Source organism: Brassica napus, chromosome A3 (genome assembly GCF_020379485.1).
Source record: "Brassica napus cultivar Da-Ae chromosome A3, Da-Ae, whole genome shotgun sequence".
NCBI classification, from domain to species: Eukaryota; Viridiplantae; Streptophyta; class Magnoliopsida; order Brassicales; family Brassicaceae; genus Brassica; species Brassica napus.
Genome location: NC_063436.1, coordinates 27307086 through 27409392, shown reverse-complemented (window position 1 = coordinate 27409392; position 102307 = coordinate 27307086). Strand labels below are relative to the sequence as shown.

The following is a 102307-nucleotide window of genomic DNA, read 5'->3' as shown; positions in this document are numbered from 1 at the left end:
TATTCAAGTCAAATGTAAAAGTGTACCCCACTTTCAGTCAAATGCAAAACCAACCTAAAGGAGTAGTAAAAGTACTATTTCACCCTTATGACCAAACAAAAAACATAAATGTATTTTACGTTTCTATCCTTTGGAAGTCTACACGTAATAAAAGAAGTCTACATATATATAGACTTCCTACGAAGTCTACTTTATAGACTTGTTTTGTAGTCTACACTCTAATTTGGTCTACTAATTTAATTTTGAAAATGTATAAAAATAATTATTGTGATATTTTTAATTAATCATCAATATAATGGAAAATATGAAGTAAATAAATTAAAATTTCATATAATCGAACAATTTTGAAGAATATATACTAATTTGGTTATCATGTGCTAGACTATGTTCATAGTTTAGAAACAAAAGGTTCTAACATGTTATGTCTTTTAGTAGTTGATTTCATAGGGTTAGATTTTAGATTTTGTTTTTTTTTTTGTTTTATTAACTTAAATCTGCATATTAATGTTTAGTAGTTTATATTTTGTATAAATGAGACTTTTTGATTATCAAGCAAAACATTTAGGGTTTGATATTTGTGGTTTAGGGTTTCGTAGACCTACAATAAAGTCTATTTATCTGAAGACGTCTTTTTCAGTCTATATTTTTCAATTTGTTTTACAAAAAATCATTATATTTAAACTAAGTTAAGTTCCTTAAGAATAAAAAAGTGAAATCATATACTATAACTATTAAAAAATAAAGAAATAAATTTAATAAATCATATATTAAAATTATTAAAATAATAAAGAATAAACAACAATAATTAAATTATTATAGTAGACTTCCAAAAAGGTCTACTATGTTATAGTAAGATCTACTCCAAAATTTTAATTTTAGTAGACTTCAAACGAAGTCTACAGTATCGTAAATTTTAACCTAGTTACATTTTTGTCTCCCTATATAAACAAAATTTATTCAATCTCTCTCTAAAGTGGCTGCACAAGTTCTTAAAACTCTCTCCCTTCTCTCTAAAACTTTCTCTCTTCTCTCTAAAATTCTCTCAATTGTTTCTAAATCTCTCTCATTATCTTCTTTCTCTCTAAAATTTTCTCAAGTCTTTCTCACAATATTATCTTGTCATTTTAGATATTATGATTCATGGTTTTCATCTTCTCCTTTAAAAAATGTAAGTTTTAGATCTATAGATTTTAAATGTGTATTTTATGTTTATTTCTCACAATATTATCTTTTTTTGGTAGGTATTATCACTCATGGATTTCATCATCTCCTCTAAAAATGTAAGTTTTAGATTAATAGATTTTAAATATGTATTTACATGTTTATATTCAAATAAATTTATAGATCAAGCTCTCTACATTAATTTGCTACTAGTTTACCTTATAAATTATATTATGTAAAGTATTTTCAGATTTAAAATTATTTTCACATTTCAAAATATATAGATTTTTTCAGATCTGAAAATTATCAGACAGTGTAGACTTCTAAAGAAGTTTACTAAAGCTTGCAGACTTCATATGAAGTTTACTAAACCATAAAGTTTAAGCAGACTTCATTGGAAGTCTACAAAAATATGACTTTAATTTTTTCTATGTTTTTTAATAATTTTATCTTATTTTGCAGGTATTTTCTTCCATAGTTATTCTCTTCTCCTCCTAGAAATGTAAGGTTTACATCTATAGATTTAAAATATGTGTTCTAGTATTTATATTCAAATAAAGTTACATATTAAAATTCATATTAATATGTCTTTAATTTATAACTATTTTGTCAATTAAATCATATTTTTAAAAGTTTTTTAGATTTAAACTTATTTCATATTTTTAATGTATTATTTTTCAGATCTATTTTTTTTATAGAGTAGACTTCATTTGAAATCTACTTAAAACTTACGGCTGGTAGACTTCAAATGAAGTCTACTAGCCTTGAATTTTAAGCAAATTTCATTAGAAGTTTACTCAAATATGATTTTAATTTTTATCTTATTTTTTAAAATTTTATTTTATTTTGCAGGTATTCTCTTCCAATATTTTCAAATCATCTTCCCAAAAATGTAAGCTTTCCATATATTCATTATAAGATATTTTGTGTTTATAATGAACTAAATTTATAGATTCATACATTATCTTTTTGCTTTGTTACAAGGATGACAAAAAACCATTTTTGAAATATTTTCCAGAACAAAGTATTTTCAAATTTTCTAAATGCACACTTTTAAATATGAAAATTTTCCATTAGTGTAGACTTCAACTAAAGTCTACTAAACAATAACTTTACGTAGACTTAATAAAAAGTCTACTAAAATATGATTTTATTTTTTATCTTATGTTTTTCTCATAACTCTATCTTATTTGGCAGGTACTTTTTCCAAGACTTTATTTGAAGCATCAAGATTATGAAAAATCAAACATACTCAAGAATACTTTTTAATATATTGCTCTGTAATAACTTTCATAATAAAATATTAATTTTTAAATAATTTTTTAATGCATAATCTATAAACATTGTATTCATTTTTAGTTGTTTTCACTTGTATGATATTATTAATTTTTTGTTAGATATCAATTTTTTCACAAGATCTAACCAACCAAACAAGTAAAACCACCATAAGCTAAAATAATAACTAACACACATGTGAGAAGAAGAAAATCTATACAAAATTTTCCCAAAAATTTTCAAGAATAATACTAATCAAAACAATTTGCAATAAGTATCAAGTGTATAATTATAACACATTAAATTGTGAAATTCATCCAAGACCATTAAAATTTTACTAACATACACTGTAAAATAATTAAATCATGAAAAAATATGATGAATAATACACAAATACACTTTTAATAGAATTTACGACGTAGACTTCAACTGCAGTCTACATTTGTAGATTTACAAAAACGTCTACACTTATTATTTAACATATAGTCAATCCAAATTTTTTTAGTGTATTGGCGCAGGCTTGATACACAAAGGCGTACAAAGTGTGTCTTAGATAACTCGATCAAGTTCCGTACTTGTCGATTATTCGTGACAGGCATAAGAGGAGTATATTCCTATTCGGAGTCATTTGTTTTAAATGATGTTTGGTAAGGAATAGGTTAGCACCATCTTCTCAATTTTGTTGTCCAGATCATAATCTTCTTGTGTCATTTCAAGAAGTTTACCATGTGTACAGCCATCATGCACAAGGAACATTCTTCAACCTTTCCGATTCTTCATCTTTTTCGAATATTTTGTCACCCAAAATGTCTTTGGCCCATACTTCACACTCGCTCTAAGTTTCCAACCACATCCTTGAACACGACACTTAGCCACATACAGAGTTTTTGTTGTCTTATATGCTGAAAATGTAAAATTATATTCCACAGTCACCGACTTCAGCTTTGAAACAAGCTCAGCCTTACTAGCAAAACTATAAACGAAGACTTAGAAATACGTCTACAATTATTAGCTAACAACATTGTCAAATCAAATGAATTATACCTTCATAATTATAAAAAAAAAATTATTTTCAAAATCACTCAAACCCATTAGGATTAACTAACACACACTGTCAAACAAAAAAACTAGAAAAAATTTAATGAATAATACACAAATTCACATTTTTATAGATTTTTCTATGAAGACTTAATATTTAGTCTCTGAAGATGTTGACGTTCTTTTCAGTTTACAGACGTAGACTGTCAAATAGGTCTACTCTTTGGGTTGGTTTTTGCAATTGACCATTTTACGGGTTGCTTTCTATAGTTGAATAAAAGTTGTAATTTTGTACATGTAGACTTTCATTTCAGTCTACAATTTAAAAAGGTTACTTTTTGCAATTGACCAGAATTCATCCAAGATTTGACTTTCAGAACTAGACTTCATATGCAGTCTACATGTTTGAATTTTTTTGAAAGAGGTTAGTTTTGCAATTGACCAAGTTTGACTTCAAATCAGTAGATTAAAATGAACGTCTACGGGTGTGTAGACTTCTTGTGAAGTCTACTCTCAAATCCGACGGGTTGGTTTTGCATTTGACCAAAATAAAAAAGTAGACTTTATACGCAGTCTACATTTTTTTTTTAAGATAAGAAGACTGCATATGAAGTCTACAATTTAATAAATTTTTGATTGCTTTTTAAACTTTTTGGTCAAACACAAAACTAACCTATTCCACGAAGTCAAAGTTTTGGTCAAATGCAAAACTGACCTTTTATAGACTTTGTTGGCAGTCTACATTTTGTAGACTTCCGTTGAAGTCTATTTTGAAAAGTCAAAAGTTCGGTCAAATGAAAAACTAACCTCTTTTAGGTAGACGTCTTAGTAAGTCTACCGAAAGTTTTATTTTTGTTGTCAAAGGTAAAGACGGAGACTACTGGGGAAGTCTGCGTTAGAAAAAAAATTTGTCTGCTCAATTGCAAAACTAACCCGTGCGTTGACAAATAGACTGCATCGTAAGTCTCCACGGAGGCGTAGACATACAAAACAGTCTACCGTCGCGACACAGATCTGAAAAAGAACGAAAACCATGTAAATAGTTACATTTTTCATGTGTAAAGCTTGTTTCCAACCTTTTCAACCGTCCAAACTCCAAATATGAGCAAAAAGAAGCATCTTTAACGATTCACTAATGAAGAAACTCGAAAATATGAAGTTTGTGATTATGAAAATGATAGTTATGAGAGTTTTTTAGATGGAAATGTAGAGGAGATGAGAGAAAATGAAGTTTTTTGGGTTATAATGAGAAAAAAAGTGGTTGAAAATTGAATTCTAGAGCTTTAGAGCTCAAAAATGGTGGTTCATGGTGGTTGGAAAAATTGATGATGATGGCATTTTTGTAAATAAGAAGAAATGGTTAGGGTGTATTTGATTTTTTGTTAATTTCGAAATTAATAAAAAAATAAATAAAAATGGCAATTTTGTGAATAATTCAAAAACATAAGGATAGTATGAAAATTTTATTGATGAATAGTATGGACAAAAAAAAAAGGGTTGGTTTTGGATTTGACTTGAAAATATGGGTTGGTTTTGAAAAACACCCTTTAAACAATTATAAAGGACATGTCAACCTTCACGCGTTCACAAGCACAACTTGGCTGCTGTAATATAGTCACATAAAAACTAATGTTTAATATTGAATCATATAAGTTAGGCAATTTTTAATTCGGTATGAGTTGTTGTCGACGGTAAGTTGTATCTGTATTAAATCATTGTTAATTACCAGAGCTTCGACCTAGTCCTTGATGAAACGCACATATTTTGTTGTATCTGTCGCACACTCATCTTTTCTCGCCATGCATTATCTCCATTCAAAGTTGCATCAGTTAAGAATAACAAGTTGTAATAAAAAACATCACAGAAAGACATGGCCGAGGATCTAAAACGAATTTATGTATTTCCTTTTTTTTGTGCAACTAATACTACTAAATTACTAATTGATGTCATACCAAATAAATATGGGGAAGTCTATAAGCTGTTTATTGCCAGTGAAGTGGACCACGTTATGTATTTTAAGTACATTAAATGCTGCATATCGAAATGTATCGCAATGCCGTCCATCATCAGCAATGACCATTCTTCAAATTGTCGGTAGATAAGTTAGGGATTGATAGTATAATTTTCATTGTTGAATTTTTATTTCGAATGTATCTATCTACTGACTTTTGTGTTACTCTTTTGGCTTTATTCTATTTTCCCCCCCCCCTACACATTGGTCACTAACTTCAAAACAAACATCATACACAATACCAATATCTGAAATTATTATTTATCAACTAGAAAAACTGGGGCCATTCTGGTTCAGCACCTATTTTCACCAATTAAAATGTTATCAGTCCACTGTTTAAACTTGTTTATGAAAACTTGATCAATATATTACTCTAAAAAAGTCGTTTTTCAGATTTTTTATATTCTTAAAATTTTCATTATAAGTGATATTTTTCTGTTGTCCAAAAAAAAAAAGTGATATTTTTCTAACGGGATAACCTTACAAGCAATCTAAAAATAATTTTCTTTATCTAGAAATATAGTACTTTTTTTTGTTTCTATTGAATAATATTCATTACTCAATACGTATTTAAATTGACGACCTTTTACCCCGACAGTTTTAATTGGATTTAAGAAACACTTGTTGTGTACTATTAAAGATTTTTTTACCTCTACAGACACATTTTGAGTTTCTATTTACACCCAAAGACACTTTCCACATGTGACACACATATAACATGTGATTTGTCTCTTATACCCTTAGACTAAGTTAACTATACATTTTCTTATTTTCAACTAAAAGAAAATATGTAAATTATTTATCTTTTTTTCGAGATTCATCTTTCTCTCTCATATCTAGATCTAAACAACTTTTCCAAATACATAAACTTTAATTTTTCTGATTTCATCGATCACACTTTATTCTTTCACTATTTAAAGCTGTGTTTTTTCTTCTTCTTCAAATAATCCATTGAGAAACTCTAAGAATCAACTGGAAAGTTTATCTTTTTCTTCTTCTTCCATCAATCCATTGAAAAAATATTTTTAACTCTGCTCTGGTTTGTTTCGATTTCAAGACAAGTGACATTAATTTCTTCACAATTCATACCATATTTGTCTCGATTATGAATTTTTTAACTTGTTTATCCAAGTTTAGATTCCAGAAGATTCTTTTTTGTTTTGTTGATTTTTAATGTCGTTGTGGATTTCAAAATCCAGATCTTTAAAATTTCAATTTTAATTTTGATGGATGGAGTGTGGAGACTCGGGAAGAGTACACGGGTGGTGTGTGGATGGGGTTTGTGTAGATGGGTGGTGTGTGGTTAGTTGGCGCGTGGATGGGTTGTGTGTGGACGATTGATGTGGGGTTGAGTGATATGTGGATGGGGCGTCGTGGTATTGCTCCGTGTAGACAGGATCTTCGAGAATTAGTGAGGTGACTTCTAGTGATATCTTGTTTGGTGAAGTAGGTGCAGCTGAGCCGTCCACAAATGAACATACTGATGACTATGTCCACATTTTTCATGCCATCCACAAGTTTCATTCAAACGGTAATCTTTATCAAACTTGTAGTTTTTATCCACAAAGAAAATTTCTGATCCACACAACAAACGTCCATACATCATTTGTCTGTCCACATTTGAGTATCCACCATTGTAATTTTTAATTTTTTATTAAGGGTAAAATGGTCCATAATTTATTTCTGGCCCACAACAAAGTGTGTCACTTGTAAGAAGTGTCTCTAGATGTAAAGGAAAGTCAAAAATTGTCCCTTAGTGTAATCAACTCACTATTAAAATAGGCCTGTCTTAATCTACTAGTAATAAAATTGGACTTTAGCATTAGGGCTGTTTTGACCTTTCAGAAGCAGCTACAAACGAGAGAGACTTTGTCGAAATCGAATGTGGATTGAGTCTCCGAACCTCTAACATAGACCCTCGCCGGAGCCGTTGCAACAGGTTTGTAACTTCACGTCTCTCTTTACTTCACCTCACCGTGCTGCTGCGTTGATTTCACCAATTCGCTTATCGCCCTTTCGATTTATCCTTCAAAAGCGAGATTACGATGAAGATTGTCCGCAGAGATTTCGTTCGTAATGGACCAGGAAGCGTTAAGGTTTGATTGATTGATTCCTTCTTCTAATGGGATGTTTGAAGCCCTAAGCTGCTTTAACTGCAATTGAATTGCTTTCTTTGCTGAATATAGATGGTGGCTGAGGACTCTGATGATCTCTGGTATGCTTATAACCTCATTGCCGTCGGAGATAGTGTAATGGCTGTCACTTTTAGGTACACTCTCAAGGGATTTATGTTTGTTTGATTGAGACTAGTGACCATTTCGTTAAAAGTATTTTTTTTCGTGTTATCAGAAAGGTTCAGAGAGAGGTGCCTGGTGGGGGAAGAGACTCTGAACGTGTTAGACTGAAGCTCGAAGTACAAGTTGAGGTATGTTTTTTTATGGGATTGGTTTGCTGCACCTTTGTTCATACAATGACAATAATTGTACTATATTGCTTTTGCATTCATATGGGTTTGTCTTTAGCCCCTTTGGGTCTTGGAAGGTGTCTTTGTCTAATATTTTTCTTTATTCATTGAATTAGGAGGTGGACTATGACAAAGACGCGGCTGTTCTGCGTATACGTGGGAAGAATATCCTGGAGAATGATCACGTCAAGGTAGATTGAGACGCTGACTTTTACCATATAGTTTTTTGTGTGTGTGTGTGTGTGTGTGTGTGTGCTGCTGAAGCTTGTGTTGTTTCGCAGATTGGTGCATTCCATACTTTGGAGATTGAGCTGAAACGACCTTTTGTATTGAGAAAGGTAGATGCCCCTCTTTTTTTTACTAATCTTATCCTTCAGAAGTTCTGTTCTTTTTTCTACCCTGTAACTGTGGCATAATGCGTCCTTAACTCTAGATCGTGTAGTCCACTTGCAAGATAATCATCGTTAGAAGCAGAGGCACCGCACTACATATTGTTTTAGATATTGAATTTATTTTCCACAATCTTTTAGTATTTATTTTTAGGATGCCTAGAAGTGTCAGTTTGCCTTTAACTATGGTTATTAAAGTACACGATCCCATTTAAAGCAGTTTTGGAAGTAGAAGCTACCTTGCTGTAGTTAGGTCTTGATGTTGTTTCTATAGCAGCCTGCTTACTATGTTGGTGGTTGATTTGTAATCGGTAGTGTGTACATGGGTGTGTTTTCCAGGGAATATGGGACTCATTGGCTCTTGATACACTCAAGCAGGCCTCAGGTATGCTGCTCGTTTGATTTTGTATATGCTCATAGGCCTGCAAATCAATATCTATTTCGGTCCCAAGTTTACTTAACTTTTTTTTTCCTTGCATAGATCCCGCTGCTAGTGCTGATCTAGCTGTAGTTCTAATGCAAGAGGGACTTGGACAAATCTTCCTTGTCGGCAGAAGGTACTACTTACTCTAGTTTTTGTGTTTGACGGCATGTATTTCTACTTTCGTTCATTTCTGATCTTGTTTACTTTATGATTGGCAGTGTGACAAGTAGCCGTGCACGAATAGAAACATCAATTCCTAGGAAGCATGGGCCTGCGATTGCTGGTTACGAATCTGTATGTTCCTGCACTGTTTCATTATATAGATGTCCAAAACTATGGTCTGATGAAATTTCTCTGATATTCAAATTTTTTTTTTTTTGGTGTAGACTTTGAAGAAATTCTTTGAGAATGTTCTGCAGGTTTGTTTTAGTTCCCAGATCATATATGTTTTAATATTGTTGTTTTAGTTCCACATATATTCTAAAAGTCTGTTTGGAATATCACAGGCCTTTGTGAAACATGTTGACTTCAGTGTCGTTCGTTGTGCAGTGATCGCCAGTCCCGGCTTTACAAAGGTAATTTTTGTCTCTCGAGGCTGTGTCTAAAACTTACAGAGGGTTACTAAATCATTGTTCAAAATGCAGCTGGGCAAGCTTTATAGTAGTATAAAACACTTCCAAGGTTTACAGGTTTCCCTTACATATATGATAAGCTTTTTTGATTGTTTCTTATCTTCAGGATCAGTTTCATCGTCATTTGTTATTGGAAGCTGAAAGAAGACAGTTGAGACCTATAATCGAGAACAAATCACGTATAATTCTGGTGCACACAAACTCTGGTTATAGGTATTGTGTTTCTGTAACCTGTCAAAATAATTATCTCCCAAGTTACAAAAATCAATAGCTTTTTGTATTGTTTTGCTTATTCACTTCTATAAAACCTTTAATTTTTTTTCTGATTTCTAACATTATGTTTTTGGCTCACAGACATAGCCTGGGAGAGGTTCTTAATGCACCCAACGTGATGAATATGATCAAAGATACTAAAGCAGCAAAAGAGGTGATTTTGATACATTATCATCGTTTTCTTTTCAATATATTTTGAATTGCTCACGCAAAATTAATTTAGCGTATAATAAGAATGTTGTATTGTCGTTTTTGGATTATTTTTCTTTCTGGTTACTTATTTACCACTTGCTTGATGTGAATTTACTTCTTGCAGGTCAAAGCTCTCAACGATTTCTTCACCATGCTTTCAAATGTGAGCTTCTTTTGCAATGAAGAGAAAGAGATTCTCATCCGTTTTAAGATTATTTTCAATGCGTCTTGAGATTCGTTTGCTTTATTTAATCCAGGACCCAGCTCGAGCATGCTATGGACCAAAACATGTAGAAGTTGCACATGAGCGAATGGCAGTCCAAACACTTCTCATCACTGATGAGCTTTTCAGGTTTAGTGATGGAAAGGAGCACTAATCCTAATTCGAAATTCCTAATTTCAAAAGGCAAATGTGATTGACGTTATAAACTTTTTGTGCAGGAACTCTGACGTGAAAACAAGGAAGAAGTATGTGGATTTGGTGGAGTCGGTGAAAGATTCAGGAGGAGAGGCTTTTATATTCTCGTCGATGCATGTATCAGGGGAACGTGAGTGTTTCCTTCTTTATCTCTTCTTCTTTACTGTGCCAGACTCTTATACAGTGTTGATGAACTTGCAGAGTTGGCACAACTCACTGGGATTGCAGCTCTTCTCAGGTTCCCTTTACCAGACCTCGAAGACATTGAGATGTAATATTTCTTCTTCGGCTATAGAAACAATACAAAACCATATAGCTCTCATTATAATCCTCTATAGCTTAAGCTGAGATTTGTATTGTGGGCTAAGAAGGCAACTCTTACATTGAAGTACAGTTAGTTGTTGCTGTTTTCAGCGCTTTGGTTTCAGTCAAATAGGAAACGCTATACCTTGTTGAATCTTGAGCTTTCTGATCTGTAAAACATATTTTGGGAGCAGTTAACATTAACACATGATTTCTTATGCGTATGTATGTCCATTTTGAAATTTACAAATGTTCATATAAACGCTAGTTATGTTTTTACATTTGATACAAGACCATTAGACCAAGATCTTCTATCTACCAGTCACGTTACTTGCTGTTAGTATGAATGCCATGAAAGTTCATATAATTACTCACGAGCACTCGCACATACAAATGAACTAAGTTTCAACAAACTAATAGTAAATTTTAAAATAATTTAAACCGCAGAATTCGACCAGTTTCATTTATAAAATATAACAGATCAATTTCATATCGACAAAGTTGCAAAGTAAACATATATTTTTATATAAGATAAATATTGTTTTTTTGGTGTAAATACAAATATTAAGTTGTTTTTTCATCAACTTAAATATTAAGTTGTTTATCTAAATTTTTACATCCAATTAATTTGTTAAATATTTATTTTCATATAACATTTTAAGAAACTATAGCCAAATCTTATTATATAAAGTTTGATTTTCAAAATTACTAATTAATATGATTGTGACACATGACAAATATATATTTAAGATTGTGACATGTGTCAAACTCTTTCGTAATTAAATGTAATTATAAATACTATTTAATAGTAAATTTCCATTTTAAAAATATATACTAACATAATAAACACAAACTTTAAAAATATATATTTAATAGTAAAAAGGTGATTTTAAAATTATTTAATAGTATTATTCTAAAAAAACCTTTTAAAACTCATACACAAAAACTTATTATTAAAAGTAATTATAAATACTATTTAATAGTAAATTTCCATTTTAGAAAATTATACTAAGATGATAAAAAACGAACTTTAAAATAGTTATTTAATAGTAAAAAGGTAATTTTAAATTATTTAATAGTATTATTCTAGAAAATTTCCTTTTAAAACTCCTATACAAAAACTTATATTAAAATAATATATTTAATACTAATTTTCCATTTTTTTAAATCATAAAGAAAACATAATTATAAATTATTATTTGATAGTAATTTCCTTTGAAAATTTTGACATTTTTAAAAATATCTCATGATTAATAAAAAATATAAGATAAGATAATAAAATCATTTTTTTTTAAAGAAGTAATTTTAAAAATTATTTAAAGTAATTTTTTCTAGACATTATTCTTTTTCAAAATTCTAAATATTTTTAAAACAATTTATCAAATACTTATTTTCCTTTTGTAAAATCATAAATAAAAGATAAATGTAAAACATTATTTGATAGTAATTGTTCTTTTATAAAATCTTAAACATAGGAAAATTGTAAAAGAGTGTTAAAAGTTGTTTTCCTTTCTTCAAATCCAAAAAAAAAAAAATCTAGAATAATTATTCAAATAATCAATTTTCCTATCTAAATAGTTAATTTTCTGTTTAAAACCCATAAACCAAAGGAACTACAATTATTCACATCTATATATAGGATTTAACTCTCTCATATTCGGTTTATTCTCATATTAGGTGAGTTTTTTCTGCATGTTTTTCTTAGGTGTCACATTTTTGAAGAAATAACTAGATTTCTTGATCTTCGTAAGTTCTTTTTTTCTTAAATTGGTGTTGATTTTTTTTGTCATGATTGTCATGGTGTCGTATGTTAGTTATTGCCACAGTTATAATTCCCTTTTTTGAAAAAACCGTAGTTATATTTAGGCGTTTGTACATATAGATGTTATGTTGTTGTAAGTAAGTTAATGGAAAAGTTAATGTGACTATTATGCCTATGTGTAAGTTATAGTGTGCCTATGATGTTCATGATGTGTTTGTTCTTATCGACAATATAACATTGATTAAGCTGTTGTAGTTAATGTCAATGTCAATTTATTACCTTTATTTACGATTATTCTTATCTCATCGAAAGAGTAATACTTACTCCAATGAATGATACAGTGGAAGAAGAAGATGTTAACTTTCTTAAGCGGTGATCAAAAGGAATACTTGAGTTTTGATTGTCGCTGACGACAAAGAAGAAGCAAATCAGCATATTTTATATCACACAAATTTTTTAAATACGTTAAAATTTGTATGGATTCTAAATCACAAATTTGATTTTTAAATAGTGTTCCAGTCATACTAATAAGGAATTCAAATCAATGAGAAGAACTTTTGCAGTGGATTAAGGTTACTAATAACTTAATTAGGCAAAAGTATTAATGAAACAGAAATCATAACCAGTACTTATATGAGAAAAAGCTTTTTTATTCATAGAATAAGTTTCATACCAACATATACAAGATAGCCTTTCTAACTAAAAACGTCAATTTCCTATATGAGTTTGCTACGCAATGACTATATAAAAAAATTTAAGTTCAAAGCTTCAACAGAGTTGATCTATATTTGCCAAATGCAGTAAGGTCAAAGCTTCAACAAAGTAGATCTATATTTTCCAAATCCAGTCTTTACTCACGGACAATTGTACGTCACACTATCAAAACTCACTACAACTACAAGGATTCAAATTCTTAAAATAGGAACAAAACATAACAACAATAGTGTTCTACAAAATATTGTATATCAAGAAGTTTTCAATAGCATATAATCTATTGAAAAAAGAGGTTCAAGTCACAGCATTAATGCTAACGTACACAAATTAGACATTTATCTAGCAATCCCTTATATATTAATTGAGGAACATTTGAAAAGATGTAACCTCAATTTTGTATTAATTAAAAGAGACCCCAATGCATAGGTGGCACTCAATTAGGTAGTCAATTACATTCAATTGAAAAATAAGTAGGTCCACATTCGATTTTTATATGTTGTTAGATACATAAGTTGGTCAAACTATATGATATAATAATATGATATGATATTTTCTTTCCTTAAATAAAACCTACGGAATTACCATAAATGACTAATATATATATGACAATAAATGATTTTAATAATAAAGATTTGATAACAATTTATATCTCCTCCATCATTTTTTGTTTAATTTTATATTTTTAAAATAAATTAAACAATCAAATTAGCTATAAAAGTAAAATTTAGATTTTTTCGTATATGTTATATTTTGAATTTTTAAAAACGACAATAAATGACTAAAACTATTAAAATTATTATGTTAAAAATTAATGATCAATGGTTTAACATTTTTATTATAAGAAGATACACATGATTTTAAAACCATATGAGTAAAAAATATCATTTAATAAAAAAATAAATATATATATAGATTAAACACTATATACCATAAGATAACATAAATATTTTAATATTAAAACTTTCAATGAATTTTCAAGAACATTTATAAATTATAAACTTATTAAAGATTTCATATTGAAAATTTTGTTATCGATGATTTAAATATTTTTTTATAAAACGATATGAATGATCATAGAACCGTATGATTATAAATTCTTATTTAATAAATAACTATATAAAATATACTATTCTTAGAAAAATAGGTTGATCTATCTTAACTTATATTACACTTTTTATTAAACTAACTATCGAATTGATAAATAATGTACCAAAAAATGTTTTGCACTTTCCTTAAATAAAAGCTACGAAATTACCTAACATGATTAACATATATGTGAAAATTAATTATTATGAATAATAAATATTTGATAACAATTTTGTGTATCTTAGTTATTTTTTTAAATTTTATATTATTAAAAGATATTAAAAAATCACATTAAATATATAATAAAAACATTTATATTTTTTTCTTATATGTTATATTTTGAATTTTTCAAAACGTCTATAAATTATTAGAAATTTGAAGATCCTCACTCAGAAAATTTTGTGATCAATAGATTATTTTTTGTCATAATAAGTTATAAATGATCATAAAATTGTATTAATATGAACTTTTATTTAATATTATAAGAAGATACACATGATTTTAAAACCATATGAGTAAAAAATATCATTTAATAATAAAACATATATATATATATAGATTAAACTATATACCATAAGATTACATAAATATTTTAATATTAAAACTTTCAATGAATTTTCAAAAACATTTATAAATTATAAACTTATTAAAGATTTCACATTGAAAATTTTGTTATCGATGATTTAAATATTCAGTTATAAAACGATATGAATGATCATAGAACTGTATGATTATAAATTCTTATTTAATAAAGGACTATATAAAATATACTATTCTTAGAAAAATAGGTTGGTTCATCTTAACTTACATTATATTTTTTATTAAACTAACTATCGAATTGATAAATAATCTACCAAATTTTTTTTTTGCACTTTCCTTAATTAGAAGTTACGAAATTACCTAATATGATTAACGTATATATGAAAATTAATTATTATGAATAATAAATATTTGATAACAATTTTGGTATCTTAGTTCTTTTTTTAATTTTATATTATTGAAAGATATTAAAAATTACATTAAATAAATAATAAAAACATTTATATTTTTTCTTATATGTTATATTTTGAATTTTTCAAAACGTCTATATATTATTAGAAATTTGAAGATTCCCACTCTGAAAATTTTGTGATCAATAGATTATTTTTTTTGTTATAATAAGTTACAAATGATCATAAAATATAGCACATATGAATTTTTATTTAATAAATATTCAAACTAAATAATATATATATATATATATATATATATAAATACTAATGATTTAAAGCAACAAGATTGGCTGATCAATTTAGTCGTCCAGCTGAAATCTTTCAAAAGTATGTGAAAGACTAAAGTCAAAACAAATATGGATTTAGAATAGTAATTATATTTTACTAACCGAAATACCGAAAAAAACCGAACCGAACCGAAACTAATCCGATATCCGGATTGAACACCCCTAATCCAAATGAAGCCAAACTATTGTTTCATTCTCCAAAATATAATAAAAATAATAACTTAATCCCGCGCAAGGCGCGGGTCTTATCCTAGTAAATTAGATATTTAGCTGACTATCAATAAAAACATATTGATTGGTGTCATGTAACATTAACTAGATTTTGACCCGCGCTTAGAAAGCGCGAGTTTGTTTGTTTTTCATTTATTAATCGAAAACTGATTTGCAAATTACCATTATTTTTGTTTCGAACCATAACAATTGAGTTTTTAGGGTTTTATCATTTTTTTTTCTCTTCAAAATATGGTATTTTTTTGAAATATGGTAGTTGTTCTATGATAATGTTTGAGTTTTAAGATTTGTTTTCATATCTGACCTAGATTCATGGTTGGACCTATAGACCCGATACATTGTATATAATCCGGTTCGGATTTAATGAAAAATTCGTTAATTAAAAATCTGATATAACCAGGTAAAAATCCAAAAACTCACTATTAACCTGCAATCTGATACCATTGATCTGATTACAAAATATCTAATAGTAATTTTTTTTTAAAATTGATTAAATTACTCATATATTTATTAATATTACATAAATTAGTGATTCCTTAGAATTTGATAAAATTTTATTATGTTATCCAAATAAAAAATGATAATACAAAAAACTTATTGATATGACAATATTAGTTTATTTCGTCTTTAATAACCTATTATAAGTTGGTGTTTTTATTTTAGATTTAAAAATTAATTTTAATATAGTTTTTAAAATTTTCTTGAACACTCGTAATTGCCATATCAATATTATGTATAAAATGACATTATAAATGGAAAAATGATATTCAAATATGTATATGATATATGGTGTAGGATATAGGATTTTGGTTTGTATTGAAAAAATGTATAATATTCAAATGATCTGTTTTGAATATTGATATGTATATTTAAGAAAATGATATTTTCATGTTTGCTAATTTATTTATAGTTCGTAATATATTTATACATATATTATATTTAAAGTTAGTATATCTTTTAAATATATATAGGCCCATTATTTATAGATCTATTTAGATGTACATGTAGGCCCAAAACCAAAAGACTTAAATGCCATTAATGAATTTTATTTATCCTTTGTAAGAATAAGGGTATTTTTGAGAAACTGTAATTTTCATTAAGTGAATGATCCTCTTTTAATAGTATTGATATTTTGAGTTGCGCGGTTTTTAATTTGTCTGCAACAATATAATCAATATATAAAATTTAAAATTCTATATGTTTCAATCAAATACGACTAATATTCTTTTTGAAGAATAGTTAAAAGTGAATTAGTTTATGAGAAAATTAATATACTATTTTAAAATAGCATGATTATTGAAATAGAAATACTAATCAAAAGAAAATAGATTATTGTAATTAAATTAAGTCTTACACCAATATATACTGAAAATCCAAGAACTAATGTGAATTTTTTTTCACTCTTTTTACGTTTTTGAAAAATTAAAACATCAAATATAATCCGTGCAACGAACGGGTCCTTGTCTAGTAAATAATACATCTTAGTAATAGTAGTTCTAACATATTTTAGCTCATTAAAGATATTTCAATTTAATTTATTTAAATTATTTTAAATCATTTGAGAAAATAGTTTGATAAAAAGGAAATATTTCAATTACTTCTAATATATATATATATATATTAAGTTATATAAGATTATATTTAACAGGAAAATTATTTTTAATATTAAAATTATTTGTTTTTGAACTTTCCTTTTTAATAAAATCATTAATGTATAATATATATTTTCGTTTTTGAAATGTATGACTGTTTACTTTAATAATTATTTCTTTTATTATATATTTTTATCTAGAAAGATTGTAAAGAAAAATATAAGCAATTTTTTAAAAAAATAATGGAAAATTGAGGAAATATATGTAAAATATTAAGTTAAAATTCAGAGATATTTTAATGTAATTTTATATAACAAATTGTAAATAAATTTAAAATTTAATAAATTATGACAAAAATAAATATTGCATCTTAATAATAAAAACTTATTTTTAAAAGTAGTTCGGGTACACCTAAGTATCATAATCAATTCTATGGTTAGACATTGGCATACATAAATTTCTGATATATTCTAAGTAACATGAAATTGTATAATTCGATAACTTACCTGCCAACCTGTCTCAAGCGTGTTGTCCTTGTTTTCGTAAGTTCCGGACGTGACCCAGATTTGTGCCAAACTGAAGTCGTCCCCTAGCTCCACGACTGGATTCCAGACGTTTAGCATGGCTTTCGTTCCATAGATGGGTAGATCTTCCACATACCCTATAGCATATTATTTTTCACCATAGTACACTCCGTTATTCATGTTGGGAATTATAAATTGTTTAAACATTAACATACATAGTGCATAGATAGACCAAACCTAATATATGTTAAACTAATCACTATTCTAAAGAAATGAAAGAAACTTGCATGATGTCCTCTGGTAGCTCTGTCTGCGGTGTCAGAAATCAGGGGACTGTATTTTCCCTGTGAAAGTTCAGCTTCAGCTTCAACGCGTCGTACAGGAATGGCCCCATGAGGGCACGCTGTTCCATTGCCGTGCCAGACTTGCCAGCCAAACCCTCATTCTCCTACTTTCATCATGTCGCTAGGGTAATCCTGTAAAGACAACAAAAAAAGGAAGTTAGACATGAAAAGATGTTGATCGTATATGAAACAATATAGAGATTGATGAAAGAACGATAAACAAGACATTTTTTCTTAGCCAGTGGTGGACCCAGAGACAAATTTACGAAGAGTCAAAAAAGTATAAAAGGGTTATAGAGAGGAACCGAACCCAAGATTGTGGGTTCATCAATAACCTTCCCAACCAAATGTGCCACTGTAAACTGTTAATTTATGCTTACAAAATCTGATTTATATTATTTTTGTGGTGTCAAGTGGCACCACTGTACTTAACGTGGGTCCGCTCCTGTTCTTAGCCCAAACCAGTTTGGGGTTATTGAGATGATATATGTTTTAGTTCTAAGAGACAAAAATTATCTGTATCCGAATCGTGTTACCAACTTCAAACACTCATCAGATCATTAAACAGTGTGATTTTGGTGAATTCATTAGTTAAACTAAGGTTTGAAAGTATCAAGAGGGATTTTGGAGTATTCAGCCGTATGATTGAGATACAAAAACTGATAAAAGCCCTTTCATGTGTTGCGGGTAATGGTTTCACAAATGTCAACTCATGAATGTTTAAAACTTGTTTTACATTCAGCATGACAATCAGGCTCATCTCAATATAACTAGGAGCTTAAAGAAGTTCCATGAAAGTTGTTAAGCATGCTGCATTTGAAGGAAACACCATGGGAAGGAGTCTAGTGTAGTTAATTAGACAAATTATGTTTTAGAATTATTATTAGTAAACAAATTTTTGATTTATTTAAATATAAGTAGACAAATTATATAGGTGTGGACTTAAGTAGACAAATTTTGTTTTACACAGTTTCATCTGCTTGGGATCAATTCAACTCTTATGTAAAGAGACCACAATTATAATTAATAAAAATACACATTAGTTGTTTTAAAAAACAAATATGCGTTAAATTTATAAAATAAACAAACAATACATATACACATAGAAAAACTATGTTCAACCAAATATACAACATTATGCGCGAAGCGCGGACATACCACTAGTATAAAATAAAGTTTGCTACGAATAAATAAATAATACGATACCGACCAATAAATGTGAAAATTCATCTGTGGTAAAAAAAACCGTTAGTTATAAAAAAGACGAAGAAATGCAAAAACCCTTAAATAAATAAAAAAGGGAAGAAAAAGGAAAAAGAAAAACCCTATTCGCTCACTCTTACTCTCCGACAACAACTACTCCAGCAGCAGCCTCTGTCTGCTTCGGGGAGATCAATCAATTCAAACCATGGCGCAATCTCTCGAGCTTCTCTTGATCCAATTCCTCATGCCCGACAACGACGCTCGTCGTCAAGCCGAGGATCAGATCAAACGCCTCGCCAAGGATCCTCAAGTCGTCCCCGCCTTAGTTCAACACCTCCGCACCGCTAAAACCCCCAACGTCCGCCAGCTCGCCGCCGTCCTCCTCCGTAAAAGAATCACCGGACATTGGGCCAAGCTTTCTCCGCAGATGAAACAGGAAGTTAAACAGTCTTTAATCGAAAGCATTACCGTAGAGAATAGGTTTTCCTTCTCCTCTCTATGTTTTAAATTGGGATTTTAAATTTTATTTATTTTTAATTGGAAATTTAATTTAACAGTCCACCTGTGAGGCGTGCGAGTGCCAATGTTGTGAGTGTGGTAGCGAAGTACGCTGTTCCAGCTGGAGAGTGGCCTGACTTGTTAACATTTCTCTTCCAGTGTAGTCAGAGTGCTCAAGAAGACCATCGTGAAGTGAGTCTCTTACTTCCCTGTGAGCTGTGAAACTATTTGATAGGATGTTTTCTTCACTTACACCATCTCTAATGGTTTACTAACTCTATAATAGAATTGGGTTATACTCCGAGAGTGATGAACAAAAAATAAATGAATTATTCTATTATAGAGTTGGAATGGTTTAATAGAGTTGGAATGGTTTACTAACTCTATAATAGAATTGGTCATACTTCGAGTGATGAACAAAAAAATAAATGAATTATTCTATTATAGAGTAGAAATTAGGGTTGGAATTGAGTTCTTTTACTATAAAATAGTGAAAAAATAGTGAGATTGGAGATACTCTTAGCTTAATCTGTTTTTTGTTGTTGTTTGTAGGTAGCATTGATCCTTTTCAGCTCTTTGACTGAAACTATTGGGAACACGTTTAGGCCATACTTTGCTGATTTGCAAGCTCTTCTTCTCAAGTGTATGCAAGATGAAAGCAGCAGCCGTGTCAGAATTGCTGCTCTCAAGTAATCTTAATTCTCATCTTTTTCTTCTCGATTACAGTATCTCTATCTTTTACGCACTTCTGTAATTTATTAGGGCAGTGGGCTCTTTTCTTGAGTTCACAAGCGACGGGGATGATGTGGTATATCTAGCGACTTTTATCCTCGTTTTATTTGGTTAATGTTTGTAGCAATGTGCTTATGTCAATTTCTATCAGGTCAAGTTCCGAGATTTCATTCCAAGCATATTGAACGTGGCGAGGAAATGTATTGCATCTGGCGAGGAGGATGTTGCAATACTTGCTTTTGAGATTTTTGATGAGCTGATCGAGTCTCCTGCTCCTCTTCTTGGAGATTCTGTCAAATCGATCGTGCAGTTCTCTCTTGAAGTCTCATGTAATCAAACCCTTGAAAATAGCACCCGTCACCAGGTTAAAACTTAGGAGAATCATTCTCTTTTTACTTTAAATAGGTTTATATGATTCCTTATGCTTTATTCCATTTATTGTCACCAGGCGATCCAAATAGTTTCATGGTTGGCAAAGTACAAATACACTTCCCTTAAAAAACACAAGCTAGTCATACCAATTTTGCAAGTTATGTGCCCTTTACTCGCCGAGTCATCTGATCAAGAAGACGATGATGATGATCTCGCTACTGATCGTGCAGCTGCTGAAGTTATTGACACACTAGCTATGAACCTGCCAAAGCATGTGTTCCCCACTGTTTTCGAGTTCTCTTCCATGTATAGTCAGAGCACGGATCTGAAGTTTCGGGAAGCTTCTGTAACTGCTCTAGGTGTTATATCAGAGGGTTGCTATGATCTTATCAAAGAGAAGCTGGACATTATTCTAAATATAGTCTTGGGAGCTTTAAGAGACCCTGAGAGAATGGTTCGAGGGGCTGCATCTTTTGCGCTAGGCCAGTTCGCCGAGTATCTCCAGCCTGAGATCCTGTCACACTATCAGAGTTTTCTTCCGTGTGTTTTGAATGCGATTGAAGATACATCTGAGGAAGTGAAGGTAAATTTAAAGCATATGATAACATGAAAACGTTAGTTTATTAGTAACATTTGTCATTACTGTCTGCAGGAGAAGTCATACTATGCTTTAGCAGCCTTCTGTGAGAACATGGGAGAGGAGATAGTTGCTTACCTTGATCCTTTAATGGGGAAGCTCATGGCAGCTCTCCAAAACAGTCCTCGTAATCTGCAAGAGACTTGCATGGTACACAAACAATCTTTCCCAGAGTTTTCTGGAATATTGATTTAAGCTGTTTGCTACTTGCTTGCAGTCAGCAATTGGGTCGGTTGCTGCTGCTGCAGAGCAAGCATTCAATCCATACGCTGGGAGGGTTTTAGAGTCGATGAAGTTCTTCATGGTGCTGACTAATGACGAGGATCTTCGTGCCCGTGCACGGTCTACTGAGCTTGTAGGGATCGTCGCAATGTCTGTTGGGAGAAAAGGGATGGAGGCCATTTTGCCGCCTTTCATCGATGCCGCAATATCGGTAATTGCCTTACTGTTTTGTATGTCATTTTGTGGAAGAGAGAGCTCACCATTATAAAAAAATTCAGGGATTTGGATTGGAGTACAGTGAGTTGCGAGAATATACTCATGGATTCTTCAGCAACGTAGCTGAAATATTGGATGACACTTTTGCCCAGGTGTGCATACAGTTCGTTCAAATAGACCTATAACAGCTTTGACTCCATTGATTATAGTTAAGTAAATAAAAAAACGTTGTTTCTGCAGTATCTACCTCGTGTTATGCCGTTAGTATTTGCTTCGTGCAATCTTGATGATGGGTCTGCTGTCAACATTGATGAGTCAGACGATGAAAGTGTCAACGATTTTGGTGGGGTGTCCTCTGATGATGAAGCTCATGATGAGCCCAGGATTCGGAACATAAGTGTAAGAACAGGAGTTTTGGATGAGAAGGCAGCTGCGACTCAAGCTCTTGGCTTGTTTGCACTCCACACTAAATCTTCTTTTGCACCGTATCCTTCATCTTTCCCTTTACGTTTTTTCTTCTTCTTTGAACTTCATACGAGAATTCTTTTTGATGGCTACTTAACTAACTTATCAGCTACCTTGAGGAATCATTGAAGATCATGGACAAACATTCTGGATATTTTCATGAAGATGTACGGCTTCAAGCAGTCACTGGTTTGAAACGTGAGTTTTCTGTTTATTGGTTATCTAATTTCTTGTTCCCTTGATTCTCATTGTTATTATTGGACCGGAACTATGTCGTCTCATCCATAACCCTTTGAACCTCTTCCGTTGGAGAGGACATATTAGATTGAATAGGCATAGCTTAGTAAGTGTTGTTTACTTGACGTATTGCTTCTTTCCGACATATGGTGAAGTCAGCAACATGGCTTAACAGTTGGGTATGTGGTAGATGTACAATTTCCTTCTTGCCGCCAATATGTGATCAATTGTCTAGGCCCTTTACTTTTGTAATATCATGTGCAATATAATGTTCACTCAGATTTGTTAGAAATATGCAGTTCATCGCATCTGCTGTTAGTATTTAAAAGCTAACGTAATCTATGGGTTAGACTTGACATTATGGTAGCATTAGAGACACATTCTACTTTAGAGTATCTAAACTTATCTCTTCTTTATCTGTTGGAATTGCAGATATATTGGCCGCAGCACATGCCATATTCCAGACTCATAATGTAAGGGATTTGATCTCTCCTCTCTCTATCTTTCTCCCACTCTCTCTCCTCTCCTCTGTTCCTCTTTCCTTTTTCTAAATGTTTGATTCTTAACTTCTTATGCAGGATGGAACTGGGAAGGCAAATGAAATTCTTGGTAATCCACATTTCACATTAATTTTGTTTCTTCTCATTAACATCACGAGGTACAAGAAGATATTGAAACAGTTTTTGTCCTCCGCAGATACCGTTATGAATATTTATATCAAAGCCATGGCCGAGGATGACGACAAGGAGGTTGTTGCTCAGGCTTGCTTGAGCATTGCAGATATCATGAAGGATTATGGTTACGTAGCCATTCAAAACTGTGGGTGTCTTTTCTCGTCGGACTCAGTTTCATAACAAATTTTTTTTCGAGATATTCAATTTTCTTTCTACTCTTGTATATACTGTGCTGAACACATTGTTTTGTAGATTTACAACCCCTTGTTGATGCGACATTGCTACTGCTGAGGGAGAAAGCAGCTTGCCAGCAGTTAGAAGATGAGAGTGATGACGATGATGATGATGCTGGACATGATGAGGTCCTCATGGATGCAGTTTCCGACCTCCTCCCCGCCTTTGCAAAGTGTATGGGGTCTCACTTTGAGCCCGTCTTTGCAAGTTTCTTCGAGCCGTTGATGAAATTCGCGGTGGGTATTAATAACTACAGCATTCATTGCCATAACTTGTTTCATTGAAACTGAGGCACTTACTTTTCACTTCTTGTGTTCTGTAGAAAGCTTCACGTCCCCCACAGGATAGGACAATGGTAGTTGCTAGTCTCGCTGAAGTTGCTCAAGACATGGGTGCTCCAATCGCTGCTTATGTTGATGTGATTTTCCTCATCTTATATCTTGCGTTCTCTATGATCCGTTTCTTTGTGTTGGAGCTGTATTAAAACCAACCATTGTGAATATTTGTTTTGTCAGAGGATAATGCCATTGGTGCTCAAAGAATTGGGGTCACGTCATGCAACCAATAGAAGGAATGCAGCTTTCTGTGTCGGAGAGCTATGCAAAAACGGGGGTGAAACTGCTCTTAAGTATCCTTTTCTTGTTACACACTTCAAATATAATCAAAGCTTAAAGACTTTTGTCCATAGGTTTCTATGCTTCTCTATCGCCTGTCACATGCCACATTTGTCTTCCCTTGATTCAATACCAGATATTTTAATGATGTGCTACGTGGAATATACCCGCTTTTTGGGGAGTCAGAAACAGACCTTGGTGTTAGGGATAATGCAGCAGGTGCTACCGCAAGGATGATTGTTGTTCATCCTCAACTAGTCCCGCTAAATCAAGTATGAGCTCGGACTAGGCCAGTTTCTCTATTTGTTTGCTTACTTCATGAAACACGGTACTCATTCCATAAGTTATATAATCCAGGTACTTCCAGTGTTGCTAAAAGGTTTACCTCTAAAGGAAGACCAAGAGGAGTCCATGGCTGTATATAGCTGTATATATTCACTTGTTTTGGCATCGAATCCACAGGTATTTTTTCACTCAACCTTTTCAACTTTTGAGCATAAACATCTTCATTCGGTTTTCATCCTTGTGCTCGTGATACAAAAATAGATCGTCTCACACGTTCCGGACCTGGTTAAGATCTTCGGACAAGTAGTGGAGTCGCCAGTAGAGAAAGCAGAAGTGAAAGCAATTGTAGGGAGAACTTTCTCCCACCTGATATCGGTTTATGGCGATCAGTTGCATCCACTAATAAGTGGTCTACCACCTTCTCAAGCTAACGCTCTTGCTGCGTTTGCTTCTACTGGCTGATCATCTCTCTCTCTCTTGTGATCTATATATACTATCTCTCAAAAGCTGAAAACTGTCTTGAGGTATTTTGTTTGTTTGTTTTTTAAAAATCCATTCTTGCTCATTTGAGCCACAAATCTTTGGTTTTAGATATCTTGATTAGCATTTGGGGAAGAGGGTGTGTTGCTGTATGTTCCTTTCTCTAGAGTTTTGTCCTCATTGTTCATCTTATTTCTCCATTTATTTATAATTTTCTAAGTTTGCAAGTTATATGAGTGGGGATGGGTAAAATGGTTGGCTGTATTTTACCCTATATATGTTTTTGACAATATGTTTCAATTTTCTTGTTGTTTTTAATTGATTCATATATAGAGTTTTCTTACTTCTTTAGCCATGAATTATACCTATGGATATTATTATCTTTCATGCAAATCTTTTAGAAAGAAAAAGAGTAGTGGCCCTCATTAATTCATGAGGCATTGACAGAAAGGAACTAAACTATGCTTGTGTATGTGAATATATTGTTGGTTCAAGATCATGTGCTTCTGTTTGTATTACATATGCTCACTAACTGCTTAGAAAGTGGTCCAAGAAAATTGGAAAGCTCTCTCTTCTGTCTACACTTGTTTAGCTTCTTGATCTCTAAGATATGATTTGATCCTTCTGAGTGAATATTTGGACATGCACACTTTGGTCACCAAACTTTAGTGTCTTATCAATCAACGCTTTTAAGAACGTTGGTTGGAGTTTAGTTTAGCACTTTGTTTGGGTTTCCTACTGAAGGAATCGTTGGGTACTTATTCGCTGAGGGCCGTGGTGTAATTTGATATATATAAAAACTAATTAATCGCAATATCAAATTACACACAAAGATAAAGACGTAATTTGATATTCTGATTAATTTAGTTTATATATGTAGGTGTTAAAATGGTTTGGGACCTCATGGTAAGAGGAGGGATTTGGCATACCAGTTTCAAGTTCGAACGTCTCAAAAATTCCAGGTTTATAAAAAAAATATTTTAACTAAAAATGGAATTAGCAAAGAAAACTAAGCTGGATTACTAGTCAACTACCGTGAGCGTCATCCATGGGACGTGGTGTACGCGTGCGGTAATTTTAGTTTTTATTTTTATTTATTAATAAAAAAATAATATCAATAAGGAGCGAAGTAGTGTGAGGCGCCGTCTCTTCAACCTCTTCCTCCTCCATTTCGCTTCTTTTCTGAGGTTTTTATTGTAAAAGTTTTACACCATATCTTATTTCGCGAAAACCCAGATTCTTCCTGGAATCTTATTTCCTCTGAAAGTGACAGGTGGATTGAAGAAACTGCAACGAGAGAAGAGTCAAAAAGCCTGAGAAAATTTACAGTCCATTTTATCTTAATGAGGTTCGTTCGTATTGCGATTATTCTCCTCTCCTTAGCTCATTCACTCACTATAAACTTATGTGTTGAGCTGTGATTGCGATGTTTTTCGGGGTTTAGTGGGTAGAGCAATTATTGGCAAGTAGTATCTCTATATAAGCCGTTTCGGAGACTTACTCCTACTTTCTTTTATCATACGCATTTGGTGTCTTTAATAATTGTTTACAACATTGACTGTAAATCATGTGTTATCGTAATCGATCTATGCAGGTTGTGCTTGGATGGTAGAGACGGTTTTGAGTTACGATGAGCACACGAAGAAACAACGGCTTTTCCAAAGCTGACAAAGTTTGTGGGCCGAATTGGATCTTAATCGCAGGAGGTGCCTTGTTGAGCACTTTCTCCATCCGCTTTGCCTGGAGACTTAGGCACTCGTCTCACCCTCTATCCAATTCCTCCTCTCTTGGATTTCAAGGTTACTTTGCTTTCCTTTTACATGTCTTTGTAATTTCGGCTCCAGCCTTTTCAACCCCTGGATGAATATGTTTGTTTGTTTGTTTAGCCAATGGAACATCTGAGAGGGAAAAATCTTTAGGTTGTTGTTTGCACTCCAGCAAATCTTCCTGTGCACATAATGATGAGTATTGTTGCTTCCACTCCAATTCAGGTCTCACTTTGTAACTTTCTTTTTTTTTATTTTCTTTACAGATAGATTTTGTATAAGCCACTAAAAAACCATTATATGCTAGTTTTAGTGGCTTTGCAGCATCTCTTACTGGGTTTGCTTTCACCAACATGTGAAGTGAATCCGATATGTGAGTGAGATATAGTAAAATCTTCTTGGAAGAATATGTAGGTGTTGCCTTGCCTACAGTCTTCTAGCTTCTATTATATTGCCTAGTCATGTCTTTAAATGCTTATTAGAGAACATGTACTTGTTGTTGATGGTCATGTATGAAGTTGAAAACTAGGGACTCCAATTTGAAGTTGCTGACTGCTTAAGTCAGTTTACAAATTTTTTTCATCTTTTAAGTACTGATTTAACTTTAGTAATGGCTGGTTCTATGTGGCATATCATCATTAATGTGCATCAGTGAAGGCTGCCACTAGGGAAGCAGATTTTCTCCAGTGAAGGTTGGTTGTGCCTAGTTGCTGAATAATATCAATAGTTACAAGAGTTCTGCTTGAAGGATAGTTTTAAGATTTGTCCTAATATATCAACAACTGACTTCTGCTTTCAGTCTGGAAAATCTCTTAATCCCCTTCCTCTGTCCATGTAATCGAGAGGAGCAGTTAAATCTTATCAGACTTGCTGTTCTTTTCTCTTTATAGGAACTGAGCATTTGGAGGGAAAAGAGGAGCCAAACGAGCAAATGGTATCTGCATCTGACACTTCACTGCCTCTTGTGACGCTTCCTGCTCCATTATACAGCAAGGAGGATGGGGTCATGTGGACTTCTTCTCCTGATCGCCTGGAACTTCCCCCAAAACCATACAATCACCATTCCACCTGCTCGGATTCTCCTTGCGTGTCTGAAACCAGCTCAGACATCTTCAGCAAACGAGAAGTAATTCAGAAACTGAGGCAACAGCTGAAGAGGCGCGACGACATGATACTTGAAATGCAGGAACAGATTCTAGAGCTGCAGAACTCGTACAACGCACAGAGGGCACACTCTAGCCATCTCCAGGCACAGGTAGACTCGATGAATAGAGATCTGTTCGAATCAGAAAGAGAAGTTGAGAGACTGAGAAAAGCAATCGCTGATCACAGCGTCGGATGCACAGGTAGCAATGGAAAGACATCTCCTGTTGCACCTTGGAGTAATGGTTTTATGGAGAGCGAGAACAATTACGAGTCAGTGGAAAAGGGATCAAGGGATGGAGAGAGAATAGAGATGCTGAGAAAGGAAGTGGAGGAGCTGAAAGAAGTGATAGATGGGAAGGAGTATCTACTTAGGAACTATAAAGAGCAGAAGATTGAGCTATCACAGAAGGTGAAAGAGTTGCAGCAGAGATTGGACTCCCAGTTCCCAAACATATTGTAGGTTTAAGAGCTAGAGCATTGTGCATTCTTGCTAGTTGCTTCTCTTCTTTTGGTTTTGGTATTTTCAGCTTCTTTGAGAGAAAATAAACGATGTAGTAAGCTCATCTTTGGAGTCTCACTCTAGAGAGAATAAATTTCAGGTTCTTCTCTCTCTGGCTTTAGCTTTGGTTTTCGAATGTTTTGATTTTGTTTGTGGTTGTGTCTTGTCTCTGTTTTGAATGTAGAGGAAAGTAGTCGTTGAAGATTTTGTTTGTGGTTGTGTCTTGTCTCTGTCTCTGTTCCTATAAAGAGAAATGGATTAACAGTTGGAAGGATTAGTATATTGTCAAATGCTAACAACAGGTTAGACAAACAAATGTTTAAGGGTTTAAAGACTTGGAACTTTTTAACCCCGTAAACCCTTGGAATACGTTTTCAAGGTTTAGCAAAGTGTATAGTTTTGTAAGCATCTAATACAAGAGAGAGATGTTAAAAACAGAGGTGGCAAAAATAAAAATTTATATAAATAGACATCATTTTTGTAGTGGAATAAAAATAAATACAAGAAATTGTCGTCGGCATGCTCATATTCAAAATTTAGTTTGAAAAGTCAAATCAAACCTTATAATAATAGTGTGTGTTAATACTAATCGTCTAATCCTTAAAATAAGATGATTATTATTATATAATAATAAATAAATAAAAGGAGTCATTTTATCCTCTTCGTAGCCGTCTCTGAAACCATTAGTTCTGTTCTGGTGTTCCTTCTTTCTTCCTCTCGGAGTTTTGGATGGAGATGTGAGCTTCTTCTTCTTCTTCATCCCAAAACAACGAAAGAGAAAACCTTTATATACATTCACATGGCCGCCCTTTCTCTCATCTCTCCAATTCCTTCGTCTGCCTCTCTTCCTCCTATTTACTCCCTATATCACTTCAAAGGAACCCTTCAAAGCAACAAAACCTCCTCAACCTCCATTTCCGGCGGTTTCAGAAGCTCGTGGAACCTGAGGATTGATTCCAAGGCGGAGAAGATGCAACTTGGCCTCATGGTTTCTAGAAACGGTGGAGGAGGAGAATTAGATGATATGGATGAAGGCCAAATCGAGAACATCGGTGACCAAGACGAAGATGACGAGGAATGGACACAAGCCCATGCTTCTTCTTCTTCTTCTTCTTCTTCCCCTGAGAGATGGGATGTTCTGGGTCTCGGCCAAGCCATGGTAATGGTTGAAAAGTGTTGATCTTGATTCTAAAAATGATTACTTTCTTACGCCCATTGGCTTTCTATACCTTGATTGTTTTGTAGGTAGATTTCTCTGGAGTTGTGGATGATGCGTTTCTAGAAAAGCTAGACTTGGAAAAAGGAACGAGGAAGCTGATCAATCACGAGGAGAGGGGTAGAGTCTTGCAAGCAATGGATGGTTGCAGCTACAAGGCTGCAGCTGGAGGTTCCTTGTCCAACACTCTTGTTGCTTTGGCGAGATTGGGCTGTCCTTCCATCACCGACCGCCCGTTGAATGTCGCTATGGCTGGTAGTATTGCTGGTGACCCTCTCGGTAGCTTTTACAGGTACACACACAACTCTCTCTCTTTCTAGTCTCACTGTTGGCTCTTCATTTACTTATTGGAGGTTAAGGTTAAGTTATGTTAGAGCAGGTTTTTGTTTTTATGATTCATCTTTTTTACATGGTTGGTTTGATTTACTCACAAGGGCAGTTCATATTATGTTCTGTAGGACTAAATTACGGCGAGCAAATGTAAATTTTCTTTCTGCTCCAATCATGGATGGAACAACAGGGACAGTGATAGTTCTTACAACTCCTGATGCGCAACGTACCATGCTTGCTTATCAGGTAGGGGCATTATATGTTCAGAGTATCCCAATAATAATACATGAAAGATCTTTAACTTTTTTTTTTTACTAAATAACAACCCAATTTTTGTATGTGCAATTTTTCAGGGAACATCTTCTGTGGTTAATTATGATTCTTGTTTGGCTAGTTTGATATCCAAGACAAATGTCTTTGTTGTAGAAGGCTACTTGTTTGAGCTTCCTGATACTATAAGAACCATAACAAAAGCCTGTGAAGAAGCACACAGAAACGGAGCGCTTGTTGCTGTTACAGCATCAGATGTGTCTTGCATTGAGAGGCACTATGATGACTTCTGGTGAGTTCTTTTACTCCTCCTTGATTTGTTGTTGTGGCTCGGCTCCAAAGTTATCTTACGCTTCTGATTGTTTTTCTTGTTATTCAGGGACATTGTGGGCAACTATGCAGACATTATATTTGCAAACAGCGACGAAGCAAGAGCGTTTTGTCACTTTTCAGCAGAGGAAAGCCCTATATCAGCTACAAGGTACTTGAGCCACTTTGTCCCATTTGTTTCAGTAACCGATGGAATCAACGGGTCATACATTGGAGCCAAGGGAGAGGCCATATACATTCCTCCATCGCCTTGCGTGCCGGTCGACACGTGTGGTGCTGGAGACGCATACGCTTCAGGGATCTTATACGGTATCTTGAGAGGTGTCACCGACTTGAAAGGAATGGGAGAGTTGGCTGCTACGATTGCAGCCACTGTGGTTGGTCAACAAGGAACCAGGCTTAGGGTTCAGGACGCGGTAGAGCTGGCTCGGTCACATGACTTCCGCCTCAACAGTGTTGGAACTGATGTTGGGTCTTGATCAAATCTCTCGTCTGTGATATTTTTTAGCTTTGATCGATTCTTTGTTTCTATGTAGTAATGCTTTTGCAATTAACTTGTAATATCTTTTTCATGTAGTGGAAAACATTGGATTATTTGTTGTATGTAACATTTTAGTATATAGCCTCTTGTCACTCTGTAGACACAAGTGTTATGCAAGAGAGTATGAAACTTCTATGATGGGTCATGGATAACATATCCTTGGGTAGACTTATTAAGAGGCATGGTATAATACATGTATATAAATAAATCAGATTTCTAAATGAGACCTAAACGGATACATATATATATATATATATACTATTATTTGAGAAGTGAATTTGTTTACTTGTCATATTCTCCATAATTTTAGTCAATTTGATTATTTATCATCTTTTCATGATTTTAGGATACGTCATTAGTTTATTTAATATTATTTTTTTATTTTTTATTTGATATATATATATATATATTTATCATGATATCTAAGATAATTAATAACCATTAAAATATTCTATTGATATATATATATATACTATTATTTTTAAAAAAATGTTCTTAATATATAATTATCATGATATTTATCACATTTATTTAATAAATTGATAACAACCATATCTACCGATAATATCTTCATTACTTTTATCTTATATTTAGTTTATAATTTTATTGACTAAAATCATAATCAGTTTCTCTGATTTTATTTGAAATATTTATCAAATACATATTATTATAAAATATCTATATGAGTATACTAATTTATCTAAATAAATCGTTTTTTTTTTGTTTATTCGATTTGATCGCTTAATATACAGAATCATATCCATATACTGTGGGGTTTTTTTAAAATAACAGTCATTTGTTTTATTCGGTACTACCAAATCCAGATTATTTTTTTAGTTTTGGTTTGGTTCGGTTTTAAATGGTTCAGTTTTAGTGGATTGAACATCCAAGACTATTGTTATTTTGTTATTGTTTTCTATTTGTGATTTTTATAATCCTTTCACTGCCACATGATGTTTTTTCAGTCCAAATATAATGTGTGTTTAATTTTAAATTGAAATTTTCTAATTTAATTTTACTATTAGAAAAGATTTTGATTCAAAATATACATCACATAAATAAAAATAAAACTATGAAACAAAAGATTATAATTTAATACATTGATTACTAATATGAATATTGAAGTTTTAATAATTTATAATAATTTGGAATTTGTATCTAATTTAATTATTATATATATTTTAAAAGAAACGTTAGAATTAAAAAAATGTTAGGTATATAGATATATTAATCCGCACATGGTGCGGAACATCAACTAGTAAAAGATTAATATAGATGTTAGTTTTAGAAAACTGAACATAAAAAGTTTCAAACTAAAGTTTGTATAAATTTAATTTAACATATATACGTAGTTTTGAATTAAAATAAAATAAAAACATGTTTAAAAATATAAAGATGATTAGTTTTAAATTTTAAAATATTTTACAAACAGTTAAACTAATAACTATAATCACATAAATACATAAAACAAATAGCAATTAATGTAAATAAAAAAAAATATATATAATAATATGTATATATTTTGAATAGTAATGTTTAAAATCCGTCTAGACGGTATAGACAATATAATGTAAACGATATTATGCATCCCAACTATATAAATCGTCTTAAAACACTACAAAACGTGAAAAATGTGGTAGATGCTTACGTATATGCAAATTTTAGAACACTGAAATAAATCATATATTTACTATTCCAAAAGGTTTACACGTTACAACAAATCATCTGTGATGGTTAATATATATTTTGTTAGAAAATATAAAGTCATTTATATTGATTCATTTCTAATGGTTTATAAAAGATATATAATAGTTTATAATTATATAAATATTCGGTAATCATTTTTAAGGTGTCAAATCATCAATAATGATTATTATCTATACTATACTAAAAGCACAATATACTCAATGGTCATGCTGCCACGTCCTTAAAAAAATTCAGCCAATCAAAAGCATTTAATTAGACATGTCACCGTGTGTTTGTGTTTTGCGTTTTGGTTCCGTGTGTATTGTTGACTTATGACAGGTTGTGATTTGCTTGAATTTTGATTTATGGAATAGGCTGGGCTGGTTTACTAACTTTTATGTTTGTTTATGTAGAAAACCAGTGGTCCAATAATAAATATTTACAACCAAAGCTTCTCTTCGTTATCTTCCTCTTCCATGTAGAGTAGGTTTCAGTCGGTTCAATCTCCTCTGAGAAATCAAAGTGATCCTTTCGGTTTCCATGGAGCAGTGAATCTTCTTCTACCTCTACATCTCTCCATCTTAACTCTTTGGATCATTAATGCTTCAGAATCCTAACAATTCAGTTATTCCTTCCTATATAACCTCATCGTAAAAACTGAAACTTTACATCTCAAATCCAGTAATCACCATTACAGATTTAGAGAAATCTTCCAACCATTTCTGTCAAGTGACAGTCTCACCAGAAGACGCCAATTAATTAATTAATTTGTTTGGTCTTCTTCATCCTAGAAAGACAAAGTCCTTCGTGGATTAGATCGGGACGGCTATTGCAGCTTCGATTGGCGGAAGAGCTATCTGACTCTGATCCAAAAAATTCCGGAGGCGGATCATCAGAATCATCACTGCCTGTTACCCTTCCTCTTGATTCATACGCAAGCCCACATGAAAACCCTAGGCAAACCCATTATCCAGGTTCCTCCTTGGCCTCTCTTTTTTCATCACCTCTGTCTCTACTATATAAATATAAATCTTAATATCACGCTTTCATTCATTGTGTTTCGTCTAAGTGTTTGGAACTCAACGTATCAAAATACTCACTTTAAGAGTTACAAAAAAATATTTACTTTTTAAATTTATTTTTGAACAGAGAACTTGGGAGAGGATGGTGTCAACTTTTACGCTTTGGGCTGTGAGTCACAGACTGTGACGTTGGTAATATTTCTCAGCTCTCTACTCTTTCTGGTTCTGAACACAAGAAAGTTATCTAATTTATGGATCAAAGGTGTCCTTTTTTGTTATCTTGTGATTGTAAAGACTACAAGATGATCATTTCTTTTTTACTTATTGGTAGTGGGCCAGATAAAAAGAGCAAATGGATGACGTGTTAGAGCTAGACCAGTGTCGAAGATCCGAAAAAAAGTTTCCATGGCCACCGCTTCTGTCGTATATGACTCAGTGAACCTCTCCACTTATCTGTTACACTTGGTAAACCTTCCACCCTATTGATTCATCTGCTTGAAGATGTTTCATCATCGTTGCTCACTGAAAGCAGCAGCAACAAGTACCTTGATTTAATAAAGTGACACAGCGGTTTGTGGAGGAGGCACTACAAGAGCACAGAGGAGAGAAGAGGATATTTCCAAACGCAAGAAAGTGATTCTGAAAAAAAAAAGAGCAAGTATGTTCTTCAGTTGTCTACGAGATGATTTTTGCTTTTAGCTGCAAGCAGATAATGAAAGTATGATTCTGTACTCAGAAGTCAAAAGGCTGGACTTATCCACTCTTCTTACAATTTATTTTGCATCTGAATAAGATTTGTTGTTTTAGCTACATCTTACATCTCTGAATAACTCTTCTAAAACTGTACGATATTTTTGTTTTAAAAGCCTTTCCAACCTTCTTGGTTGTGAAATGTTTTAGATCATTTGGAGGAGTAATAAAGTTTATATGTTATCACAAATCACATATATAGATTGAATAAAAGCAACACATGCAGAGATAAACATTGACATGCCAACGTATGCACCACAAAAACAACTATTAAGTTATCATCATATCAAAATCTAGGTGGCATTAAGCACAGCCTAACACAAATTTTTTTTTAAATACAGTATGTTAGTTTTATCGGCTAAAAAAAACTATAAACAAAAAACGAGCTTGCGCATTAAGATAGTTATCGTAATTAAATCCGAACACCCCTGTGAGTGAGAGTTTCAAAGTTATCAAACTGTCAACCCCACAAAATTTAAATCATTTACAATTTCCTAAATTAATATGCTTTCCCTATTTTAGACTTTGCAATGTTTTCCATATTTCCATGTTTTGTTTTTTTTTTCAGCCATTTGCAGAATCATAATTCTCACGGGGAGAACAGTTTCTAAGATTTAATATTTAAACTAGGATATTAACTACTTCGTGCGCAGAGTGAATTAATTTGATAAATATTAAAAATATAGTATTAAAAACTTATTTTTAACATTTGATTAACTTTTTTACACATATATAATTATATTTTTTGTTGTTATAATATAAGTTCTGCCGGATGGACCGAATCCATAATTATTATAAATTGTGGACTTAAACAATAAGTATTATATCATGAACCGATCAGTTTGGGCCTAAAAACTTATGACACAATAACCTTATACTTTTTTCCATCAAACATATTCTTCTTCTTATCAAATTTAATCTCAAAACTGAATTAGGTTAATAGATGCAATAGACACTTGCGCTTCAATTTATGTAAGGAGCCTTTGGTACACTGAGCGATTGCTAATAAGAGTTGTCATTAAACAACACATACACCATTTTCTTATTATACACGGTTAAACAATACGAAAATTCTATAAGTTGTCCACTAGCTTTGGCATCGTATCCCAATTATTCAGTGCATGCCATATTTTCTAAAGAATTTAAAATACAAGTTTATTATGATTTAAAAGGCTATTTCTAAATAAAATACGAAAAATATAAGTATAACAACTTTAAAAATAAATCATCCCAAATTAAGCACAAAATGATTGTTCCAAAATATACAGTAAACTGAAAATCTCTAACTTTCGAACCGCAAGAACAAAACGCCGTAACAAAAATGTTGTAATTATGTAAAATTGTAAATATATAGATCAGCAATGACCCGTGTTAATACTTTTTATTCTTCATAGGATATGTCATAAGCAAATCATATGGAATTATGCTTACATTGACTTGAAGTATTGTATCTCTAGAATTTTGGGATCAAATAAAATTTAAGGACATTCTATATGTTTGAAGCAATCTATATAAGAAATAGATGTCCACATATCATAACACTCCCATTTGAATCGATTAGGACCATCTCAGTAGTAAGACCACCTGCAAAAGAATATTGTTTCTAAAGTTGTATGATCTTCGCCTTGATCTTCCACATGGATTGAATGGTTCCAAGTCACACGCAAAGCTAAAAGTGGCCGTTGGAAGTCAAGGAGCAATATATTTTTCTAGGTTATTCAATTTTCGGTAGTTGTAATCACAACGAACTTCGCATATGCTTCTTAATTTCTTATATAGGGATTTAATGAATATATTATATATTTTATGAAAAAGATATTATGAGTGTCTAGCAAGTTTTCGAGAAAGATATTGCAAGTTTCTGTATTACAGAATAGTATTTAAAACACATTAACTTTGTGTTTTAATGCGACGGTTGCTATGATATTTAGTAATGGAAATATGCGACCAACGTTATATTTTAAAACTATGGTTTATATAAGGTGCTCTAAAAAATTTTTAAATAGGATTTAGTAGGCATACACAACTGCCACATAAGATGAGGTTTTTTTTTAATTAATACAAACTTAAGATTCTCAATTAATATATAGGAGAAGTCAGGATTAACGTAAAGTTTCGTATTCAGGTTAACAAAATGCACAACTGCATGTTTACATAGTAAATCCTACCTCACGTCACCATACAAAATTCACGAATACCTTGCATTAACAGCCGCTCTTATACGTTCATTATAATAAAATTGATCACGTATAATTCTATGTTTCTACTTTATCCAATAAAACCACACATTATATGGTTTTTCCTTCATCATCAACAATATATGAAACTTTTATTCTCTATTCTAGACCACTACGACTATACCAAACAAAACATTAGAGCCCACCTCTTATACCGTTTTTAAACTACAATAACGCATGCATTTTTTAATATTGGAAATAGCAACTCTCTGCAATTAAAGAATAAGGCAATAAAAAACAATGCAAAGTAAAACAAAAAATATATACACACAGAGCAAGACTTAGTAATATACGTTCATAATAAAAAAAATTAAAAGTGTGTTCCAAAAAAAAATACACAGAAAGCAAGAGTTAGTAAAATTCATTTAAAATATAATTTCCATAATTTATAGTATTCAGTTATGCTAAAAGGTATTTAATTAGTTAATTGTGTTACTATTTTTTGTTAGTTATAATAGAAACATATTTGACAATAATATTATTTTCATGCTGTAATGATGAAAATTGTAAAACTAAACCATACATAAAAACCGATGGTTTACATATAAAATAATAAAAATATTCACAGAAAAATTATTTTAAATTTCAAAAATTAGTTAAATAAAATTAAAATGTGAAAATTTTCATATAAATAAAAAATTATAAATATAACAAAACTAAATATATTATCCGCGCGTAGCGCGGAAAAAAAATCTAGTATCATTAATAAGAGTTTACAAATAAATATATAAAGATCTATGAAAAATATTATAAAGATTTATAAAACCATTTATAAGGAAGAATTTCTCATCATTTATAGGAATTTATAAAATGTTTATGAATGTTAACTGGTTTGTAAATTATTTAAAATTATTAAAATGATTTAATAATCTTATAAAATATTTTTATAAATATTTTCTAAATTTAAAAACCATCGATAAGGTTAACAGGTTTATAAATTATTTAAAATTTAAAAATGATAAGAATTTTATAAAATATTTTTCTAAATACTTAATGATGGTTTTTAATTTTAAATTAATATATAGGATTATTTTATAAAATTCTTAAATCATTTTTTAAGTTTATAGATTATTCTTCATAGATAACAAATTATTTTCTTGAGTCATAAAACCACTTATTAGGATTTATGAATCTATTTATATGAACTTTTAATTTTCTCAGATATAATTCATAAAATATAAAATTTATAAATATTTTATTAATTATTTATAATTGTATAGCTTTCTTTCTAAGAGGTTATTAAAATGTTATCAAATCATAATCAATCGCAAAATATTATTCTCTTCACAGCTTCATCATTTTCAAAACGTTTTTCAAAGCAAAATAACCACAAAAATTACACCAGTCGTAAAACAATCAAAAGAATATTATGGATAAAAGTATATTCCTAAATTTATGAAACTTTTATATTCTTACGTTTTTATAAAATTAATAGAATTCACATATATATAGTTATGTTTCTTCTTAATAACTTTTGTGTTTTGTAATTTAGTTGCAAATGTGGATCTATTTAAAACATGAGTTCATGTTTTTATTTTAGTATTTTTTATGGACGAAGAATTTGATATACAAACCAATTAAACTATATATACATGTTCTAACGATAATGTTATAATACAATTTAATAAAATATTAATTGTTTTGTAAAATATGTAAAAAATCTAACTAAATACTATATAAATTCTATTTAAGAATTTAAAATATATAAATTCTATTTAAGAATTTAAAAAGTATTAAAAATAGAATATTTTGATTAAAAAATAATCTATCAAAAATTCACATTCAGTTTTAAAATATTAAAATGTATCAAAGACATAAAATATTATATTATATTAAAATTTTAAAATGATTTGTACCCGCAAATTTACGGGCACCCACTTAGTATTTATTATTCCAAAAGGTTTACATGTTACAACAAAATTGATGTTAAAATTCTACTTAAACATGTGTCCACTTATACTCTAACTTGGGAGCTTCCTGACCGTGTGTGAAGTACATGCCATCTTCTCTAGCATCCCAAAAATTGGTCTTACCATAACGAATCAGGCCACCACCACTTTTATAAGCTGTAAAACTTACATGAAACGCGAAATTAGGACCCTGGTTTAAGGTACAATCGAAATAGGTCTTCAAAATACTATCATGAAAACTAAAATCGTAGGTCTGTCCAGGGCTCAACAAATGAACACCCAAGTCGTCATCGTTCGATGTACAATGAATCTTGAGAGTATTGCCCGGACGAAGAGAACTTTTGAAGTGGACACTGTTTTTTTCCCAGATTGCGTTACTAGAGCCAACGATCAATGCAATGGTAAGCAAAAAGCATGAGAGCCTATTCATCGTTGTGTTTGATTGATGTGTGTGTTTGTGTTTGTTTTTTCTAGCTTTGCGGCTGAGACATATGTGTAAGATAGAGAATGTTCCAATTTATAGAACCTTGTTTACGAGGTCATGCATGCATTCACAACTTTGACTATGATTTTCTTCTTATTTAGGCGTAATGTTGTCAAACAAAATCTTCTTTTTTTTTTGGGTAACGCATCGATGAAAATTTAATAAATTATGCCTTGACCATTTCTAGGGATATTATATACATGATCCTGAGCTTTTAAGTCTGAAATACAATCTCTTACTATATATTAATTGTGAAACATTGTAACATGTGAACTATAATAATATGTCATTATTAAAATGATTTTTAAAGTCACTATAAAAATATGTTTAACGGCTAGAGTATGATATCACTGATTATCTTACCTATCTAAACATAACATATACTAAATTACTAGGAAAAGACACATATCTTGTGCATGGTGAATTTATATAAAAATTATTTAAAAAATATCGTATGAAAAATTTATATTCTTTATCAAATTAATATTTTTGGTCCTTAAACAAATTTTTAAAAATATTTTTGTTAATTACATAATTTTTTCATATATCGGATAAGAATCTAATGTTTAGGCTGAAAAATCTCAGGCCTACTATTTAGCCCAGGACCGATCCAAACAATAAAAAAATTCTTCTGGACCCTAAGCTAATATTGCAAATATACAAATAATAAAAACTCTTAAATAAAATTGTGAAATATGGCCCAGAGGTCCTAAACATCTGCTTATGTAGCCTACCCTCTGGGTCGGGCATGTTATTGGTTATAATGAAACTATGTTAGCTCGATTTTATATCATGATTTTGCAATTTAAAAATTCATTATGGTTATGAGAAGTTTACGTTCACGTGCTAATCTTATCTATCTTCAATATTTTTCTTATTTTTGTGTTTTTTTTCTTTTCATTTTGGTTATTGCTCGATATAAATATTGATTTTTGAGTTTATTCTCATTTTGTTATTTTATTTTTGGCCTAAGATTTAGAAAATATTAAAGATTTAAAATTATTAAAGAGATACATACTTAGGTTAAGATATGCGTCTTGTGCAAAATAAATATTTTATATTTATTACTTATTTTATGTTTTCTGCATATTAAGAAATGATAAAAAAATAATTATATATTAAATAATTAAGAAATCAGTTACTATTATGTAATCAATGGCGTGCGCATATAAATCAAACGACAGCTCTTGTTTATTCGCAATTATTTTAGGGTAAATAAATCAAAACAATCAATCTTATATATCGTATATGATATATAATTAAATTTAATGATATTAACATAGATATATAGTATACTTTTAATATGGATATATATTAAATGAGGTTTCTACTCATATGATTTTATGATTATTTGCATATTTGTGTAACAAAACTTTACACCAACGATTTTTTTAATGTGGAATAATTAGTGATTTCAATAATTTATAATCATTTAAAAAAACAATGAAGATTCCAAAATTAAAATATTAACTTTTCAATATATGTTCAACGCATATATCAAAATATAAGTATGTATTTTCATATGATGTATAGTTTAATTTAAACGATGTGATATATATATATATATATATATATATATTAACATAAACACCTATTAAAATAAATTTCTTTATCATATGATTTTATAATCATTATATCTTGTTATAGAAAAAAAATTAAACCTTGATCACAAAAGCTTATGTGAGAATTTTAACAGTTCTATTAATTTATACTCAAAGTTTTAATTAATACAACATATACAAAAAAAATTCTAATTTTTAATTATAAGATTAATGTAATTGTTTAATTTATTTTAATAATAAATAATTAAACAAAAATGATAGAAAGTATACAGATTGTTAGAAAGTATACAGATTGTTAGAAAATATTTATTATTTAAAATCATTAATTGATATATATCTTAATCATATTAGGTAATTCCATAGGTTTTATTTAAAGAAATAATATATAATAATTTCAATTTGATATGGTCCATAATGGACATTATATATAATATAACATTTTCTAACAATTTAATTTTGGACTAACAAAGTTTTCAATTGATTATCAAGCTGCCACGTAAGCAAAATTAACATTACAATTATGTGACAACTCAGAAGAGCATTTTTTTAATTAGTACAAACTATAGGTTATAAATTTAAAAGTTTATCTATTAATATATAGGGGATATTTAGCGGCTAGAATATGATATCATTTCAGGAGCCATAGTAGACACGCAAATCAAGAATTATATAATTTTTTGTGCCTGAGAGAAAACAGAAAGCCATCTTTGCCATCTTTCAAAATATGAGACACTATCCATTTCAGCGGCTAGAATATGATATCATTTTGCAAATAGAAAACATAAATGAAAGTGTTTCTTAACACAGGATTTGGTTATGTGACTCATTGCTTTGTTATCCAGTTCGGTTGTAGTATTTCTGTATCCAGGAAATGTTATTGTGTCCCTAAACCAGACATAGAGTTACGGTGGGGCATGAAGCTGTCCTCCTGATAAATAGGAACGTGACAGAAATTTGAAGGTGTCATTACCAATGAATCTGAAAATGACCTGAAATAGCATTAGTCTATATACAATCTCCTATATATCTCTTTACAGGCCTCTCCCCTCTATCTATCTTTTTGTTTTGCTCCACAGCTCTTCCCATTGTAATTTTTTTTCAAGCTAATCCTTTCAATAAAATAAAAAACATGGGAGGTTGTGCGAGCATACCTAAGGAATCTGACATCGTTGAAGGCTCTGTACCAACCGAAAATGTTGTTGTTGAGTCCAAGGATGTCACGACCGAGGCAGATACCACATTGAGTCAGGTTTTGTGAATCACATTTGATCATTTTTCTTGTCTTTGTTGGACAAACTCATGTTAAGATGAAGCTATTGTTGTTGATATGTTTGATTCACAGGAGAAGAAGGAAGAGTCTAGTGAAGAGGAAAAGAAGGAAGGTGAGACAAAAGAAGACTACTCTGAGGCAACCAAGGCCGAGCCAACTCCAGAAGCTGTCAAGGCAGATGAGAAAGCTCCTTCTGCTACTGAGGCACCAACACAAGAGACCGCACCTGCCAAAACCGATGAGGCGCCTCTTGTGATTCTTTGATTTTTCATTTCCAAATATCAAGATCATGTGTCTGTGTGTGCAAATGTTCTTCACATTATGATTCCTATGTTCATCTCTGTTTTATTGTCAATTCCATTAAATATTTTCTTAAGAGTTTCTTTCCATTATAAAACTAAGAAAAAAAAGACAAAGAGAGAAATAGTAAACGAGTCAAAGAGACAATGTGAGAAACTGAAAAGCAGAGAACAATAATGAGTTTTGCAAAGGTAAAGACTAGTAAATAAAAGTCTTTAATAGTGCCATTTAGCCAAAAAAGAAATTCTAAGAGGATCATCAGGGCACCATATGATGATGAGTCAAGGATTATTGTGTGTGCAAAGCTTGTGGATCAACTGCACAACATCATCAGATGAGTCAAGGAAATAGCTAGCCTTTGTGTGCGTGTTCCCAATAGCCACAGAGAAGTAGTTGTCTCCCTTTACGTCAACAAGGGTCGATGACACCTTCTTGAGGGGGCCACTACCATAATAAGGAGAAGACATGGTTTTCTTGGTTAACTCGGGCTCGAAGAAGGTGTAAACATCCTCATCCTGTAGCATTATATCAACCCTTGTATCAAAATCCATGGATATGTAATTGTATAATCAACATTTGGTTACATAAGAAGCTTACCTTCCCCAAGAAATTACCAATGCATAAGACATAATCAATTGGTGTGGTTATCGACTTATTTTGCAGTACTATTTCTCCGAGGATACGCTCCATTGCACTTCCCTAAGATAACAGAGAAGAGACAACATGTGACTGATCAAAGAATAATTAGAATATTTTGGTAATTGATGATATAGAAACAAATGAAAACAATAGTATTAGTTACCTTTGTTACACCAACCGAATGGACTTCAACAGAGTAACGTCCTTGGACAACATCCACTGATGCATTAGAGGTTGGTCCAGCCCACAAGTGTTGCAACATATCTTTTGCTTGAGCTCTCCCAAATTCAGCATCTACAAATAAATAAAGATCAAGTAGTTCTCTTCAGGGGCCGGTCCATAGATTTTGAGGGCATGTGATTGTGTCTATGTAAATTTTTTCTTTTATAAATTTGGGGATTTAAAATTTTTTTTTTTAGAAATCTATTTATATGTAATTTTTTTTAAAAAAAATTAGGGCATGTTGCAAATATTTCACTTAGTATCGACGAGGACTGGCCCTGGTTGTGTTCAGGAGTTAAAGTTTAAAAAAAAACATATACGTATAAAGTATATCACCTGCATACTGGTAATTCCATACAACCGAAGTCTCGCTTGCTTGGAAGTAGGATCCTGGTGTTCTTTCAGTGAAGTACTTGAATACTTGCTGTAGCAAAAGCAACCACAAAAGAATTAAAACATGGATGAGGATATCAAACTTGAATTCTAAAATTATATTTTATTTACTAACCTTGACACCATCAATCCATTCCAAGTTCATGTTTTCTGGCATTTTCGTCACCCACTCCCCAGCTGTATGCCTTAGAAACATTCCGTTTTCCGCGGCTAACCACATATCATGCTCTCCAAAGTTCTGTTTTCAAGATACTAAGTAAGTCCACAATGAGAAAACAAGTAGATAAATTTTTTAAAGACGAGAGAAAACATTTACTTGATCCAATACGCTTTTTTCACTTCTACTCAGGACAACTACTGTTGTTTTGGGATCACTGCATAATCCTTTTAGCCTTTCTTTTAGCTGTGGGTGAAGTTCAAGATTCATTCCTTCGTCTTTTCTCTCTTGGTTTTTGTTTGGCTTAGTAAGTGTTCCATAAAAGCCCTGAACATTTTGTGAAGTTATAAAGATAAGTGACCAAAATAATATGCAATGTACAAGACCATCTTGATACATGTAACACTTACAAGAATTAGCAGCCTATTCTTAGACTTTGAATATTGTTGAACCACATCATGTTGTGGAAGTTCATGTGGGGCTTTTCCAGTTTCTAGCTCCGCTTTACTTGTAACCTCGTTTAGTTTACTAACCAACAAAAAAAACAATTTGTAAGACTTGTCTATAAGAACAATAGTTGAGATGAGATGTAAAGAGAATGAATGTTGTGATTTGTCACATACTTCATGAAATCATCTGCCCACTGTTGAGTAGAGTGTGTTTTCACATACTGAAAATTGATTTGATGTTTTTTCTCCTTTTCTTCGGGTGACATGATTAGAGCTTCTCCAATGGCATTAGAAACTTCTTTAATGTTCCAAGGATTCACAAGAAGAGCTCCAGCACCAAGTGACTGACCAGCACCTGCAAACTGTGAAACTCATACAAAAATATATTACTTTTGAATGTTAACTGTTGGTATATTAGATTCATAAATATATTTCAGACCATAAAAAAGACAATTAATATACTTAAAATCAGAGCTATCAACGTTAAGTTACCTCGCTTAGAACGAGAACTCCTTTTTCCCCTTTTTGGCAGGCAACAAACTCAGAACTCACAAGGTTCATTCCATCTCTCAAAGATGTTACAAGTAATACATCTGAAGAAAATAAGATGAAAATAAACTCATTTGTTAGGAATATACATCGACAATAAACTTTAACATTATATAACCGTTTATATGTGACAAAATCATCAAATGTAATATGAGAATTACCTGTGATGGCGTAAAGTGCGCATAGTTGATGAAAGTGAATAGAACAATCCTAACACAGAAAGATGAAATATGTATCAGAAACTATAAGATATGACTTGTGATGAGGATAAAAGAGAGAAGATAGCAAACCAGGTGAATTATTGGAACGGAAGAGATAGAACCAAAACGACCATTAATACGTCCAACAACTCCATGACATTGGTCTTTGATCTTTTGATCTGTTATAGAACACCAACACAATCCTATGAATTGATCGATGCAAATCAGCTAAAGAAATAAAAGAGATAAAAAACTTACATTCACCAATACCATTCCTTGTTGGCACTGCAATCTGAAGTAACAAAACTTTACCACGCCAATCTTCATTTTCCTCAAGAAACTTCTCAAATGCCTGATACTTATGCGGTATCCCTTTGATCGTGTCGAGACGATCAACACCTAGTATCAACTGTCAACAAACATAATTATGTCAAATCATTTTCCCTTTTATGTTTTAAGCATCAAGTATCATATATAAAAATATAAATCTACCTTTCTTCCCCCAAAATCTGATTTGAACTTCTTCATGTATTCTGTGACCTCAGAGAGTTTACTTGTGTTTATGAACCTCTCAGGCTCTATCCCAATGGGAAACTAATATATCCAAGTAGAAAAAAAAAAAAAAAAGCAAACCAAAATTAACATTTTCATTAGGAGATGACTAAATCATCAATCTTAAGAGATTTTCAAGATGGATCCTTACAACTTCTACAGAAGTGAATTTGCCCTGATCCACAACTCCTTCAGATGTTGCTTCGGTTCCAAGAATACACATGCATGCATTCACGAAATGTCTTGCAAAATCATACGTATGGAAACTAGAAACAAAAAAGCCAGAGAAATAAAAAAAAGAGTAAGAGGTAAGTTTACTTTCAAATTCAAAATAGTTACTACACTGTTAAAAAGGTAAAAGACATTTACCCGACTAAATCAGCAGTAAGAACAGAACGAAGCAGTTCTGATCTTGAGGGCAAGGTTTTGTACATCTCGGAGGAAGGGAATGGCGTATGGAGAAACCATCCAACTTTCATCTTACTGTTGTATTCTTTTAGATATTGAGGAAGAAGCATAACATGGTAATCATGGCACCAAACCACATCTCCTTCTTGATAATGCTCGTTTACCACATCAAAGAAAATACGATTTGCTTTCTTGTATGCATCATACTGTGACTGGTATGTTATGGTTCCATCGTTACGATATTCTGGTGGGGTTCCCAAGTAGTGAAAAATCGGCCACAGGATATTGTTGCAATAGCCATTATAGTATTGATCACAAACTTCCTCCAGAAACACCGGAATACACCCCTACAAATCAAAGTCAAGCGTTTTAAAAATCAACTAAGACATGTATAAGGCTTTAATAAACAAAATAAGACATAAATAAGGTCTTGATTTTTTTTTTGCCTTTTTCCATTTTACAATAATATATATGAGAGTTCAAAATCAATACGTGTACCTTTTCAGCTAGAGCAATGGAGAGTGCCTTTTTTCCAACCGCATCATGAACATCGACTCCAGGCCAGCCAATCCATTTGGTCTCAAACTCTTTCAAACCTTTAAGAGATATATCACCACAAATTAATGTACTATATATAAAAATCGGTTTATTGTGCTTATTTAATTCATTCATTGCTACATTGTCAAAGTTGTAGACTATCTTCTTACCTAGAAGAGCACTAACTAGACCACCAGGACTCATGGTGAAAGACCAAGCTTCTTCTCCGGTCCTCTTTGCAGTAACCGGAAGCGACATCGACACTACAAGCAGTCGTGGTCTCACCATTTTTTTTTCTCTCTATCAATATTCGTTCTGAAGATTTTAAAAGTTATGAAAAGATGGTCTCGTCTTTTCTTCTTATTTATAAGAACCTATATAACGCTGGCATGATGAGGGAAAATAGTAAAATGAATTAAAAGTTACTTTTTTGTTGTAACACGTTTTCTAGCTATTATCTCTATATTATGTAGTTATGTGACACGTATCATTTTGGAAATGAACTTTTAAAATCAACTATAGGTAAATTGTTTTCCCCAAAAGAAAAGAAATCAAAATTATATGTACAAGATACTGTTAATGTTATGAATTACACTAATATGTTAGACAAATTGAGTATATAATCTCCAACTTAAATACGTGGACAAGTACAGAGATTTGGACATTTAAAACGTATTTGAGATGCTAATGTATTTTAGGTAGATTTTTTCTGTTAAATTTTATTTAGACTGTATTACCTTTTGGATTCATATATTGTAAATCTTTAACACAAAGTAAGAAAATCTGATATTTTATATAATCATTAATTTGGTATTCTCATTTTTAGACATGTGTATATTATATATTTGTCTATGAACATATTTTAAAACCACTAGTTAATTAATAGTGTATCAATTAATCTCTTATATATTAAAGGAGAAACATTGTAATAAATGCGTTCACACTAAACTGGACACATGTAGAATCATTGTAATAAATGTGTTCACACTAAAATGAACACATGTCACATGCAGAAGTTTCTCAACAAAACTCTACTCACACTATGTATTTTACGTTTTTTTAATATAAAACTCACATGCATGATTTTTTATACGTTAATTTTATTGTTTACGAATAGAGCTGGACAAATTATTCATAAATTTTGATTCGATTCGTTATCTATTTTGATTTGAACCGAAAAATCCGGATATCTGTTACTCTACGAAGCAAATCAAATACTAAAATGCAATATCCGTAAAAAAAGCAAATAAAAAATATTAATATTTATAGGAAAGGATATCCAATTTGATATGTTATATCATGCATATATATATATAAAGAATTATATATAAGCTATATATTATAGCTTATATAAATTTTACAATATTTTTGTTTTAAATAGTTTCATTTTAAGAATTTTATCTTTCATGTATTATTTAAAAAAAATGTCATTTAATATTTAATTAACAGTATCTTTATATATTTATCAACCATCTTTATATACTTTTACATACACATACGCATATTGACGTGAGCACTTTATAACTAAGTATTTACCACCACTGAAATATCTAATTGTTTGGAAGTTAAAATATTATTTTTGTTAATACTTCTTTCACTATCGACCAAATTGTAGTAAAATAATTTGTCTTCGTAATTTTCTTTTCTTTTTTTTTTAACTATTATCCGTTTAAAAACTATAATATGAAACCATTGGTTCGACATCACGACTATCTAAGATTCATAACATGAAAACAAAACAAAAAATTGATTATCAAAGAAAAAAAAACAAAAACATCAAACATTTTAACTGAACAAACCAAATAAATATTAATTTAAAATGATAGTTATATTTTAGGAGATTAAAAACAAAAAAAATAACCTAAAACCGAACCGATATCCAGATTAAACAGATTAACGTCTCCTTATTAAAAAATTAACGAAATTAATAATCGCATTACACGCAAGGCGCGGGTTATTACCTAGCACGTCTTTATACAATGTGTATTTATTTTTGGAGAAGCTTTGAATGTGAAAAATGACACTTTATTTATTTATTTTAATGACACTTTATTACTTAGGCATATGTCCGATTTTTTTTTTTTTTTTGTATCCATGTTTTCAGTCATTAAGAAATAATAGGTTGATGTGATAATTTTAGATAAATAAATAAATTATTTCTAGATGAACAAATCTTAGTTGGTCAATAAGATATTTTGAAGAAGTTCTAGACCTCTAGTGTAAAAACAAAATAATGTTCTTGAACGTATCAGATGCCACTTGCATTGGTGGGATTGTTAGCAAGCTTAGCTCTTTGGAAGCTGTTCAAGTACTGCAGTGACAGATGGGGCTTTGATCGTCACCCTTCTGCTTGGAAACTCTTGATGGGTCATGGGTATTGGACAGTGCGGTGAGTTAAACGTTTTGGAATCTTAAAGAAGCTGAAACTTTTTAGATGGGTTGTATGTGTAGTAGAACGAGCCTAAACTCCTTTTCTTTACTTCTCCTACTTGCAGCGACTATGGTTCTTCTTATGTTATTGAATGTTCAGGTGGCTCTTTTATCTGCTCTTGCATTGAGTTGAAACTTACACTGTATGAGAAGCAACGAGAACTAGTGATGGTAGTTAGTAGTGACTATATCAGCAAAAGATGGAGCACTACTGTTTTAATTACCGGGTAAAGTAGATATGTGTATGTTCATGTTTATGGTTCCTCTCTTTGCAAAAAAACATAGCCACCATTTTTGTCATCTTTGAGATCAACACTAATCACGTCTCGTCAACCAAAAAAAAATGGAACCAGATGCAGATTTAAGACATTTGAGTATTCTTATACTAGTATTAAGGGCCTGGCTGGTTTAACCGCAGCGGTTGCGGTTGCGGGAGTTTGCGGATGCGGGTGGTTGCGGTTTCTAGCGGTTTTAAGAGATTTGTACGACTGGTTATACGGTTAGAAATTTGTGCGTTTGCGGGATACTTATGACTGATTAACTACCAAATGCAGCAGCAGTTAAATAATAAATTAACAATATTTACATTTATACAATTATAAAAATATCAAAAATAATAATATTATAATAAATATTAAATTTATATTTAGAAAGTTATAGTTTAAATTTTTTAAAAATATAGAAAATATTTTTATTTAAAAGTTTTATAATATTAATTAAAATTTAATTGATATATTTTAGCATTTTTATAATTTCAATTTAATTTTTTTATTGATTTTTTTTATTTTTGTATTTATATTGTTTTGGAAAAAAAATAATTTTTTTTATCCTCCCGCAAACGCCCGCAACCGCAAACCCTAGCTGGAACCAGCTTTTGAATTTATGAGGTTCAAAGCGATTTGGAGCGATTTGGCGCGGTTCAGAGCGGTTTGAACGATTGTTGCAAAACGCCAGCAACCGCTACCAACCAATTCTTGCCACAGTTCTATAGCTCTTTTAACGCGCACTATACTCGTACCACTTTTCTATTTTTCGATGATATAATAAAATTTCAAAACGTCGGTAGATACAGAGAGAAAACTCTTTTGTATTAATGAAGAAGCAAATTGATACGACATTCAATTTTTAAACACGTAGTAGTCGACATCTTCTCCTTATCATAAACACAAAACGTTCACTTTCCTTTAGCCCTATTCCCATTTTTCTCATTTCATCTTTAACAACCTTTCATTGCTATATATTCATCATAGTCACACAAACCCATTTATCTCATAATCTCTCAGCTTTTAGAAACCATGGCGTTTCTAAGAACCAATAGCCTTTCTTTCTTCCTCTTCACGGTACTCCTCTCTTTCTCTACCTTCTTTACCGATGCAAGGAGGTTTGAAGTCGGAGGGAGCGGCGCGTGGGTTCCAAATCCGCCGGAAAATTACGGATCTTGGGCTGGAAAGAGCCGTTTCGTAGTACACGACACACTCTGTATGTACAAATAGCCTATCTTTCTTATTAGTCATATGATTACTATTTTTGTTTTGTTTTTGTCTGAGACTCAGTTTGGGTACTTGCAGATTTCAGCTATGCTAAGGGAATGGACTCGGTGCTAGAGGTGAACAAGGCTGATTACGACGGATGTAATACCAAGAATCCTATCAAGAAAGTTGACGACGGAGATTCTGAGATCTCGCTTGAACGCTCTGGTCCATTTTACTTCATCAGTGGCAATGAAGATAACTGTAAGAAGGGACAAAAGCTTACTGTCGTTGTCTTGTCCGTTAGAACTCCGGCTCCTCCTCAAGCAGCATCACCGGGAAAATCTCCTCCGGGATCAATTCCACCTAAGTCTTCTTCCCATGTTTCTCCGGCCACTTCTCCACCCGCACACACACCACCTAAATCCTCTTCCCCTGTTTCTCCGGCGACTTCTCCACCCGCACCTACGCCACCTAAATCTTCTTCCCCTGTTTCTCCGTCTTCTGCTCCGGTGACTTCTCCGCCGGGATCAATGCCACCTAAGTCTTCTTCCCATGTTTCTCCGGCGACTTCTCCACCGGCACCTATGCCACCTAAATCTACTTCCCCTGTTTCTCCGGTGACTTCTCCACCGGGAACAATGCCACCTAAATCATCTTCATCCCCTGTTTCTCCGGCGACGTCTCCACCGGCACATACACCACCTAAATCATCTTCCCCTGTTTCTCCGTCTTCTTCTCCAGTGACTTCTCCGCCGGGATCAATGCCACCTAAATCATCCTCCGCTAAGTCTCCGGCAACTTCTCCACCAGGTTCAATGGCACCTAAATCTTCCTCTCATATGTCTCCGTCGACTTCTCCACCCGCACCTATGCCACCTAAATCCTCTTCCCCTGGTTCTCCGTCCTCTGCTCCGATGACTTCTCCGCCGGGATCAATGCCACCTAAATCCTCATTCCCTGGTTCTCCGTCATCTTCTCCGCCGGGATCAATGTCACCTAAATCATCTTCCCCTGGTTCTCCGTCGTCTTCTCCGGTGACTTCTCCGCCGGGTTCAATGCCACCTAAATCTTCCTCCGCTGGTTCTCCGGCAACTTCTCCGGTGACTTCTCCGCCAGCTCCTCCGTCGTATGCACCGGGTTCTTCACCGCCGGGATCAATGTCACCTAAATCATCTTCCCCTGTTTCTCCGGCAACTTCTCCGGTGACTTCTCCGCCAGCTCCTCCGTCGTATGCACCGGGTTCTTCACCGTCAGGATCAATGGCACCAAAATCTTCTTCCGCCGGATCCCCATCTTCGTCTCCCGCAGGATCTCCTTCCTCTGTTTCTTATTCGCCGTCAGATTCTCCGTCAGCATACTCGCCGTCGGAGATGGGTCCCTCGGGAGATGCCCCGTCAGGTTCGGCGATGGGTCCTTCCGGAGATGCTCCCTCAGCCTCGGCGATGGGTCCCTCCGGAGGTGCTCCGTCAGGTTCGACGGTGGGTCCGTCTGCCTCCGGTGAAATCACTTCGCCGGCGGAAGCTCCAGGCGAGAAAAAGTCCTCTGCGAATGGTATGGCCGTTATGTCGGTAACTACAGTTTTAAGTCTGGTTATAGCCATGTTTATGTCAGCTTAAGAACATTTGGAGGCTAGTTTCATTTCGAGTCTCTACTTTATTTTTATTTTTGTTAATTGTTTTTCGGATTCCATCGTAATTATGTATTATTGAGTATAGTTGGATAACTTGGATTGTTGTTTTGTTATAATAAATAAGAGTCACGCTATTGTGTTAAACATGATACCTCTGTTTAAAAGTATTTAGTTTTGTGATCAATACTCATCACGTTTACATGCGACTCTGAGTTTATAAGGTTAGAGGTAAAGGTGATTTATGTAGTAGAGTTTTGTTTTGGACATAAACAAAGTAGTAAAGTTCAATCCTACTAAATATTTAGAGTTGCATGGATAGATCTTAAGTTAGTATTTAGAGTTGCATGGATAGATCTTAAGTTGGATCGTACCAAGCTTTATATAGTTCAATGCTCTTACAATGTCATTAAGGGCTAATTGCAATTTAATTCATTTACCTACCAAAGCCCACGTATGAGAAAAGGCATAAAGACTTTCTCTTTTCTTTATGTCAATGTCATCAATGCAGGAAAGTTCTTTTTATTTTTCCACTTATTTTTGTTTGATGACTTTGACAAAAATACTCACAAGTCCTGCTGAATGTTTATTATTGTATCTTGTGGTATTTTCAATGGTCATTACTTTACAAAGTTGAATTTGCTTATTTCTTCTCTCTGTCGGCAGTAGAAACCTATAAACTATGGACCTACACTGATTGTGCATCTTAGATTAGTCAATGTATACAGAGCGTTCAGTACGCTTTAAACGGCTATCCTTGGTAACCTTGCGGAAAAAAACGCGATTCCACAAGCTTTTTATAGATCAACAAAAAATATGGAATGAAGATAAAAACATTTGTGTTTTTGCTGACAAAAATATAAAGAAAAAATTGTCTATTTTAGTAGATTATTTACAAAATTAACACTTTCACATTGTTAAATTATATGGCAATGTCATTTTAAATTGTAAATAAATAGCAATAATTTTTTAAAAATAATTATGTTGTAAATAAAATTATATTAAATTTGTTTTATAATATTATAAGATTTCAATCTATTATGAAAAACATATTGAAAATAAGCTAAATACTTATAATAAGAAGTAAAGTATTTTTTAATAAATTTTAGTTATTTTTACATTTTTTAATAATTAGTTTAAGTTTGGTGTTTGTTTTCCTTTATAATAAAGTGATTATAGTAAAAATATTTTAATTAATATACTCCTTCCGTTTTCAAATTATTTGTCGTTCTAGAAAAAAAAATTCGTCACATTCATGGTAAAATTTATTAACTTTAATCCCTTATTAATATTTCAATTGGTTAAAATATAGTTAGGTGTTATAAGTAATGGTGTTTTTTGTTGAAAATATACAAAATTAAATATTTTCTTAATATGTGTTCACAAAACTAAAACGACAATTAAATCAAAATGGAAAGAATAGTATGTATTCCGCCACTCTGCAACTTTTTAAAAATTTGCAGCTTAATTATTATTTTTTCATAGTTTAACTATTTTTCCACGATTCTGCAATTAATGGATGTTTACCAATAGGAGCCATAAATAACTTTAACGGATGCTAAAATCGTTTCATTAAAAGAAAATTTTCTTATGGTTATTTAACAAACAATTGAAACTAGCAGATTTTCTTGGCTTTCACAATTCAAGAAAACGTGCGATTAGTTAGTTTGAGATCTAAAAGAAAAAAAATTCTTAATTTGATAATTGCAAAAAGCAAAAGTTAGTTTACAGTAAATTCAGTTTATCTGAACAGAACCAACGTAGAGTTATTGTGAATGAGACCAAAGCATTTAAAGACGATAGCTAAGTTGCCAAGGCCATTACAAGTAACACGTAACAACTAGCCCTTGTCTCATCGCAAGTGTAGCCCCCACGATGATGTAAACACGTTTCGAACGCTACGACTCGGCCAAGTGTTATTAAAGGACACGAGTGACCACTGATACGCATTGTCTCTCTCTCTCGGACCCACCAATCACCAGGTTCACTCTCAAACATTTTTCGATAGCACAAAGATCAAACAAAAATCAACGTTTGCATGCAAACCGGTTTAGATCAGTTGACTCCCTCTTCTCACTCATTGATCACCAGGTGAGAAATAAAATTCAGAGCTTCAGAGAATCTCAACCTGCCCGCTGTTCTGAGATGATGCAATTGTGGATTCGGTGAAGTCGATTCCTCTGCAGGGTCTCCGACTCTTCTCTTCCTTACCTCTCACTTTCTCTGCCACAACTACTTGTTACGCTGGGCTTTCACTGGGTTTCAGATTACTGGGTTTGAATGTTCTTAACTATGAGTTTCATTGGGCTATGCTCTAACACTAGAGCCTTGGGCTTTTGTAAACATTTGCTTTTCTTTTGCATTTATATAAGTAAGCCAGTTACAAAAAAAAAAAAAAAAGATCAAACAAAAATCATCTGTTTACAATATTGTCCAGATTTGGTATGAGACTAATAAGCTTCGTCTAAAGAACTACCAGTACCTTATTTCATTTGCCTGTTTAACTATAAATTAGTCAAAAGGCTAAATAAATAAATATGGATGCTTAACTACAAATCAGTGGTTACTAGAGTCTCACATCGGTTGGGACAAAGGTTTTCATTGATGAGGTTTTTGGTGAATAAGTCAATCAGGGATCTACTTTTCCAAGTAGATTCTGCAATTCGCCTTATGTGTGTGGTGGTAAGTGGTAACAACTAATAACTCTTTTGTAGAAAACTCTAGAGTTCTGCCCTAGAGTTCTTCCCATATAACCATTGATCCATTTAGAACTCAAAACAGTTAAGCTTGTACTCAAAAAAGTTGATCATGTATCTCATGAATCACAAGTCACAGTTTCGACTCATTAGTCATGATAATTAACTTAATTATATGTAGAAATGATATCTTCTGGGATAATCAGTAACACTATCAGAGCTATAAAAAGTAATGTAACAAAAACTGTTTTCATACTTGAAAGTTAAAACCTCAACAACAAAAGAGAAAGAAAAAAAACAAAGAAGTGAAATGTAAGAAGTACTTATAAAGGGAGGAGTAGCTACTCTGTATGTAAAAAGAGGCATAAGTTTAAAGAGTCTCATCCTCAAAAACAAGATCCCAAACTACAACAAACGCAGACTCGCTTGATCATCACTACGTTTTCCATCTAGAGAACGTAGTAGTAACCCAAGACAAGAAGCATTAGCACCACAAGAGCAGCTGGAGCAGCATAAATCCAGTAGTTAGTCGCCTTCTTACGCTTGAGGATAGCTCTAGGGAGTGTTTCTGGTCCTCCTCTAGTGCGGATCCTGTTCCTTACTGGTTTCTCCTTCTGTGGTTTCTCCTCCACTGGTGCTTCAGTCTCCTCCTTCTCAGCCTCAGAAGCTTCTGGAACTTCCTCAGATACAGCCTCTATTCCGCTCTTCTTGGCCTTCTTCTCTCGCTCCTGCAACACACAAAGGGATGGAGAATTATTAGAATGGAGAAGAGAGGAGACGCAGAGAGCATTGATAAATTACCTTTTTCTCTTTCTTCTCAGCTTCCATTAGAGCTCTTTTAGCAGCTTTGGCAGCAGCTTTCTCCGCCTGCTTCTTTTTCCTTTCCATGGCAAGCTTGGCTTTAGCAATCTCCTCTTGCTTTCTCATCTCTCTCAACGCCGCTTCATCTACCTTCTTCTTCTCCTCCTGCGGCTTTCCAAGACCATACACTTCCTCATCCTCCTCTTCATCAGCAACAACAACGTTCTTTACTTTCGCCGCATCTTTACCTTTCTTCTCAGTCTTCTGAACAGCAGGAGCCTCTGGTTTAGGTGCAGAAACTGGCTCCTCCTTAGGCTGCTGCTGCTTTGCCTTAGCTTTAGGAACAACCTCGGTCACCGCCTTTGCTTGAGAGGGTGCCTCTGGAGCAATCAGAGGCTTCTCTTCAGGGTTCCTCATCCTTCCATCTCGGCTCAGCTGCCTAGCATCAAGCGATGGCAAGAGTCTCTTCTCGTAATCTTCTCTGAAATTCTTCTTGCTGCACCAGAGGGAGATGAATTTCTCAACCTCTGCGTTGGAGAGCGCCTCGAGCTCCTCTACGTTCTTTTGTGCAGCCAAGTCTCTAGCTTTGTTCAACACAACACGTCCTTGGTAGAATCCAGAGTTCTGCAAGAACCAAAATAATAAATAAAAAGAGTCTACAAACCATTATCAATCACAAGAACATGCTCAAGAGTATGTGTGTTTTGTACATTCTCATCTCTTTGCTTCCTAAGCTCACGGATGTTAGAGTAAGCTTTGTCTCTCTTCTCAGTCACAGTCTTCAGCTCATTCTCCAGCACCTGAATCTCATCTTTCGCTGCTTTCACCTTCTCACTCAGCTGATTAATCCTCGCTGAAATCGCTTGCCTCTCCTTCTTCACTCCGTCCAAACCAGCACCCATTAACTGCAAACCAAGCATAGATTCTTTGAGATTTTACAGACTCAAAAACTGCAAAGAGCAAGCCAAACCAAGAGCTCTCTTATTACCTTAACTTGACCTTGAATATCATCTTTCTGACCCATAGACTCTTTGATCTTAGCTCTCACAGCCTCATTAGCAATGACCTTATCCCTCGTCCCTTCAAGCAGCCTGATCTCTTTAAGAAGCTGCTTCTCCTCGGTTAAAGGAATGCTCTCATGTTGAATCCTATACTGGTAGCTATATATCTACATTTTACCCCACAAACCAAATGAGAATCCAGCAAAGGTGAAGAAAATAAAAGTAAAAGATTGTTACCATATTGTTCAACTCTTCCTCAGAGGAACAAATAGCAGGCCCACGAGCACTCCCACCATCATTACCCCTTAGCTTCCCCAAAGCTTGCTGCAACGGTTCCATCTCCTTTCTCTTCTCATCAAACTTGGTGTTGTACCCTTGACGCTCCGTCTTCAACGGGTCCAACAGGTCAAACAACTCAGATCTCTCCGCCTATTGCATCATTACAAAAAAAGTCAACTCTACAGACCATTCATCAGAGTTCCAAAACAAAAAAAGAGACTTTATACCCTCTTAGCTTTCAACTGTTCGTAAACAGCACTCCGGGCCTTGCTCAGCTTCTCAAGCTCCTTATCAGCTACATCAAGCTTGGCTTTGATCTTGGGGTCGTCGAAATGACGGTACTTAACGAAGTAGAAGGACCGGATCTGCTTCGCCGCGGGCCATTCCTCTGCTGCGTCTTTAGGTACATCGGAGATCAACACATTGTTGTTGGGACTCTCGTCGGCTTTCTTTGGAGGCTTATCTGCGTCCTTGATGGCGACCTTATCCACTACCTTCCCGTTGGTCTCGGGCTTTCCTTCGAAAGGAGCCGGAGCAGCCTCGAATCCACCGAACTTCACAACCTCAACACCCATCTTCTCAAAACAGAGCAAAAAAACAGAGGATCCTGGTATGAAATGGATCCAACACAAGAAAGGATTCAACTTTAAGGATCTAGATCGTTATCAAATGCATATTCAAACAAGATCAGTTCCACACAAAAAAAAAAACATACACACAGCAGAATCGTAATATACGGACAGAACAGGGGAAAGATCAAACCTTTAAACAACAGGGTCAACGGAAGAAAAAAAAAACAAATGTCGGAAGTCAAATTAGCAAAAGAGATCAGAGACGATCAAAATGATTTCAGATGAGAACAGAGGAGGAGATTTATACATAGATATGAAGCTGAAAAGCAACAATAATCGAAAGCAAATGAATCACAAAGGGAATGAAGGGATACCGTGAAAGTGGAGAGAGATGAAGATCTGAGGAAGGAGAGAGGGGGAGATAAACTCTTGTGGTGGTCAGATCTCAAATCTAAATATAATCTTCGATTTTTAGAAAAAAAGCCCACGAATTGCCTCTCTCTCTCTCTCTCTCTCTCTCTCTCTCTCTCTCTCTCTCACATTAAAGTCAGATATATTTTACGTAAGTGGTAAAATATTTACTCTCCCTATCTACTGATTTTTTTCTAACCCTGATTGGGGTCTTTCCTAGTTCCCTCTACTTGTTTTGTTTGTTCATATCTGTCTATAATCTTTTATTAAAATACATTAATTCAATTAATTATTTGAGAATTGTAAAATTTATTAAATTTCTTTGAAAGGAGCAAATATTATTTTTAGGTTTCTAGCATATTATCTAGTTGAGTAGCGCATGACTTTTTGTAACAACTTTCAAACGTGACGGAATCTAACGACATGTGCTTTTAAATGATCAAACTTTGCAAATTGCAAGCATGGAGAGGTGTGGTCACGGGCCATACGGCGAAAGAGATTGTAGAGTTAAGAAGATCGGGATTAACTTGTGGGATCACTGTAAATCGGTATAGGATAAAATAGGGTGGATAATAACAATATTCGATCAAAACTAACTAACTAATAGAGAATCTTAGTTAACATCAAATTAGTTTGTTGGTGACTCCAGTTACAAATTTATTTATTTTACTCAGAATCTTTTATCTTCAAGACTTCATTATGTGGTATTTCATTTATGTGTCCAACAAATTATCATGTTTTTTTCTCATTTCATTTTAAGCCAAGGATGCGGAAAGGTGGTATGTATGTATTTTTCGCCAAAGAATGAAATATTTATATGAACAATCTAGTACCATATATCTGTCAAGTTTAGTTATTGGTTTCGAATGGTGATTAATAATTTACAAAATAGTAAGATTGTTTAGTAAACATGGAAGTTAACGAAATATCAAAAGGGTACATTTTTGGTTAAGAACCAATCTTAATAAGAAGACAAAAGTTGCTCAAGGTAATTTAAAAAAAAAAAGAGGAGACAAAAGTGGGAAGAGGTGGAGAAGAAAGAAACAGTTGTTAGGTTGTGTTGAAAACGTGGGAAGTCTTCTTTGGCGTTAGAAGTCCCATGGTTACAGCTGTCTACTTGTCAGAGACACACGTCTTCTCTCTCTCTGTGTTTCAGATTCATATCACAAGTCATGCGTATTTTAGATTCTTTGCATTGTACTCTTCTTACATGAGCTCAAGTTCAGACGTAAGCTGAAATTCCTCAAATACCCTCGTAACAGCAATTACCCAATCAACCCTACCTATATCGTCAGCACAAACACGTGACGTGAACAAGAAGACCCCAAAATATCACTGCAGTTCCGTATAAATATTGAATATCTGATTTAATGTATTAGTGCAAGGTCACAGACTCGCAGTAAGACAGGAAATGAAGCTTTGAGTGTCGGTTTGTATGTTTAATAGAAATACACATTTAAAGATTTTGGTACAAAATTGGATTTTCATTTCATAACAAACGATATAGCTCCGCAAACTTGACGTAGCAAAATATTTAACAAAAAAAAAAAAACTTGACGTAGAAAAATACATCGGTCTAAACTAAACCAGACTGGTTTGGTCTAAAATCGATTTCACCTAAACACAGCTTAACCGGTTTCATGCTATGGCTAAGGTACAATCCAGAATCCATATAGTTTCTTGAATATGTTCATTCATCGGTAGCTGACGCAGCTTGTTTCAGACGATCCCGCATGATCTCTCCAAGTTTTGAACAAGCATCCACGCAAAGCTGCTTTGCCTGCAAAATTTTGTAAATTATTTTGTTACATGTCTACACGCTCCTAGTCCTATCACCCAATTAGTTCAACGTTACGTGCTAAGATGTTACCACATAGACCCCTTTGTCGGACTTGCGGATTGTTTAGGTATGAAGACACAATAATCTAATTTGTGCATAAAGATTATAATGAAGAACAGTCTAGTTAGCCCATGTCATGTGCTTTAAATCTGAGCAGCAATCAAAGGAGATAAGGTAATATTGGAGGGCATACCTCGTTGATATTAGGAGTTGCCCATTCACCAGTGATGGTCAGCTCTGAGTGACTTCATAACGAGACGGTATGCACGTCACTATCGAGCTTCCATCCTCACATCCTTCTTCTTCTGTAACCGGGTCAATCATAAGGCTTTTACCTATGCAAGACTTTCAAATCGCAGGCATTATATTTTTCAGTCAGTGTTTCAGAATAAAGAATCATGAGAGATAACATTAGGTTTATATGTCTCAACCTCTACCACATGGCACTCTTGTTTATTTCAATTTTCAATGTATGTGTTGCTTTCTTCATCTAACGCTAATAAGATTAAGAGATAACACATAGTAATTGGTGCAAAAAAAACTATATAACTCCAAATATAGAGTTTTTTGCTCTCCAAAAATGAATTTTAAAACGTTAAATTTAGAGTTTTAAGTAGTAAAATTTCAAATTTACAGTTTTAAGAAGTGAAACTTCAAGTTTTTCAACTAAAATAAACTATAGTTAGTTTGGTTTGGTTTGGTTTGGTTTGTGTTCGGTTCGGTTTGTATTCAGTTCAGTTCGGTTTGTTTTATGGATCATTTTAATTAGTTTTTTTTTTAGTTTATTTTTTTAAAGAAAATTTATTCTTTGAAACATAAACTACGTAAACATATAGTTTATGTGAACTTAATTCAATATAAAGATGAAACCCAAACCTTTAAAAAAAACAAAAAAGTATATAAAAATTAAAATAAATTAAAGTTAACTAAAAAAACAACATCATTAATAATGTCTCTTATATCATTATTAAAAAGTTTGCAATGAATCATTTTCTATATGACGCTGTGGAGAAGAATTTTTTTTTTAATAAAATTTGCTTTCAATTTTAAGTTTTAGGTTTAGATTTAACATCCATTTTATATATATAAGAATATAAAAAGATCTATTTTTAAATCAAATATTTTGACGATTACATATTAGGTTAGAAGAATATGTGTTAATGAATGAAAAATGGAAAATATGTGGTTTGGTATTAGAATTTTAGTATATTAGTATTACTAATATTTTTAATTTAAATAATTACAAAAATACATCGGTTTCTCAGTTTGGTTTGGTTTAAAACCGAACCAAACTGAACCATTTGGGTGGAAATCTTCAATGAAACGGTTTAAAATAGACTTTGGTTCGGTTTGACTCGGTTCGGTTTGACTCGGTTCAGTTGGTTCGGGTTGATTCGGTTCGGTTTGATTTTTTTGCCCACCTCTAATGTTTACTATTTAAAATGGGGGTTTATGATTTTTTATGTATGTTTACAAATAACAACGGGGCCCTATATTTTGATTTAAAAGTAGGGGGTCTGAAGCTGTTGTTTTTTCTCTACTAGGGTAAGCACGGCTCTAACTCTAATCAACTAGTGCCAAATCCAAAAGATGTTATATACCCCCAGTCACAGCAAATTTATGATGTAAATTACAAAACAAAATTGCCACACAAAAATACAATGGTGGGAGGAACAACCAACTACCTCCACCCGGGGGTTAGGTCTGTGTCTTTAATAGACCCGGGTTTAACCCTTTTCTTTTGCAAAAAAAAAAAAACATAATATGGATAATTACTTCTTTTTTCCGAAGAAAAAGTCAGTGATCTAGGTCCATTACATTTTTTTTTTTTTTTTTTTTTTTTTGGCAACAAACGGCTATTCTATTACTCAAACTTGAGGTGGCCTGGGTAACCAGGTCGGAATAGAACAACCAACAAAGCACAAAGACCTATGAAAAGATCGGGCATTCCTAGCTAATGAATCAGCAATTCCATTTTGCACTCTTGGGAAGTATTCGATCTTGAAGTCCGGATAACACATCTTCAGTAGTTGAATGACCTCTAGCTCGGTTGCGAACTTTGGCCATGCTTGTGGATCCACTACCATTGCTATCAGATCCTTACAATCTGTCCCAAATCTCTGACATGTCGAGTGCTGTAGCATGCTCTCCATTGCCCATTTTAGAGCTTCCAATTCAGAGTGTAGTGATCCATTACATTATCAGTCTATATCGCTAGCTCTATATAAATATTGTCCTTGTACATTTCTCAAACTCAATCCATATGGACCATATCTAGACTACAAACAAATAATCAAATCACATCTTTCAGAGATAATAACCAAATTGTGTTTATATAGCGTATACTAGATTTTCACCCGCACATCCGTGCGGATAGATTTTCATTTTATAAATATATAACAGATACCATCGCAAAACTTTCAAAAATATATTTTACATTTAATGTTATATATTGTGTAAATCTATAATGTTATTGGTTATGTTTTTTATCCGATATTATTAATGTATAAATGTTTGTTTTATACATTTAAGTTTATTATTAATTTTTATTACATATTAATATATTTTCGAATTTGGTAAAATAAATTCATAGTATGAAATAAAAAAATTGAGAATCTCCTTCATTTGTTTTCTAGTTTTACAGACTAAATACAATACATTTTAAAATTTTATTTAGTTATATTATAGAACTGATATTTTCTTAGCATAATTTATATCTATGTTATTTATTTTAGTATATTGTGGGATTTTATAAGTAAATAGATTATAATACTACTATATTATTAATTATGAAATCAATCGCTGCATTAATTTAAAAATGTTTTAAAATTTTATTAAGATTTTGTTAGATTTTTTCCAACATATTTTGTTTATAAGTAAAAATAAAATTTAAATTTTCAGTTAAATTTTATTTATTATTATCTATATAATTTATAAGAGTTTTTAGAAATGTTATATACTAAATAGATTAACTTAAATAATCAAATAGATGTAATTGATGAAATAGACCTAGTATGAATTTTTTAATGGTATTTCTTTTAATAAAGAAGATATAGAATATAATTATAAATTTTGAAAATAGCATACATTTTTATTTTATTTTGTTTTATAATAAAATCTTGTGTAAATTAATGTATAATAGTATATATTATTAATTACGAAATTAATCAATAGTATTAATTTAAATAAAATATTTAAAATTTTTAGAAAGATTTTGTTAAATTTTTTCTCAAGATTTTGTTATAACTAAAAATAAAATTTAAATTTACAGTTAAAATTAATTTATTATTAATATCTTTATATATTTAATAGATTAATGTAAATAATTAAATAAATGTAATTAATGAAATGGACCTAATAATGCTAGTATGACTTTTTCATGGTAGATAAAAATGGTATTTCTCTTTTAATAGAGAAGATGAGAGAAATGTGAACAGATTTATTTCCCAACAAATTAAAAGCATAATTATTAATTTATTGGATAACAGATTAATTACTTTACTTCCTTTGCAAATCAACACACGTGTCTTTTTGAATTAGATTAAAGGGACGACTGGTTTTCCCGTTACCACCTGCAAACGCAGTTTTTGTGGTTGGGAGCGGTTGTCGATGGTTTGCAACAATCACTCAAATCGCTTTAAACCGTTTTAAACCGCTCCGAATCTCATAAATTCAAAAGCTGGCTCCATCTAGCGTTTGCGGTTGCGGACGGTTGCGGAAGGGTAATTTTTTTTATTTATTTTAAAACAATATATATACAAAAGTAAAAATATTTAATAAAAATTTTAAAATTGAAATTATGAAAATATTAAAATATATCTATTATATTTTAATTAATATTATAAAATTTTATAATAAAAAAAATTTCAATAATTTTCAAAAATTAAAATTATAACTTTCTAAATATATGTAAATATTGTTAATTTATAAAATGTAAATATATGTAAATATTGTTAATTTATATATGTAAATATAAAATTTATATTTAGAAAGTTATAATTTTATGATTTTTGATATTTTTATAATTATATTAAATGTAAATATTGTTAATTTATTATTTGACTGTTACCGCATTTGGTAGTTAACCCGTCATAAATCACCCGCAAACGCACCAATTTTTAACCGCAGTACCAGTCATACAAATCTCCTAAAATCGCTAGAAATCGCAACCGCCCGCATCCACAAACTCCCGCAACAGCAACCGCAACCGCTGCGTTTCAACCAGTCAGTCAGACCCTAAAAGTCATTTGGTCATTTTCAAAAGCACTATTCAATTACAACTTGCCTAACTCATCAATGTATTTCATAAACTTTCAAAGATTAATTAATTTACTTGCTATGCATGCTGGCCACAAAATTAGGAAAAAAAAATGTTTGACGTAACAATTTTTTTTTTTTTAAATGATGAATAGCATTTTAAGTTCTAAACGGATTCGTTACTCATTTTAACATCACAGAACATGTATGATGCATAACTGAACTGGTAAACCAAACTAATAAATGTTGTTTATAAAATCAAAATCAAAGACTTCCCATTAATTAAAGTCAAAGAGATCGCACCGTTTCTAGGAAGTGAGTTAAAACGAAAAGATATGTGTGGGAAACTGAAATCCAGAAGAATTCTATATCTCTCAGATTTATTTCATATTTTCTTCTTCTAATTCAGTCTCAGATTTCATTCTTCTTTTTATACAAGTTATTAGTCTCAGATTTATTTCTTTAAATCTATTTTCTAGACAAAAGAGTTATTTACAATTTAGTTAATAAATCCTCAAAAGATAATTAAATCTTAGACTCCTCTCTAGATAGTGAAGTGCCCGTAACATTCGCACGTCAAGTCCAGAGAAGATTTAAGAAACCAGGTCTTATAAGTTTTTGCTTTTTTCCATTGTCATCACATCTTTAAAATGTGTTTTGATTGGTCGAATATAGAACGAGAGGGTCTTTCTTATTTTCAGACATGTCTTTTCCGAACTATTTTTATGATAGGCTAATACTTGTGATCACGTTTTACGATTTGTGAATCCCTCGTTTTTCGTTTCCCTCATCGACTATTTTGGGATAAATTCAAATTCGAATTCTTATTTTTTTCTCACAGAGTTAACGATGAATATTTAAAGTTATATCAATCTCCATTTGTGAATATCCTTGATGATGATCCCACAAGAGCTTGTTACGTTGACCTAATTTTTTTATTTTACGTAACCTTCCGTTTTTTCAGATTCTCTATGAAAAGACTATTCAATGGCGTTTTCAAACTCAGAAAGGAGATGGATATTTCCTCTAGCAATGGCTTCTCTCATGTTCATATTCCTCACAGCTGCATCCTTCAACATGGGTCTCCTCTCTTCCGTGCGTTCCATTAACTCACTCATCTTCTCCTCAAATCTATCACCCTCCAACGAAACAACCGTCGAGTTCGTAGAGTCAAAGACCAACAACCACTCCTCTCCTCCTCCTCATGTACAGTCTAGTCCTCGCTTTGGTTATCTAGTTTCAGGTTCGAAAGGTGACTTAGAGTCTCTATGGAGAGTGTTACGAGCATTGTACCATCCGAGAAACCAATACGTTGTTCATCTCGATCTCGAGTCTCCTGCTGAAGAGAGGATCGAGCTGGCTAAACGCGTGAGAGAAGATCCTGTGTTTAACGACGTTGGGAATGTTCATATGATCACAAAGGCTAACCTCGTTACGTATAGAGGACCAACAATGGTGGCTAATACGCTTCATGCATGCGCCATTCTATTGAAGAAGAGTAAAGATTGGGATTGGTTCATCAACCTCAGCGCCTCGGATTATCCTCTAGTGACTCAAGATGGTACCTAAACACATAGTGTCTTCCTTTGTATAATTATTGGATCAACAATGTTAGTTTTTTTGTTCATTCGCAGATCTTATTCATACATTCACCGGGCTGGACCGGAACCTCAACTTTATCGACTACACTAGCAAACTAGGCTGGAAAGCGTAATGATTCTTATTATTTATCACAGAATACAAACTTTGAGATATGTCTAAAAAGAGTAATGAATATTTCTTCTTGCAGAGAGAAGCGAGCAAAGCCTCTGATCATAGACCCGGGGCTTTACTCGACGAAGAAATCAGATGTCTTCTGGGTTACACCACGTAGAACCATGCCAACTGCTTTCAAACTCTTCACTGGTAACTAGTGTTCATTAGTTTAGTAACAAGAAGAGTTGGTGGCTAAACTATGTGTATTTTGATGAAACTTAAGGTTCTGCTTGGATGGTCTTATCACGGTCCTTCGTAGAATATTGCATTTGGGGATGGGACAATCTTCCACGGACACTTCTAATGTATTACACCAACTTCCTCTCCACACCAGAAGGATATTTCCAAACCGTTATATGCAACACACCAGAGTATTCGAGCACGGTGGTTAACCACGACCTTCACTACATCTCGTGGGACCGTCCTCCGAAACAGCATCCTCGGACACTCAACATCAGCGACACGGAGAGGATGATTGCAAGCGGAGCTGTGTTCGCCCGCAAGTTCAAACACGATGATCTTGCTTTAGACAAGATTGATATAGAGCTGCTAGGTAGAGGAGGTAATGGTGGGAACTTTACACCAGGTGGTTGGTGTGCAGACAAACATAAATGCTCTAAGGTCGGTGATCCGTCAAAGATCAATCCCGGTCCTGGAGCTAACCGGTTACAGGAGCTTGTTAGCAGACTTGTTTCAGCATCTAAAGTGGATCAAAGGAAATGTAGATAGGCTCTCTCAATACACTGGCAGCTGAATGCTTTTAGAGGCTAATTTTTTGTTTTTAGATGTTTCATGTTTAATGTGACTAAATAATATACACCAACTCACTTCTCTTCACGTAGAAAACCTATTCAAATTATCATTTAGCTATATCTATAAAGTTCTTTAGGAAGCTAGGCAACTTTAGAAGAAATAGAAGATGAAATGTTCATATGAGACTCAAACATTTAATATGGTTCATGAAGAATTGATACAAGCATGTATATGTCTATAGATATGCAATACAGAGAGAGCAATTGGCCAGCAATTTGAGAGACCTAGCTCAGAACAATAGTGTATATGTAGTTGTTATACCACAAAGACGTAGACCTTTACAGGCTATTTACAACAAAGTCTATACAACGAGGGAGAGAACTAGAAGAGAAGGAGGCAAAGGATGATGCAACAAAGGAAGAATATGGATACCCGATTAAGAGACTTGTCAGTCTGCATCATCCTCTGGCTTTGGTAAGGCTGAGCTATTGCGTTTGTGAAGGTTCCGAATACCCTGGTGTAGACCATGTCCCCAAACATCCCAATCACCGGGTAAAGAAGACTCATCATTACCGCGTTGGCGAGGTCGGTTGATTCAGTTGTGGTGAAGCCACGAGGGGAGTATCGGTGGCTGTGAAACGTTGGAGACATTGTTTGGTTCAGAGATGGTTCTGAAGCGATGGGATTGTTTAGGGTTGTTGATGGAGCAGGCCTCCGAGGTATTACTGTGGACTCTGAGTCTTGTTCCTTGGAGTTAACGGATGAAGACATGCCTCTTCCATAGAGAGGAACCAGTGAGGTGATTGCAATGTTTGATTTGCAGACAGGGCAGTTGTTACGGCGGTGATGATCAGTGGAGAGAGAAGATAACTGAACATGTAGCCACTTGTAAATGCAAGGCCAGCAGAAAAGGTGTCCGCAGAGAGTGACCACCGGATCAAGGGCGGTGTCTAGACAGATGTTGCAATCAAAACAGCCACTTTCGTTAGCTTGGGATCCTGCTGGACCCGTGATGAGATTAGGTTTTTGTTTGACTTCTTCATGTGCTTGTTGAGCATCAGAGATGAGGAAGCTTCCTTCCATGGGAGGCAAAGTCCTGTTAATGGAACACAACAAGACCCAAGACTCTTAAAAGGGTTTCATGGTAATCAAGGTTTGTGTGAGAATGATTGTCTGATAAGCATCTAACCTAGATTTGAGAAGAACACATAGAGAAGGAAACTAAAATGTTTTTTTCTCAAGATCTTTCCACATAGAAAATCCATTTTTTTTTATAATCAAATCCTAGAGATCTGTTTTGCTTAAACCATGCTACGAGAAAACAATAATAATTCAATAACCAGGGATTCAGATTTCAATTCTCTAAAGGAAGGAGAATCCAATACAGATAATGAAGAGAACCTACCGAATCGATCGCCAAAGGGCTGAGGAGTTTCAGGGAGATTGGATGATGTTAATTCGCTCTATAAGTCAACTTACGATGATGATAATGGAGGTTTTAACGACAACGACGGTGATGGCTTGTTGGCTTTTGTCTTCTTTCTTTGTTTTTCTTTTTGTTTTTGGTTCCGACAAATTAAAATAATATTGAAGTGTATCCCTAAAATATCTTTACCATCCCACTTACACCGGTTCGGTTCCAACTAAAATCTATTTTTGTCAGGTTGTTTTGTGGATTTGATGACATGTATTATCTCTTCTTTGGGAGCTTGAACAATCTGTTGTGTCAGTCAGCCATGTTTCTGATTGAAGCTTATAGGACTCTTTAGAGAGACAGAAATCCATTTCTGCTCAACCTCTTTTAGAGAGAGCATAGCTGCTGATGGATCTGTTGTTATCTCACATGATTTGGATGTCATCAAAGAGGCTTGTGCTATATCTTCTGCTCCATCGTACTGACTTCATTATTACACTTTACATTAACACAAAGGGTAGGACATGATCATGTTGACACATGTGAAGATAGTACTGATGGTATGGATTCTTGGAATGCAGTTCGTTAGAGCCTGAATCTTGTTTTTTTTTAAACCAGACATAGGAGTTGATTAAATTTTGATGCACAAAGATGTTGGTGTATGCTTGTTGCTGGCCAACTTTTATTTCTTTATTATGGGCTACAAGCCAAACAGATCTACACTCAACATACACTAACGAAAAATTCCTCAACAGAATCAGACATCTAAAAATCCAGAACATCCTCTAGAGTTTTCATCACTTGGCACAACGTGATCTCATCAGAAAGAAGAGATTCCAAGTGTCATTTAAGCCAACCCAACGAGCTTCTCACTGATCTCCCACACTTTACGAGCCTTCTCAACATCGCTTGCTTCTTCTGATAACTCGTTCTCGAAAGACGCCGAAGCCTTGTTCCAGCTCCAGTACACCCCTGACTTCGTCAAGCTCGGATCACTCACCACCTGATTTTATTAAACATAACTCCACTGATTGAGTACACAACAAAAAAAAAAAAGAAAAAAAAAGAATAGTACTTCCTTGGCTCACAAGTTATTACCTGAGCAAGTCTTTTGCCAGACTCTGTCTCGGAGACATATCCTTTGGTGATGTACTTCTGAAACGGAGGGAACAGTGTACGGAAAAGCGGAATGTGCTCTCTGAATAGACCCGTGGAGGCAATGCAACCAGGGTAAAGCGAAGCGAATGTGACTCCAGTTTCTTCATGGTAACGCCTGTGCAACTCTTGCATCGTCAACATGTTGCACACTTTGCTGTCTTTGTAAGCCTTTGCTCCGTCAAAATCTCCTCCATCAATCATCGCCGAGCTGTTTAAGCCGTTCAATCCGCCAGCTAAACCTCTCAGATCGCCTAGATTCGCCTTCGGTGGAACGTTACCAGCCAATGTATTCGTGTTCCCTAAACCAAAACAAAGATACAATGATCAAAACTCATTCTTTAGCGTAAAATGGTTTAAAGTTGGAAGCTCATCTAACTTTATATACAGATTTTAGACAATACCGGTAATGGATCCGACGATAATGAGACGCTTTGAAGGGTAATCAGACTTCTTCAAGTCATCAAGCAACAACCTCGAGAGAAGAAAATGTCCCAAATGATTCGTTGCAACGCTAAGCTCAAACCCTTCAGCACTGTAACTAGGCTCTTTAGCTGTCGGGAAATAAACCGCAGCGTTGCAGACCAAAACATCGAGAGGCATCTCTGATCTCCTGAAGCTATCAACGAACTGTCTCACGCTGTCCAACGAGGCTAAGTCCAAATGCATCACCGTGTAGCTGTCTTTAGGCATCCCTGCAGATTTAGCGGCTCTTTCGGCCTTAAGAAAGTCCCTGCACGCCATTATCACGTGCCATTTACCTGTCTCGGCCAGAGCTTTAGCCGTGGCTAAACCTAACCCTGACGAGGCTCCCGTGACCACCACGTTACCTTTCCTCAACGTTTTCTTGCCGCCAGATGAAGATTTTGTGACCGAGGGGCTTGAAGTTGCAGCGGTTTGGGCACGAACTGCTAATACACTCCTCGAGCTATGTTCTCTCTGAACAATAATAGATATCTTTTCAACAATGAACCATTACTTGACCAAGAATGCAATGTTAGGAGTTATGTACCTTGAATCTTAATGAGGAAGAGCCATGTTCGGTAATGGAGGCACCAAAGAGACTCGAGTCCTTGAAGGATGATGAAGAAGCGTTCACTTTTCCATCTTTTTGGACAGAGAAAGCAGAGGAGACCAAAAGAGCAACTTGAAGGGCCATTTTTGGAAAAGAAAAAAACAGAGAGATATCAAGATCGATTGAATAAGAAGACTATCGAAGTGGATATTTTGCGAGAGAGAGTGTGAGTATATATGTACTTGCCAAGGAGTGAAGGAGGAGGTGATATTCGGACAGGAGAGGAGTAGTGGTCCCTACAGAGATCACTGAAGATGTGTGGATAACATTATCTTAAAGAAAGTATCTGCCAAGTCATCATTGGTTATCCAATGAGAATTCGAGGCTAGATTTCTCTCAGAAGATATTTTATTTTATTGGTAACAAAAAGAACAGTTGCAAACTTGTGGATGGTGATTGGTGTTCATGGGAATATGTTACTAGTTGTATGGACACTTTGATGTTTGGATAATTTTCATTTTTATCTTTGGAACCAGATGAATAAACGATTTGTTGGTAAAAACAACATTTAAATTCAATATCCATACGTGTTCAAAAAAAAAAAAAAAAATTCAATATCCATACAAATCAATCTACAAAACTCATAGTTTTACCCTCAGCTTCATATAATTTTGCTGTCACACAATATAAAGATAACACCCCCAAAGTATGACAATAGTATATGTATCACATATCATATAGAAAATAGAAAATGAAGACATATTTTTGTGGAATAGAAGTCCTCTAATAAGGCAAAGGGGAAGCCTCAGCAGCAGAAGAGTAAAAGAAATAATAGAATTGAGAGACAATAGCGTTGAAGAAGATGAAAGAAGCACCCGCAGCGAATACTCCCTTACGAAGAGTCTGACAGTCTGGAGGATTGTCCATGAACATTGTCCTATACTTTGTGTGGTATGCATTCTCTACTGACCCAGCTAATAGGCATGTCTCTGCTATCAAGAAGAACATCCTTTTTCGCCAAGAAAACAACAATCAAATACCAAAACAAAATTATTCAAACCAGTGATAGATTGATCAAGCACAAATGGATCAGTAACCAAATATAACTAACACCTTAGACATTATAATGGATTAAGATACTTATTTTAGATTTGAACTATAGAAACATTCGAAGTTTGAACAGAGAATGTAACTTGCAAGGCGATCGTTAGATAAATTATGATTTTAATATTCATAATAGACTAATGACATGTAACTAAGACGTATATGTTTGACTGTGGATTTGATTCATATTTGTATTTTCATTTTCTGTTTAAGGTCAGTTAGTTACTTTGGACCGAATCAAAATCCCATACTAGAACCAATTATGTCCAGGCTAGCTTAAGATAAGGAATAAATATGTGATCGATGAACTAATTAAGCTAAATAACAACAAAAAAGGTAAATATATTACCAGCTGACAACGAAGAGAACGAGGGCAAGAGCGCGTGAACCCCCAGGCTTGAGAGGCTTTCCACAACAGAAGCAACGGCTAACGAGCATGATAAGGAGTTGACTAGCCACTGAGAAGAAAAAGGCTCCGATTCCATACCCTGTGGCTCTGTCCGAATCATACACACAATAGTTGTATTGCACCTCAGTGTCTTGCATAACCGTTGCCTGCCCCACCAATTTTTTTTTGTTGTAAAAAGATCAGATAATCACCATCTTGTTCAATTTAGATGTGTTTAATTAGGACTTACAGTGCTTCGTCTTTGTTCAGCCGCAACGGCTAGACCAAAGGCAACGAGGTTGAATACAAAGACTATGGCTGAGACAATTTTGGACGCCATGGCTTCACCTTACTCTCGCTCTTTTTCACAAAATGTTTCTTTAGATATAAAGACAACTTTGTTTGTTCAGATTTTATCATCTCGCCTAATGTAAAAAGACACATTACCATCTTTTTGAAGTGGGTATCTCACCTTTTTCTTTATTTATTCTTATGGTTCAATAAAAAGTACTTTTGTGACTTGGAAAAGTTTATCTAAGAAATTGGAGGAAAATGGATGGTAGTCGAGGATGCGTATAGCGAAAGGTAGACACATGAGCTTCCTTGTGGGAGAAGTCTTTGTTGTTTATGACAAAACAAAATAAGATATTGATTTGTTTTTAAAAGTAAATGTTTTTTTTTTGAAACTAACGTGATGGAATCAAAGTTCTTATTTTCCTTTGATCGTTTCAAAACGGAAAACAGCTTGAAAAATGCCTGGAAACGTGAAAAGGTAAAACGCGGGAATCAGATTCCCACTTGATTGGAACATGTTACCAATATAAAAGATTTAAAATAAATAAAAACTTTAGACGCAAAAATGCTTATAAAAATTCTAGTTGGATGTGTAATGTCGAAGACTTCTTAATCAGTCCAACAGATCAAATGCTTAAATCCGAAGAATCATTAACAATGAAGCTAATCATGTACGTAATACTATATGGTTCATTATATGAATGAACTCCATTACTCGTCTTTTTCTTAGTTAACTCTTCTTCATACTCTTTTCGTTATCCTACTCATCACATATCACCATTCAAATAGTTTACTTACAATTCCAAAAGCGTTATTTTATTCTTGTGACAAAACAAAACCTTATTTTATTCAAACTCACCAAACAATTTTTTTTTTAAACTCCAATGCTATAAACAACATATCAACAATGATATATAAACAGCCAACTCGAATTGATAAAAACCGAAACAGAATTCAACATCACACATGAAAATCTGTAAAGAATATAGAGAAAAAATATTAAACCGGCTTTTCAACCGAACTTGACACGACGTCGTTGCAATGTCCGATCTAAAGTATTTTTATGAAAGAACTTGCATATTAACTTATTCCCTGGATCTAAAGTAGCCTAGTGAAGCGTCAACTTTTTGTAAACCCTCTAGCTAGCTATCTAGCCATGCGGGATTCTCTTCACGAGAAATAAGTTCCATGGATCGAGGAGTATCTCATTTGGACACTAAGTTAGGTGGAACACGGATATCACTAACACCAATTCACTCACTTAAACCTTTTCATTCAAGATATCTTGAATCTTATAAGTTGTAAGGATTAATAAATTTGTGTTCGGAAAGCCAATTCTCCCCTACAACGATGACCCGGTGGTCATGTGGGAACGCTCATCTCTCGTATTGGCTACACATGACCATCGGTTTTATTATTATTTTGTTTTATGTTGGTAACAATATTCTTTCAAACTCTAGAGACTCTTGTAAATAACTTGTTCTTGTTTAATCAGTAGATTTAAGCATCCAAAAGATGTATACTTACATATATAGTTGGGAACCCACAAATAAGAAAAAACAAAACCTATTTGTATCCCTAAATTTTTTCAATACAATATGTTAGCATATACATTTGCATATCACCTTCTTCAAGAGATGGGAGGAGATGAGTTGGGCGAAGCTGTATCTGTATCTCGTCCACACATCCTCGACACGACTTCAGAGGCGACTTTTATAATTTCCCCGGTGAACTCAAGCAGTGGCTTTCGGACAAATCGCGCCCATAGTCCCAGAACACCTACCATCACCATCCCCGTCTCTGCAACCATTTCTTCAACTTTTTCTTCTTTAGATTCCCTAATGTTTTTGGTAGTAAACTCGAAATGTGAGAAAATTTATGGTTAAAGACTTCTGTGAGGGAGATGACTGTAGAGCAGAGAGTGGCCATAAAAGGTTTGGTATATTTTATTGATTTCATGTGGGGGTTGCAACCCCCAGAAGCGTGCTCAGCTAACGGTCAATAAAGAAATTTCAAAACTCTCTAAGTGGGGCAGCGAGTTAGGCTTGAGTTTTGCTTTTGAATACTCAATTTTGACATGAAAGGAGTACCACATTCATTGAATTGCAAGTTTTCAAGTCAAAGTATCCCTAATGTTTTTGCTTGTTTTAACTAAGTTTTATGTGGCTTGTTTCTTGTTCCTATTATTTTCTTTATTTTCTTTTTCTTCTTTTATTGAGTATATGCAAATCGGATGAGACTTGATACTATTAATTAGGAGTTTGAGAAAAATTGTATTTAATATGTTGTGTGTTATGTAATTATCAGTGACATGCGGAGAATTTTACATGCATAAGGCAAGTTTAAAAAATAATTTTTTTTTGTAACTGTAATAAAAATATTTTTTTAATATGATATATTATTTTCATCAAATATACAAATTTAATACTGTAAAAGAATAAGTTTATTTCGTAAGTATGTTATATTATGTTATATATGAAAAAAAAAATTTAAAACGTGAGTTAGTCAATTTTTATAGAAATGTTTTTTTTTAAATAAGTCTAAACCTGAGTGCATTTTTCAATAGACTGTAAACGCACGCCTCTAGTAATTATGCCACGTCGTCAAAGTGGGACTCGACTGCTCGTGTTGTGTATAGCATATATCAAGCTCCAGCGATAGAAATAAAACTCAATAGTTAAAGTTCTCAATAGTTGTAAGAGTGACTACCTAAATTACCTAGTTTCCACTGAAAACAATTTTTATCCTCTAGTACGAAAATGCAGGTTTAATTTGGAACTCCCAATTCAATCAAAAAGGTCCAAGCACTAATAAATTAAACTCATGTCATTTCGACAGCAGTAAGTTGTTTTAAGTGGATGAATTGATCGCGTGCTCATCTCTTACTTTCACTTGCGAATTCCCACCTTTGATTTCTTAAGTGGAGGGTCAAATATCTCTTACGTTCAGTCATCTTTTATATTGCCATTATGTTTATGTTAGTTTATTGGTTCTGTTTCGATGCATATATCGAAATAGATATCTTGTTTGTTAACCACCATCCAATTAGAACGACTTAAAACCTTATGAAATAATATATATATTAATTTCAAACGCAACCCTAAGAGTACTATTCACACTTGCGAGAAAACAAATCAAACTCTAAGATACCATATAATTAATCAAATATTAACATTTTACACCAAATAAAATATCGACGTGATATTCGACGGTTTATAACGGTTGCAAAAGAACCAATCAAAAATAAAATTTAATTATAACTATATAAAAATATATATATAAGAGCTAGTAGTACAGTTAGTAAATAATAAAATAGTTGGATGATCATAGAGAATAGAAATCTTTATTGAATGATCAATAAACTTCGAGAAACTTATTTTTATAGATTATTAACATTTTATTTGTTCCAATTATATTTTTAATATCATTGATAAAAATGATGAGAAAATTAATTCAAAACTAATATAGAATCAATATTTTCATACTTTTCAAAAGATTTTATGGTTATTTAAATTTCATATTATCACTATATAGTTTTTTAGGTGAAATGTCACTATATAGTTTGTTGTTCATTTGTATGGATTTTATTACTGAGGACTGTAATATTAATGACGACAAATAAATAATGAACTACTAGATTCCGTGTTAATTTTCTGTTTTTGTCTATTCCTTATTATTTTATTAAAAATAGCTTTGTACTTCGCCATATTTATTACATAATTAAAGCTTGTTATTTTATTTTAAAGAAATCAATAATTTCAATTAGTGATTTGGAAGAAACCATTCCCATGCTCTCTTTCCCTAGTTTAGAAAATATTTATTTACTATAAAGTAATGTAAAAATTCTACTATAAAGTTTTTGTTGATTGAAGTAATGTAAAATGTTTTTTAAGATTCTTATTTTCATTGTTATTTCAATTTTTTTTTATTAAAGAAAAACAAAAGAAAAGCGTAGAAATCTCTGATTGATTTGTTATTTATTAATCAAATCCTCCTTTTTCAAAGGATCGAAACAAACATCCCACTCTAAAAGCGTGCTTTAGTAACAGAAGCATTTTTCTAAGTATCTTCCTTATATATATCCTTGAAACGCTCTCACTTTGCTTACGTGAACCCTTTGTCTCTTTATTTGAATAAAAGACTTGCATGTTTTAGTTTTGTCGGATCTGACTCTAGAACTCCAAGAGCCAACAAAACCAAAAACTTCATTTAACTTTCTCTCCTTCTCGATTCGGTTTATCAAATAAGAGTTTTTAAATTAGTAGAAGAGTATTTTATTTCGTTTGGATCGGTTAGTTACCTGTGACTGAGGATTTATGCATCGATCAATATTGGGAATGGATAATCAAGAGGTTGTTGATATTGAAGCTCAGATCGAGAATAATAACGATGATCAAACCCTTCCTTTTTCAGTTTTTAAAAAGGCCAATCTTCCTATTACTTTAAAGGTATACAAATTTATTTACTCATACATACTCTATGAGTATATACAGTTTTTTACATATGTTAAATGGAAAACACACATGTGGTTCATTAGGTTAAGAAGTGTTGATTTGTGTAAGTGTATCTACAAGTATGAGAAGGGATATATGTACGTTATACGAATATTGTAATTTAATTATTATAACAATATTTTATGTGTGTTAATATAACAGATCTGCTGATTCAGTTTTGTTCTTGTTGTTTTGGAGCAGTTTGAGAATGTTGTGTACACGGTGAAGGTGAAGGAACCAAAGAGCTGGCTAGGTCAAACCAAAGGCAAAACCGAAGATAAGACCATCTTGAAGGGTGTAAATGGGATCGTTAAACCGAGAGAGATCCTGGCTATGCTCGGTCCCTCAGGAAGTGGCAAGACCAGCTTATTGACCGCTCTAGGAGGGCGGGTTAGCGAAGGGAAAGGGAAGCTCACAGGGAACATAACATACAACAACAAGCCATTCTCCAAAGGTGTGAAGCGAGCCACCGGTTTCGTGACTCAAGACGATGCTCTTTACCCTCACTTAACTGTTACCGAAACTCTAGTCTTCACTGCGCTTCTCCGGCTTCCGAACTCTTTCAAAAAACAAGATAAGATCAAACAAGCTGATGCGGTCGTGACTGAGTTGGGTCTAGATAGATGTAAGAACACTATCATAGGAGGACCTTTCTTGAGAGGTGTTTCGGGTGGTGAGAGGAAAAGGGTTAGCATAGGGCAAGAGATTCTTATAAACCCTAGTTTGTTGTTTCTTGATGAGCCTACTTCTGGTCTTGATTCCACCACCGCTCAGAGGATTGTGTCCGTTTTGTGGGAACTGGCTCGCGGTGGAAGAACGGTCGTGACAACAATTCATCAACCTTCTAGTAGGTTGTTCTATATGTTTGATAAGATTCTTCTCTTATCAGAAGGTAATCCGATATACTTTGGGCTTGGATCCAACGCTATGGATTATTTTGCTAGCGTTGGGTACTCTCCATCTGTTGAAAGGGTTAATCCGTCAGATTTTCTCTTGGATATAGCCAACGGTAAGCCTCTCGTTGTGGTTTCTTGTCAAACAAGTTAGCCTCGATATATATAGCCTTTTTTCCTCTTTGTTGAGTCTCATATTAAAACATGGATATATTATATCTATAGGTATTGGATCAGATGAATCTCAAAGACCAGAGGCTTTGAAGACAGCTCTAGTTGCGGTTTACAAGACAAATCTGTTGGGCAATGTTATCAATGATCTGAAAGGGCAAGACGATCAATATAACCAATCAGTAGAGAGTCTTGGAGATTCCAAACGTTTTGGAGACTGGCCAACAACGTGGTGGCAGCAGTTCTGCGTTCTTTCGAAGAGAGGCCTTAAGCAAAGGCGACATGATTCTTTCTCTGGCCTAAAGATTGGTCAGGTTTTGTTCGTGTCTTTCCTATGTGGTCTCCTTTGGTGGAAAACGGACCTTGCTCACTTACAAGATCAGGTATTAAGCTTTAACTCGATACACTTTTTGTGGGTCTATTTTCATTGTGTAGATACATATAGGTGATGTGAACACTTTGTGTAGATATGACAAAGGATGCATCAATCTTTTGTCTCTTTGGTTTTCACATGGCTAATAGGTTCTAATTGTTAGCATCTCTTGACTGTAACAAACATTAGCTTCTCTGTTGTTTATTTTTTTGGCCATAGAAGTACTCGGCCAACTTAGCATATGTAACCATTTTATTTTGGTAATATAATTTATTTACATTTTATCAAAATAAAATATAGGTGATGTGTACTTGTGTTATTGTTGCAGCTAGGGCTATTGTTCTTTATGTCATCTTTCTGGGCGTTCTTCCCACTTTTCCAACAAATCTTCACGTTTCCCCAAGAGAGAAAAATGCTTGAGAAAGAACGATCCTCGGGAATGTACAGGCTCTCGTCTTACTTCATGTCCCGTGTTGTCGGGGATCTCCCAATGGAGCTTATTCTACCAACCATTTTTCTCATCATCACATATTGGATGGCTGGTTTAAACCCAAAACCTGTAAACTTCTTTCTGACCCTTCTGATCCTTCTTCTCCACGTCCTTGTCTCTGGTGGGCTAGGACTAGCCCTAGGTGCCCTAGTGATGGACCAGAAGACAGCCACGACACTCGGGTCAGTTATAATGCTGACGTTTTTGTTAGCTGGAGGATTCTACGTTCGAAATGTCCCAGTGTTCATCTCTTGGATTAAATACGTATCAATAGGTTACTATACCTATAAACTGGTGATATTGGGTCAGTACACGGAGAGTGAGTGGTATCCTTGTGGTGAAAATGGGAAATTGAAGTGTTATGTTGGCGACTTTGAAGGTATTAAGCACATAGGGTTTCATGGTGGATTAGTCTCTGCGTTTGCCTTGGCTTTGATGCTTGTTGGTTATAGAGTAGTTGCTTACATTGCTTTGATGAGGATTGGAAAAACCAAGTCTGGCTAATAATGTAGCTATCTCCATTTTTTGTATTGGGTTTTAGTACTTTTTGAGTAAGAACGAATGTATAACACCAATATGTTCTTATTGCAATGTTGTTTTTTCGTTGAGTCATTTGTAATGATATATGATGAATTATGTTTTGAAATAATTTAGCATATTTTAATGTTATGTTTTGTTTATGATGTACTGATTAACATGGACCGGTTCAAGTGGTCCTATGATAAGTCATATCTCAATAAAGGGATATAAGAATCTAGGTAGTAATGTAAAGAGCATGTTCTGTGTGTGTTCAAAGGAAAAGTTCAAAGCCAATTCAATGTTTGCTTATTGGTTGTGTTCCAAGTTCAACACATGTAACACGTTGAAATTATTCGTACATGAAAGATATTTGACCTCACGCGGTTTTAAAATTCGAACAGCTAGCTGATGAATTTGTGGTGCATAGTAAGCATACTATCGACTTCATATAGTATCATTAACGCATTATTTTAGATACTTCAATCAGCAAGTGGTCTAGCCGAATAATCTTTAATATAAATTAGATGCCATACAAATAAGAAAATAACCTAAAAATTAAGCCAGCTTTCTGTAGTCTCTAGCATAGTAGCGTTGTGTTATAAAATAATAGTCTATTAATGAAATTTTAGTTTAGGTTTTAAGTTTATTTAGCATCTAAAGGTAATGGATTTATTGTTGGAAAGCTTGTGCTGAAGTTACAACTATCTAAATATACCGTCATTTAGTCGAAAAAAAGATCGGTCTAAAATCATCGATCTCTCGACCACTTTACAGTTTTTGTGAATAGCCTAAAATTCAGAACGGAATAGTCAATTAGTCACCCATGGATTATATACAAACCAGATTCTGAATCAGTTATAAGTGATGTCTAATTATTATGCATGTACACATATGTCATACGCGATGCATTTATAAAGCATCATGCCTTTTTCTCTTTTTCTTTTGATAAAACCTTCGTGATCACCTCACCTTTTCTCCTTTAAAGCTTTAATAAACATTCTTGTAATCAAATTAGCTTTTTTTTGCAGCTTGTACAACCAAATTAGCTTCTTGAAGCTCTTTGTATTGCAAGTCTCACCACTTGTAATCACTTTCGTTACTAGTTAATAATATTAACATCCTTAGCAAAAAAAAAAAAAAGCTTTAATAAACATGCAACTTCACAAAGAAAAAGCATACTTTAGCGACATGCGATACTGTGTGTACAACTCAGTGAACTCACTAATTACTTATTAGACGCGTCCATATATTTTAACTTTTAATAATTGAATTTATTTATTTTAAAATAAATACATAAATGATGTTTATCTTCACTTTTATAAAAAAAATGTATTATACGTTTGGTGTTTATTTGGGGATAATCTAATAAATTAGTTCATGATCATCACAAATTAAGTTACGGTTTGACTAATTTACCTCATTGTCTCCAAAGCCATATCGTTATATATAATATGTTTTTTTTTTTACTTTTTTGTCAAGTTCATAAGAATAATTAATATGCGCTTACTGAATAGCGATTGCGGAGTTTCTTATCAAGACATTTCGCAGTTATGCAAATCGTTTAACCAAACTTGTCGTATCTTTGATAATATTTAAAATGATTTTCTTAACAAAGAAATGGGTGAGCATGTCCCTCTCTCTGTGAACAAGAATTCTCCACGTTCACTAAAATCTAAAATCCAAAAGCAGTCGAAAACGAAATGATTGAATAATAATTTTAAAAAGAGAAAAGAATTATCAAGAAGAAGAAGAATCGAGTTCTTTGAATCGCGCGTCACATGTAGTATTTATATAAAGGCTTGTGAGTTGTGACCTGTCCAGCATGGTCCATTGTTTTCACTTGTCAACTTCTTAGGCCATTTATAGTATTTCTTGAGTGAACGAAACCCTAATCACTCTTTTTAACTAATTATAACTATAATAAAATAAATAAATGAGACAATTATTGAAATAAAACTTCGAAAACATTATCAAAATAGTAACATAATTTTCTTTGAAGATTGAAATATAATTTAATACAAATTAAAAAAATGATAAACAATATTCTTCTTACAATATATAAGAATCAAAAGTAGGAAAAAAGCATCATTAATAAAAAATTATTAGAAAATGCATTTTTTTGATAATTAATTTGTGTCGTCTACATGTGTAAGCTCAGCAGTATAATTATAAACCGGATATTTTATAATTCTCCAATACGTGTCTCGAGTTAACGTATCCATTCCATTTTTATTAGTTAGAACTTTGTAGTATGTACACTTGTTCAATATTTTCTATCTTTTATGAAGTTTTTTTTTTCTTATTTTTCGTCTCTTTTGACTCTTTCATTCAAGCCTTGCCTAACTCTCCTAACACGTATACATTTCACACGAGTGGGACATTCCCTTCCACGCGTGTCTGAGCCTGATTATTAAGGCTTTTTGCTCAATAGATTTATCTACCGAAGCGTTAGCTAGTGCTTCTTCCTTTTCTTTTCTGACTCCAACGTTAGTGCTTCATGAAAAGCTAAATCGTACCGGGCTCAATTATATATGGAGAACTCTGATAGATACACATCGTTGTTAGGCTTTTCAGAATTCTAGAAGAAAGGACATATGTCTCAACACGTGTCGACTTTTCCTGACGGTTCATGAACCAGAACGACATCAAATTGTCGAATAATTGAAAAAACTTCGGTGAAATTATAGTTACTATAGAATTTCAGGAATTGGTTAGAAAGTTGAAATGTCACGAAGGAAATAAGGGGAAAAGAAAATTTACTGCGTTCATGTTTTCTCAAGTTACCGCAGTGACTTGGGACTTTTGTTCTCATACTCGTGGTAAAATAAATTACGCATGAGAAAATCTTCGTTTATGTGTTTACGCACATTTATATGGCTCCAAGAAATAATGTACAACTCACTGATAAGGTCGGCTGATTCATATACGTGGCAGTATGTCAATGGTTTAAAAGGGTCCCACAAAGAAAATCGTATTAAGATTTTTGAACAGTAAGACAAGGACGACCGTACTTATCCTCGAAGAACCTAACCTTTTCCACAGCCTATATAAAGCAGCTAATCACCAGCTTGTCAAAAAAGATCGACAAACATAAACATATAACTTTCTTGGTTTTTAAGAGTTCGAAAGACTTTTAGATTGTTTTGTCTGCTGAAGAATCGAAGTTAGGGGGAAATGGGTGTTAGAGAAATGGATCCGTTAGCCCAGTTGAGCTTACCACCGGGTTTCAGATTTTACCCGACAGATGAAGAGCTTCTTGTTCAGTATCTCTGTCGGAAAGTTGCAGGCTATCATTTCTCTCTCCAAGTCATCGGAGACATCGATCTCTACAAGTTCGATCCTTGGGATTTGCCAAGTAAGCAAACACTCTTTCTATTTTAAGGTGCTATTTGTTACGAATCATAATTTTCGGGGTTTTATTTGAGAAAATATTAAACCTGAGGAGCTATTATTGTAAAGTTTCTCATCTTCTTGGTGTTTGTTGTGTATGTGTGTACAGGTAAGGCCTTGTTTGGGGAGAAGGAATGGTACTTCTTTAGTCCAAGAGACCGGAAATATCCAAACGGGTCAAGACCCAATAGAGTAGCCGAGTCGGGTTACTGGAAGGCGACCGGTACCGACAAAATCATCACGTCGGATGGCCACCGTGTCGGGATTAAAAAAGCTCTGGTTTTTTACGCCGGAAAAGCTCCAAAAGGCACCAAAACGAACTGGATCATGCACGAGTATCGCCTCGTCGAGCATTCTCGTAGCCACGGAAGCTCCAAGGTAACACAAAACATGATCGAAAGCTTGAAACTTTCTTCACGATCAAACTCAGAATCGCTAAAGTTCGTTTTTTTTTCTTTCTTTCAGTTGGATGATTGGGTACTATGCCGAATCTACAAGAAGACGCAGAGACAAGCTGTTCCTCCGGTTCAACCTTGCCGTGAAGAACACAGCACGAACGGGTCGTCGTCTTCTTCTTCGTCGCATCACGACGACGTTCTTGACTCGTTCCCGGAGATGAATGATCGGTCTTTCAATCTTCCTCGGGTGAATTCTCTGAGGACGCTTCTCAACGGGAATTTCGACTGGGCGAGCTTAGCGGGTCTTAACCCCATCCCGGAGCTAGCTCCGGCGAGTAACGGTTACGGAGGTTACGACGCGTTTAGAGCGGCGGAGGGAGAGGCGGAGAGCGGGTTGAGGAATTTGCAGATGAACTCGAGCGAGTTGACTCAGAGTTTCGGGTACAGGTCGAGCGGGTTGAGTAATGGTGGGTTCGGGCTTTCGGGTCAAACATTCGAGTTTAGGCAATAAGTGTAATTTGGGAGGGTAGAGTGGGTAATTAATGTAAATAAAATAGGGATTTATATGGGCCTTTTACCGATTCGGTTAGGCTTGGGATTCCAGAAAGGCAAAGGGCTTGATTAGTTTTGATGGGAGGGAAATGTAATAAAAATGGAATCACAATACCTTGATGGATTATTTGAATTCTTAAATAAAAAATGGTTGTTTGAGATTGTTTGTTACCATATGCATTCAACATTCTCAAGTTGTATATATTAATGAGTTAATAATTTTCTCATTTTTAAATTAAAATGTATGTGAATATTGAATAGCAAACTTGAGACTTCCAAAAAAGAATGAAAAACATCTTTAGAAGTAACATTCACTGGTTAACACGAGCATGATCCACACTTCTCGGTCACTACATAGGAGCACTGAATTATAACATTGTATCCAGATCTAAATGTATGGAAAACCTCTTTTTATATCCTAAATTAAGTTTGTTTTTGAAGTTAGTGTTCAAATAAAAGATAAGCGATAGATGGCTCTAAATTATTACAGCATGCTGAACAAAACGGATGTAGCATACCAAGAACTACAATGCATATTTGCTTACCGATAGATGGCTCTGTATCTTACATTCTGCTTTGTACGCGGTCATCATTCATAACCTCAATGTTAGAAAACGTTTTTATCTATTAATTGGTCAAATGGTTAAAATGTTTCCACACTAGGGAGTTTGTGAGTTCAATATGTTTAGAATTTTCATAATTGGTTCATCGCAATTTCATCAATAATTATTTGATCGACGTAAATAACAACAGAGTTACAACTACTTTTTCATTATTTGGTTCTCAATTAGCTTAGTACTCTTCTTATTTTGACAAAGGAACAAAATAATCACATACGTATTACACAAAATAAAACAACTTGTAGTACTTCTTTTTTTACTATGATCTTTTTCATTGTCTTTGCAAATTAAGTTTGGACATTAACTACTTCCGGCAGACGATTCCATAACCTGAAGACGCCACACGGGTGCAATCTAACAATGTGTATTCGTTTTTCACCTTGACAGAGCCACTATCAATGGCCAGTTCTCCAGAAAATAAACAAGTCTTGCAATCATGAGAGAGCAGAGAAGATGTCCTGAAGCTATCCTCACCTCCCACCACTGGCATTGCGACTCCGGGCTTAGCCGGGTTCTTGAAATCCGGTCTGTAAGTGCGTCCCAAGATTCCATCAACTTTCGAGGACAGATTTATGAACTTGAACTGGACTTCCAAATGGGCGAAACAGTCATCTTCAGGTAATCTGTAGTTGTGGATTCTATCGTCTTCTTTGGTCACCGGAACCACGTTGACCATGATCTCAGCTTTGTCTTTGATCGTCACGATCACACTGTTCTTTTGTGTAAGTCTCTCAATCTTGATCTCTTTGTCGGATGAGTACCTGAGAACGTGCATGTTGTTCAAGAGTTATAAAAGACTAAAGATTAATTGTTTGTAAGTGCTTTTGCGTTTGTTTACATGGTAAAGTTATGACAAATGTATACATAATACAATATTTAAAAACATAATTATTTTGTCGATTATGAAAAAACTTGGGTTTACACGTTTTAATTTATGAAAATATAATTAAGAAGCATCATTAAGAGAAACTGTCATTTTAAAAGCATCTTAACCGAAAGGCTGAAAGACAAAAAACAAAAAGATGATATAGAAGGTGAAATTTGAGTTTTATAATTACCAAGTGAATAAAGCTTTTTCAGGGATAACCAAATCTTGTCCATCAATAGTGAACCTGAGATGGTCGACTTCGCTGTCCCAAGTGGCGACTTTGGTTCTCTCAAGTGAGAACTTGTGGGTGTTGAAGAGGAAGCCGAGAGCTTGGATCCATGTGAAATCTCTGCTGCGACCAACGGGTCTATGTCCAGTGAACCTAGCATTGATCTGAACATCATGGTCAGATACGAGGCTAAAGTGTTCATTGCTCTTTCCATGGAAGTAGAACACAATACCATCACCACCTATAAACCTCGGGTCTAGACAAACCGCTCCATAGGATTCACAGTTGGGCTTTACCCCTACAAATATCATATTTAAATTGCAAAAAACATCTTTAAAATCAAACAGATGAAATTCTAGTAGTTGCACATTTAAAGTATATTGATCTACATAAATATTTAGTTAAGTAACAACATAGCTGATTTTGGACATAGCAAAATAAAAAGTTTGTTTTGAACTTTCAAATTTTAAAAGCATTTTTTTTGTTTTGTTCACAACTGCATAATTTCTATTTTGCAGTAAATTTTGCAACCGGGTTGGAGATACTCTAAGTTAATATATAAACATAGACCCCGAGTCACTTTTTTTTAATATTATGAATACTCTTACTAAATTGTCTACAACTCATAAAATATTAATGTGGTGATTAATTACCGCGACACACGGCCATGCAAAGAGGATTAAAACAGTCAACCCAACAAAGTTTCTTCTGAGAGTAAGAATCAAAGTCGGTCGGGCACTCATCAGGACAGTCGATGTACTGGAGCTGGCATCGAGGATGTGCGTTGCCACCACAGTAAGTCTGACCATGCCAAGCCTTGACCTGTAATAAACAAGAAACTACCGATATAATTATTACTACCAATGAGGTTCTTGAGATCTCCATCCTTATGGTGTGGAACCTTTAAGGATAGAGAGGATGTGGTGTGTTGTGTTGGGGATTAATGAGTTCGATTGTGAATTTATAAGAGGTTTAAAAGTCAAATATTTTTCTTCATAAGATGGCTAACTCTCTTGCAGTTATTATGAAGTAACGTTTGTAAATTGCTCAAATCAATTGTATCGAGATACATTCTATACACGAACGTATATGACGGCTGAATACATGTATTCAACCACTGGTTGTCTAAATAAAAATATATATAGTATGGCCTAGTAGACTTAATATAAGACCACTGAACGAAATGATCTATGCTATTTTTAGATTAATCAGAACCCACATACATCAATCTAGAACAAACAATTGTTAATCAAAAGTAAATGTATATGTGACTTATAGTAAGTTAAAGTGAACATGTTTAATCCATATTTGCACTCAATCTTAATAGATGTATAAAAAAATTAATCGGATATCTCTCTCAATCATATCAAAGTTCAAACTATAATGCAACTTGAGCTTTTAGGCCTTAACTAAAGTAAAAGTTATATTTTCTTTACATGCCTAAAACGTTGCGTTTAAAGTAATAACCACGTCTCTCTCTAAAGTCAAACTCGTGTTTTCCTTACATGCCTAAAACGCTGCGTTTCAAACAAGTAAAATTAAGAGTGAAAAACGCTGCGTTTCAAACAAGTAAAATTAAGAGGAAAAAATATTTGCGGTGAGCGTGGATCGAACACGGGACCTACAGATCTTCAGTCTGACGCTCTCCCAACTGAGCTATCCCCGCGTTGTTATAGTACCTGTTATTAGCTTTTATTAGACTTACATTATCGCAAAGTTGTTCTTTTGTTGGTTGCTTGAGCTTTGGTGTTCGGCAAGCAAACCCCATTTTCAGATGATGATGGCTTCGACTCCGCAGCTCACCCTTTGTACCTTCTTCTCCATACACGACGGTTTCAACAAGGAACCGAGAACTAGACTACGCTCCAAAGGATGGAGCTTTGGTCCTTCTCTTCTCGGAAACAAGCTGGGATTAAGAGCTTGCTTGACTGAGCTTCGTCAGAGACGGCCAGCGCTGATGGGTCTGAAAGAAACTGGATTTCTAGCAAGAGAGAAAGCTCTTAATCGTAGTAAAAGAAGAGTCTTTAAGGTTAGCTGTAACAAAGGTTTAGGCTTTAACGGCGGAGATAACAACGGGAACGGGAGAATCCTCGGGAACCTCGCTTTGGCTATTGGTTTGACTTATCTCTCTATGACTGGTCAGCTTGGTTGGGTTCTCGACGCTATTGTATCCGTCTGGGTAATAATTAACTCTCTCTCTCCATCTCTCTGGTTGTCTTTTATTGTATCCCTATGGTTAGTTGAAGTTTATTACAATCTGTCTGCAGCTGGTTGTGGTGATTGTTCCAATTTTGGGGTTGGGAGCTTTTCTTTGGTGGGCTCAACGAGATATTGTCCAGAGCAGTGTATGTCTTCTTGTCTCTTTAGCTTAACTTAAAGATAGCATTTCCAGAGTTTCCAGAAAGAGTTAACGTTATCTAGCACTTGTGTGTTTTGAGTATATCCTTCTATGTTGTGTTGTATTAAGCTTTTCTTTACGCTTTGTGCAGTGTCCTAATTGCGGAAATGAATTTCAGATATTTAAGTAAGGATGTCTTTCACAAGAATATATCTCTCAGTTGTTTTTGTTGTTGCTCTCCACTGACTGAGTATCGAAATCGCTGCAGGTCATCGTTGGACGATGAAGTACAGCTTTGCCCTTTCTGCACTCAGCCATTCTCAGGTGAAAAGATGAAAATCCTTTTACTTTTAGATTTATCAAAGTTGTATATCTCCTTTTTCAAGCATTGTACTTGGGGGAAATGCAGTTGTGGATGATAAGTTCGTTAAGGAACCAGTGAAATTTTCCAACCAAACTACTGCTTTCGGACAAGACCTAAATGGGTTTTCTCCTCCGCCTAAGAAAGGTTCTTTCTTGCTTACCCAAATACCTGCTCTACTTTGTGCAAATGTGAAACTGAGAAGTCTTGTGGATCTAGTGGTGAGAAGAGGTGTATTGATTTTTGCAGGAAAGGGTTTCTCAACAGCAGTGGTGGACATAGAAGCTGAAGTAACAGATGCAGACTGAAAATGCGACTCAATGTATTTTGCAGTAGACTGAGGATATTGTAGACAAAACAACAAACTTGTGCAAAGAGCTCGTTGTTGGATATAGAAGTAATATAGATATACACATCCATATGTATATATACATGTCCTTGACATTGTTATTACATTTTTATGTTTGTTGTTTGAATGATTGTTTGAAGTAGTAGTCCCCATCTTATGTTCTTACCTATCCATAAAAATTACAGAAAGAAAGCACAAACTTGTAGAAAGTTTTTTTTTTTCATTTTTAAGGTAAAGCATAAACATTAACAAAGACCAAGAATAGACTACAGAATCTTCAAAACTTTTTCTATCTTTTGGCTTTCTTTTTGTAAGTTTAAACCAAAATCATTCATACAATTTCTTGGCGGAAAGAGTTCTCTGTTTCTTAGTAACGTTCTTTGAAGTTTTATCTTAATACTTGTCGCTTACTGCCAGCTTTATCGTTCTTCGTTCATGCTTGCATAATGTCTATTAAGTGCCATCTTCTAGACCAGAACAGAGCAATTCACAAAGGAAAACTTTGTTCATTAAGTTGGTAACGCTTACAGGTTACGAATTTATTTACTAATTCGGGTCTTTTTATTGTGTCTCTTAAATGTGTTGTTTAATCGTTGCGCATGAGTCAGAATGGGTCATTAATGTTGAGTATTTCATCAGCAACGTGAAATGCATTAATTGTTTACTTTTTTGTAGTTTCTCTTACGATATGTAATAAATTACATGTTATGGCACTTGGATCAGTAATAATTCTATGTTTTCAAGCGAAAGGGTTTAAAAGTCACCCAAGCTGTGGTCATGAATTTACCAAAAGATGCCGCTGAATCTCTAGCTTTGAATGTTTCTACTGGTTGATCAAAAAAAAAAAGAATGTTTCTACTGTAAACTGTTTATATAACAACTGATAATGTCTAATACGCACAATAGATGGAGCACATTTGCAGATACAAAAAAAAACAATTTGTACTTTCAGCCTGAAATAGTTGCAGTGTCTTGTTGAAGAACAAGACAAGAAACAAGTGAAAGGGACAATAGCTTTTGTTATAATTATTTAATATTTTGAAGAAATATAATCTTCATCACAACAAAATTTCACAGAACCCTATTTAAGGCTTTCTACTCTTGGACACAGAATATATGGGGCTCAGATTTGTCTCCGCCTATTGGAGGGTCCAGATTTCAACATTGTTTCTGATCCCCTCATTCCATAGTTTTACTTTACAAGTTTTAACTCAATATAACAATATTAAGTTTAACCCCCCCTCCGTGGACGTTATATCTTCATACTTCAAGTGTGGTAATTAATTTTTTGTTATGCCAATTTAACCCATCGGTTTGGTACATTTTTCATGTCCTGTTTAGAGGTTTACAAATGCAAATGGTGAGTAGATTGATAAATGGAGAATCTAGATACTGCAAGGGTGAAAAAGTAACTTAGTTAGAACATGTTTATTGGGGGTTCTTAACGGAATATAAGAAACCGTCTTTTAGCGGAATTTAAGAGCCGGTTCTTAACTTTTTAGTTAAAAATTAAGAGACGGTTTCTTATATTCCGCTAAGAATTCCAACCTAAGAACCGCCAATAAACATACTCTTAACCCTTTCCCAAAAATGTAATTTATTGAATAAGCCTGCAACAACTGTACTAGTGAGGGAAAGGAGAGAATCTCAGTTGGAGATTCAGATCTAAAGTAATGATAATATAAATCTGGAAATTAAATTCTTAGAAAAGAAGAAATGAAAAAAGAAGATGAGAGAGAGATGTGGTCCAAAAGAAGCTTTAAGGAAGGGTTTGCAAGCTTGTATGAAAATAGATAGATAAGGAAGACCATTGTATAAAGCCAAAACTAACAGTTTCTCTCTTTTAATCCCTATTTCTTTATTATGTTTTATAATTCTCACTGCCCCAAAATTCACTCATTTATTCACCTACTCTGCTCCCTTTTGTACTCTCTTGTCTACATTTACTCCATGAATATGCATATATAAGACATACTTAGAGATCTCAATAAGAAACAAAAGTATATACTGTCTCTTATTATATAAATAATGTCTGTAGTTACATATCTTGTGAATGTTTTTCACAAATACAGTACTGAGGTAATAGGTTTACAGTTCTGGTAAAGGTGTCTATGTTTTTTTCTGTTCAAAATCATACTAATCGTTATATTTCACATCATAAATTTGATCACGGTGCTCTTAAAACGGAAGCAACATACTTCATCTGAATTAAAACCTAAGCAATGGTTAAGAAAAATATAAATCATTGCATTTCATTTCGTTTTCATTAACCAAATAAAGTATATACTGTATATCATTTGTTATCTTGCTCTCTCCTAGATATGAGCATTAAAAATTGTTTGAAAGGATCAAAGAAGAAGAAAGAAAGGATCCAATCATTCTTAGAAAGGACACAATATGCTTCACCGATCCCAAGAATCTTTCTGTGCCTGCCTAAATCCAGCAATATAAACCCTAAAAGTGGTCCTCGTTTTTACACGTGTCATTTGGGCCACACTTCGTAACTTAACATGAAAGCACATGTGGGGTCTTCCGCTCGTCCTTTGCCCTACAAACACCTCACACAGTCCATTGTACTAGCCCACAATACAATCTAAGGCAGTATCTATAGTAAATCATGCATCCATATTAGTTTATTTATTCGGTTACATATATTTTTTTCAAAAATATCAGTTAACTGTATCCAATAAGCAAAAAAATGTTAACCTATTTTATTTTATTCTTATTTCATTTTGTGTCTCAGTTTTCCTTAAATTTTTTATCACATAATCTTCTTCGGAAAACAATTAAACTTACAATGACCATCTCATTTTTCTAACTCAAGGATCAACTATTAGTTCTAATCACAGGAGATGACACACTTTGTTAGTTAAGCAAAACCGCAATAGACAATTTCTGTCTCTCTATATATAAAATGTTATCTTATATTGATATGTTAGGATAACTTGTTTATTATCTCGCCTTGCGTTCTAGGCTTGGTAGATATGATGGGTTGGTCATGCGGTTTGGATTTTTTTTCCCAAGTGGTAATCCAGACTTTATTTTTCATGGTATCTAATTGGCTAATTGTAACAAAATCATTCTTGAGTGAAATCTGTGTGTATATGATAGACACTCTTAATAATTACATAAGAAATTTTCTCCTAGAAAAATTTAGGAAGATATTTATTATAAGAACACAGTGTAATTTATAGTTATTTTAGAGGATTTTGCTCAAGATTAGTGTAAAAATAGCCAATAAAAAATTGTTTTAAATAATTATAATTTTCTAATTGTAGGTGTTGGGCTGATGCAAGAATTAACATGGATGCAGCTTTAAAATGTTTTTTCTTATATGATGCAGCCATCATTTCTACTCTACTCCGTAGCACAACCTTCTCGTAATTCACGACTCTTACAATTCATTTTGCTTTACTGATCATCTTCTCATGTAAAACCATAGATATCACAGCCAGTTTTTCCTTTTTGGGTAAAAAGTAAAATTTTCAAATACTTCAAAACTATTTTAAATAAGATATGATAGACACATCTTTTTCATTTAAAATTTTTCAAAATTCCTTCGGGTAAAGAAATAATTAATACAACATTGAAAATGTCTACTCATATAATACGTTTACTAGATTTTGATCCGTGCTTTCAAAGCGCGGATTTATTTTTTATTTTTTTCAATTGACAAATATTTATTAAATGTCATATTTTCATGTATTTGTGTTTTATTTTATAAAAGACTTAAACTTTTTATCTTTATTTATCGTATTTTATTATTTATATTTAAAAAATTAAATTTTATTTCTTTAATGAATTAAGTTGGTATAACTCCGATAAATTAATTTTATTATGTGGTTAATATTTTAATAAAAAAATTATATACTTTTAATAAAGATTTATAATTTTCAATAAAAAATTCAATTTTTTTATGAATGCTTAAATTATATTAAAAAAGAAAAAAATAATAACTAAGAATAGTTGGAAAAAAATTATTTGAACTTGGACTTAATGGTTCAAAAGAAAAAAAATATGAGAATTTGATCTGATTTTTTAATCGGCCCAAATGGCCCAAGAGAGATTTGATGTGGGCTGGATCCGAGAAAAATGACCCACTATAGATGTGTTATTAATATTACTTGATTGTCCTTAATGAAACATGCAATGTTAGTAAAGAAAATGGCAGGTTAATGTAAAAAAAAAGACAATAGAATACTGATTTAATAGTATAGATATTAGATAAAAATTTCATACTTCCGTAGATTTACTTTAAGCATAATTATCATATATTCTCATTGAAAAAGATTATATGTATATATATATATATATTTGAAAGAATAAATATAACTGCGACTGTAACTAGACTTGCTTATTTTAGATGATATGAGCTGAGTAAAATCACGTTGCTTCAGACATCGCTTGCTACAATCGGCGAATGGTCTCACGTCCTGACACCTATCTTCTTCTCCCCGGGTTCTATACACTAGTGACCACGCACTGTTTTTATTGGACCGTGTGATTCAGACATCACGAGTGAGTCTTGCCCCAATCTCCGATATGCTGCCTCGACAGTAACAAATTTGGATTCTCACAATATTACCTAAGAACAAATTAATAGGAGTATTACAGAAATAAATCGATAAAAAGTTGGAAGCTTCGATTTTAATCTTACATTTTTCGCTCACGCAATGTTGAGAGAACGATCTACCTCCTCCCCCCCCCCCCCCCCCCCCCCCCCCCCCCCTCTCGTTGTTAATCATTGAATTCCGAAAATTGCCAAGCTTGATCATTATATTTTTTTTTTGGGCAACGATCATTATATATATATAGATATATAAGCTATTGTATACACAAGAATTAGGATCCAGCGGACAAATGTTACCTATTTGCTATCACTGTCGTCATAGTATATATATGTAGTTTATATCTGCACATTATATTCTATAATGTATATATAGTTGGTTTGTTACAATTGTTAATAAAAAGTTGGTTGATACAAATGAATTAATTAAGGAGTAAGTGAGGATTAATTATCGAAAGAGAGAAATGCACCACTGAATGGGTATAACCAAGAAAAGTCAAGATTAGTACTAACTACCCTTCTGTTTTGTTGAATTTCTTCCTCGATCCAATGCATGCATAGCATCAATCAATCATACATTCGTGCCATAACATAATTTCAGTTACGAACTCTCTCATATTTACTCCTTCCCATGATTATATAATCAAAAACACTAACAAAAATACATAATACTGCAGATGTCTCTCGACTTAAACCCAAACAAAATAGTGGATTAGTGATCTAGAGTAAACCCATTTTCTGTCAAGTGTTACTTGAGTTTACACACATAAGTTAGACATGCATGCAAGTGCAAAAGGAATAATTATATCTGGTTGACTATAAAAATAAGAAGGTAAGGAAAATCGTATTTATTTTACTTATCTTTTTGAATTAAAAAGGCCTTAATATTTGATAAAGAAAAAGGCTTTAATCTAGTATATGGGGTAAAAAGTTACAAGGTAACAAAAAAAAAGAGATAAGTTTATCCTCATATAGTACCTGGAAATAACAGCAAGTAAAAAAAACAAAGATAAGTACTATGCCTGAGTACATGTACAAATACACAACACATATATGCAAAGAAATCAGGAACAAGATAAGACGTAAAGCTATTTGCATTCTCCTCTTCATCTCCCTCTCTAAGCATCTCAGGGATTATCACCAATGGCGGCTTCTCTCTTCTTCATGCCAAGAGACCAAAACCCGAACGAGTTTCTGAGAAACACTTACCTTGTCAACGACTCCAGCGAGATCCCGACAGAGCCGCCACAGAATAGTCATGGTCGGATACCGGGATCCGAGACAGGTAACCAAAAACCAAAGAAACAAGTGCTGAGAGGGATGGGTGTGGCAAGGCTCGAGCGACTCAGAATCGAAGAAGAATGGAAGAACATGGTCCTAGCCCAAGGAGGAAGAGGAGCGAGCCCTAACGCTACCCGTTCACCCGACCCGGGTGTTGTGCTACAAGGCTTCCCAAGCTACGGTACTGGTGGGCACAACATGTCTGTCGGAGGGTATACTCGAAACGGGTCGGGTCAGATCCCGGTTTATTCCCCATGGGGTGTTGTAGGGACCTCCACTCACGAGCCCTCTTCAGTCCCAACTCCTCAAGTGTATAACCCCTCGAATATTCACTGTGATGCTTGCTACAAGGTTTGATTTTAATTGTTTTTTATCATCTAAGAAAAAATATGAATATATGATTGATAATGGTTTTGGCATCCAAAGGGTTTTAATTTTGATTTTTTATTTTAATTGTAGAGGCAACGTATCAATGAAGAAGTACGAGCCAACGGTGGTGGGTTTCCTCATTTTCTTCCACCAGATCAAAGGAGCCAAGGCTTCTTTTACGATCATAGAATCGCCAGATATCCAGCCTCACCTTCTGCTTCTACTAATCAGGTTCTTAACAAATCATACGGTTACTGATCTGTCCATTTTGAACATATATTAAAAGATATGTATGCATTTATAGTTGTTGATCTTATTTTCTTGTTATCAATTAATGGTGTATTAGGGCTCAATGGAGGAATTTGGGAGCGGAAGCCCTAGAAACGGAACAGGAGATGTGAAGGAGTACCAGTTTTTCCCTGGAAGCGATGGTAATAAATCGGTTTCATCAGTGTCTACATCAGTTGGTGATTGCAGTCCCGACACATCCACCATCGATTTGACCTTGAAGCTTTAAATGTTCTTTAACATATTTTTGAAACATTTCTGGAGGATTCTCACCTTTTTTCTCTTTCTTTAAACTATAAACAAATCGTCTTTTTGATTTCATATAATACAGTAAAAAAAAACTTATGAACAGAAGAAGAAAAACCCTTTTTGGTGTATGCATCTGAAGGCTAAAACGAAAGAAAGATTCAGGTTTTTGATTACCCTTTTGGTTGTTTATTATGAGATTCTAACCTAAAGAATCAGACATGTGTTCTCTGTTCTCTTCCTTAATTTGTGTCATGAGACTTCTCTCATTTCCCTCTCTCTCTCAAGCTGTGTCAGATCTCTTGGGGCTTGGAACCATTTTGTGTTTCTTTAGTTATGCAATGATGCTGTCATGAAATAGGTTATCACCTAATCCTCGGTTTAAGAACTGTGTGTCTGATTTTCCTGTTAATTTGATGAGATAAATATATCAATTTTTTCTTCATTGTAGCTTGTCCAAAGATGTTGCATAAAATGTAGAGATAGAGAAATATGATTTCTAACTGTGAGACTGAGTAGCATTAGATGCTCCTTTTCATCTTTTTCTTAAACATCTCCTTTCATATATAACCGAATATATTATTATGTAAAATTGTCTTTCGGTAATGTTTTTTGTATGATTTGTGAATTTTTTGAGCAAAAGCTTTTTTGTATGATTTGTTGCATTAGAATGCTACATCATTGAGAGGGAGAAAGATAAATGAAAAGAATTGTGAAACTGAAAAAAGAGAATCAAGGATTGTTGTGTTGAAGACAGTCTTTGTACTTGTCTCCTGCAGCCTATATGAGAGAGTTCTATTTCTCAATATTTGTTGTCCACATTTTTTATGAGTAGGGGATGTGGCGACTCAGCCTCACCATGCTTCCTTCTATTCCTTTCTCTCCAAATCACATAGAGACGTTCGGAGCATGAATAACGCATGGTCGGGGCCGTCGGGCATATCTTTTGGTTGCACTAGATGTGTAATGCAAATCCAATTCATTGTGTATTTCTCTGCCAGCATCCCTTTAGTCAGCTTCTCTTACATAAAAGCAGAATAAGAACAGGTGAAAAATAGGTGTTCCACGATTCCCATGGCCATTTGCATAAGACACACACAAGGGATTGATGTTTGAGTCCATTTTGTTATTCGATCACATGTGGCTAGACGATTCTTCATCGCTAGCCATTGAAGGGAGGGAATACCTGGGAGTGGCATACTGAGACGACTCCATTTGACCAGCTGATACATGATGGGTGCGCCTCTCTTATATGCCCCCATGTGTCATTAGTCGAAAATTTCTTCTTGTATTTGTCAATCTTACATTTCCACAGAGCAACATCCATTGTCTATATTTCAAAAAAAGGAAGATCATTGTCTGTGAATTCCTCACCCGATTTAAATCAATCTCTGCGTCCACCTCATTTAACAGGCTGTCCCTCTGATTTCTCTTACAAAATTAAAGAAATTTTATGATTGTTATATAGGTTAAAACTGTGTGTGGTATATATACACGTTGTCAGTTTTTGGTAGAGATGCATCATGCATGCACTTTGAATAGTTATAATCAAGATATGCTTCCCGGATTTCAAGATTACTTATATTCTACGAGCACTGAATCAGACTTCAGATTTCTTAGCTAGGACTGCTAGATCTTTTCATAGAGTACTCTATTTCATTGGTTGTTCTATTTCGGTTTGGTTACCCGGACCACCTCAAGTTTGAGTAATAGAATAGTTTATATAAAAAAAAGAGTTAAATTCAGACAAATCATGGAAGCCAAATATTTTTTGACAATAATCTAATAAACGATAAGATAAAACGCGATCAACAATCACCATTCAACAAACAACAATATACTAGGATAAGACCTATGTTTAGTAATATCAATTAAGTAGTACATATATGTTGTCGGACATATTGATAGAGAAATAAAGTAAAACCTCTATAAATTAATAATATTGGAACTTTGAAATTTTATTAATTTACAAAAGTTTCCTTATTTAGATTTCTTATTTTAAAATATATTCATTTTAAGATACGAAAAATATATGATTTTATTGTATAGAGATTAATTTTTATTTGGGCAAATCTCCAAAATAGCACCTTTCTAAGTTTATATCACAAAAATAACACTCAAAAACTAAAATGACCAAAATAGCATTTTTATCTTTTGAAAATTTTAATTTTTTTTATTTTTCAAAATTTGAAATCTTATCCCCAAAACCTCACTTCTTAACTCTAAACCCTAAAACCTAAACTCTAAACCCTAAACTCTAAACCCTAAACTCCATCCCTTGAGTACTATTTTTGTGACTTTTGGCTTTGAGTGCTAGTTTAGGAGCAAAAACTTGATTTAATGCTATTTTGGTCTTTTTCTCTTTTTATTTTTTGAAATTTGAAATTTATAATAATTTTATTATATTATTTGGTGTAAATAATATATTTTATAGAACTTAAATGTGGTTTTAGATATACTATTACAACTAGAACTTATCAAAAATTTATTAAGTGTTAAAAAAATATAAAGATAATTTTATAGGTTTTTACTTATATAAAATATGTATACATATAAATTATTAATTTATAATTTTAGTGAGACTATATATTTACATAGAATTTTCTAAAAAAATTATTATCTTATTATTTTATTAATTTATGTCAAATTTTGAACCGGCTTAAGTTGAAACTAACAAAATTTATTAATTTATAAAAATTATTAGTTTATAGAGTATTAATTTATAGAAGCCGTACGGTTACTCTCAAAAGTCAAATGCATAGCTTTTTCTTTTCCACCAAAAATATGACAGATGGGCCCTTAATATAAAAAACCCGGCCCATTAAAGAATAAACTGATCACTGATCAGATAAACAGTTCCACTACTGAGCACGTTCGCATATTTTTCAACTTCTGAAAGTTCAATAATACTGCCCTATCCATTATCCAAACCATTAGCAATAAATAACGCATAAAAAAATTATACGTCAAGTATATTCTTCATAATCTTCATATAGTAACAATCAACGAAGTTTCTATAATCATCAAAATTGGAAGCAAAAGAGAGAGAAGAAACATGAACCCAGATTCGTCCGATCACCCTCACCTCCCCACCATCAAGATCCACCACCCATCCTCCCCTCGCCACTCCCACCACAACCACAACCACTCCTCCTCCACTCCCTCCGCCGCCACCCCCACCCCCACCGCCGGCGCCCGCCGTAAAATCGGCGTCGCAGTGGACCTCTCCGAGGAAAGCTCCTTCGCCGTCCGCTGGGCCGTCGATCACTACATCCGCCCCGGAGACGCCGTCGTCATCCTCCACGTGTCCCCCACCTCCGTCCTCTTCGGCGCCGACTGGGGCCCTCAGCCTCCTTCCTCCGCCGATCAGACGCCTCCGAAGCCTAGCCAGGAGGATTTCGACGCGTTCACGGCCTCCAAGGTGTCCGATCTGGCGAGGCCGTTGAAGGAGGCGGGGTTCCCTCACAAGATCCACGTGGTGAAGGATCACGATATGAGGGAGAGGCTGTGTCTCGAGATCGAGAGGCTTGCTTTGAGCGCGGTGATCATGGGGAGCCGAGGGTTTGGAGCTGAGAAGAGAGGGAGTGATGGGAAGCTTGGCTCTGTTAGTGATTACTGTGTTCACCATTGTGTTTGTCCTGTTGTTGTCGTTAGGTATCCTGATGATCCTGCTGCTCCTGGGAAGGGTACGAGGGAAGCTATTGTCACTGTTAAGTCAGGTAGGGATGATGATGATGAGGATGGTGTTGGTGATGGTGATGCTTCTTCTGCTCATCATGAACACATCAAAGGTACATGATCATTAGCCTAGGAACTTGAAAGCTTTGATCTTTCTGGTGATTTATATTGTTGTCCACGCGTCAAGTATTGATTGATGATGTTCACGTTCTACTCTGTTTCAGCTTGTTAAGAGTCTTTTTATCTAGCTTCATGCATAGTATCGACAAGTAGCAAATGATGTTTAGTTCTGTGATTTGGTTCTCTTTACGGTTACATTTGTTCGTCATGTAGTGATAGTTATTCTCTGTTGCTGTGTAGATTGTATGTATGCTTTTTTTCTTGAACTTTTTGTGATAGTCTTAGAAGTTTAGGCAGAATCTCACTCCAAGTGGTGCGAAAAGCTTAAACATTTTTCTTTACGTTATGACTATTCAACACTGCTTTAATGTCTGGTGTTCTCTTTGGTGTTTTCCCTTCGTTGCGTAACGCGTTTTGTGTTTTGATTTGAATATTCGTAAGCCTCTTAGTCTAGAAGACGTTTGCTTTTCGCCGACAAGGATGTTTTTTTTTTGTTTGGTGTTCACTTGACTTGGTAAAGAAATGAAGACTGAGTCTTCTGAGCTCCTCAGCTTTATTTTTTCTAGTAAATTAGTGAAACATGCATCTAATGCTGTACAATATGTTACTTGTAATCTGAAATGTAAACCAGTACCTTCTTAGATTTAGTTGCTCAAATCAAAGTTTTGATGAATAATTGTCCAGGAAAAAAAAGGTTATGTAGAAGTAATAACGACTTCTGTTTGCATATATCTAGTTGGTCTTTTGCTTGTTCTTCCTTAGTCTTTTCACTGGCTGTACATATCATAACTGTATGCAGGGATGCAATGCCAATATGTGTTTGAGATTGTCAAAGCCTAGGGTGTGCTCTTTAGAATCTAATTTGATCTCTTTAAAGCTTACCGCTTTAGAAGGAAACTTGACATTAAAGCTCAAACTACTTCATCGTTACAAGTTGTCTTTAAATACTATCACTGCATATGATTTGATTGTCCAAAGCTAACGACAGTTAATACTCTTCCTTTTACAGATGAGTAATGCGTCTTAGAAGCTCATTGGATCCACCCTCTTCACAGCAAGGTAAAAAGAGAAACTACCTTTTCGACTTTGAAACCACCATATGAGTCTCTATCGATCATTTTGTTTACTCTTGAAATTCGTAGGTACCACTGATGGATGGAAACAATGGGTTTTAAGCGGATTTGTGCAGAGGAGTGTGTTCGTGTCTGTGTTTGCGCTATCTTTTCCAATCAAGAAATCTCTGGAATCTCCTGTGCCTTCATTATTCACTGTCCTCTTTTTTTTTTGTTATATTATTCACCATGTATGATTTTCACATTAAAACAGTGAAACAGTTAGTATGAACACTAAAACCCTTTTAGAATTATGATATTCATCTTTGATCTGATTTGATATAATCCCCATATATAATAATAAAACATTGATGATGTTTTTGCTAATAGCAATTTTTTTCAAACTTGACCAAGTCATTCATAAATCATACCTGGTCCACCCCGATTAAATACTAGTTTGGGAAGTCTATTGTAAGAGTTTTTTTCAACTATTAATGATGATTGAAAATCTCATTTCGTTTTTGGTCGTAGTGAATGACAACTGAATTTAGTTAAAACCTGTCACCTGTAGTCTGGCCTGTTCGATCTACTTCAATAAATGATTTAGAAGACAAGTCTCGTCACCTGTTTCAGTTTTGAATTTATATCCTTCATTTATGATGTCTCGTTCGTGTAATTGTAGATCACGTTATGGTTGAATAAATGTTAGGTTTGTGGTTAATTAGTGTACAGTTTAAGCTAATTGTCAAACTCAACGTATGGGAGAAAGACCGTGTCCATTACTTTTTGGTTTGACTTTTGGGGACTATGGACTAAAGCTTGAATTTGTTTACGATGGTCATGCTTTGATTGTGAAAGCCACCGAATTTTCTTAAAGAAAGTAAAACGTGTTTTGGTAAGATCTGAATATTTTCTTTATATTATCCAGAGTACTGTGGCATACAATACAATACAATACAAAGATGAGATCATGTGAATCAAAGAGGATGGTGAGATTGAGATAAGCTTAAGAGAAGTAAACATGACGATGACATTATCCTCATGGACCATCGAAAACAGTTCGCAGACTCGTCAGATATGACAGGTTCAGTGTTCTTGGCGAATGAATAAAAAACTTTCACGACCCATAAACCATAAAAGTTCTTGAATTTATATCATCTATTTTGTGAAGTCCCCACAATTTTATTTTTGAGTGGTCGAGATAACAACGGAAACTACAATCATGCACTTATTTTTCTTTACGGTATATCAATGTGTCCATTTGTCACCATTCTCGCCCATTCCTTTGATCCATAAACTTTAAACAATATAAAATTCGAGTCTAATACTAATAATAAGCATTTCAATACATAGGAATCCAAATTAATTGCTCAAATAAACAAAATCAAGAAGATAATGATATTGATAAATCAAATACAAACATTTAAAATTACAAAACAATGAACTACCTCATCATTAAAACAAGTCTATGGTTAGAATCACAGAAATGAACGGTGGTGATTGACCTAAAGAGGAGAATCAACGGCTGAGATCTCTACTCGTTTTGGAGATGGCAAAGAACAAAGAAGACAACGAAGGAGATGACTCAACGGCGCCGTTCCTCTCTGGACGGTCGCTTCAACGGCCGAGAACAGTTTGACTCTTCAGCTGAAGAGCATCCGATCTCCTCCTGCAATTTTCAAAAAAAAAAACATAATTAAAAAACTTGAGATTGTTAAGACAAAACTGAATGAGAAAAAGACATATCCGTACATCAGAGCAGTCTCTCGTCCTCTTCGCCACCGGACCTCCGCCTCCACCGTCAGAAGATGATGAGCTCATTACAAGAGGCGGTTGCGCCGCCGCCGCCGCAGCCCACGGCACCACTTGATTCTCAGCTTCCTCGTCTTCATTTTCATCTTCATCTTCATCACTGTACTCCTCGTCTTCATCTTCATCCTCATCATCATCGTACGATTCCGCACCGTCACCGTCATCATTATCGAAACCATTGATCTCCTCGCCAGGGTTCTCCGTCAGAATCCTCTCAGTGCTGCTGACGCCGTCTCTACCGCCGGCGGCGGATTTAAGAGCGACGCATGAATCGCAGACGGAGAAGGTTGGGCCGAGGCGAAGCCCCGCGGCTTTCCACGGCGTAGGAGACTGGCAGGCGCTGCAGAGAAGACAGCGCGTGTGCTTCGCGACGAGGAAGTTAGCGCCGTGAACTTTACCGTCGCAGTCCCAGCAGAGACTCGCCTGATCTGAGTCGCAGTACGTTCTTGCAACACCTTCGCATAAATCACACTTCTTACCCATCAGTTTTTCAGTCTCAAGACTATCTCTCTCCTTGGTTTGTTCTTGATTTTCTGTGGACAGCAAGATGAGGAAATTGCAAGAAGAGGCTAGTTTCGTCTTTTTCTGTGTCCAGCAAAAAATCTATTTCTCTTCTTTGGTCTCACAATGGTTTTGTTTTATAGAGCACCCATGTTTTTTAATTCTGTGGTCAGGAACCATCTCATTTTCATTCTACCTATACTTACTTTCTTAAAGTATTGAATTTATTAAAGACTAGTTTAATTTAATCTTTTTATTAAGAGATTGGTTTAACCTTTTTCGGGATTTTTGTTTAGATAATGATCAGTTCAATTTATATATCTGCAATTTATTTTATCCACATACTAGTATTTTCTTTATCGTTTAAGATTTATGCCATATCCTCGCACTACAAGAAAACATATTTTTTACGAGGGCAATATACGTTGTAACTTCGTCGTAAACGGGGTGTTACGACGAATGAACCGTGAAACACGTTTCGTCGTAAAACGCCCGTCGTAACCGACGTTTCGTCGTAAATGACTTGTTAAGTTTACGACGAAATATATTCCTCGTAAAGCGCAGGGCAGAGATTCGTCGTAAACGACACGTAAAATTTCGTGGTAAACTCCACGTAATGGATTCGATGTAAAGCACACGTAAACATTTTCGTTGTAACACCCTCGTAAATATTTCGATG

At 33.8% G+C, this 102307-nt stretch overlaps 20 protein-coding genes, 1 long non-coding RNA gene and 1 pseudogene across 26 annotated transcripts; 13 read left to right on the top strand and 9 right to left on the bottom strand.

Moving 5' to 3' along the window:
- The first annotated feature begins 7255 nt into the window (after nucleotides 1–7255).
- On the top strand, nucleotides 7256–10802 carry LOC106440967 (protein PELOTA 1). The gene is made up of 17 exons (XM_013882748.3): nucleotides 7256–7424; nucleotides 7521–7581; nucleotides 7672–7754; nucleotides 7835–7910; nucleotides 8066–8140; nucleotides 8231–8287; nucleotides 8678–8723; nucleotides 8820–8895; nucleotides 8981–9056; nucleotides 9149–9181; nucleotides 9269–9337; nucleotides 9501–9607; nucleotides 9749–9821; nucleotides 9984–10022; nucleotides 10117–10211; nucleotides 10301–10407; nucleotides 10479–10802. The coding sequence occupies exons 2-17, from the start codon at nucleotides 7531–7533 to the stop codon at nucleotides 10550–10552; spliced, it is 1137 nt and encodes a 378-aa protein (XP_013738202.1). The 5' UTR covers nucleotides 7256–7424; nucleotides 7521–7530; the 3' UTR covers nucleotides 10553–10802.
- An 8604-nt stretch (nucleotides 10803–19406) lies between these two features.
- LOC106440966 (importin-4) lies at nucleotides 19407–25324 on the top strand. Its single transcript, XM_013882747.3, has 20 exons — nucleotides 19407–19795; nucleotides 19873–20005; nucleotides 20366–20502; nucleotides 20576–20621; nucleotides 20697–20909; nucleotides 20994–21500; nucleotides 21570–21704; nucleotides 21772–21987; nucleotides 22055–22144; nucleotides 22233–22477; nucleotides 22567–22655; nucleotides 23127–23167; nucleotides 23273–23303; nucleotides 23391–23513; nucleotides 23621–23838; nucleotides 23925–24020; nucleotides 24118–24230; nucleotides 24353–24488; nucleotides 24574–24678; nucleotides 24763–25324. The coding sequence occupies exons 1-20, from the start codon at nucleotides 19521–19523 to the stop codon at nucleotides 24961–24963; spliced, it is 3150 nt and encodes a 1049-aa protein (XP_013738201.2). The 5' UTR covers nucleotides 19407–19520; the 3' UTR covers nucleotides 24964–25324.
- Nucleotides 25325–26080: 756 nt separating this feature from the next.
- BNAA03G48690D lies at nucleotides 26081–28666 on the top strand. 3 transcript variants are annotated; one of them, XM_013882744.3, is made up of 5 exons: nucleotides 26081–26168; nucleotides 26255–26329; nucleotides 26576–26780; nucleotides 26868–26972; nucleotides 27638–28666. In XM_013882744.3, the coding sequence occupies exons 3-5, from the start codon at nucleotides 26612–26614 to the stop codon at nucleotides 28351–28353; spliced, it is 990 nt and encodes a 329-aa protein (XP_013738198.1). In that variant the 5' UTR covers nucleotides 26081–26168; nucleotides 26255–26329; nucleotides 26576–26611; the 3' UTR covers nucleotides 28354–28666. The 3 variants fall into 3 exon arrangements, with proteins under 3 accessions (XP_013738198.1, XP_013738197.1, XP_013738199.1); XM_013882745.3 differs by having other exon boundaries at nucleotides 26113–26177; XM_013882743.3 differs by having other exon boundaries at nucleotides 26096–26329.
- A 363-nt stretch (nucleotides 28667–29029) lies between these two features.
- On the top strand, nucleotides 29030–31178 carry LOC106440964 (uncharacterized sugar kinase slr0537-like). Its single transcript, XM_013882741.3, has 5 exons — nucleotides 29030–29551; nucleotides 29638–29900; nucleotides 30067–30184; nucleotides 30292–30500; nucleotides 30588–31178. Exons 1-5 carry the CDS (start codon nucleotides 29192–29194, stop codon nucleotides 31015–31017), a joined length of 1380 nt encoding a protein of 459 aa, XP_013738195.2. The 5' UTR covers nucleotides 29030–29191; the 3' UTR covers nucleotides 31018–31178.
- Nucleotides 31179–33243: 2065 nt separating this feature from the next.
- On the top strand, nucleotides 33244–34727 carry LOC111212267. The gene is made up of 3 exons (XR_002662906.2): nucleotides 33244–33739; nucleotides 33915–33979; nucleotides 34119–34727. It is a non-coding gene; the product is annotated as an uncharacterized LOC111212267 (long non-coding RNA).
- A 3893-nt stretch (nucleotides 34728–38620) lies between these two features.
- On the bottom strand, nucleotides 38621–40101 carry LOC106442785 (S-protein homolog 9-like). The gene has a single exon (XM_048764025.1). The coding sequence runs from the start codon at nucleotides 39112–39114 to the stop codon at nucleotides 38713–38715; it is 402 nt and encodes a 133-aa protein (XP_048619982.1). The 5' UTR covers nucleotides 39115–40101; the 3' UTR covers nucleotides 38621–38712.
- Nucleotides 40102–41779: 1678 nt separating this feature from the next.
- LOC106444676 lies at nucleotides 41780–42378 on the top strand. The gene is made up of 2 exons (XM_013886127.3): nucleotides 41780–41979; nucleotides 42073–42378. Exons 1-2 carry the CDS (start codon nucleotides 41860–41862, stop codon nucleotides 42262–42264), a joined length of 312 nt encoding a protein of 103 aa, XP_013741581.2. The 5' UTR covers nucleotides 41780–41859; the 3' UTR covers nucleotides 42265–42378.
- A 27-nt stretch (nucleotides 42379–42405) lies between these two features.
- On the bottom strand, nucleotides 42406–47422 carry LOC106444675 (probable alpha,alpha-trehalose-phosphate synthase [UDP-forming] 4). 2 transcript variants are annotated; one of them, XM_013886126.3, is made up of 17 exons: nucleotides 46577–47420; nucleotides 46368–46465; nucleotides 45831–46216; nucleotides 45613–45727; nucleotides 45402–45503; nucleotides 45168–45318; nucleotides 45000–45088; nucleotides 44871–44919; nucleotides 44653–44753; nucleotides 44335–44522; nucleotides 44122–44239; nucleotides 43871–44038; nucleotides 43670–43792; nucleotides 43498–43585; nucleotides 43103–43233; nucleotides 42898–42999; nucleotides 42406–42815 (listed from the first exon to the last, which is right to left on the bottom strand). In XM_013886126.3, the coding sequence occupies exons 1-17, from the start codon at nucleotides 46692–46694 to the stop codon at nucleotides 42582–42584; spliced, it is 2361 nt and encodes a 786-aa protein (XP_013741580.2). In that variant the 5' UTR covers nucleotides 46695–47420; the 3' UTR covers nucleotides 42406–42581. The 2 variants fall into 2 exon arrangements, with proteins under 2 accessions (XP_013741580.2, XP_022572683.2); XM_022716962.2 differs by lacking the exons at nucleotides 42406–42815; nucleotides 42898–42999; nucleotides 43498–43585 and having other exon boundaries at nucleotides 43108–43233; nucleotides 46577–47422.
- Nucleotides 47423–49865: 2443 nt separating this feature from the next.
- On the top strand, nucleotides 49866–52079 carry LOC106440963 (early nodulin-like protein 2). 2 transcript variants are annotated; one of them, XM_048764010.1, is made up of 3 exons: nucleotides 49866–50315; nucleotides 50405–51279; nucleotides 51334–52079. In XM_048764010.1, exons 1-3 carry the CDS (start codon nucleotides 50132–50134, stop codon nucleotides 51922–51924), a joined length of 1650 nt encoding a protein of 549 aa, XP_048619967.1. In that variant the 5' UTR covers nucleotides 49866–50131; the 3' UTR covers nucleotides 51925–52079. The 2 variants fall into 2 exon arrangements, with proteins under 2 accessions (XP_048619967.1, XP_013738194.2); XM_013882740.3 differs by having other exon boundaries at nucleotides 50405–52079.
- Nucleotides 52080–54861: 2782 nt separating this feature from the next.
- On the bottom strand, nucleotides 54862–57909 carry LOC106440962 (proton pump-interactor 1). 2 transcript variants are annotated; one of them, XM_013882739.3, is made up of 7 exons: nucleotides 57659–57909; nucleotides 56940–57319; nucleotides 56671–56862; nucleotides 56421–56600; nucleotides 56143–56337; nucleotides 55433–56056; nucleotides 54862–55359 (listed from the first exon to the last, which is right to left on the bottom strand). In XM_013882739.3, the coding sequence occupies exons 2-7, from the start codon at nucleotides 57285–57287 to the stop codon at nucleotides 55081–55083; spliced, it is 1818 nt and encodes a 605-aa protein (XP_013738193.2). In that variant the 5' UTR covers nucleotides 57288–57319; nucleotides 57659–57909; the 3' UTR covers nucleotides 54862–55080. The 2 variants fall into 2 exon arrangements, with proteins under 2 accessions (XP_013738193.2, XP_048619953.1); XM_048763996.1 differs by having other exon boundaries at nucleotides 57475–57703.
- A 6097-nt stretch (nucleotides 57910–64006) lies between these two features.
- On the top strand, nucleotides 64007–66709 carry LOC106444674 (beta-glucuronosyltransferase GlcAT14A-like). Its single transcript, XM_013884429.3, has 4 exons — nucleotides 64007–65353; nucleotides 65427–65502; nucleotides 65582–65697; nucleotides 65771–66709. Exons 1-4 carry the CDS (start codon nucleotides 64780–64782, stop codon nucleotides 66274–66276), a joined length of 1272 nt encoding a protein of 423 aa, XP_013739883.2. The 5' UTR covers nucleotides 64007–64779; the 3' UTR covers nucleotides 66277–66709.
- LOC106440958 (E3 ubiquitin-protein ligase RMA3) lies at nucleotides 66481–67891 on the bottom strand. Its single transcript, XM_013882736.3, has 2 exons — nucleotides 67706–67891; nucleotides 66481–67396 (listed from the first exon to the last, which is right to left on the bottom strand). Exon 2 carries the CDS (start codon nucleotides 67381–67383, stop codon nucleotides 66682–66684), a length of 702 nt encoding a protein of 233 aa, XP_013738190.2. The 5' UTR covers nucleotides 67384–67396; nucleotides 67706–67891; the 3' UTR covers nucleotides 66481–66681.
- A 491-nt stretch (nucleotides 67892–68382) lies between these two features.
- LOC106440957 (protochlorophyllide reductase B, chloroplastic) lies at nucleotides 68383–70134 on the bottom strand. The gene is made up of 4 exons (XM_013882735.3): nucleotides 69882–70134; nucleotides 69274–69808; nucleotides 68813–69171; nucleotides 68383–68717 (listed from the first exon to the last, which is right to left on the bottom strand). Exons 1-4 carry the CDS (start codon nucleotides 70026–70028, stop codon nucleotides 68562–68564), a joined length of 1197 nt encoding a protein of 398 aa, XP_013738189.1. The 5' UTR covers nucleotides 70029–70134; the 3' UTR covers nucleotides 68383–68561.
- Nucleotides 70135–70491: 357 nt separating this feature from the next.
- Nucleotides 70492–71860, bottom strand: BNAA03G48600D. Its single transcript, XM_013882737.3, has 3 exons — nucleotides 71627–71860; nucleotides 71338–71543; nucleotides 70492–70893 (listed from the first exon to the last, which is right to left on the bottom strand). Exons 1-3 carry the CDS (start codon nucleotides 71714–71716, stop codon nucleotides 70668–70670), a joined length of 522 nt encoding a protein of 173 aa, XP_013738191.1. The 5' UTR covers nucleotides 71717–71860; the 3' UTR covers nucleotides 70492–70667.
- Nucleotides 71861–75698: 3838 nt separating this feature from the next.
- On the top strand, nucleotides 75699–79026 carry LOC106444671 (ABC transporter G family member 9). The gene is made up of 4 exons (XM_013886123.3): nucleotides 75699–76118; nucleotides 76365–77172; nucleotides 77282–77610; nucleotides 77929–79026. The coding sequence occupies exons 1-4, from the start codon at nucleotides 75987–75989 to the stop codon at nucleotides 78592–78594; spliced, it is 1935 nt and encodes a 644-aa protein (XP_013741577.2). The 5' UTR covers nucleotides 75699–75986; the 3' UTR covers nucleotides 78595–79026.
- A 930-nt stretch (nucleotides 79027–79956) lies between these two features.
- On the bottom strand, nucleotides 79957–81425 carry LOC111214498 (annotated as a pseudogene).
- Nucleotides 81426–81654: 229 nt separating this feature from the next.
- On the top strand, nucleotides 81655–83108 carry LOC106440954 (NAC domain-containing protein 72-like). The gene is made up of 3 exons (XM_013882731.3): nucleotides 81655–81964; nucleotides 82109–82377; nucleotides 82465–83108. The coding sequence occupies exons 1-3, from the start codon at nucleotides 81784–81786 to the stop codon at nucleotides 82906–82908; spliced, it is 894 nt and encodes a 297-aa protein (XP_013738185.2). The 5' UTR covers nucleotides 81655–81783; the 3' UTR covers nucleotides 82909–83108.
- A 545-nt stretch (nucleotides 83109–83653) lies between these two features.
- LOC106440956 lies at nucleotides 83654–86185 on the bottom strand. Its single transcript, XM_013882734.3, has 3 exons — nucleotides 85320–86185; nucleotides 84628–84964; nucleotides 83654–84330 (listed from the first exon to the last, which is right to left on the bottom strand). Exons 1-3 carry the CDS (start codon nucleotides 85549–85551, stop codon nucleotides 83874–83876), a joined length of 1026 nt encoding a protein of 341 aa, XP_013738188.2. The 5' UTR covers nucleotides 85552–86185; the 3' UTR covers nucleotides 83654–83873.
- A 196-nt stretch (nucleotides 86186–86381) lies between these two features.
- On the top strand, nucleotides 86382–87875 carry LOC106440955. Its single transcript, XM_048763983.1, has 6 exons — nucleotides 86382–86845; nucleotides 86934–87011; nucleotides 87156–87190; nucleotides 87273–87328; nucleotides 87414–87512; nucleotides 87615–87875. Exons 1-6 carry the CDS (start codon nucleotides 86441–86443, stop codon nucleotides 87671–87673), a joined length of 732 nt encoding a protein of 243 aa, XP_048619940.1. The 5' UTR covers nucleotides 86382–86440; the 3' UTR covers nucleotides 87674–87875.
- Nucleotides 87876–93103: 5228 nt separating this feature from the next.
- On the top strand, nucleotides 93104–95821 carry LOC106444670 (protein SPOROCYTELESS-like). Its single transcript, XM_013886121.3, has 3 exons — nucleotides 93104–93913; nucleotides 94022–94162; nucleotides 94278–95821. Exons 1-3 carry the CDS (start codon nucleotides 93425–93427, stop codon nucleotides 94446–94448), a joined length of 801 nt encoding a protein of 266 aa, XP_013741575.2. The 5' UTR covers nucleotides 93104–93424; the 3' UTR covers nucleotides 94449–95821.
- Nucleotides 95822–97350: 1529 nt separating this feature from the next.
- Nucleotides 97351–99650, top strand: LOC106440953 (universal stress protein PHOS34). Its single transcript, XM_013882730.3, has 3 exons — nucleotides 97351–98256; nucleotides 99273–99322; nucleotides 99406–99650. Exons 1-2 carry the CDS (start codon nucleotides 97521–97523, stop codon nucleotides 99278–99280), a joined length of 744 nt encoding a protein of 247 aa, XP_013738184.1. The 5' UTR covers nucleotides 97351–97520; the 3' UTR covers nucleotides 99281–99322; nucleotides 99406–99650.
- Nucleotides 99651–100690: 1040 nt separating this feature from the next.
- On the bottom strand, nucleotides 100691–101790 carry LOC106440952 (zinc finger protein CONSTANS-LIKE 4-like). The gene is made up of 2 exons (XM_013882729.3): nucleotides 101068–101790; nucleotides 100691–100984 (listed from the first exon to the last, which is right to left on the bottom strand). Exons 1-2 carry the CDS (start codon nucleotides 101608–101610, stop codon nucleotides 100901–100903), a joined length of 627 nt encoding a protein of 208 aa, XP_013738183.1. The 5' UTR covers nucleotides 101611–101790; the 3' UTR covers nucleotides 100691–100900.
- Nucleotides 101791–102307: the final 517 nt, after the last annotated feature.

Bases quoted from the DNA above. Each gene is read 5' to 3' on its own strand.
- LOC106440967 (XM_013882748.3), top strand. From the start codon at position 7,531: ATGAAGATTGTCCGCAGAGATTTCGTTCGTAATGGACCAGGAAGCGTT. The intron at 9,608-9,748 runs GTATTGTGTTTC...TTTGGCTCACAG, and splicing joins CACACAAACTCTGGTTATAG to ACATAGCCTGGGAGAGGTTC. The intron at 10,212-10,300 runs GTTTAGTGATGG...CTTTTTGTGCAG, and splicing joins ATCACTGATGAGCTTTTCAG to GAACTCTGACGTGAAAACAA.
- LOC106440966 (XM_013882747.3), top strand. From the start codon at position 19,521: ATGGCGCAATCTCTCGAGCTTCTCTTGATCCAATTCCTCATGCCCGAC. The intron at 21,705-21,771 runs GTACACAAACAA...ACTTGCTTGCAG, and splicing joins ATCTGCAAGAGACTTGCATG to TCAGCAATTGGGTCGGTTGC. The intron at 22,478-22,566 runs GTATCCTTCATC...CTAACTTATCAG, and splicing joins ACTAAATCTTCTTTTGCACC to CTACCTTGAGGAATCATTGA.
- BNAA03G48690D (XM_013882744.3), top strand. From the start codon at position 26,612: ATGAGCACACGAAGAAACAACGGCTTTTCCAAAGCTGACAAAGTTTGT. The intron at 26,781-26,867 runs GTTACTTTGCTT...TTGTTTGTTTAG, and splicing joins CTCCTCTCTTGGATTTCAAG to CCAATGGAACATCTGAGAGG. The intron at 26,973-27,637 runs GTCTCACTTTGT...TTCTCTTTATAG, and splicing joins TTGCTTCCACTCCAATTCAG to GAACTGAGCATTTGGAGGGA.
- LOC106440964 (XM_013882741.3), top strand. From the start codon at position 29,192: ATGGCCGCCCTTTCTCTCATCTCTCCAATTCCTTCGTCTGCCTCTCTT. The intron at 29,552-29,637 runs GTAATGGTTGAA...ATTGTTTTGTAG, and splicing joins TGGGTCTCGGCCAAGCCATG to GTAGATTTCTCTGGAGTTGT. The intron at 30,501-30,587 runs GTGAGTTCTTTT...CTTGTTATTCAG, and splicing joins AGGCACTATGATGACTTCTG to GGACATTGTGGGCAACTATG.
- LOC106442785 (XM_048764025.1), bottom strand. From the start codon at position 39,114: ATGAATAGGCTCTCATGCTTTTTGCTTACCATTGCATTGATCGTTGGC.
- LOC106444676 (XM_013886127.3), top strand. From the start codon at position 41,860: ATGGGAGGTTGTGCGAGCATACCTAAGGAATCTGACATCGTTGAAGGC. The intron at 41,980-42,072 runs GTTTTGTGAATC...TTTGATTCACAG, and splicing joins CAGATACCACATTGAGTCAG to GAGAAGAAGGAAGAGTCTAG.
- LOC106444675 (XM_013886126.3), bottom strand. From the start codon at position 46,694: ATGGTGAGACCACGACTGCTTGTAGTGTCGATGTCGCTTCCGGTTACT. The intron at 44,240-44,334 runs GTATGTGACAAA...TTTGTTGGTTAG, and splicing joins TGGGCAGATGATTTCATGAA to TAAACTAAACGAGGTTACAA. The intron at 42,816-42,897 runs GTAAGCTTCTTA...ATAATGCTACAG, and splicing joins TTGGTAATTTCTTGGGGAAG to GATGAGGATGTTTACACCTT.
- LOC106440963 (XM_013882740.3), top strand. From the start codon at position 50,132: ATGGCGTTTCTAAGAACCAATAGCCTTTCTTTCTTCCTCTTCACGGTA. The intron at 50,316-50,404 runs GTATGTACAAAT...GGGTACTTGCAG, and splicing joins CGTAGTACACGACACACTCT to ATTTCAGCTATGCTAAGGGA.
- LOC106440962 (XM_013882739.3), bottom strand. From the start codon at position 57,287: ATGGGTGTTGAGGTTGTGAAGTTCGGTGGATTCGAGGCTGCTCCGGCT. The intron at 56,863-56,939 runs GTATAAAGTCTC...ATGATGCAATAG, and splicing joins AACAGTTGAAAGCTAAGAGG to GCGGAGAGATCTGAGTTGTT. The intron at 55,360-55,432 runs GTAATTTATCAA...TGTGTGTTGCAG, and splicing joins CTGAGAAGAAAGAGAAAAAG to GAGCGAGAGAAGAAGGCCAA.
- LOC106444674 (XM_013884429.3), top strand. From the start codon at position 64,780: ATGGCGTTTTCAAACTCAGAAAGGAGATGGATATTTCCTCTAGCAATG. The intron at 65,503-65,581 runs GTAATGATTCTT...TTCTTCTTGCAG, and splicing joins AGCAAACTAGGCTGGAAAGC to AGAGAAGCGAGCAAAGCCTC. The intron at 65,698-65,770 runs GTAACTAGTGTT...ATGAAACTTAAG, and splicing joins TGCTTTCAAACTCTTCACTG to GTTCTGCTTGGATGGTCTTA.
- LOC106440958 (XM_013882736.3), bottom strand. From the start codon at position 67,383: ATGGAAGGAAGCTTCCTCATCTCTGATGCTCAACAAGCACATGAAGAA.
- LOC106440957 (XM_013882735.3), bottom strand. From the start codon at position 70,028: ATGGCCCTTCAAGTTGCTCTTTTGGTCTCCTCTGCTTTCTCTGTCCAA. The intron at 69,809-69,881 runs GTACATAACTCC...ATTATTGTTCAG, and splicing joins CTTCCTCATTAAGATTCAAG to AGAGAACATAGCTCGAGGAG. The intron at 69,172-69,273 runs GTATTGTCTAAA...GTTTTGGTTTAG, and splicing joins TATCGTCGGATCCATTACCG to GGAACACGAATACATTGGCT.
- BNAA03G48600D (XM_013882737.3), bottom strand. From the start codon at position 71,716: ATGGCGTCCAAAATTGTCTCAGCCATAGTCTTTGTATTCAACCTCGTT. The intron at 71,544-71,626 runs GTAAGTCCTAAT...TTGGTGGGGCAG, and splicing joins CTGAACAAAGACGAAGCACT to GCAACGGTTATGCAAGACAC. The intron at 70,894-71,337 runs GTAATATATTTA...TTGGCGAAAAAG, and splicing joins GTTCTCTTCGTTGTCAGCTG to GATGTTCTTCTTGATAGCAG.
- LOC106444671 (XM_013886123.3), top strand. From the start codon at position 75,987: ATGCATCGATCAATATTGGGAATGGATAATCAAGAGGTTGTTGATATT. The intron at 76,119-76,364 runs GTATACAAATTT...GTTTTGGAGCAG, and splicing joins ATCTTCCTATTACTTTAAAG to TTTGAGAATGTTGTGTACAC. The intron at 77,173-77,281 runs GTAAGCCTCTCG...TTATATCTATAG, and splicing joins TCTCTTGGATATAGCCAACG to GTATTGGATCAGATGAATCT.
- LOC106440954 (XM_013882731.3), top strand. From the start codon at position 81,784: ATGGGTGTTAGAGAAATGGATCCGTTAGCCCAGTTGAGCTTACCACCG. The intron at 81,965-82,108 runs GTAAGCAAACAC...ATGTGTGTACAG, and splicing joins CGATCCTTGGGATTTGCCAA to GTAAGGCCTTGTTTGGGGAG. The intron at 82,378-82,464 runs GTAACACAAAAC...TCTTTCTTTCAG, and splicing joins GTAGCCACGGAAGCTCCAAG to TTGGATGATTGGGTACTATG.
- LOC106440956 (XM_013882734.3), bottom strand. From the start codon at position 85,551: ATGGAGATCTCAAGAACCTCATTGGTAGTAATAATTATATCGGTAGTT. The intron at 84,965-85,319 runs GTAATTAATCAC...TGATATTTGTAG, and splicing joins TTGCATGGCCGTGTGTCGCG to GGGTAAAGCCCAACTGTGAA. The intron at 84,331-84,627 runs GTAATTATAAAA...GCACGTTCTCAG, and splicing joins GAAAAAGCTTTATTCACTTG to GTACTCATCCGACAAAGAGA.
- LOC106440955 (XM_048763983.1), top strand. From the start codon at position 86,441: ATGATGATGGCTTCGACTCCGCAGCTCACCCTTTGTACCTTCTTCTCC. The intron at 87,191-87,272 runs GTAAGGATGTCT...AAATCGCTGCAG, and splicing joins AATGAATTTCAGATATTTAA to GTCATCGTTGGACGATGAAG. The intron at 87,513-87,614 runs GTTCTTTCTTGC...TGATTTTTGCAG, and splicing joins TTCTCCTCCGCCTAAGAAAG to GAAAGGGTTTCTCAACAGCA.
- LOC106444670 (XM_013886121.3), top strand. From the start codon at position 93,425: ATGGCGGCTTCTCTCTTCTTCATGCCAAGAGACCAAAACCCGAACGAG. The intron at 93,914-94,021 runs GTTTGATTTTAA...TTTTAATTGTAG, and splicing joins ACTGTGATGCTTGCTACAAG to AGGCAACGTATCAATGAAGA. The intron at 94,163-94,277 runs GTTCTTAACAAA...ATGGTGTATTAG, and splicing joins CTTCTGCTTCTACTAATCAG to GGCTCAATGGAGGAATTTGG.
- LOC106440953 (XM_013882730.3), top strand. From the start codon at position 97,521: ATGAACCCAGATTCGTCCGATCACCCTCACCTCCCCACCATCAAGATC.
- LOC106440952 (XM_013882729.3), bottom strand. From the start codon at position 101,610: ATGGGTAAGAAGTGTGATTTATGCGAAGGTGTTGCAAGAACGTACTGC. The intron at 100,985-101,067 runs GTACGGATATGT...TGAAAATTGCAG, and splicing joins GGACGAGAGACTGCTCTGAT to GAGGAGATCGGATGCTCTTC.